This window comes from Calliphora vicina, chromosome 1, assembly GCF_958450345.1.
Source record: "Calliphora vicina chromosome 1, idCalVici1.1, whole genome shotgun sequence".
Taxonomy (NCBI): Eukaryota; Metazoa; Arthropoda; class Insecta; order Diptera; family Calliphoridae; genus Calliphora; species Calliphora vicina.
The window spans coordinates 105638841-105783019 of record NC_088780.1 but is presented as its reverse complement, the minus strand read 5'-3'; the positions used below and the strand labels follow the sequence as shown (position 1 = coordinate 105783019).

General features: G+C 30.9%; 12 protein-coding genes across 19 annotated transcripts; 5 read left to right on the top strand and 7 right to left on the bottom strand.

The window, feature by feature from the left end:
- The first annotated feature begins 37460 nt into the window (after positions 1-37460).
- On the top strand, positions 37461-39812 carry beta-PheRS (phenylalanine--tRNA ligase beta subunit). Its single transcript, XM_065515426.1, has 4 exons — positions 37461-37639; positions 37718-37934; positions 38001-39361; positions 39435-39812. Exons 1-4 carry the CDS (start codon positions 37582-37584, stop codon positions 39584-39586), a joined length of 1788 nt encoding a protein of 595 aa, XP_065371498.1. The 5' UTR covers positions 37461-37581; the 3' UTR covers positions 39587-39812.
- Positions 39813-48088: 8276 nt separating this feature from the next.
- Positions 48089-87821, bottom strand: mask (multiple ankyrin repeats single KH domain). 7 transcript variants are annotated; one of them, XM_065515418.1, is made up of 17 exons: positions 87459-87821; positions 83947-85586; positions 68913-68951; positions 67936-68236; positions 67751-67847; positions 66911-67070; positions 66543-66842; positions 64169-66262; positions 63963-64104; positions 63365-63834; positions 61705-63291; positions 60746-61045; positions 58730-59515; positions 58146-58626; positions 50515-56027; positions 50098-50268; positions 48089-49116 (listed from the first exon to the last, which is right to left on the bottom strand). In XM_065515418.1, exons 2-17 carry the CDS (start codon positions 85417-85419, stop codon positions 49090-49092), a joined length of 13941 nt encoding a protein of 4646 aa, XP_065371490.1. In that variant the 5' UTR covers positions 85420-85586; positions 87459-87821; the 3' UTR covers positions 48089-49089. The 7 variants fall into 7 exon arrangements, with proteins under 7 accessions (XP_065371490.1, XP_065371492.1, XP_065371491.1 ...); XM_065515420.1 differs by lacking the exon at positions 87459-87821 and adding an exon at positions 86894-87244; XM_065515419.1 differs by lacking the exon at positions 87459-87821 and adding an exon at positions 86998-87243.
- Positions 87822-88937: 1116 nt separating this feature from the next.
- On the top strand, positions 88938-89955 carry LOC135963518 (uncharacterized). Its single transcript, XM_065515417.1, has 2 exons — positions 88938-89773; positions 89828-89955. The coding sequence occupies exons 1-2, from the start codon at positions 89472-89474 to the stop codon at positions 89940-89942; spliced, it is 417 nt and encodes a 138-aa protein (XP_065371489.1). The 5' UTR covers positions 88938-89471; the 3' UTR covers positions 89943-89955.
- A 206-nt stretch (positions 89956-90161) lies between these two features.
- Positions 90162-91908, bottom strand: LOC135963517 (homeobox protein cut). Its single transcript, XM_065515416.1, has one exon. The coding sequence runs from the start codon at positions 91777-91779 to the stop codon at positions 90334-90336; it is 1446 nt and encodes a 481-aa protein (XP_065371488.1). The 5' UTR covers positions 91780-91908; the 3' UTR covers positions 90162-90333.
- A 4634-nt stretch (positions 91909-96542) lies between these two features.
- On the bottom strand, positions 96543-97434 carry LOC135963516 (ras-related protein Rab6-like). Of its 2 annotated transcripts, none has more exons than XM_065515414.1 (2): positions 97310-97434; positions 96543-97238 (listed from the first exon to the last, which is right to left on the bottom strand). In XM_065515414.1, the coding sequence occupies exon 2, from the start codon at positions 97206-97208 to the stop codon at positions 96543-96545; it is 666 nt and encodes a 221-aa protein (XP_065371486.1). In that variant the 5' UTR covers positions 97209-97238; positions 97310-97434. The 2 variants fall into 2 exon arrangements, with proteins under 2 accessions (XP_065371486.1, XP_065371487.1); XM_065515415.1 differs by having other exon boundaries at positions 96543-97235; positions 97310-97391.
- Positions 97435-97705: 271 nt separating this feature from the next.
- On the top strand, positions 97706-100410 carry Task7 (TWIK-related acid-sensitive K[+] channel 7). Its single transcript, XM_065515413.1, has 3 exons — positions 97706-98364; positions 99337-99737; positions 99804-100410. The coding sequence occupies exons 1-3, from the start codon at positions 97966-97968 to the stop codon at positions 100078-100080; spliced, it is 1077 nt and encodes a 358-aa protein (XP_065371485.1). The 5' UTR covers positions 97706-97965; the 3' UTR covers positions 100081-100410.
- Positions 100411-100892: 482 nt separating this feature from the next.
- Positions 100893-102633, top strand: betaTub85D (beta-Tubulin at 85D). Its single transcript, XM_065515412.1, has 2 exons — positions 100893-101426; positions 101483-102633. Exons 1-2 carry the CDS (start codon positions 101034-101036, stop codon positions 102428-102430), a joined length of 1341 nt encoding a protein of 446 aa, XP_065371484.1. The 5' UTR covers positions 100893-101033; the 3' UTR covers positions 102431-102633.
- Positions 102634-104369: 1736 nt separating this feature from the next.
- Positions 104370-107764, bottom strand: LOC135963512 (LMBR1 domain-containing protein 2 homolog). Its single transcript, XM_065515409.1, has 3 exons — positions 107588-107764; positions 107051-107504; positions 104370-106391 (listed from the first exon to the last, which is right to left on the bottom strand). The coding sequence occupies exons 1-3, from the start codon at positions 107756-107758 to the stop codon at positions 104872-104874; spliced, it is 2145 nt and encodes a 714-aa protein (XP_065371481.1). The 5' UTR covers positions 107759-107764; the 3' UTR covers positions 104370-104871.
- A 113-nt stretch (positions 107765-107877) lies between these two features.
- BBIP1 (BBSome interacting protein 1) lies at positions 107878-108534 on the bottom strand. The gene has a single exon (XM_065515411.1). It carries the CDS (start codon positions 108142-108144, stop codon positions 107893-107895), a length of 252 nt encoding a protein of 83 aa, XP_065371483.1. The 5' UTR covers positions 108145-108534; the 3' UTR covers positions 107878-107892.
- A 692-nt stretch (positions 108535-109226) lies between these two features.
- Positions 109227-110904, top strand: LOC135963510 (uncharacterized). Its single transcript, XM_065515407.1, has 2 exons — positions 109227-109365; positions 109429-110904. The coding sequence occupies exons 1-2, from the start codon at positions 109335-109337 to the stop codon at positions 110775-110777; spliced, it is 1380 nt and encodes a 459-aa protein (XP_065371479.1). The 5' UTR covers positions 109227-109334; the 3' UTR covers positions 110778-110904.
- Positions 110905-110944: 40 nt separating this feature from the next.
- On the bottom strand, positions 110945-112176 carry LOC135963511 (omega-amidase NIT2). Its single transcript, XM_065515408.1, has 4 exons — positions 112046-112176; positions 111454-111960; positions 111165-111398; positions 110945-111098 (listed from the first exon to the last, which is right to left on the bottom strand). The coding sequence occupies exons 1-4, from the start codon at positions 112053-112055 to the stop codon at positions 111013-111015; spliced, it is 837 nt and encodes a 278-aa protein (XP_065371480.1). The 5' UTR covers positions 112056-112176; the 3' UTR covers positions 110945-111012.
- A 3207-nt stretch (positions 112177-115383) lies between these two features.
- Phyhd1 (Phytanoyl-CoA dioxygenase domain containing 1) lies at positions 115384-125192 on the bottom strand. The gene is made up of 3 exons (XM_065515405.1): positions 125039-125192; positions 115824-116481; positions 115384-115753 (listed from the first exon to the last, which is right to left on the bottom strand). Exons 1-3 carry the CDS (start codon positions 125060-125062, stop codon positions 115569-115571), a joined length of 867 nt encoding a protein of 288 aa, XP_065371477.1. The 5' UTR covers positions 125063-125192; the 3' UTR covers positions 115384-115568.
- Positions 125193-144179: the final 18987 nt, after the last annotated feature.

Genomic DNA, 144179 nt, shown 5'->3' with positions numbered 1-144179 from the left:
AAAAGTGAGAAATAAACAATGTTGCATTCAACACGCAATTTTTGGCAGGTTCCTTTTTTTAATCAGTTTTGCCTGACATAAGTAAATTTCATTTTCATTTTGCAAATAGTTTTTTTAATCGCTACGAATACAAAAATCATATCTGGATTGAATTTAAAAGCATAAACTGTAAGAATTGAACATGATAATTTAATCCCATTATTTTTTGTTTTGAGTATGAGTATTTTTGGTCCTATTATTAAATCCAACATGACGTAATTTTGATGTAATAATTTACATATAATTTCATGTATTTTACATATTACAGACATAACCACATCGTATGTGAACATCAAAAACAATTTTAAAACTGAATTGAATTCAATGAAGTTACATAACCAAACTATTTATGTGCAATTTTATTTACAGATTTGATATAAAATTTTGAATTTTTATACTTTTTATTAGAGTTATAAGTTTTTCATTGCATTTGAAATTTTCACAAGATTTGTCACATATCGTTACCTTAATATAGAAAGGTAACTCGTGTTTTTTTAAGTCAAGATTTTTTGGCTAAATATGATATATGAGCGGGCTATTTATCGAAATAAACGAAAATCTGGGCTTTCAAAAAAACACGAGTTAGGGACTCTCTATATTAAGGTAACGATGTTTGTAACGATAATTTCTCTCCTGTCACTTAAGTTGTCTTTAAAGACAATCTTTGTCAATACCAAGATCTGAAACTTGTCTTTTACTAACCTTTTTTGAATACATAAATATTGTCTTTTATTAAACTTTTGACAACACAATGTCACACATATAGCTTTGGCTGTCATCTTCTATTTTGACGACAATATTAGGGAAAACGTCCTAAATGCTTATTGTTTTCTATGAACTCTGTTGATGGCAAAATGAGAGACAACTTCCTAAATGTTAACTACTCTCAAAAATAAGAGAAATGCTCTGAAATCGTGTATTCTATAAGAAAATTAAACTCAGTCTTAAATATTTCCTTGTATGAACTCCTAAATGTTGACTACTCCTAAACTCTATTAGTGACAAAATAAACGATATGCTCTAACCTCGAGTCTTCTATAAGATAATCATCTGTCAAACTATTTTTGTCAACAATATGAGCAACGAAGTTTTAAATAATGTCTTCTATGAACTCTCGGGATGGCATGATGAGCGACAACGTGGCGAAAAAGTCTCGAAAGTTGTCTTCTGTAAAAAACTGTTTACATCAACGTGGGAGACAAAGTCCTTAAAGATTTCGATTACAAAAAGTATGCAATAAAAAGCGACGTAAATATTTTTTAAATAACACGGTGCTACGATGGAAAGAAACTTTAAAAAGTTTCGTGGGTTGCGTGGGTGGGTTAGAGGTCTTGCTGAGTACATTATAAATTGTGTCAACAAATTTCAGTAACACCCTCAAATTCACAAGTTATTATAAAAAACCGTTTTCAGTGATGTTCATCAACTTATCGTTCTGTAACTCAGTCAAGTTCTGTCAAATTTTAAATTTTTTAACGTGTTTGCAAAGAAAACTGATTACGCTTTAAAATGACGTGCATTTATTGATACATTTGTAAGTTATAAGTAATGGTTTTGTTAAGAATATCTAAAAACAAAACAAAATGTATCAACTTTTTTGATTTTAGTCGCTTTTCATTGATTATTTTGATATGAGAGCTTATAAAATTTAGTTCTTAAAAATTAATTTTTCAAATCGGATAAAAACTGTAAAAGTTATTCAACTTTTCATTAATACCTTTTTTAGTATTTTCTCCCCCAGCGCATATAAATAAAAAAAATATACAAAAAACAATATTAGCAAAATTTTTACCGGGTAAATTTATATGAACTGTTTTCGAAAATGTTTAATAACTTTTGCAAATATAAACCGATTTTAATAAATAGTTTCACGTTTTTGTCTATATAAAATTGTCTTTAAAACACTGTGCAAAAAAAGTTAATAACTATTGTTGAATTTGAAAAATTACGAAGAAAATAAAAAAAAATTTAACTTTTCATAAAAACATAAACAATTTCTTGGAATATACATTTTATGCCTACCTAAAAGGAAAGCATAATTCTTTGTCTATTCATAATTGTTTAAAATTTTGAAATCAGTCTAAAAATGTGTGAGTTAGAGGAACTAAAGTACTACGACCTACCCTAAAACAGTTTTTTCAAAATAACTCAAAAATTTGAGGGTGTTTCAAAGTCTTCGAAAACGGTTTTAGTATGTCCTCACTTATGCCTATAACCTCCATTAGGTCGCTTTTCAAATTCTGACTAAAAGTATCATTTTGTAGCAGAGTGTAGTTTAGTTTTTCTCGAAAATCGCAAAATTTAAATCGCAGATACGGAAAAAGTTGTTGACATACTTTTTCATATTTTTATTCCCTATTATCTTCTCAATAAATCCCAATGTGATGATAAAAAAATTCTGAAAATTGTTTAAACAATTTTTTAAAAATTTTAAAATGGAGTTTTGAAACTGTATATGAGTGTTTGTCTTCGTTGTATTGCAGAGTAATGCTTCCAAGTGGGAAATCGCCATATAAAAATCATGCCTTCTGTAAGCTGGTTTGTAAGGGGTAATATAGCTTCTCTCCCTTACAAACCTACTTAAATGAAGCTCCAATTTTTGCTGGGTATGGATATATTTTAAGTAAAAATTTGCTTTTATTTTAATATTTCTCAAAATATATTAATTTGTTTCCTACATTTGGTCTAGTGGTCTAGTGTACCCGTTAACGGAACACACGTTCTTCGGCAAGGGCTCATCAATTCGTTGTCGACTGGACAGTGGATCCCACAACACATTACCGGGAAATTCGTTCTTTAGCCGTACACAATACTTTGTATGAGTTGGTGTCATCCCCTGAGTGCTGGTCCAAGAAAAAAAAATATATAATTATGTATGTATGCCCTAATTTTGTAAGACGTAACGAAACTTTTTTTCGAAAAAATTTGTCATATTTGAATTTTCATATTTTTCGTTTCTGTATATAAAATTGAATTTTATAAAACAGAGCAAAACGTTCCCAAGCGCTTGAAACATCAAAATCAAACGTTGAGAATTTTTATCCGTTTCAATACATTTTTCGTAGATTTTTAAATTTTCAAAGAAAAAATTTTTTTTTGAGAATGTGTTTTTTCTTTTCATACATAAAAAATATAACAAAAAAATGTGTTTTCCAAATAAATGTAAAATACAATGAAACATTTAAAAATTTTTTCAATAAATTTTATTTGTTGGAAAATAAATAAAAATAATTTAATTTATTTGGCAGAAAGTTCACATAAAAACGAGGTTTTCAAACTTAGTACCACATCAAATAATTGACTTGAGACGCAAATATCGTTTCATTTTTTTTTTTTTCTTGGACCAGCACTCAGGGGTTGACCCCTACTCATGCAAAGCATTGTGTTGGAACTAGGAAAATAGGTTATGGGAGGGAGGATAGAGGGAGTAGTGTTTGTGGACAGTCGACAACGAATTGATGTGCCCTTGCCGAAGAGCGTGTGTTGCGTAAAGATCTACCGGTTTCGGGAAAAAGTTCCCTAATTTCAGCAGAGCACATACCATTGTAGTATCGGTAGAACAGTGAAACACAACCCACATTGCGACGATGTTCCAGTGAGTCAATAGAGCTGGATACCCTATTGTCACCGATAAGCATCTTCGCCCTCTCCTGTACGCGGTCGAGTAACTCCAAAATAGACTTCGAAGCACCGGCCCACACATGAGAGTTGTGAAGATGGAGTGAAGTATTTCTTACACCGTTTTAGAAAACCAAGGCACTTGAATGCTTCTTTCGACACTCGAAAAATGTGTTTTGTCCAGCGGACATCGCACTGAATACTCATGCTTCTGATTCCTTAATATTTACACCACCCATAAAAACAGATGGGGCAACATGATCTGTTGTGCGTTTGTGGGTTAACATACAACATTGAGTCTTGCGCGCATTAAAATCGACTCTATTCGCACAACCCCATTCAGAGATTGTCACAAGATCTTGGTTGAGCGTATCATTCATATTTTGCCTCATTGCCCCAATCTCCGACAGGCTTGGTCTATAATTGAATGTATATGAATGGCAAATGTTGCTGTCATCTGCAAAAGAGTAGATAGGGTTGGAAGTTTGACGTAGAAGATCGTTTATAAAGATAAGAAATGGAGTAGGAGAAAGGACGGAGCCTTGCATTTTTTCTAGTCAACTACCTTGGTTTTCAAAACTATTTGATAAAGTATTTCAAAGGAAAATTATAACATTATAGAATGATCAAACATTATAGAACGATCTCTGGTTTGGTTTTCGTTATCATCATGGAACTACCGAGCAAGTTAAAGGTTTAACTGGAGAGATAAAGGTTTAACTGACGTAGAAGATCGTTTATAAAGATAAGAAATGGAGTAGGAGAAAGGACGGAGCCTTGCATTTTTTCTAGTCAACTACCTTGGTTTTCAAAACTATTTGATAAAGTATTTCAAAGGAAAATTATAACATTATAGAATGATCAAACATTATAGAACGATCTCTGGTTTGGTTTTCGTTATCATCATGGAACTACCGAGCAAGTTAAAGGTTTAACTGGAGAGATAACACTGCCATTCTTAGTTCATACATTGAAACATTCATGGCATCTCAGACTTGATGAAAACACTTAGGTGAGGAAACTGTCCACTCCTTGGCATACTCTTGGATAGACGCCTTACTTGGCGTCCCCATATAAAAGCCGAGAGGCTCAATATGAGTCTAAAATCTAAACGACCGATCTAAATTAAACCTTGATGTCACGATAGATACATCTCGAAATTGCAACACCATCCGAACCCGCTTGCAAAAATTTAAACTCAAACAAGACTTTATAGAGCTGATCCACCGCCATGCTAATTTGAGGTATTACTTATAGGATTTAATTACTTATTGTAAGGCATATGGAAGTAAAGTCAGATTCAATAAATAAAAAGTAAAAAAAAACTAAAATCAATAAATAATAAACTCAATAATAAATTGAAAGTAGCAAACCCAAATATATAATTTTCTTTCTCTCTTTTGTTTTTGACAGTTAGTTTTTGACATCACTTTCACGGCCTCAAGGGACTTGCTAAATGGTAACAGTTCTTTATTTTAAGTAGATTACTTTCTCATTTCTCTTTTTGGTTTACGGAAATTAATTTTTAATACTTTTATAATTATAAAATGTGTAAAAATATTCACATATATATGAAGTATCTTAGACTTGCAGACAAGTGCCGCAGTGTTGCACTTGTTCCATTTTATTTACATATATTTTTTTCTTATTGTCTTCTGTATTTTAATTGACAGTCACGCAATCTAGCTACACTTTGCATTTTATCTCAACACAATGTTGTCTGCCTGTATCTGTATATTTTTGGAATTCTCAACAAGATTTTTTTACTACAATATATTGATAAAAAGGGCCAAAGTGTTTTAAGCACGTGCCCTAGTTATAAAGCAAATATAGGCCAAAGCCGTAGGCGTAATACGCAAATAATATAAATTCATATATGTATTATTTATTATATTAACTATAAATATCTATATTAATAGATATTTTAATGAAAGTTGGAATGTTTGAAAGTGTACCAGAAATATTTAATGTTTATTATAACTCGATCATGTAAACACTTGTATTTATAATCATTATATAATCTTAAGATGAACACGGCGTAAATGCGATCTCTGCACTCTTCTAAATTATTTGTAACCCCTTTACTTATTCTGCTTACATTTTATCAACAATCATTCATTGCTCGCTCAAGTACTTATTCCAAGTGTATAATTTTACAATCTTGGCAATTGTAACACTTTATTCCTGAACAATTACATTTCAAATAATTGAGAAAATAAAAACTATTTTTTTTTCTTCTACATACCAGTTGTATGAGAATGAGTCATTGTTTTGAAATTCTGTTGCAATTTGTAGGGAACCGACATTTGAAAATTGTTTATAAATAAAACACACAATTCATTGATTGTACTTTTTCTTTGGTGTTTCTGTTTTTTTATGAATTAAAGAAAAGAAAAAAAACTCTTCAATGGAAAGTGTTTTACAACTCGAGCTTAAGAATGAATAGTTTTAAGCAATTACCAAGTAGTTTTCTGAAGTAACAACAATGGAACGTGTAGTAAGTTTGTTTCATGTGTAAAAATAAAAGATTGTGGTTGGTAAATTTTATGAGAATGTTAAATAATAATTGTGCAATAAACCGTGATTGTTTTTTTTCGTTTAAATTATAAAAGAATTTAGGAATTCTGTGTAATTGACACTTTGATAATGACCGTTTGTAGGGTTTTAAAAAAGGGTGTTAAAATGATATGGGATTTGAATAAATACTATAAAATCTTGAAGTATTCGTAATTCAGCTCTGTGTATAGAAAAAACTCGCGTGTTATTGCCATTACCGCCTAAGGCAATCAGACCGTCCTTCGACAGTATTGCGTTTCATTGATTAATGTTTGCATTCCTCTAAGTGTACCACGTTACGGTTTCTCGAAGTTTTGCATTGCATATTCTTAAAAAAATATTTTGAATAACTCTCTGCATTCCAATCTTAATAAAAAAACAAGTAAGAGAGCTATATTCGGCTGTGCCGAATCTTATATACCCTTCACCAAATTATACTTCAAAATACAAATTTTAAATATTTTGAGGTAAACAAATTTTTTTTTTAAATTTTTTGGAAAATTTTTTTTTCGAATTATTTAAAATTTTTTAAATTTAAATTTTTTTTTTTTAAAATTTTTTGGGTTTTTTATTTTTGGTGAAAAAAAATTTCAGGTTAAAAAATATTTTTTCGATTTTGACCCATTGTAGGTCCAACTTACTATGGTGTTATATACGTTGTTGCAAAAGTCTTTGAAATATCTATTATATACTAGCTGACCCGACAGACGTTGTCCAAGTTAAAACATAATACCCTACACTAAGTAAAATAGCAAAATATAAAAACAAATTTCAATAACATATATTTTTGAGTGATTTTCGGAAGTGGGCTTTATATGGGAGCTATGCCCAATTATGGACCGACCACCATGAAATTAGGTCGTGTGATTTATGTCTATATTGTAGTTATTTATGTTGAATTTGGTGTATATACCAAATTTTTAAGCGATTTATGCACGTTAAAGTGATTTTCGGAAGCGGGTCTATATGGGAGCTATGACTAATTATGGACCGATCGTAACAAAAATTTGGTGACATGAATTTTGTATATATAAAACTTATTTGGAGCGCAATTTGTGGAGATACGTCTATAAATTAAACATTTATGACCGATAAAGTCCAATTTCGGAAGGACATTTGTATGGGGGCTAGGTGAAATAATGGACCGATTTCAGCCAGTTTTAATAGGCTTGGTCCTTGGGCCGAAAAAATAATATGTACCAAATTTTATCGAAATATCTTCAAAGGTTTACATGGACAGCCAGCCAGCCAACCAGACGGACGGACATCGTTTAATCGACTCAGAAAGTGATTCTAAGTCGATCGGTATACTTTAAGGTGGATGTTAGACTAATATTTTTGGGCGTTACAAACATCTGCACAAACGCATAATACCCTCCCCACTATGGTGGTGTAGGGTATAAAAATGCTTGTGTTCGATTTGTGAATTTGTGAGAAGCGGTTTGAAAAGGGTAAAAATAATTAAAAAGAAAAGAATGATAATTTTTATTCATATAGTACATAGAATAAAATATACATAGAAGCGCTACTGAGAGGCAAAGAGCTCGTTTTCTTGATTAAACGCTTATTGGCCAAGTTATTAGAGAATATTGATATTTTGAGTTTTATTAGCCAAATTATTAGCGAATTTAGATATTTTGAGTTTTTATATAAAAAATCGATTTTTGGTCAGAAAAATTAGTGATCACAGATCGAGCTCCTTTTCTTGATTAAACGCTTATTGGCCAAGTTATTAGCAAATTTAGATATTTTGAGTTTTTGTATAAATAATCGATTTTTGTCCAGAAATATGAGTGATCACAGATCGAGTTCCTTTTCTTGATTAACCGCTTATTGGCCAAGTTATTAGAGAATTTACATATTTTGAGTTTTTATATAAAAAATCGATTTTTTGTCAGAAATATGAGTGATCACAGATCGAGCTGCTTTTCTAGATTAAACGCTTATTGGCCAAGTTATTAGCGAATTTAGATATTTTGAGTTTTTATACAAAAAATCGATTTTTGGGTAGAAATATGAGTGATCACAGATAGAGATCCTTTTCTTGATTAAACGTTAATTGGCCAAGTTATTAGCGAATCTAGAAATTGTGAGTTTTTATATAAATAAATCGATTTTTTGTCAGAAGTATGAGTGATCACAGATCGAGCTGCTTTTCTTGATTAAACGCTTATTGGCCAAGTTATTAGCGAATTTAGATATTTTGAGATTTTATATAAAAAATCGATTTTTTGTCAGAAATATGAGTGATCACAGATATCTCAGCCATTTGTGGACCAATTTTGCTGATTTTAAATAGGAAACTTCTCGAAAGCATGTCTGACAGAATTATTGAAGATTTGGATCCCGAATATATTTGGGGTCTTCAGATAATTGATTTCAACAAACAGACAGAAATGGCTTAATATACCATTATCACGAAGGTGAAGCGTATAAAAATAACGGTTTTATTCAAAGAAGTGAGATAGAAAAAAACCTTAACACACGTTTTTCTTTAAATCTTTTAACCCAAGTATTATTGGATTTTTGTTCAATGTCAATTATGTTCATTTGTTGTTAATCAGATTAAAATGACTGACGAGAAAAAAGAGCGTACTAAAATTATTAAATATTTTCAACAAAACCCAACTTGGTCCTACAAAAAGTTGGCCAAACAATCAAAGGTCTGCCTGCCGTCAAACTGATTCCATTTGTTACAATGGGCTCTATAAATACCGAAATTTATATCAAGGAATGTTTGCAAGAAAGGATGCTTCCATCCATAAGACTTCTAAATGTGTTCACTGATTTGGCATCCAGTCACTTTGGTAAGCAAAGTCGTGAGTGGTAAAAAAAACAATAAGGTGATATTTGTACCAAGAGAGGCAAATCCTCCAAACTGCCTAGAGCTAAGGCTAGTGGAGAGATAATGGGCTCTTTTTAAAAGAGAATTGAAGAGCACAAAAAAGGTGTCCAAAGGTGTGGTAGATTTTAATCGGAGATGGACAACCTGTTCGAACAAAGTTACAGAAAGCACAATAAAAACCATAATGGAAGGGTTTTCGAAAAAGGTTCAAAATTTCATCACTAGTGATTAGAACCATAGAGAATAGACATAGAGCGGAAACTCTCATGTCAAAGACCTAACTCAGTTGTCAGAATCCTAAGTGGTGAGAATGTATTAGTAGAAAAACTATGTGAAAACAAAAACAACACTCGTATGTTTTATTATTTTGAGTAATTTTTATGCTTGAGTTTTTTTCTAGTTTCCGCTCTATGTTTCTCTATGATTAGAACTATAAAAATATTTTTTTTTTATAAATTGTAATAATAATTTCAATCAAATAAAAAAAAATCAAAACTGTAAGTTTAGTGGTTTCATTTTTATTAACATATATGTATGTTAAGAATTTTTCGATCTCAGTCCTTATATAGAAGAAAATGGTTAGTTTCTAGCTCTACTTATAATAACGAATCTGGATAGTTTTTGGCAACAACAAATCTAACGGGCTTAAATCGTAGCTCAACGACGTTTAATTCACATCGTCAAGACGCCTTTGTCGCTATTTTGATATCGTGTTCCATAAATAACGGGAATATTTTTTTTTATAAGTAACAAAATAAAAATAATGTGCGTTAATTTTATTTAATTTTGAACACACTAATTATTTTTTAACGAATTTTGATAAATACCAGAGTCACAGTGTTAGTTAATAGCAGAGTTAAACAAATTTCCTTATTAAACAATACATAATTCGAATTTTCTAATATTCCCTAATTTTTTCTTTAATTTCCACAAAGAACTAAGAAACATTTGTTCATAATCCTTCCAAATACCAAATAATCTCTAAAAACTATCCAGCATTCCAAATCGGAAGTAACAATCATAAATGTCAGATCAAAATTATCATTGACTCATTAAATTGATATTGTTTTGATAGTGTTGAACAAATTTGAAATATTAAAATTACGTTTCTATTGTTTAATTTTTTAAAGGGAAAAAAGGCAAAAAATAAGAAAGGAAACAAAAAGTGAAAACTCATTTCATGCATTTTAAGAAAAAATAAAACGAATCTTGAGAAAGTAACATTTGGTTATAAAACCAATAAAAACACCCATTTAAATATTAATATTTTTTGTTGTTGTTTAAGACTTATTCTTGACATTGTGTTGTTGTTGTTATATATTAGACGAACACAATAAAAACTATTGTGCAACTCAGTGCAATCACTTGAGAAAAATCTCTTTTAAACAGAGAAAGAGATCATCCATGCATCGATCTATCCCTAAGAATCCTTGCAGCATAAGGGTTTGAAATAATTCAAGTGTTTTTTATACTTATTCAATGTTCGTATAACAGGTGGCACGGAAGCCACATAAAAATTCATGAAAAAAATATATGAAAAATGATTAATAAAATACAAAAAGGCAACATTAATTTTTTAATAAGATTTCTCGACATACATGCCTACATACATACATACATATGTATAAAAAGGATTCTTATATAATTTAAGAAAACAACAACGAAATATTACGATTATTGTTACTGTTTTGAAGAAGAAAAATAATCATCATTGAATCTTTGTCCCACCGCGTGTGTGTGTGAAAGTAGAAGTAAAATCGAGAATATCATGGTGATGATGATCATGTTTATGCAACTTCCGATTTAGGAAAACCAAACAAAAGGACTCAGCATGAAATGTGTGAGAACATTTTGCTATTCGCACTAACAAAAAAAAACAAAATCTACCATAAGTAATAAATGAATGTTACTTATAAAAATATTTTGGTTTATTTCGAAACGGAAGGATGTGGCTTTTTTAGGAAATTTGGTCAATAAGGGATATTAATCAAAATCGCGATAGCAAAATAGATGTACAAATTTCTCCAAAAACACTGGGAATTATTAAAAGACCTGATAAGTAAATTTGAACAAAATTACTCGGTTAATTGTATTTAGATCAGATATATGAATAGCAATAGTTTCCTATAAAACGTCAGGGGATTAAGAGACTATTTTATATGATTTTTCCTTTAAGACAGTAGCGGCTAATACTATACAGTGCTACAGAAACATAAACCTATTCCATCCTAAACTTCATTAAGTTTACTTGGTTCTAACATTATGGCACAAATTAATAGAAAATATTTGGTTCAAATTAGAGATGCTAGTCGGGACTGATTTTTGAAAATCCCGGGGATCAAGATTTGGTAAAGAATCCCGAAAAGAATCGGGAAATCTAAAATCCCGAAAATTATAAAATGTGAAAGATTCAGATTAAATCTTTCACATTGGAAAACCGTTTGCAAATACTTATAACAGATCTGCAAGTATTTTCCTCTTGTTCCTTCTGAAATAAAGTGATATATTTCTTTTGCAAGTTGCCAAGAAACCATTATAACATGGTTTCGTTATTGTTATTTGGATTTTTTACATTTATTAATAATATCTTTTAGCCTTTGAGCAATCGAAATATTTTCATTTTGTTCGAATTCCTTATCTGAGATAAAATCAATTTCATTTGAAGAGGATTTAAATTGAGATAACATACAAAAAAAGGCGAAGATATGATTTTCCAGAGCCCCACTCTAGGAAAACCAAAAATACCGCTTTCCTTTATTAACTATGTTGTAGCAGGAGTTGAGCTTAACATCTTCGCTGAACATCACTTAGCGATATTCGGGCATGTAGAATGTCAAAATGGATGAAAAAGGCACACAAAAATGACAATTTCCCCTATTTATTTATGAAAAATACCGAAAATCCCCGGATTTAAAATTAAAAAATCCCGGGCTTTTCGGGAACGGGATTCCCCGTTTGGCATTTCTAGTTCAAATACATAGATCTATGACTATTGAGGATTTACTCATGCTGTCTGAAGTTTTCGTATATATCTGCTAAACTCGGAGACCCTGAGGTACTTTTGATAATCGTAATAGCTTGAATTCTACATGAAGAAATCAAATAAATTGTTCACAGTAATATGAACGAGTCTGAAATTCATGTGGCTTCAGTGAGAAAGATCCGGTGCCCTTGACGGATCTGATTAGATCCATCAGCAACACTTCAATGATAGATTCCACTTCATAATATCTTAGACTGTCAAGATATCTGAGTCTTCGCTCTTGAAGAGCGGTTCAGTCAAATATAAGGCTGATATAATTGTCTTCATCCAAACAACTTCTGGAGTAGTAAATATCCAATCTTATCGAGTCCGTTCTAAGATCCTAAACAATCACAATCCATTCCCACTACTCTAGAACACCAGTGGAGGACTAGAGTTGTCTTCATTCCAACAAACGATAACAAACTATTTGTCTTGAAACATAGACAATATTGTGAACCATCTCCGCATCAGCAAGCAGATAACAGAAGGTGATCATCTAATGCTGCTCTACATGAGTTGGTAAGTACTTCAGAGAAAGCTTTCTCTCTAGGTCATTGCAATAATTAAGACCTCATTAAGATAGAGTCCAATAGGAAAGTATGGCTAGTACCCAAGCGAATTAGCTTAGTTTTGGCTGCTTCTAGTATTTTAAATGGTATGCTCTCATCTCCCTTTACGAAATCTGTCTCTCGAGCCCCATGGCTCTAAAGTTGTCCACTATGTTTATTATGTTGTTAACTTCATTCATCCGTCCAAATATGTTGAGAAACACAATAGGAATTTCTTTTTTTTTACGAGGAAGTGCAAGATACCTGACTTTTATGCAACCGTTTTGACCGACACTGAGATATATCTTACCGATAGAGCCAAATATCTAGATAACTTTGTGGATAGTAATCTGAAGTTTTGTCTTAATTTCATGGAAGGGGCCTTTGGGAAAAGTTGAAATGGGTTCCATAGATCTTTTACTGAATCTATAATGCAATTGTAAGATGGAACGTCATGCAACGTATAGCGGATAAATAAAATAAAACAATTTATGTTTCTGCCGTGAGAACTATCTGGTGATCTTGACGAATCTGATTTGATTCATCAGCAACACTTCCCTGAGACATTCCAGTTCATGATATCTGAGATTGAGCTCTTGTAGAGTGGATCAGTCAAATAGAGGGATTCTTCCTCCTCTTCATTAAAATAACTTCTGGAGTAGTTTAGATAACCCATACCTCCTCTCATACAGTACCCACTAAATATCGAGTCTTATCATGTCCCTTGTAAGAACCTAAACGGTCATGATCCTTTCCCATACCAGAGAATGCCAACACATTCTGAATAATCTTCGAGTGGCTATTGTAGACCATCGGTGAAGGTATATAGTTGTCTTCATTCCAACAAATAATATACTCAAATAGTGGACCATATCCGTATCAGTAAGACGATAACAGAGGGAGATCATCTGCGGTCACTCTACAGGAGTTGATGGTCAAGGTGACTATTGGAAAATAATGGGGGTTGGTTCGAATGACCGTTCATTGGATTGACATTGCAGGGCGAATGTCATGGAACGGGTGAAGAATTCAAGAGTGGTCGCTTCAAGGATATTTTACTGTTTGAATTATTTAGTCCAATTCAAAGGCACAGAGAATGAACACATTACCAGTGATCTTAACACCTTATCCTCGAATGCTCTAGACACTATCCTAAATCTAATATGGACATTTAAAGATTCTGTACTCAGAAACTAAAAAAAACTAGACTAAAATTCCAACATTATTATTACTAACAGCACATTAAAGGGTTAAGGTTCATCAAATTAGCGGTTAAGGTTAAATGTGTTGAATATGTATCTAGATGTTGTATGAATGTCCAATGGCATGTATGCATAATACAACATTCCACAAATACAAAATAAACCAAGAGAAACACAAGATCAAATTAAACTCCTCCATGTTGAACATTTAAATGGCATTTTCATGTAAAATACTTAAAACAATTCCACACCTGAGCGTCTCCAACGAAAAGCTCAAGTAATGATCAAATTAAATTTAACAACAAAATTTTTATTTTGTACATACATAGTTTAGCAAATAATTTTAACAAAAAACAAAAAAAAAACCCAAGAGATATTTATTCTTCATTCACTTGATGCCAGGCAACTCCACAAAACTTCTACTGATCGTACTACTACTACCACTTCTTAGGGAGCATTACTGGCAACCAAAAAGAAAAATTAAAAACAAATTGAAACTGTTTAACGAAAAAAAATATATAAAAAGAAACTTATTATGCTCGTACCCACACTTCTTTCTCTATACAGCTTGTAGTAACTTGTATACATCAACAGAAAAAACAAAAAAACAAAAAAGATAATGTCTTTTGAAAAGAACGAGATGAATTGATGAAGGAACAAACGTATGTATGGACGTACGACCTCGAAAATGTTTGCTTGTGTTTAGTTTTCGCTTCATTTCATTTTATTCACTGATAAAATTAAATGTAATTTGCCACTTCCTCTTCAGCCGAAAAAACAAATCAACCCAAAAAAACAAAATGTTAAAAAAAAAACAACCAAACTGTTTAATAGTACAAGTGTGCTACAAAATATCTGAAGAATTCATTTCTTTGCAGTTTTCGTGCAATTTTAAATTCATCTAAAATGAAAACAAATTTGCAATGATACAAATAATAATGATTGTTGCTGTTTGCTTTTGTTTGATTTAGGGATGTCTTATTGTGGCTTTGTATTGTATCTAGATTTAATAGTGGTATTTGCTTACATTAAACGATCTTTATTGTATTTGATTGTTACTATAAATTGTGGTGTAAATAAAGTTTTATTTGTAACAAAATTACATTCCTTAAAACGGGCAACAAATTCAATTTAATAAAGAAAACAATAATTTTACAGCAAGCTATAACTTTAATTTATCCGTAGTTGAATTCAAAATAATTTTCTACTCAGTCTAAAATAGAATCTCAATTGATTGATACGGGAAAGAGTTTCCTCGCCCAAAAGTAGTAGCTGATAATACCAATTCAATAAATCAGAAAGTTCATCGATGACAGCCGATCCCATGAAGATCCTCGACAATTCTAAACAATAGCATACTAAGTGTTGAACGCTCTCCTTATTGTTCTAATCTCAACAGCTCCAACATTATATTCACCACCTATTTGCACCACATGTCGACCAATGAGACACCAGCACAGAGCTATGCTTCTTAGTTATCGAAATTAACGAGGTCAGTTCGCCAACCTCAGTTCATTCTAAATCTTGGAGGTTCAGTTATGTAGTGTTCAGTCTGACATACTCTTCTTTATGTGCCTATTCCGTGGGACATAAAACAGTTAAACCACCTATTTAAGAGATATGCGGCTGTTTTCGTTCTCAGGACACAACGGCGGTTAGACTTCCTGAATAATTAATTACGGTATTTGTATATTCAGCATTCGATCTCAACTTCCATATGAGCTAGTATTGCTGCCACTACAGTGATCTGAAAGACTTCTTGGTAAGTAGATATTGAGATTTGATAAAGTAGACGGTTCGTTTAGAAAAATTTGATCATCACGATGGGGAAGGTTTGATTAACCGCGTCGCACCGCACATTCTAACTCTTAAGTATTCAGAATCGTTCACTAGCAGCATATGTTTCCACTCCATTTCGAAGTACAATTTCGACGAACTGCCGAATTCATTGTTCCTTCACCACCTTGATATCTTTGAAGTATACTTCATGTGTAACGGGGATCCCTTTGTGTAAATTACCAGGAATATCAAGAATTTGAGACGGAATTAGTATAGAAGTTTGTGCATCATGATGAGAAAGATTTGATCCATCGTCTAGTCTAAAACTTCGGTATCAAGAACCAGCAGATGTTTCCACACCATTTCGAATAACAACGGTAGAAGAGCTGCGAATTTCTTCGCTACCTCCTACATTACAAAAACAACGAAGACGAACGAGAATGTAATATTACAACACAATCCCATGCTTTGTGCTTTTTTAGGATTCCCAGAAAGGTCCTCTTTTTGTAGAGCAGCCTAACAAACGACAATTCCATACAGAAGTTAACATCACTCCTTATACCAGGAAATAAGCGCAAAAGTTTATGTATCATGATGGGAAAGGTTTGATCCACCGTATAGTTTAAACATTCAGTATCAAGAATCATTCACCAGCAGCAGGTATTTCCACACCATTTGGAAAAACAACGCAGTCAGTCGAACTGTGGATTTCTTCGCCATTACGAAGTACAATTTCGACGAACTGCCGAATTCACCGTTCCTTCGCCAGCTTGAGATTATTGGAGTATACTTCATGTGTAACATGGATCCCTTTGTGTAAAATACCAGGAATATCATGCATTTGAGACGGAATTAGCGTAGAAGTTTGTGCATCATGATGAGAAAGATTTGATCCATCGTCTAGTCCAAGCCTCCGGTATCAAGAATCAGCAGGTGTTTTCACATCATTTCGAAAAATAACGTAGAGGAGCTGCGGATTTCATTGCCACCTCCTACATTACCAAAAACAATGAAGACGAACGATAATGTAATATTACAACACAATCCCATGATCTGTGATTTTTTAGGATTCCCAGAAAGGTCATGATGGGAAAGGTTTGATCCACCGTCTAGTTAAAACCTTCAGTATCAAGAATCATTCACCAGCAGTAGGTATTTCCACACCATTTCGAAAAACAACGTAGTCAGTCGAACTGTGGATTTCTTCGCCATCTTCTACATTATCAAATCGAATAGCTAGTAAGGATGTAGTAATACAATTAAAGCATATACTTTAAGGATTTGTAGAATTCCCAAACAGGTCCTTTTTTCTAACAAACTATAATTTCATACAAGAAGAATCAGATGAACAATAGTACTGAAGACCCATTGATTGATCTTTAGAATCAGTGTCAACTCTTTTTAATAGTCCTCTTACTGAAATAAAGAGCTCTATCTTTTCTATGACATTCAGTTTAAAGCTCAACTTAATATCCAAAATGATGAAAGGATATTTGACTCTGTCTGTAAGATTCATCTCGGTGTTGTTTAAAACCATGAGTTGGAATTCAGATTCATAGTTGAATTTTATAAAAGCTGGTCGTTTGTAGAACTCCCAATCAGGTGAAAAATTGTAGTGGAGACCCAGTGAACGATCTTTTAGTCATTCCATTCCATGGTATTCAGTATTAAACTCAATTTACTATTCAGAATGATACAAATATTTTTGCCTTTGTCTGCTTTTTACAGTTCATTTGGTCTAGATAGACAAGTATAAAGAAATTAGCAGACGACAACTGTACAGTCATGACGTTTCAGCGATTTTAGCACTAGATTCTCTGTCGAATTCTATAAAAAACGATGAGTAGACTTCCCCATTAACATCCAGACTTACTAACACTGCAAATATCGCGTCTATATATGGAAGTCTGAGAGGACTTCCATAGAGAGATATTTTTCTAAAATACTACATACATATACTTTAGAGTGAGAATCAGTTGTAAGGAAAAAAAAGTTTGTTAAAATTTTTAAGAGTGCCGTGTGGAATATTGGGCCTAAACGTTAAGTGCTGAAAATTTGAGCCAAATCGGACAACGATTTCTGGACGCGCATCGAGGTCAAAGTTCAGAATTATGGAAAATTTTACTATTTATATGGAATAAATAGGTGAAACTCGTTAACTTTCTGCATTGTTTTCTAGAAATATGTCGATTTATTTATATTAATGAATATTACATTAAAAAAAAATTTTGGAAATTAACCCTGTATCTCCTTTGGGTCAAAATGACCCCAAAACTGTATTTTCGCCAAAATTCGGAAAAAAAAATTTCAGTTTTTGTAAAAATTTTGCTACTAAATAAATACTTTTACAATTGAATGCAAAAGAATCGAAATGTGTACGTAATTATCATTGTAATGAGATATAAATGACAAAATTTGGTTAAAAAATTTTAAAGTTATTACAAATTCGCCAGACCATTAAGTGTCTCACGCCACTTGAATAAGAAATTTAGGAAAAAAAATTAAAATAAAAGCTAATATATTTAAAATATTTCCGTATTTACTTGTGTATGAGTTTTTGTCTTCGTAGGATGCCGTTAACCTATTCGCAGGTATGGTCAAAAACGGCTGTTTCGAATCTCCATTTTCAAATTTTTAAAAATTTTGTTAAACAAATTTCTGACTTTTTTGATCATCACATTGGGATTTATTAAGATCATAATAGGGAATAAAAATATGAAAAAATTATATCAATACCTCTTACAGTTTTTCCGTACCTGCGATTTAAATTTTGCGAATTTCAAGAAAAAGTAATTTTTTGTCCATATTTTGTCGAATGGGCTCAAATTTTCAGCACTTAACTTTTAGGCCTAGTGTCACAATATTCCACCCGGAACTCTTTGAAATCTAAAAAAACATATATATATATATGTTGATCAAAAGATAACAGATTTGGATCAATCCTTTGTAAATTTTTTGTACTTTTCGAAGACTAAATTCAATTATAAATCACAAATTTCTCTGTTGTAGTTGGACCTGATTTCATTTACAAAAAAACAAAACTCAATTACAAAAAAAATACATCTCAATTAAATTTAAGAGAAAAAAAATTACTTAAAACACAACATATGGGTATTGATTGTCAACAATAAACAATCTTTGGATCATAAAAATCTTAATTATGTTAAAAATAGGTGTTTATTAAAAAACATTATGACAACGTAAAGAAAAAATAATATAAAAAATGCATTTAACCTTGTAGGGATTCCAAATTATTGACAATACTCAGCAGAAAAAAACAAAAACTAAACATCTGTTCTTAAAAACAAATTAAAACTTACGAAGGACAAGACTTTGGTTAAAAAAGAAGCAGCAACTCAAACAAAATAAACACAAAAAGTGTCAAAAACTAAAATTGGAAAAGATCGGAAGTAAAAAACTTAAAAGTTATGAAATATACATGCAAAAACTTAGTAAAGGACCTCCAACAATTATGGTTATTTAAGACAATTAAGTAGTTGAACAGTTTTTTTATTTCTTTCCTTTTTTTATTGGTTTGAATTTGCAAAGGCAAGAGGTAGTAGGTAAGTTAGTAAGTGGTGGCGCATGAGCCAAACGACTAAATACTCACATACTAATAAGGTTTAAATGATTAAATAATTCGATAGACACACGTGAGGCTTTTTAATGACCAGTAAAGCAGAACGAGCAAAGGATAAAAAAACCGAAAAACTTGACAAACAACCAGGCGCGTGTGTGTGGTCGATTGTTGTTTCAAGTTAATGAAGTGTTTAAAAAAAGTTTTTAAATATCGACAAAAAAACATAAAATATGTCAAAAAAGAAGCAAATTAAGTGAAAACAGCTTAAAACGCGCAGGGTGTTATTATTAGGAATTTGTAGTATTTAGAATTAAGAGATCTTCAAGCTTGTATAAACGGAATTTTATAAATTAAAAACAAACTTTTTATTTTAGATATATTTATGGATTTGGGTATTGTTTACTGTTATTGTATTAACCACCCTGTCAATAATAGTTAGAAATAAGTACATGTCCTGACACTTCTATTATGGAATGGCATTTAGAGCCAAATGCCGTACTAAAATACCTGAAGCATCATTGCTTTAAAGTTGTGCTGGATTTGTTATTTGCTGGATTTTCGGATATGCAGAAGAGTAGACGAATTTGAGATTATTCAGCTAACTGTATTTTTTTTTGCCCATTTTATAGATTGAAACGATCTCCAATATATATCGAAATAAAAAGTATGTCTGTCTGTCCGTCTGTCTGTTGAAATCAATTTTCTGAAGACCCCAGATATCTTCGGGATCCAAATCTTCAATAATTCTGTCAGAAATGCTTTCGAGAAGTTTCCTTTTTAAAATCAGCAAAATTGGTCCACAAATGGCTGAGATATAAGGAAAAAACCAGGACAACCTCGATTTTTACCTATTTTTGACCTATATCTAAGGATTACTAAGTCATTAATATAGACAATATGGATATATAATGATAGATATTTCAAAGACGTATATAAGACCATAGTAAGTTGGACCTATCGGAAAAAAATATTTTTAACCCGAACTTATTTTTTCCACCAAAAAAAAATATTTAATAAACAAAAAATTTTTTTTTTAAATTAAAAAAAAACAAATTTTAAATTTAAAGACAAAAAAAAATAAAATTTTAAAATAACAATTCGAAAAAAAAATTTTACAAAAAAATTAAAAAAACGGCTTTGGAAAAAAAATACATTTTGTTAAGCGAACACCATTTTTTAAAGATTGAGAAGAAACTTGAATCGTACATACCGAACACAAATTCCGCGATCTTTGATATTTTTTACATTGAAATATATACTCTGAAAATTGACCTTTAACCTTTTGGAAGTAAACAATTTTATTCACACCATTTTAAGGACGATATCTTTACCTTTAAAACGAAATCAAAAATTATGTTGGACTTTGAGTAGCTTCAAAGTTATGGGCAATTATGTGTATATAATTTTAGACAATTTTACCAAATTTTTCAAATCGCGATAGTTTTGAAATAGAAAGGTTATCCGCTGAAATAGTCATAGATTTGAGGAAACCTTTGGGACCGTAATATGTGTGGTAAAAGTCATTACAATCGAAGACGTCGAATCCGAAGAAAGCAGTTTTCTGTCCGTTTTGATATGGACTCTCCCATGTGCAAAATTTGCTTTGATATCGACATTTATATGGAAGCTATGACCAATTATGGCCCGATCTTCATAAAATTATGTTCGGAGGTTTTTGTCTATTGATGTCGAATTTCAAACTGACTACGATCTTTCTAAAAATTTTATGTTTGTTTAATTGATTTTCGGAAGTGGACCTAATGTAGGGGGAAGCTTTGATCAAATATGAACCTATATTCACAAAATCTAGAAGTTTGATTTTTGTATACTTATTACTTATCTCTGAAAAATGTTGATTCGAAATCGATATTTATAAGTTATTTAAGTAGATTAATGTGTTTTTCAAAAGTGGTCCGTCCTTCTATTTGGTAAGGCGATTTTAAAATATGTATATTAGTATTTTTATGTAGAATTTTACACTAAAAAGCAAAATATTTGTGAAAAATATAAAATTTTTTGGAGGTTGTCGCACGTTTGTGTCCATAACTCTGGTTCTACTTGACTGATTTTGCCCATTTTCAATACCATACTTTTCTGATAAACAAAGAATATTTAAGGAATTTCATTCCCTTAAGTTCTTCGCTCTTTGTCATTTGAAGATTTAATTGGCTTTCATTTCGCCTTTAAAAGAATTGAAACTAACGGAGTTGACCCAATATTTGTATTACAATGTAATAATTCATACTTATTTACATAAAAATGTAAGTAATAATTAAAACTAGCTTTTAATCAAATAAAATGTTAAAGATTGTGTAGGTGTATTTGAAAAAAGGATTACAAACGCCTTTAAACATTAAAATATTAATATAAAATACAAATTGATGTATTATCCTTTACATTTACAACAATGTCCATAAGCATTCCAATATTTACCTAAATTACAAATCAAGCATCATGATTCCTTGTTTGCTTAATGCTTAAACTAAAAAAAATATAAAAAATCTGAAAGAAGATTGATTATTGTCCGGCTAAGCAAACAATTACACACACACGCTAAATAAACTAAAAATTGTCTATTGTTTTATTTAAAAAATAAAAAAAGGATTCATACACTTTCCTAACGTATGGTTACAATAAATAAATGTTGGTATTTATTTGTACGACTACATACAATGGAACTGAACAAACTGGAGCATAAACAAAAGGAATTATCGAAACCAGAGAAAAATTGTTAAAGTCCATCCTTTAATTGAACAGTAACAGCTAAAGTGAACCCTTTCATTTATTAACGCGTTCATAATACTTTAAATGAAATTGATTCAGGCGAAGGAAGCCTGAAAGAGTGCATACCATAATGTTGAACATCCTTCCACACGTGATAAACGTATAACGCTTGCATTTATTTCATTTTATTGTTACTTTTTATTTTGTGATTTGTAAATTGAGTTATTATTGTATTTTTTTTTTCATCCTTCAATGAGTTGAGGCCGAGTAGTCCTTTGATTTTATTATTTTCACAATTTATTCTTTTGTTACAATTTGTTTTTTATTCCTACATTTCTCTATAAAAAAAAGGGGGAGGTCGAGTTTATAAACACTCATTTAATATTGTTGTTGCCGGTTTTGTTTATTGAGCGGCTAATTTAAAATCAATTCTTGGAATTATATATTTGTATTGTACTTCAGAATTGTTTTGCCATGAGATTAAGTTCTATTCCCCCTGATTTGTTTTGTATACAAGAATAAAGAAATTGAAAGAAATCGTAAAGGCTTCAATCCTAATTGTCTTTTAATTATAGATTAACGCCTTATAAATGTTTTATAAATGATTAATATAAATAAATATTTAAATAAAATGCATACAAATGCATTTTATTCGTCTAAATAAATACAAACGAGTAAATATGTTAATTAGTTCAAATAAATCATTTCATAATTTAATAAAAATATTTAAATTTAGTTCTCTGAACTAACAGCGGCAATTTTTGTTCCAAAAATCTTCTAAATTTGAATTAATATTAGCAGTTTTAATCACAAAGCATAACTTTAATCCTTAAAAATATATAAGTAGTCATTACTAAAGCCCTTTTATTGAATTCAACTTTGAAGTGAATAGTGAATTAAAATTGATCAAAGATCTGATGTAAAGGGTTGGCAAATTTGAGGTAATAAAGTAAATTGGCTGTCAAATTATGAAATGTCAAGAATTGCGCTGTTAATTTAACACAAACTTGACAAATTTTAACCATGGAACGCTTTAGACACAAACAATTCAGTTGTTGCATTAAATATTTCTCGGTCGCACAATTTCTCGACTTGGTGAAGTCAATTGGCCGCCTCGTTCTTATAATTTAACGCCGGGTCTACTTGAACAAACCACAACCAACTGATGCACTAGAAGATGATCAACAAGATAAGCGTGTGGTTTAAAAAAAAAATTCTTGAACTTTTACTACCAAAGCTTTTGGTGTCATGATCCACCCACTTTTACTTATCAAAATTATTCATGTCCCTTTCATAATATCTAAAAAATCGTGAAATATTCATAGTTTAGCGGCAATTTTTGTTCCAAAAATCTTCTAAATTTGAATTAATATTAGCAGTTTTAATCACAAAGCATAACTTTAATCCTTAAAAATATATAAGTAGTCATTACTAAAGCCCTTTTATTGAATTCAACTTTGAAGTGAATAGTGAATTAAAATTGATCAAAGATCTGATGTAAAGGGTTGGCAAATTTGAGGTAATAAAGTAAATTGGCTGTCAAATTATGAAATGTCAAGAATTGCGCTGTTAATTTAACACAAACTTGACAAATTTTAACCATGGAACGCTTTAGACACAAACAATTCAGTTGTTGCATTAAATATTTCTCGGTCGCACAATTTCTCGACTTGGTGAAGTCAATTGGCCGCCTCGTTCTTATAATTTAACGCCGGGTCTACTTGAACAAACCACAACCAACTGATGCACTAGAAGATGATCAACAAGATAAGCGTGTGGTTTAAAAAAAAAAATTCTTGAACTTTTACTACCAAAGCTTTTGGTGTCATGATCCACCCACTTTTACTTATCAAAATTATTCATGTCCCTTTCATAATATCTAAAAAATCGTGAAATATTCATAGTTTACCATCTACATTCATCCATATTAAAGAGATGGTTCATGTTTTAGTAATTTGAGCTTTTTATCTTCCAAACTAGTTCCATCATATTTTTGTTAATTATCCAGAACATAAGAAACATCTTGTTGGACAAGCAGAGAATTTAGTAGTAGATAAATATGGGATCTGTTAGTCAGCCTCATAAGAACAATATATTTCGAAATCTGGTGTGACGGTGGAGTCTGTAAGGTTCATGACCATTTCTGCTAAACGACGTGGTCGAAACTTAATGACCTACTTTTTTACTCAGCAAATGTTGGTCTAAAAATGAATATCGGAAAACAAATTTGACGAAAATAAGAATCATAAACGCCAAGCCATTTGCCATCTGCCACGAACAGGTTGAGTTTGTTGATGCTTTTATTAGAAAATAGCGCTAAAATAGCATTCGAAACACGTTTGCAAAACTTTGCTTGCACATATTTTGTATAAATTTGGTTACATAATTGTTGGCCCTCAATGATGTTCCAATGGTGTTAAATCGAACCTGACCAGGTATGTATGTCAAATGCAGTAATTGAATTGTTTCACGGACTTGTTGAAACACAAGACGTACACATCAATATCATCCAGTTAAGGCAGAAAGAACTCTTTTATCATGATTGACCAGCCACAATTTCGAAAAGGAATGGTGCAATGATACTTCTACACCAAAGCCCGGATGGTGGGTGCATTTGTTTATCGACAAGCACAAGTGGGTTCTCTGCAATATTAATGATTAACAAAGCCTACACTGTTTGGTTAACAACAATTGCATCATAAATGACAATAACAGTAAATTCCTTGTGATATATGGGATCTCTCATTCCACCTAAGTTAGTCAGCCCCATAAGGTTCCAATAAGATGGCTTTCAATATAGAGTTTTGCACAACTACATGCCTATTATCTCCATTACTTTATCTTCAAGGTCCTTGACACTACGCCTGACGATTAACGACGTGGACTTTAAACAACCATCTCGAGGACTTAAGGCCCAACTATAATATTCATACACTAGCTTAAGTCAGCTTAAGCAAATGTGCGAATACATATAAAACGTATGTGACAAACTATAATGTACTTAAGAGAGTTTCGTCAAGTTTCGTCGAATTTTATTTGCTTAAGCAAAGTGCGAAGCTGGTCGCACATTCCGTACGGAATCAGCTGTTTATTTATTTTATACAAAGAAAATAAAGAAATAAATGAAAAGGATGAAGAAAATTTATATATTTTGATAAAATAATAAGAAATACATATTTTTTAATTGCAAGTTGCACATAAATGTTCAAATGGGGCTAAATAGTTTTGAATGAACGTAAGTACATTATAGCCACCTAAAAGTTTCTTTGAATTTCCTTAAGCATTTGACAGACTTTTCGTTCGGTTTTGACATTACCTTAAGCTAGCTTATGCATATTATAGTTGGGCCTTTAGATTATTCTGAAGACATCTGTGTTCAGTCTACTAAATATTCGGTTATATAATCGAAACTGAATGACTTCGTTGTCAATTCAGCAATTGTTGGTCTAAAAATTAAAACTAGAAAAACAAAGGTGATACAAATAACAACCATAAACAATAATCCATTTTCCCTCTATCCCAAACAGATTTGCTCTCTTGGATGTGTGATTTCATTAGAATATAGAGAAAAAAACAGACATCAAATACAGAATTGCTAGGACAAACAGTGAGTTCTACCAGCTACAAAAAATTTGGAAATCAACCATTATTTCATTCAATAATAAATCTATTTAAGTCAAATGTTCTATCAGTTTTCGCTCGTAGCTGTGAAACGTGGCTGACAATTATACCATTGCACTGGAAATTGTAGGGTTTTGCATGTCACTGCAGTGGTATTTTGAAAGTCTGGTGGCCAAACGACAAGCAGTAAATAATTAAACTGAAAAGGTCACATTGAAACAACTCCAATCATTATTAAGAGAACAAAGTGAAAAAGAATCGAACATATTATATAAGCAGTGGAAGCCATAAGGCAGTAGAGGTCGGGCAAATACCACATGCAAAAGATTACTAGCGAATGACAGAATATACTGGATAAATTGTATAGATTATATAGAAGATCCAAATTAACCTTTTCCAAATCTTGATTCAAAATTCTTGATAGTTTTTCTATTGGGAATTTTTTGGGTCTTTTGTGCTCAGTCCTTCATGAACAGGCTCTACTGACATACATACGTGCATATTCAAAAATTATATAAACTCCAAACTATTATTTTAAATTTTCTTTATTCTGCATTAATCTGTTAAAAATAATAGTCTCAAAGTTAAAAAAATTGCTTTATTATACCCTTCACATTCGTGAGAAGGGTATATATAAGTTTGTCATTCCGTTTGTAATTTCCACAATATAATTTTCCGACACTATAAAGTATATATATTCTGGATCCTTATAGATAGCGGAGTCGATTAAGCCATGTCCGTCTGTCTGTCTGTTGAAATCAATTTTCTGAAGACCCCAGATATCTTCGGGATCCAAATCTTCAATAATTCTGTCAGACATGCTTTTGAGAAGTTTCCTATTTAAAATCACCAAAATCGGTCCACAAATGGCTGAGATATGTGGAAAAAACCAGGACAACCTAGATTTTTTACCTATTTTTGACCTATATCTGGATTAATGACTTAGTATTAATATAGACAATATGGATATCTAATGATAGATATTTCAAAGACCTTTGCAACGACGTATATAAGACCATAGTAAATTGGACCTACAATGGGTCAAAATCGGAAAAAATATTTTTTAACCTGAACCTTTTTTTTAAAAAAAAATAAAAAACAAAAAAATTTATTTTAAAATTAAAAAAAAAATTTACAAAAAATGAAAAAAACAACTTTGGAAGAAAAAATAAATTTTGTTTACCCAAAAATATTTAAAATTTGTATTTTGAAGTACAATTTGGTGAAGGGTATATAAGATTCGGCACAGCCGAATATATCTCTCTTACTTGTTTTTATTTCAAGTTTTGTACAAATTCGAGCATATTCATTTTACAATTGAATATTTTTTTGAACCAAAAATAGCATCAGTTTAAACGTGAGAATCTCAAAGGCGTCAAAATTTACCATTAAGAAAAACAACACCCGTTTAAACTTGAGACTATGTGACCATATTGATTCAACTGTTCTACTATTAACTACTTTATACTTGACCTCTCTCCTAATTAGTTAACAATAAAATTGCCGGCAAATCCAGATACTCTTTAATTTTAAGACATCCTTACAATGATATTTCTAATGATGAGTGTAATGTTGGCATATTTAGTAACAAAAATCGGTAAACAGTGTTTGAAGTTGGGAAATCTTGTTGCTGATTTATTTCCGTTTGTGGGCGTTCATTTGAAAACTAGAGCAGTTCCGTTTAAGCCGACAAAGTGTAAAATGTAAGGTAGCAAAAAAGAAGGTGTCAAATATTCACACCATTTCAAAAGTATCAAACCAGACACTTGTTAAATAAACATTAATTCCGAGTGATATACAATTTGACAGCTTATGGTCAAATTCTGCAAAAAGTAGTTTTCCCCAAGGTGTATTTTTTCTTTACTTGAAACTAAGTATTCCCAGCAAAAATTAAATTGATGTTAAATATTAAGAAAAAACACTTGCTATTTCAAACCTTTTTGATTTTTAATTTCAGCATAAAATTCCCATAAATTCTTAAAACATGTCAACAACTTGTATGCCTGTTTTTATTTAATATTTGTTGGTCTAAGTAGACCCTAATCTAAATACGAGTTTGTTATTTTTGGTTGTTAAATCTCTTTTTGGCAACACAATATGTGGCAAAATGAATTTTAAATTAAACATAAACATTCAACAAATTTCACTGTGATAATTGACTTTCTCAGAATTAAATACATCCATACATACATGTATGTATGTGCTTGTACATTTTCTTGTATTCTTAATTTATTTTCTCAATTATTACCTGTGCTGTTGATCAGCATACTCAGTAGCCGATCGAACATTTTTTTATTCCCAAAGGTAATTGATATGTTTATTTAAAATCAAAAAAGAAAAGTGAAATATTTTTATATTTTCTGTCATTTTAATATAATTTGAAAAATAAAAAATAAGTAAATATGTACCTACAACAAGAAATTGTTGCCACTTTAGATTTGTATCTTGTTTTACAAGATTTTCTTTTCGTTTTGAGATAGATGTCCTTTTTCACTTTCTTTCCTATTGTTCAAGAAATTAGAATTGTAAATTAAGATTTTTTGTTTATTTTCAATTGTGTTGACAATTGACACTTGCCCGGACTACTTGTTGTAATCGTATATTGTCATCATCCTCTTAATCCTCTAACATGTCCTTTCGTATATGTGTATGAACTATTGTTGTTGTTGTTTTCATATGTAACCATCTAACAAGTGTTGTTACATTGTTGAATTTTGACTTTGTGAGGTCTTTTGTGAGCAATTGTTTAAAAGTATTGAATTTTATGCAATCATCAAAACAATACAATCATCATTTACTTCTTAATAATATAATTTGATATTTAGATAAAGAAAAAAAAAAACACGATTAAAAATTAGACCACACAAAGATTAATGAACGATTTTTTTTGAGGTAAAGTTGTTACACTTATTGTTCAGATTTTGAATATATCGTGTAATAATTGTAATTCCAATGTCACTAAATCATTTTCATAGTATTAACTCCAGTAGTAAAAGCGTAAATTGTTCGTATTTTCTTAGAACTATGAAAACCTATTAGCTTTGAAATAAAGAAATCCAATAAATTGTAACTTATCTGGAACTTTGACAGATCAGAAACTGGACGGGGTACTTTAAAATATAATTCTTAATAAATGCGAAATTAACCCTAAGCTCTCTTTTGTTGTGTCTTATTTCTGAATTTCTGGTTGAATTTTCCGTTTTGGTGTATTCGGGGACTTATAGTAAAATTTCACGGACAATATTTTTGCGGAACATTTTAACCCCTTAAATCCATGTTTTAATGGTGTTTGTTGCTCTTTTTTAAAAGAAGGACAAAAACGACCCATGCCTTGGGGATTTAGAGGGTTAAAATATTATACAAAAATGTTCTTCGTAACATTTTACATAAATTTGCTGAATACATTTTATACCTAAAATGTTCTTTAAAATAAAATTCTTAATAAATGCGAAATTAACCCTAAGCTCTCTTTTGTTATGTCTTTTTTCTGACTATCTGGTTGAATTTTCCGTTTTGATGTATTCAGGGACTTATAGTAAAATTTCACGTATAATTTTTTTGCAGAACAGTTTAACCCTTTAAATCCCTGTTTTAATGGTGTTTTTGCACTTTTTTAAAAGAAGGACAAAAAAGCCTTGAGGATTTAGAGGGTTTACATATTCTACAAAAATATTCTCCGTAACATTTTACATAGCTTTGCTGATCACATTTTATACCTAAAATGTAAGGATCATATGGTTTCATATGAAGATTAACAATAAGCATGTGCCAGAGTTGGGAAACTTTACCCCGCCCTCAAATGAAATTCAGATGTAAACTTTCAAAACGCCGATACACGTGTCTTTTTTTTGTCTCCTCTATCAAAATTTATTGGTCGGACCTCGCAATTTTTTTTGGTGTTGTATAGTGTAATAAATAAGTCAACATACGACTACTTATATGTAAGTAATGCAGACGGTATGTAATAGTCATTTAAATGTAAGTTATTGAGTAATTGCAAATTGGATTAAAAATGTTTAAACAATGGGCATATGACGACGCACAGTGGTATGAGAATAAAAAAGAGGGAAATAAATCTGAAACTTCTAAACCCTTATGCCGATTTGAATGAAATTTCACATGCGCAAAGAGGAAGTGCAGTCGAGTTTATGTTTTGTAGGACACCTACAAAGCGAGTTGTTAAGTTTTCCCTAATTTATTTGACACGTAAAAAATACAAGGTAGACATGTTATATATCAATGGATAGAGTATTTTGTCTACTTTTCAAAAATGTATATAACTTTTGACAATTAAAAAATTCATGGAATACTTTTTTGAAAAATATGACAAAAAATGCTTTTTATTGAGTTTTTGCATAGGTACAAATTTTTCAAATTGAAATACAATTTTTATTTATGAATATTTTTTAATGAAATTTTACACTTATATAGATTTTTTTATTGAAAATGGAAAAATAAAAACAAATTTTGAAATTTATAAGCAGGAATCCGGCAATTCCCAAAAAAGTATTGAAAAATTAATTATACATCCTCTTAGAAATTTTTTAGATAACTTAAAAAGAATAAAAGTACTTTTTTCCCAAAAAAATAGCAAAAAATCGCCTTTTTTTAATTTTTTAAATTCAAATGCATGTGACTTTGGACCCAGTCATGATTTTTAAACAATTCTTTCTTTATTTGATATATACATTTGTTGTTGAACCTATAAAAGAAAAACGGGAAATTTTTGGAACCTCGGTCATCAAAAATCTGGAGTAGGGTGGGTAAAAATGTTTAAAATTTAATTTTCAAATGCGAATATCTCCTAAGCTATAACAGATAATTGATATCTACTACGAGGTTTTATGTATAGACGTGAAGATTCCATATACGTAATTTTTTTGATATCGGAACACAAACGAAGAAATAGAATCATTTTTAAAATTGAACATACCCGAGGTGTTCTACTTTGTGGACCCCTGGCCCCGCTCCTCGTGGGCCCATGAGGTCCAAATTCAAAACTTAAACTCGACAAGACTTCCTCTTTCATTCAAATCGGATTAAGCGTTTAAAAGTTACAGATTTATTTCCCTCTTTTTTTTCTCATACCACTGTGCGACGTTGCAGCAAATGAGCGATATATAAATAACACGGTGCAACAAAAAAATGGTTTCCAAAAACTTGACTCCCCACTATGGTGGTGTAGGGTAGGATATAAAAATAGAACTCGTTTTCAATTGCAAATGATCTCGTCTAGTACTGATAACAAACGATAATACCAGAACGCGACATTGAAACATGAACAAAATTATATGAAAAATTTACCGTTAACCGAACTTTGTTATGCCAATTTTAATTTTTACATAATTATTGTTTTTTATTTGACTTTAAAATTACATTTATAAATTAATTAATTAAGCGTCTATTTTATAAAATATTTTACATTTTTTCTTCGGGAATTTTTTTTAATAATTTAGGAGGCGGATTTTCCTGCTATTATTATTGGTAAATATGTGAATAAAATACATACAGTGGTCGACATAAGTCTACGTACGACCACAATTTTTGCCACTTTATGAGAGAAAACCAGGTAAATAAAAAAAATAATAATGCAGTTTTGTTTGAAATCTATTTTTATTGCTATGCACCAAAAAAAATGTTGTTGCAATGTAAACTTGCAACATTATTCATAAAAAACCATAAAAAAAAACATTGACATTTGAAATAAAACTACATCATTACTTATACTTATTATGGTTTAGAAGTCCGCGAGTTACGAAAATAATGGTCGTACGTAGAGTTTTGTCGGTCACTGTATACTTCAAAAAAATCAAAATATGACCTAAAAATTTATTTTGTAATATCTCCTACAATATCATAATCCTGTTTATTTATAGATATATATTTATAGATTTATCCGCCTTTGAAATAAAATAAAATAGTATATTTTTGTTTATTTTTAAGAACTTTTTCGATTCTTCTACTTTATTTATCACAAATCTATCTTTTCCTGAAGCTGCTACTCAATGATAAAAATATAAAGATCACTTTAAATACTTTAATTTTTTTTTAATATGTAATTTGTTGTTGATAGAAATATTACAATAAAAAAACAAGTGCAGTCATGATAGAGAAAATGTAATTTACAGTCCAATTTTCTTCATTTCCAAAATGATAACCACTCCGATTATATTAATGAAAATACATTACATATACATACATACATATGGGGCATTTCACGTCAAGTGAACCAACTTTTGAAATCGATGTCTTCCGATCGCGATGAAATTTGCACCAATGTTAGTTCTATTGGATAGTAATTCGGACACCATTTTTCAACAAGATCGGTCAAGAACTCTCTGAGTTATAGGAGGTCAAAATTTGACATTTTGGCCAAACAGGTGTTTTTTTTTATCCATATAACTTATTACCTATTGTTCTTAGCAAAATGTGTCCCAAATAGTTTAGATAGCTATTTATGCAATCTTTCGAAAAAAAAAATTAAAAAAATTTAATAAAATATTTTTGATTTTAAAAAAAAAAAATCAAAAATATTTTTGACTTTTTTTCAAAATGGTCCCTTTTTATTTTTTTTTTATTTTTTTTAAGAAAGCTTAGGTCTTTTCCTAAGCGACCTATATGGTCGCTTAGTGGGATGCGAGTGGGATATCTATCAAAAAAAATATTTTGTAACTCAAGATTTAAAATTTTTGATTTTTTTTGCAAAATCAAAAACTTTGTTGACTTTTTTTAAAAAAATGGACCCATTTTTTAATTTTTTTTTTTTTTTGCTCAGAAGAAAGCTTATGTGTTTTCCTTTAACACCCTTTTTGTCGCTTAGTGGGATGCGAGTGGGATATCTATAAAAAAAATGTTTTGTAACTCAAGACATACAATTTTTTACTTTTTTTTGAAAAATCAAAAACCTTTTTGACTTTTTTTTTTCCAAAATGGACTCTTTTTTTATTATTTTTTTTTTCTCAAAAGAAAGCTTAGGTCTTTTCCTTTAAAACCTTTTTGGTCGCTTAGTGGGATGCGAGTGGGATATCTATCAAAATAAATGTTTTGTAACTCAAGACAAATGTTTTTAAATTGATTTTTTTCATATTTGTGTGTAAGTGTTTCTAAAACCTTAAAAATAAAAACCACAACAACTGACCGATAATAGCCACTGGAGGGGTGCAATATGAGGCCGACCGCTATTAATTTTCCACCCCCAAAATTTGTCTGAGTTTTGTATCTTGCGGCTTTTTAAGTCAATCCTAGAGGTAGTTTTCAGCGCACGTGATTTTCATTGTTAAAATATCAGGTGCCCCAGAAACAAATTTTTGGAATCAAGTGGAAATATTTTATGGCCCTTCTCCGAAGTACCAGTTTATTTATTATTTTATGACATTTGACTTTAAGAAGTGGGTGGAGAGGTAGAAGTTGACAGGTAGGTTATTTATATGGTGGTTTATTTTTATTATTATTTGTAACATTTGGTTAAACTAGGTACTTTAGTATGTATGCATCTTTCAGTCTGAAGCCAAGATTCAAATTTTAACTCCTCAATACATTCTCGATCAAAAGAGTTGATTAAATTTTCTTTGATGGATGTGGTTTCCGGGCAATTCGAACATTCACCTAAGTGGCAAGAAGTTGTAGCATTAGGGCACATAGTCAATTTAAGGCAATCGCGGTATTGGTGTAAATCTTCTGATGAATCATCTTTTAAGTAATTTAAGTTGATTTCCTTCAACATCAATTTAACATTTTCATGGTAAATACAAACACATACTGTGTGAGTTCCGCAGCTTCCTGCCAAAACGCAATGTTTTGGCCTCAGTTGTGTAAATTTTGTGAATCCAATTTTGACATCCTCGTATTCAGATTGAAATGTTGCGAATAATTCATTCAGGTTACAGAGAACCATTCTCTTCTGCATTTGAACTTTCTTGCCATCGATTCGTACAGACATCCAGTCTTTCATCCCTGGCATCAGGCGACTCATATCATCTCGCTGATAAAACTGAGTTATTAGAGATTTAGTATCGCACTCCAAAGTTTTTCCCTTCTTCTTGTTTGGGAGTGTGAGAATCCCATGCTCAGCAACCAATTGTTTAGCAATTCTTGCTTTTCGTTGAGACGTTCCAAACTCAGTCATTGTTTTTGTAGAACTCCATGTTCTTGGAGCAAGCGTGAGAAGTTGAATTCTTTCAGCTTCACTCTGTGACGTTTTGTATTTCTCTTTTATTTGTTCAAGAACTTCTACTGCATCCTTATGGTATTGGTTTCGACACTCATTCGTTGAATTTGAAAAGTTAGAATAACCATCATCATCAACAGTTCTGTCTTCATTCTCGGAATTACTTTTGTCTTCATCTGGAATAACTTCAACGCAAGGCTCATTACTATTCAAATTCGGTAATTCGTTCAACTTTCCGAGCTCTTTCTTGCATGATCCACAAATTTTCAATCGTTTTGACAGCGTAGGGAATTTTTTAATAAGCCGTCGGAAATATTTCGCATATCTGATGATCTGTGCTTCATTTTGTTAAAGGGATTAAAACAAAAAGACGAATAAATTTCATTTTCAACCTTAGCCTTTTTAGAAGTCGTAGACATTTTGAATTTTGTAAGTATTTATGTAAATAACACACGTCTTAACTTTAACGCTGTTTCTAAAAAACTGATTTCCGTATGTCTTCAGAATGACAATAAATAGTTTTTTAAGATCATATAGGTAGTACGTTTTAATGAATGAGTCTAAAATCTTTTATTAGGGTCAAGAAGGGCTTACATACTAAAGTACCTAGTTTAACCAAATGTTACAAATAATAATAAAAATAAACCACCATATAAATAACCTACCTGTCAACTTCTACCTCTCCACCCACTTCTTAAAGTCAAATGTCATAAAATAATAAATAAACTGGTACTTCGGAGAAGGGCCATAAAATATTTCCACTTGATTCCAAAAATTTGTTTCTGGGGCACCTGATATTTTAACAATGAAAATCACGTGCGCTGAAAACTACCTCTAGGATTGACTAAAAAAGCCGCAAGATACAAAACTCAGACAAATTTTGGGGGTGGAAAATTAATAGCGGTCGGCCTCATATTGCACCCCTCCAGTGGCTATTATCGGTCAGTTGTTGTGGTTTTTATTTTTAAGGTTTTAGAAACACTTACACACAAATATGAAAAAAATCAATTTAAAAACATTTGTCTTGAGTTACAAAACATTTATTTTGATAGATATCCCACTCGCATCCCACTAAGCGACCAAAAAGGTTTTAAAGGAAAAGACCTAAGCTTTCTTTTGAGAAAAAAAAATTAATAAAAAAAGAGTCCATTTTGGAAAAAAAAAGTCAAAAAGGTTTTTGATTTTTCAAAAAAAAGTAAAAAATTGTATGTCTTGAGTTACAAAACATTTTTTTTATAGATATCCCACTCGCATCCCACTAAGCGACAAAAAGGGTGTTAAAGGAAAACACATAAGCTTTCTTCTGAGCAAAAAAAAAAATTAAAAAATGGGTCCATTTTTTTAAAAAAAGTCAACAAAGTTTTTGATTTTGCAAAAAAAATCAAAAATTTTAAATCTTGAGTTACAAAATATTTTTTTTGATAGATATCCCACTCGCATCCCACTAAGCGACCATATAGGTCGCTTAGGAAAAGACCTAAGCTTTTTTAAAAAAAATAAAAAAAAAAAAAAAAAAAGGACCATTTTGAAAAAAAAGTCAAAAATATTTTTGATTTTAAAAAAAAAAATCAAAAATATTTTATTAAATTTTTTTAATTTTTTTTTCGAAAGATTGCATAAATAGCTATCTAAACTATTTGGGACACATTTTGCTAAGAACAATAGGTAATAAGTTATATGGATAAAAAAAAACACCTGTTTGGCCAAAATGTCAAATTTTGACCTCCTATAACTCAGAGAGTTCTTGACCGATCTTGTTGAAAAATGGTGTCCGAATTACTATCCAATAGAACTAACATTGGTGCAAATTTCATCGCGATCGGAAGACATCGATTTCAAAAGTTGGTTCACTTGACGTGAAATTCCCCATATGTATTGTAAAAACGCTGACATTTTATTAATATGATAGAAAAAATCAATTGCTTATCAACATTTTTATTTACGGTCATGGTGGACTTTCTGTTGAAATGTACAACAGTTTTTGAACACTCACCTTTTTTGCAGCAAAAATCTTGATACATATACTACATATATCTATTAATGACTTTTTAATTGTTTAATTTTTCTATTTATAGTATGTATTTTTTTATTATTTAAGATATTCATACCATATCTATTTGTATTTAATTATGATTATTTACTTTTATGTATATTTTACATTGATTAAGATATAATTTTTTTATACTTTAATTTAAGAGCATGTTTTATATTACATTTTTAACACTTTTAAATTTGAATTTTATTTATTTTGATTTTGAAATTCTAATTAGAATTAATTATATTTTTTTATTTTCATTCTTTTTTTATTTAAAAAAAATGTTTTTAGATATTTTAAAATTAACTTTGCCTAATTTTTATATTTTTCATTATATTTAATTGATTTATATTAATTTTCACTTTTTTCCTCATTCATTCTCTAATTAATTTTATTTACATATTTTTTTTTTTTTTATAAACATTTTTTTAATTTCGATTTTCCAATATTTTATTTTTACCTTTTGTATTACATTAATTGACTTTTTAAATATTTACTATTTATTCATTAAGATTGCTATTTTATTTGCTTATTTTCAAAACTTTTTTCAGATTTTCATTTCATTCAATATTAAATCATTAAATCACTCAGTTTCGCTTTAAAAACTATCATTTCCGTTTTATATTTATTTTCCGGCCATAATCAACAGTTGGTTTCCGTTTGTATTGATAACACTTCCGTTTTACATGCATTACGGTAAAATACCAGCAGATGGCAATAGTGGTTGTGTCAAAAATGAGATATCACTATCAAGTGAATGTATGTCAGCAGCGTTTTAAATTTTTAAACTTCCATCGGCCGTTACAAAAAGTACCTGTCATTCTAACACAGAGCCGTCATATGTTCACAACAACTTTGTCCAACATACAGTGGCTTCTAGCTACACTTGCAAAATTTTCAAACGTTAAAAAATCACATTAATTCATTATGCCCAAACGAACCAACACTATATTTATGGAAAATAACACTTATATTTATAATTTCACTGAAATTTAACTTTGTAACTCAACAAAAACCTATTTAATTTCAATTAATTCGACCACTCTAACGAAAAACAGCGAACAGTTGATTTAACGCGCACAAACTGATTGGATTTCAGGGTTGCATTTTGACAAACCAATAAGTCAGAGATGGCAATGTTGATACAGTTGTATTTTGGTATAAGGTACCATTTGGTATTGGAAATTACCCGAAAAGTACACCAGTGACTAATTTGGTACACAATTAAATGTTTAAACTTAAAATACTAATTAGAATTGCAGTTGATTATACATGCTTCAATATTCTAACTTAATTTAAACAATTCGATTTTCCGTTATTACCAATAATATATAAATTATTACATTAATTTTACATAACTTCGAATAAATTAAATTTGAGCCTATATATCTAAATATCTCTTTAATTTATAATGATTATTTATCGAGCGAAATATTTCTACCCTATGTATCGGACACTGGGATCTCTTGGTCACGGTTACCGCTAAAATATAATTTCAGTTCGATTATTAATAATTTAATTGAGAATGAAATTACAGCAAATATAGTTATCGCTAACATATCGTTAACCATGTAAACCTGATTAGCGTTATTCACAAAAAATTGGCTATTACAATTTAATTTACGGAAATTATTCAACAAAAGTATAATTTTTATTTCTGGTTGTTATAATTTCTAAATTTCATTTGCCATCTCTGCATTAAGTGACAGCTGCTGAGAAGCAACATGGAAATGTTAAACACTTGTCAAAAGGAAATTATTAACGCGTGTGCAATTTTTGCATTTGTGGTCAGTTTCTTTCCAAGAGAAAGGGTTATTAAAGAATTTATTAATTAAATACGAAATGCCTACAATTGGTGTTAAACGCGACTTGTTGTTCCAGTCATTGGGCAAAACATACAGTGGGTATTTGTGTTTATTGAGAGCAAAATAGAATGATTTAGCAATTGTTATTTTTGTGTATGTGTAATTTTTTGTAGCCGACGATGAATTTCAACAATTATGTTTTGCCTTTGGTCTGGAGCTGGATGAGGTCACCACAGAGAAACAAATGTTAACCAAAGAACAGGGTGATGATGCTGCTGGTGTGTCCAATGCCTCGGAGGAAATCATTTACAGAATTGACATACCAGCCAATCGTTATGATTTGTTGTGTATGGAGGGCTTGGTCACCGGTTTAATGGTATTCCAGGGAAAGTAAGTACATAATTTTGGCTTTAAGTATGTATAAGAAAAGTTTATAATATTATTAATTTCATTTAGAATTACTCCTCCAAATTTCAAACTTGTTGAGCCAGTTGATGCCAAACGTCAGGTATTAAAAATTTTACCAGAAACAGCTCAAATTCGTCCATTTGCTGTGGCCGCTGTTTTGCGTAACATTACTTTTGATAAGACCGCCTATGACTCTTTCATTGACTTGCAAGACAAATTGCATCAAAACATTTGTCGCAAACGTACTCTAGTTGCCATAGGTACTCACGATTTGGATACCATTCAGGGACCCTTCACCTATGAAGCTAGGGATCCTGAAAATATTAATTTTATACCTTTGAATCAAACAAAATCTATGAATGGCCATGAATTAATGGAATTCTATACCAATCATGCACAACTTAAACAATATTTGCCCATAATACGTGATTCTCCAGTATACCCTGTTATTTATGATGCCAATGGTGTTGTTTTATCCTTACCACCCGTCATCAATGGAAATCATTCCAAGATTTCTTTGAAAACTAAAAATGTTTTCATCGAATGCACCGCCACGGATTTAACAAAAGCTAAAGTGGTTTTGGACACCATAGTTTGTATGTTTTCATCACATTGTTCAGAAAAATTCACGGTGGAACCATGTGATGTTGTACAACCAGATGGCACTACAGTTACTTATCCCGAGTTGGCTGTACGCCAAGAGACCATATCGGTCAAAAAGGCCAACACAGCAATTGGTATTTCCGAGAGTCCCGAGAAGATAGCCAAAATGTTGACAAGTATGTTTTTGGAATCGCATTGTAAAGATGATGATGCCATTGAAGTCTGCATACCACCCACTAGACATGATGTTATACATGCTTGTGATATTTATGAAGATGTGGCCATTGCCTTTGGCTACAATAATATTAGGAAGTCATTGCCTTCCTTTATGCACATTGCTAAACAATATCCACTAAATAAGTTGACCGAACAATTAAGAGAACAAGTAGCTCAGGCTGGTTTTACTGAAGCACTTACCTTTACATTATGTTCTCGTGATGATGTGGCCAAAAAGCTAAATAAATCTATTGATGAGATGCCCGCGGTTCATATTGCCAACCCCAAAACCTTAGAATTCCAGGTGGTAAGAACCACTCTATTGCCAGGTCTTCTAAAGACTTTAGTGGCCAATCGTAAAATGCCTTTGCCCTTGAAACTTTTCGAAATCAGTGATGTTGTGGTGGCTGACGATGACACCGAGGTGGGAGCTCGCAATGAGAGAAGATTATGCGCGGTTAATTGCAATAAGACCGCTGGCTTTGAAGTGGTACATGGTTTATTGGATCGTGTAATGCAACTTTTGGAAGTTTCATGGAAATCAGCCAATAGTCAAGTCAACAAGGGTTACTATCTACAAGCTACAGAAGGTAAGCTAAATTTGCTTGTTTTTAATTTTAAATAAAAGTGTTTTTATTGTTTTTTTCTTTGTGTCTTTAACAGATCCTTCTTATTTCCCTGGCCGATGTGCTCATATTATGCTTAACAATGTGGCTATTGGCAAAATTGGTGTTTTACATCCTTCAGTTTTACAGGCATTCGATTTAACTACTCCCTGTTCTGTGGTGGAATTCAATATTGAGCCGTTCGTTTAAACTAGGACAAATATAAAGCATTGATAATAAAGAGATCAACCCCGGCTTTTGCATTTCTCCTTGTAATGGTTATTTAACTTAATTAAAATAAAATGTTCTTATTAAATTATTAAACTTACTCATTGTTAAGAAATGTTTTAAAAGTGACTGGTATAATGTATACAATATATAAATAAATATTAATAAAGCTATAAACCTGAAAATAAATGTATGGATTTTAAAATTGATTAAACTGTCATATAATAATACTGTCAGTGGTAATAAAGGTAATATTTACAATCTAAACAAATGCTCCTATAGAAAAATAATGCGTACAGAGGAGGACCCAATTTGATTCCAAATTCAAATCTAGCTGGACAATATTATTTGGTGGCATTTTTATATGAATTATGTTTTAAAAGCTCGGTATTACGTATTTTTCGAGTTACTTCTTTACTTAAGGTATTCATTTCAAAAAAATAATGTAAAATAACACTGATATTGTTAAAAATACAAGTTTTGTTGGAATTTTTTTCTTTTGTTTATTGTAACCAAGTGTAAAAAAATCAGTGTAATTTTCCATTTTTTGAAATGAATACCTTTACTGTAAAAATTTGGAATTCTTCATTTAAATTAATGGTTTGTTGAAAACAATTTGAAATAATAATGTTATATACAGTACAATTTATTTAAGTAGGAAATTTTTCGAAAATTGTCTTTGAGAGATCATATGTGGTTAGAATTTCTCGATAGTGGAATGTTTTACCCATTTCATTGCGTAATTTTTACATTCTAATAACGTGTTCCGGTTAAACTTTGATGCTACTTTTCCGATTTAATATGGTAATGAAATACGATTCATTAAATTGATGTATTTTTACAAATTTAATATAAATTGTAGCTGAATAGGACCTACTTCTTATGTATTAATGTTCTTTATATTGAAAATTTTAAAAGCTAGTAAGCAAATGAACAGACGTTTTAATATACAGGCCTGTCACAGAATCCCATTCCGATCGAGAGTGGAATTAATTCCGTATTTCACTTCTTCAGAAAAAGTAACGCGAAAATTTCTTTCGGAATGAAACCACTTTCAGTTTTCAAAGTGGAATTGATATTTCTTTGTAATTATTGGTTTTTATTTTTCTGTACCAAAAACTTCACTGTTGTTTTAATATAAAAAACGATGTCAAATTAAAATCAGAAATACAGAATTATGATATACTTTTGGAATTAATAACTTACACGGAATCTGAAGAACATAAAACAAAATGTGTGATAGGCCTGATAATGTTAACAAATTTAATTAAATTAATTTAATATCTTAAGAACAGTAATTTTGGGAGTCTTCAAACTTTGTGTAAATTATTTGTACACCAGTCCGCTGTTATGACTATAACTAAAGTGATCGGAACAGTGTGCGTGGCCCCTCACATACAAATTAAATATCTATTATAGGATATCTGGCGAACTGACGAACTGGATCGGAACAGTGGAAGTAACCCCAACCATATAAAATAGTTATTATTAAATATCTGAAGAACTGTAATAGTTAGTATGTTTCTCAATACTTTCCATGAGTTCTTTTGATATCATTGTATGTAGTTGGGATGTAAATGGGTGGGGTCAGTGTCGTGTGCGTGGAACTTCTAATATTAAGTAAATATGTAAACTACTATTGGGATAGCGAAGCTCACCTGGTTAATCTAGTACTTAATAAATGTGAATTGTAATGGATTTGAAATGAAGATAAATTGAATGATTTATTATGGAAAATTCAGAAAAAGAATGTATTCTTAAAGGATTAAATATAAAATTGTAACGAATGCTAAGGAATGGCTAAGAATTTGATTTGGATTTTGAGAATTTAATTAACAATTAATTGATGAAATATTGAATGATTCAATATATTTTATAAGCTAATTTCTAATGGATTCAAATTAAAGAACATGTTTATGATTTAGTAAGGTATTAATTCTATAAAGAAATGAATAAAATACTTTTTTGTACTAGGTAATTGTGCTTATGAATATTGATAACAGATTTTTCACCAATAAAAACCTACCACAAATTTTATTTATATTCTTCTTCTAAAATTAATAAAAAAAAACACCAAATAATTTCTCTTTCTTTTTGTTTTCAGTATATTAGCATTTTTTCTTTAATTAATAATTCAGTATTTCATTAATTATTTATTACTAATGAGTTAAATATTTTTTTTCTTTTTCTTAATTTCATTTCTTTTTCATTAGTATGTTTTAGAAATTGCAGATAAATTTTGACGTATTCATTTCTATATAATCGTTTAAAATGCAATTTCAATATTATTTTTTGAAGTTGATCATCATATTTGTTTGCTTTTTGTTTTTCAAAAAATTTAATTTCAATACGTACGATATCAAGGATGTATGGAATATGTTTTGTTTAAGGGTTAAGGGGCAAAGGGAGTAAGGTTAGTTTATCTTATATATATGTAAAGTATATTTAAATACGTTGTGTTATTATTAATATTAGTTAATAATAATCATAATAATCAATGTAGTAAGTATATTAATTATTTTGTTTAGTTTTTTGGTTTTTGTTTTAATCAAATATGTATGTAATATATATTGTTTGTTTAAATGTATTATATTTTATTATAAAGAGTAATAATAAATTATAGTATACGCATAAATATAATTAATATATATTTTCTTTATAACTTTTTGTTGTTTTAATAAGTGGCATAATTATTATTTTCTCAATATTGCATTTTTGTTTTCTTGATTTTTCATATATGTATGTATGTATATAGAATTATTTATTTTATTTTAATTATATTAAAGTAATTTTTATTTTTTTAATAAATTTTATATAAACAATCTATTAAAAAAAATGTCTATGGTTTTGTTTATATCGTCTTATGTTGTTTGCATGCCTTATTTATAAATTTATAATTATTTTTTTTTTAAGGTGACAATTACATTTTTTTATTTTTACTTTATGCTGTTTTATAATATTTAAATCATATATTTTTAATAATACATATATGTATATGAATTGTATGTTATTTACTGAGTTGAACAACTACTTTGACTTTTTGTTTATATTGAAAATCATTAGGTTTTAATTAATTTTTTTCTTTAGATATATATTTTTATGCATTTTTTCAATATTCTAAAGTATTTGAATAATAAACATTGCTTGCAGCTAAGAACTAATTTAAATTAGTAAGTCGAAGATAAAACTTAAGTTTGGGAGAGTAATTTTTCCAAAAAGTTAAGTTTTTTAAATAAACTTTAAAAGTGTGCATGTAAGCCAATTTAAAAGAAATTTATAATAAAGATTATACATACCATAATTATAACAATCAATCAAATAGATTTCAAACACCGAAATTAAATAATGAAATATAATAAAACTTATTTGCGTCACAAATCATTTGTTGCAAAACTTACTTACCCTTTCATATTCATGTTATTTGAATATTAAAAAGGTTTTCTAAGTCTATTCATATGTACACCCATTTCTATATACACTTGGTCAATTCAAAAGATCTCCTATCATGTGATATTGTCATAATGTCCTAATATTTCACAATGGTTTGAAAAACCAAAAATGCTATGTTTATTGTGTTATCGTAACCAACCAGCAGAGACCTGCGCCGAACGTGTATGAGCCGGTTAAGCCGAGCCGCCGAGTCGTGAAATATTAGGACATTATGACAAATGAAATTGATCAACTTATTTATCATAATACAATTTCATCGTCTAAACAAAAAAATTAGATTTTCAAATAATCCAATGATTATTTGAGTAAACAAAAAATGTATTTTTGAAAATGATTTCTTGACAAATCGGATGGATTTAATAATATCTTAAATAAATTCCAGTTACATATGAAAATAAAATGTTTTGAAATATTTAAAAAAAAATATAATGTAATAAAATCAAAAAAATAATTTGTATTTTTTGAAAATCTATAAAATTTTTGTTTAGACGATGAGATTGTATTATGATACTTGAGTTTTTGACAAATAGTAATACTCAATATCGTCGACATTGGTAGTTAAAATGCTCCTCCGTTTCCAACTTCTCTTCGTCCCGTACATCCATTGTAGGTCCAGAGAGTCCTTTTGTAATATAATACAGTCCAACCGGTTAGTCCGGTAAAATCTCTTCCAATATTATCCTGTGTTAATGTCAAATCAAAGTATAATACCGAGGCCGGCCTTGTAAGCTGGTCCGCAATCACACCTTCCTGACACCCAACCAAAGGGTTAATGAATTCATTATGAATTAACTCATATTTTTAATTCATTTGTACTTCAAATGTATTGAATTCATTCCTTTGAAAATTCATTCTTTATAGAATTTTATTCCTTATTGAATATTTTTTTCTTTAATTCTAATTCATTACAAGATATCTTTAATAATGTAGTGGATGATTAAATTTGTCTTCAATTCAAATCTATTAGCAAAATGCTTACGTCAACTTTTTTCAATTCATTTTTTATAAGATTAAAACCCAAATTCTAAAGGTCCCTTTGTAATACCTGAAATGAAAGAAAGGAAAAGAAGAAGTGGACCTAGAGAAATATAACCATAAATGGAAAGAAAAAGAGAAGGAAATGCTTCATTAGATCCTGATTTTAGTCAACCTGACCGGCCTATAAATGTATTAAGCCGATCAACGCCCATTGTAGATAGATCAGAAGGATCATAAAAAACCGTACCCATTCGCATAATTGATACTAAGTTACTAAGCGTTATAGTAGCAGATGTTATGCATGCAGTTCGCACTAACAAACCTGAATGAAGAACAAATACATATTTTAATACAATTTGTATTAAAAAAAATAAAAATTTAATAATACAAAGATTAAAGGAATTCTGTTATGAATTAATTAAATGATGATTGAATTCCTTTGAATGAAACTAAATAATTAGATGTTGGGAATGGATTTATGGAAGGAATTAAGCCTACATCGAAGTGGCCCATTAACCTATAGAAAATTTAATTCAATAAGAGCAAGTAAGAGTGTTATCTTTGGCTGAGCCGAATATTGAATACCCACCTTCAATATGTGTCAATAAAATATTTTTCCGAAATAGCGGTTATAGGGGGGTAGGTTCAATTATGGACCGATCCTCACAAAAGTAGTTAGAAAGATTTATAAAACTTGTTTCATGTCAAATTTTATCACGTTATTTTCTGAGAGGACTAGGCATAAAGGTTGCATGATTTTCGTCATAACATTTACAGTATAACTTCAGATTACTTAGAACTAATTTGTGCAAAATTTTATCAGGGGCCAAATTACCGCATTCGGCATCGAGTAAAATTTATCGTAATTTTCCTTTTTGAGATTATGGTATTCGATATCGAGTAAGAAATTTAGTACATTTTATCATAATTTCGATATCGAAATTATTTTTCGATACAATAGCTGATTCGATCACGAATGCGGTAATTTGGCCCAAGATTTCCACATAATCAACATATTTATGACTGCTCAAACAGTATTCCAGGGGACATTTGTATGAGGGCTCGGTGAAATCAAGGACCGATATAGCCCATCGTTATCTTCCTTAAGAATTTGTGGAAAATTTCAGCCAACTAGCTCCTATTAATTAATTATGAGCTCAGGCTACTCAAATGAACAGAGAGCATGCCGCCATCTTTTTGACCTTTTATCCTAGGGTACTGTTTCGAATGATTAAAAACTTCAAGGGTCGAAAACAAACCGACTGCTTTACTGCATGCAAATTAAATCAACATAGAAATTATTTCACAAATCTATAACAAAGAACAAAGGAGTTTTGCAGCATACATAGATACTTACTCGTCTTAAAGATTTGGAGTTTATTTTTTTTAGATTTCAAAATGTCTTATAACTTGTGATTTGTGAAAAATTATTAAAAATTAAATAAGAAAAAAATCAATTGGTTTTTGTTTAGTATTTCAATAAAGTATATTTTAAATATTTTTTGCTTATATCTTCGTGTTGTTGTTGTAATATTTATAAGTAAGGTTGTGTTTTCAGTTTATTTTTTTTGCTTTTTGTTTATATAATTAATATTATTTGTATGCAATAATAATTATAATAATGAAGTTGTATTTTTTTACTTGCATTATTTCTTTAAATGTTTGTTTAATAATAATAATTGTATTTGTAATAATATATATAGTAATAAATGTGTGTTGTGTTTTTAAATGTTTTAAATATAAGTGTTAAAAGAATTTAAAAATATTAAAAAATAAAGTTTTTGAATGAAGAAAATAATCTAAAAAGCCATGTTAATATTTCTTCTAAGACCTACATGCAAAGTTTTAAAAATTATTTTTGTTTTTCAACAAATTATGTTTTGTTTAAACAATTACTAAAAAAACCTTTTAAAGGACAGGGGTTGTGGTTTGGATTTTTATGTTATATTAATTTTGTTTTTTATATAAACTTTTACAAATAATAAACGATTTTTTTTATTTAATAGAGGTTTTTTGTAAAGCAAGCGTTAGTTAATTTTTGTTTTTTTAATTTTTAATATACTAATAAGTTTAAGATTTTTTTTTCTGTTAATATATATCATTTTTAGTTCAAAACGGTGCATTTTTTTTTTTATTTTTTGTTTAATTTAATGCCAAATATAATTGTTTTTAGTTTTTAATGTGTGTTCGTTTTATAAATAGTTATTATATTATGCTTATGTTTACTTTTGTTTAAGTTAAGCAGAGTTTTCTTTAAATTTAATATTTCATTGAATTGTTTTTTGAAAAACAAACAAAAAACCCTAGTTTTTATTTTTTAAATTTCTTTTTGGGGTTTTTTTTATATTTTAGTCATATTTTTTATTTGGATCATCAATAAATACGCATATTTCCTGATAAGGCTGGCGTTTTCTTTTCATTTGGTTGTGGTAAATCCAGTTTTGTCTGTTTATAATGAAGCTTTAAATAAAACAAAAAGATATATTAAAAAATTATGAGAAAAAAAATATAAATTAAGTTGTTTAATATTTGTTATTTAGGGTGTGGTTTCTTTATTTTTAAAGAGTTAGGAGAAAATGTAATTTTTTTAATCTAGATCAATGAAAAAAACACCAATTTGTTATTGTGAACTGGATTGGAAAAGATAATCTCTAAAAGATAATCTCTATTGGAAAAGATAATCTCTATAAAATTCACTAAAAAAATTAAGAACTTCAATTAAATTTTTAACTTTTTCAGGAGTTTCTGAATTATTTTTAAATTGTTTCGTTGATTTTGATGCTGAAGACACAATTTCGAAAATATTTCCCACCTGGTGTTGTTGTTTTAAAATATGTACTTGTTTTTATTAATACATGCTCACAACTTAAGTTTAAAGTATTTATTATTTATGTCTAACAGTATCTAATAAAATGTAAGATTCGAAAATGAAAGTGTTCGAATTTTCATGAATTGCAGAATGAAAACATTCCGAACGAAATGTATAACATTTTACGATTTACGCATTAGCAAACCCCAGAGCGTATTTTTACTGCGTTTCACGATGTCGAAAAAAAATGATTCGAACAAAAATTTGTATGAAACTATCGAAAGAATTTTAAAAACTGAGTGTTTTTCATACAAATGTTTTCGACTCATTGTTCTTTCTACATCGTGGAACAGGCAGTTAAACATTTATCAGGTTCTTAGATTTCAGGCAGAAATTTCTTTTCTGAAAAACTATTCTTCAAAATAGTACTTTCTTTAAAGACATTTAAACAATTAAGTTTTTATATTACTCTTTTTTTGAAAATTTACTTTTTCAAAAAACGAAATTTTTCCAAAATTATTTGTCTAAATAAAATTTTTTTAAAAGGTACTTTTTTCCATTGTTTTAAATTTACTTTTTGAAGGTTTTTATTTATTTATTGAACCATTGTAAATTTTTTTTAATATTTTCAAAAATTATTATTTTTAACTTTTTTAAGAAATTTCTTTTTGGAAAATTTTTAAGGAACAATTCGAAAATTTTAAAATTAAATTTGAAAAATTGTATTAGGTATTTTCTGAAAAACTATTGTTAAAAAGACTTTTTACAAATAAATATATACGCTTTTAAAATTGTATTCCTTTTTTTTTGAAAATGTAAAGTATGTACTTCTTTTAAAATGGTAACTTTTGCAAAATAATTTTTTTAAAACGGAAAAAATTGTTTTGGAAAAATTTAATTTTGGATTTTTGAAATTTTGTGTAAGTCTGATGTTTAGTGTGAAATTTGTACTCCGAACTCTTGGAATGAAAAAAAACCTCAATAAATTATAGGAATTTCTATATAAAATTTAAAAATTTTGTTCAAAATAGTAAATATCTATTTGAAAATTCAATAGAAAATAGGGTTCTGAAGGAGGACACTCGTCAGCATAAGTATTTCTATCGAATCGAAGTTGCGACTAATAACCCAGGGCCAAAACTTGCCATTTGGAAATCATACAATACTCAACTTTAATTACAACTCCCGAAAAAATAATAAAACCACCCCTAATAAAGTCATCATTCTAGTTGTTTGTTCAATAAATGTTTGTTGATTTTTACGATTTTTTTTATAATGATTTTGTTTTTTATTTATATTTCATGCTTTTTTTATATATGTATATATTTATTAAATATTTCAAAGTGTGTAGTAGTAGTAGTAAGTAATAGCTATTATATAATATATATTTCAAAAACATTTTGTTTTTTATGTTTGTAGCTGCTTACAGACTAACAATGTATGTATTTATGTAAATTTTCCATATAATATGAGTTTTACTTATTTTTGTTTTTTTTTATTTTTCAATCAAAGATTTTTTCAAGTGTATTTATGTTTCATTTTTTACTTTTCATTTAATGCATTTTGTTAAATATAACAATATAAGAAGTAAAGTTTTTTTTGTTTATTATTATGCAAATATTTCTCAAAAAACAGCTTTTTCCAGTGTTTCTGTTTTACATACAAAAAATAAAAATCCCAAAACAAAATGTAAATTATTCAAGGCTTCAAGCGTATAATGTTTAGAGAGAAAATAAACTCAAAAAAGAATGTATTAAAATAATATTTAAGGTTTTCAACAAAGAATAATGATAAATTAAATTCCAGCTCGTTTTAATTCAACCATTTTCATTCATTCATTTTTACTTTTTGCAATTGATCTCTTGTATTATAACTTTATTTTTAATTCATTTCAAATATTTTTGTTTTGTTTATGTTTAAGCTTAATCCAAAAAAATATATAATTTTTTTTTTAACTTGTATTGAAGAGTAGTACGAGTAATATTAATAATATTTTATAAATATTATTCTTTGAAGTATTTAATATTTTTGTTTTCAAAATCAAAAAACTTTATATGTAGTTTAGAGAGAGAAAGTGATAGATAATTGTGTGTTTTTATTATTAAATTAGCTCATTGTTGTTGTTGTTTTTGCAGTGTCTGATGTTATGTTGAAATGAGCAACGCTTTTCATTTAAGATTGTTGTTAATTTATAGTTGGTTGCTGCATACTGTTTCTAGATTCACTGACTGGTTTTACGTTTGCATCATCAATTGGTCCAATTGCTGGTCCAAGTCTGTAAAATAGGGAAAAATATATAATAAATTTATATCCAATTCATTTTTTACACCATCATTTCTTAAAATCTTAAAAATTCAGAAATTTCTATATTCAAAATCTATTTAAATTTGTTCTCTTAACCATTCCATTAAAAAATTATTTACGAATTCATTCCTAGTCATAATACCTTAGTAATGCAAACATATTGAATTCATTCTTTTGAGATTTAATTCTATAGAGATTCATTAAAAATTAATTCATATCCATAACAAAATGTCTTAAAAAAAATTATTGATGCTTAAAATTTTCATCAATTCAAATCTATTACAAAAAGGCATAAGTAGTAATTTTTTTAATTCATTTGAATAAAGAAAAATATTTTAATTTAATATGTATTAGATTTGAATTAACTAAAAATTGAACGATGCAAAGGTTGAATGAATTTCATTAGGAATTAATTCAACAATGAATGAATTTTATTCAAATGAAACCTTTGTTCAGCTAAAGAGTTTGTTATGTTGGGTTTGGTTTTATGAAGTGAATTACAGAAATCTGAATTAATACGCTTAAATTTATTTAATTCGAATCTCTGAGTATACGGAACATTAAATTAAGATGCAAAACTAAAAAGTAAAATATATATATATCTATTATATATAAAAATGAAATGGTCCATTTATGTAATGGCATCACGTGAGAACGGCTGGAGCGATTTGGCTGATTTTTTTTATTCGATTCGAAATTTTCAGGAGATGGTTTGTAAAGAAAGAAAATAAAAAATTCCGGGTAAAACTCGGTATTTTTTTGAGTCCAGTCAACTGTAATAAAAAAGCCCCCTAAAGTATGCAGTACAAATTTAGATATTTTATTTGCAAATAAATAAGATCAGGCAGGTGTATGTGGATTGGAGAAACTTGAAGAACTAACATTAGTAAATAGATACCGGGCGAAGCCGGGGGGGTCAACTAGCATTTATATATATATATTTATAACTTACATGTTTATCATGATGATCCCACAGTTCGATCTTTTCAGGCATATGAGACATTTCATTGCCACCAACGTGACCCAAGAAATGTGGATAAGTAGTGTATGTGGGTATTAAATTCATTGGTTGGTTCTGATTCAAATTTGGGGGTGGCATAGTGTTATGATAATCCAAAGCCATCTAATGTTAAAATAGAAAATATAATCAGATTAATTAATTTAAAAACTTATGTATTTCACATTTTTAATTTTTAAAACATAATTTGCTCTGTTTCAGTACTAATAATTCTTTGTCATACTAATAACTTCTTTATAACATATTAGTTTTTCAACTAAATCATACAATTTCGGGATACAAAGCAAATAATGTTTTTAGTAACTTTTTAAATATTAATGTTTTTTATGGTTTTTATATGAATTTACTTACATGAAATTGATCTTGTTGATGATGGTAATCGGCCGGACCGCCGATTCCAGTTAGACCGCCTATAGTACCAGCACCAGCTGCACCCTGATTGTAGTAACGATATTGTTGTTTCATCCAATTCGAATGTTGCTGCTGTTGTTGTTGTTGCTGTTGTACAGCAGCGGCGGCCGCTTGCTTATCGGCATTACCTAAAAGCCATGGTGGCAACGGGCCTGTTGGCATACCAGCACCTGGCATACCAGCAGCAGCTGCGGACATAGCTGCTAAATTATCATCCATGGTACCTAAACCGACGGCACCAGCTAAACCTCCCACACCCATGCCCATATTAGCCATGCCTGGATAGTTGTTATACTTCCATGATGCCCGTTCTGTACCAATAGGTCTGGGTATTTTGCGCATATCATCGGCCGATTGTTGGCCTGGCATTTGTGGGGGTGTTTGTAGAAGACCAGCAGGATTGTTGACATTGCCACTCTGACTGGGTGACATGGCAGCTGGCGAATTTGCACCGGCACCACCCATGCCACCAGTAGAACCATTTTCCAAATTCAATATGTCCCGGGTTGAAGGTGGCACATAACCGCCGGCTGTGGCATAGTCGGTGCCGTACCAACGTTGATTTTGTGTTTGACCAGCCTGAGGTTGAGATTGTGGCCGTTGTGGTGCCAAATTCTGGCCGGCATTTAGGGGTTTTCCTGGTGCGGCATTGAAGACATTTCCTTGTTGATTTTGTTGTGTAGGTGGTTGTTGCTGTTGGTTTTGTTGGTGATACATGGCTGAAGCCATGGCTTGTGATGATTGTGTTTGTGATTTATTGCCTGGCTGTTGTTGTCCGCCAAATACCGAAGCTCTGGGATTGAGTCTAGAGTTGGCCGAATTGTAGGCTTGCTGTTGCATTAGGTTGGGATCAATTTGGAAGCCCATGGGAACAGCAACATTCATTTGGTTGGTTGGATCGTAGAAACGTGGTTGTTCTCCTATAGCCCCGGCTGGATTATTGCCACGATTCACTGAGGGCCCTATAGGACCAAAATTCAACGTATTTCCAGAATTGTCTGCCACATTGGGTTGTGCCGATGGTGGAGATTGTTGAGTCGAATTATTGGAAGCATTCGCTCTGTGTTGGCCGCTTGTCTGGGGTCTTTGTATAGCCAAACCACTTGGAGGTGGCTGTGATACGTTTCCGGCATTTGCTGGTTGTTGCTGTGATGAGGCACCAGCTGCGCTAGCAGTTTGTCCTATGGCTCCAGGTGGCTTAATAACATTAGGCGATATAGCACTAGAATCTTGTTGCTGTGCAGGCTGACCGGCATTACCTCCTGATGGTGGAGTCAAATCATTGCCGGCCACCGAAATACCAGCTGGTGATCGAGCCGATTGAGAGGCTGTAGAACCTATGGGAGCTACGCCAGTTTCTGGCAAAATAGTCAGTGTTTGCTGAGAGGCCACACTGAGATTGCTTGTGGCTGCATTTCCCGGTGGTGTGCTGGAATTAGAAGCCTTAGAACTTCCTACTGGAGAGCTCAATATATTGCGGTTGTAACCCGGAGCCTTAGAAGCATCAGCCTGAGGCAAGTTATCATTAACCATAGCATTGGGATTAGCGTAAATCTGTGAATTATCTGCAGTACCCCATTGCGACTGATGGTAATCGTTAAAGAGAGAATATTCACTGCTTATCTTTGCAGCCAACTGAGCTCCAAAACTACCAGGAGTGGCCAATGAGGCTGAATTTCCAGATGTATTGATATTGTCACCCATATTTCCAGTATTGATGTGCAAATTTTGTTGCTGTTGCAATGATTGTGTTGCTTGTAACGTGGCATTGTTGTTGGTGGTATGTCCTCCCGATTGTTGTAGTGTTGTAGGTGTGGGAGCCCGTTGTTTATTTGGGGGCCCAATGGGGGTCACAGATCGTGCCGTAGTATTCGATGACGCTACATGAGCAGCTGCAGCATTAGCAGCTGCAACAGCAGCAGCAGCCTCGGCTACATTGAATGTGCCAATGGGACCGGATAATGTATTGTTGTTTTGCCCTAAAACTCCTACACCTCCCAAGGAAGGTATGGTAGAACTGGGCATAGGTTTGCCACGACCGTATGGAGCTGTTATTCCCGACCTCTGCAAGCCTCCTAGTTCCGTTTTCTTTGTGGGAGACAAATTGGTGCCAGTTAAAGATGTAGTAGCAGCTCCACCTGTTAACAATTTGGCAGCAAATGTTTGGTTATTTACTCCGGATCCTCCGAAACTGGTAACAGCTGATTTACTACCTGGTGCTCCAACAGATTTCTGACTGAATCCTGGTCCACTCAAGCCCTTACTATTAAGATCTTTATGTTTAATTTGATTGCTGACACTTGAGGCTACACCTACGCCTGCGCCACGGCTTGATGTGAGTGTTTGTTGGGCATAAAACGGCTTAGAAGGTTGTGTTCTACCTATGGCAGATTTATTTGAATTTGTACCTATACCTCCTCCTTGTGACTTTGCATTTGATTTGGAATTTAGGTTTCCTGCTGTCTTCGAGTTCAAATTACTGCCGGGTGTGGATGAGGCAGACGATGTTGTTGATGATCCTGAAGACATATTGCTGCTTTGACCACCGCTTGTGGAGTGTATAGCTGTCTTATTATCCCAAGTTCCCACTTGCATGGTCGAGATGGAAGATGGCGGAGTTGTAGAAGCAGGTGGCACTACTGAAGCTTTAATAGTAGTGTTAATACGTGGTAGCATTTGTAATATGTCCACGTCTGGGTCCTTAATGAGAGCTAAAATCAACATGTGAGCCTGTTTTGTAGCTTCTGTAAGACCCTTGATGGTTATGCTTCGTTCCGATTGATTTTTCCCCTGTTTCTCCACTTCAATGTGAGCTCCAGTGGTGGCTCGTATGGCGTTAATATTACTACCAGCACGTCCAATTACACGGGAGATGGCATTGACTGGTACTTGTACCTTTTTGCAGGTCATTTCGGGCATTGTTGATGTAACGGTGGTAGTTGTCGATACTCCAGGTACGGTTATGGTCGTAGACGAGGAAGAATTTGACGAAGAAGAGAGGGTTGTTGAAGTACTGGACATGGACTCTTTGCTGTTGGCCGCTGTTGCTGAAGAGGAATTGCTGGAAGCAGAACCAGACGCTGCAGTTGTAGTCGATTGTTGGGTTGAACTTTTGCGTACCACCTCTTTCCAGCCGTCTTCTCCCCTTTTAGGGACTGCTGACGTAGCTGGATGAGTCTTATTGCTGGCAGAAGTCGATCCCAACGTTGTGGATGCAATAGATTCCATGTCTCGTTTATTATTTTCTTCAGCCATTTTGGAAGCAGAAAATATTAAGGATTTACGATTTCCAGCGGAGGATGTTTCCGATTTATTGTTGTTGGTTGCCTGTTGTTGAACATGTGCTTGTTGTTGCTGTTTATTAATGTGAATATGACTGTGGCTATTTGATTGTGTTGGTTGTTGTTGATGCTGAGCCGTTCCTGCGGCTGTTAATTCTTTGGGTGCCAAGTTTTCCTTTTCTTTTTGTTTATTGGATTCTTTCTTTTTGTTACCAATCGTTGTGGTTGATGTAGAACCAGTATTCAATGAAGCATTGTTGTTGCTATTGCTACTTACAACCTCCTCTTTCTTGTGTTGATGCTCCGATTTCTTATTGCTGACATTTGTATTGTTGTTATTACTTTGTGTTTTCGTAGCTAAAGTATTTTGTTCAGCGGTATTTTTCTTGTTGCTGTTCGATACAGTTTTTGAGTTGCTATTATCATCTTTCTTTTTATTATTTTGTTGTTGTTGCTGCTGCGGCTGCTGCTGTGTCTTTGCAGCTGGTGCAGGTTGGACTATTTGAGGTTCTTCCACAACTGGACTACTATTACGCGTATTTTGTTGTTTATTCTTCTTTTTATTTTTGTTTTTTCCTCCTACACTACCCCCAACACCGACAGACTTGTCATTGTTCTGCAGATTTCCGCCCGAAGCCTTTATATCGGTACTGGAACATGATCCTTGATCTATACCAGAGTCACCTTCTTCACGATAATTTTGAGGATTCTGTTGGTCATCATCTTCATCGGCGGCATTGTTGTCCTCGTGATCGGATTCATCATCTTTGTCGGAATCTTTATCATCTTCATCTTTCAGAATGCTCGAGCCACCAGTGGCTTCTTCCATTTGTCGACGTTTCTCTTCTTTCTTTTCCATCTTCTTCTTCTTTTTGCGTTCACGGCGACGAGCAGCAGCAGCCCTTCTGCTCTCTTCACGAGTTCTCTCCATATCCAATTCCTCCAATAGAATTGAAGCATTCTTGTTGGCCTTCACGGCTTGTGCCTCCTTTGCAGCGCGTATGATTTTCATGCAATCGTAGCATTTCTCAGATAGTTCTTTATCGCTTATAGTGCTAATGAAACGGTTCATTTCCTGATCGGAAGGAAACTGGGTGACATATTGAACCATCCATCTGACGGTCTTTGTATGGCCTTTGCGGAATGCGGCCATTAAACAGGAGACACGTCTGTTATCTTGTGAATCGATATCAGCATTGTGATTGTATAATATATCAACCACGCTCAGATGACCACCGTGGGCAGCCAACCATAGCGGGGAATTGCCCTTTTTATTCTTTACCTCCACTGCGGCTCCACGAGCCAACAGCAGTTCGACGAATTTTAAGTGGCCCTTATCCGCGGCTATAGTTAAGGCCGTGTCTCTTGAGGTGGGCACTGGCGCTGCATTAACGTCAGCCCCCTTGTCCAGCAGAACACGTCCAACTTCTATATAACCACCCGAAGCGGCTTCCATGAGGGGCGTTAAACCAGTCTTAGCACGATGTTCGACATTGGCTTTACGATCTAACAACAAACTTACCACCTCATGCCTGCCCTGGAAACAGGCCAATGTCAAAGCAGTATTACGATTAGTTTCAATCTGAGCATTAATATCCGAACCCTGATCTAACAATAATTTCACCGCTGCCGTATGCCCATTCATGGCGGCCAGCATTAACGGAGATATGCCCAATTTACTGCCCGTACGTGAATTAATCTCAGCTCCATTACTAAGCAACAATTTTATGATGTTCACATAGCCACCACTCGCTGCCAAACTCAATGGTGTGTAATCGGAGACATTGCGATGCTCCTTATTGGCTCCAATGCCTAAAAGCAGCTCTACGACTTCATAGCGTCCACCCGAACAGGCCAACGATAGTGGTGTATCTTTAGTCCGTTCCGACTGGGCCTCTAGATCAGCGCCATGCTTGAGTAAAATATCTACCACTTTCTCATGGCCTGCTGTCGCTGCTAGAATCAGTGGTGTAAAGCCCTTTTTATCTCGATGCTCTATATTTGCTCCACGATTTATAAGTAACTCGACTAATTCCTCATGGCCACCAGCACAGGCAAGAGTAAGGGCTGTATCATGATTGGAATCGGTTTCGGAATCTACATCGATGGTTTTGTCTAAGGCAGTAGTTGCGGCAACTGTTTGTTGATATTGCTGTTGTGCGGCAGCATTAGCTAAAGCGGCATTATTAAAAATATAAGTATATAAATATAAAATAAACTGTTAAATAAAATTGCTATCAGACATCGAAAATAACTGGCCCACATATTAAGATCGCATAAAATTCTTCTTATTTTTAGCTTTACATAATAAATATATTAAGCATAACCGTATAATATCTGACCATTTATGAATCTTAAATGTCTGAGATACAGCATGGTCAAAGGAATTAAATATTTTCGACAAGGCTCAAAAATTTTTAATTCGCTTTGGCTTGCCTTTAATCGAAGTTTAGTTAATATTTTTTATAAGAAATTCAATAGTGTATAACTTTTTAACAACATTAACTGTGAAGCAGCTTAAAAAGCTATAGAAGATCATTGCGGAAATAGATCATTTGAGTTTTCTGAAATAATGCACCAGAAATATCGCTTCTAAAACTAATAGCGCTATTCGTAGTTAGTCTTGATCTGCAGAAAATCTTTACAAAAGAAAGTATCTGATCCGTAAATTAGGAAAGCATTCAATATTCCTTATATCAATTATCAATATAGCTCTGGAGGACATGACTAGTACCATACATCACTCACATTTGAGATCTCTAAGTTAATTGTATGTGAAGGGCAAATATTTTCTAATTCCATATTTATTGACCTTTTATTTTTTTATACCCTTCAGCTTCGTGAGAAGGGTATATATAAGTTTGTCATTCCGTTTGTAATTTCTACATTTTTCATTTCCGACCCTATAAAGTATATATATTCTGGATCCTTATAGATAGCGGAGTCGATTAAGCCATGTCCGTCTGTCTGTCTGTCTGTCTGTCTGTCTGTCCGTCTGTCTGTCTGTCTGTCTGTTGAAATCAGTTTTCTGAAGACCCCAGATATCTTCGGGATCCAAATCTTCAATAATTCTGTCAGACATGCTTTCGAGAATTTTGCTATTTAAAATCAGCAAAATCGGTCCACAAATGGCTGAGATATGAGGAAAAAACCAGGACAACCTCGATTTTTGACCAATTTTTGACCTATATCTGGATTACTAAGACATTAATATAGACAATATGGATATCTAATGATAGATATTTCAAAGACATTTGCAACGACGTATATAAGACCATATCAAGTTGGACCTACAATGGGTCAAAATCGGGAAAAACATTTTTAACCCGAATTTTTTTTTTCAAAAAAAAAAAATTTTAAAAACCAAAAAAAATTTTTAAAATTAAAAAAAAAAAAATTTTAAATTTAAAAAAAAAAAAAAATTAAATTTAAAAAAAAAAATTTAAAATAAATTTTTTTTCAAAAAATGAAAAAAAACAACTAAAAAAAATTAAATTTTGTTTACCTAAAAATATTTAAAATTTTGAAGTATAATTTGGTGAAGGGTATATAAGATTCGGCACAGCCGAATATAGCACTCTTACTTGTTTTTAATAAAACCATAATGATGCATAAATAAAGTATTATGTTATCTAACCAAAGGTTGATGAAAACAAAAATTTTAACTAGTAGTTTAATTTCATATAAAATAAAATTAGTTTTTTTTTAAAATTGGACTACTGGTTATAAAAATTACACAAAAATGTAAATACAATTCAATTATCTCATGATCCAATTCTCAATTGTTGTTTTAAGTATTTTTTTTTAAAAAAGATACACAAACTGCGAAGCTTTTTGCTTGTCTGTAGATACACCCAGAGTCTCTGACGGGAATCGAACCCGCAACTATCGACTGGTCTATCGGGGCACCCTATTGGTAACTTTGGAACTTTAAATTGTGTATGTCCATCGAAAACGTATATACCAAATATTATGGCATCACAACAAATATTCCCTAAGATATATAATACAAATTAACTTTTTTAAATAATACTAATCACATCAGAAATAAGTGGAACACTTACTTTCAGTCTCTGATACAAAGGTATAAATGAAATGAGGGTATTCATTTCAAAAAAATGTAAATGTACACTCTGATTTTTTAACATTTTAAAAAACAAACACATGAAAAAAAATTCAAAAAAAGTTGTATTTTTTTGTGAAATTTTGTTCATATTTTTGTTGTGTAAAAGTGTAAAAAAATCAGAGTGCAATTTTCCCTTTTTTGATATGGTATTTAATTTGACTTACCTTGACTACCGGCAGCTGAACGTAACAATGAATATCGATTGCGTTCTTTGCGTGACTGCTTGTCGATTACCTTTTTGGCAATACCCCCGGGCATTTTGCTACTGCCAGAACTGGTTGATGCCTGGGGTGGAAGTACAGACGAAGCATTGGCAACAACTTGGTTTAGGGCTGCTGTCAATGGTGCTGGTACTGGCAGTTGTTGATGTTGTGTCACTGCAAGAACACCGGCTGCATAGCCAGCTGCAAGCATTTGCTGTTCTTGAGATATTTGATGTTGTTGCTGCTGTTGTTGTTGCTGTTGTTGCTGTTGTTGCTGTTGCGGTGTTAGGGCGCAAACACTGCCCAAGCCGACATCAACGGCAGCAGCCATGGTTGAGAGAGTAGGACAGAATTGATTGTTAACACCACGTGATGTTTGAACTTGCACAGCATTTGGGTGAGGTACAACAACAGAGGATTGAGTCTGGGTAGAAACCTGAACCTAAAAGGAAAAATATTGATTTTGCATTTCGTTTATTAATATGTATGTATATGTATTACCAAAAGTATTTTCTAAATTGTTCGTATTTGTTTTTTTTACAAACCTGTGTTGATTGTTGCTGCTGTAACAATTGCTGTTGCTTTTGCTTTAAGACCTGCTGATTGAGTACCTGTTGGGCTAAGGCGGCCTGTTGCTGCAATAAGAGATTATTTTGTGCCACTTGTTCCAGGGTGGTTTGTTGCTGTTGCTGCTGCTGTTGCATTAAGCTCTCAGCAGTGGTTTGTGACAAATCTTGCTCTTGTTGCTGCAACAACTTTAACTGTAGTTGCTGTTGCTTTTGCTGATCTTGCAATTCTTGATGATGCAATTTCAAGTGCTGCAGTTGCTGAGCTGTGGCAGCTACCTCATCTTGTTGTTGCTGCTGTTGCTGTTGGGCCGTAGGTGGTAATTGGAATAATAACTGTAAAGATTGGGAGGACTTGTCTGCGACAGTGGTGCCCACACCACCGCTACCGTCAACATTGAAAACAAAATTATTGTTGTTATTGTTGTTGGTTACATTTTGCTGCTGATTAGTAGTTAGTTGTTGTTGCTGCTGCTGTTGATTAGCAGCAGCTGCCGCAACGGCCTTTAATAGACGTACATTGGTTTGTTGTTGCTGGTGTAGTTGTTGTATATGCTGTTTGAGTTCTTGATCTAAGCCATGATGTTGGGTGTGTTGCTGGTGCTGTTGTTGTTGCTGCAATTGATATTCAGCCACTGTGCTGGTAGCTGACGTAGATGTTGGCAGTGTTTGTAATTGTTGCTGCTGCTGTTGCTGAACGGCGGCAGCAGCATCTTCAGGTGAAAAAGGTATCAAAGACAACGTAGTTTGCTGATGTTGATGTTGCTTTAAGGTAAAAAGTAAAATTGTATTGAAAATTAAAAAAATAGCTTAGAAAAGTCTATATTCTGAAAATAGTAGCGGAAATCAAACTTCATAATATATTTGCGATTCAGCATGAGTAAGGAATGAAATTTGCACCAAGGTTAGACCTATTGGATAGTAATTCAGATACAATTTTTCAACAAGATCGGTCAAGAACTGAGTTATAGGGGGTCAAAATTTGACATTTTGGCCAAACATGTGTTTTTTCTCATCCATGTAACTTATTATCTATTGTGCTTAGCAAAATGTGTCCCAAATAGTTTAGATAGCTATTTCTTCAATCTTTCAAAAAAATATTTAAAAAAAAAAAATTTTTAATATTTTTTTTCCAAAATTAAAAACTTTTTTGACTTTTTTTTCAAAATGGGTTTTTTTTTTCTTAAAAGAAAGCTTAGATATATTCCTTGAAGACCTATTTGGTCGATTAGTGGGATGCCCTTTTTTCCTCAAAAGAAAGCTTAGGTCTTTTCCTTGAAGACCTTTTTAGTCGCTTAGTGGGATGCGAGTGGGATATCTATCAAAATAAATATTTTGTAACTAAAAACATACAATTTTTGACATTTCTTAACTTTTTTTTCCAAAATAGGCCCTTTTTTAAAACTTTTTCGCTCAAAAGAAAGTTTAGGTCCATTCCTTTAAGAGGGTTTTAGTCGTATAGTGGGGTGGGAGTGGGATATATGTATATCAAAATAAATGTTTTGTAACTCAAGATATACAATTTTTGATTTTTTTTGGCAAAATAAAAAACTTTTTTGAATTTTTTTCGAAAGTTTTTTTCCGATAAGCACTCTTACTTGCTCTTACTATAAGTTTATTATTTCGTTTGTAATTTTTCAATTGCGACTTTATACCACAAATAACTGAATATAAACAAAAAACCGCGACTAACTTGATTTTTTCACCAATATTTTTTTTAAAGAAAATTTTGTTTTAACCAATAATTATTTTCAATATTTATCTTAAAGTATACTTTGATGAAGGGTATATAAGATTTGTCACAGCCGATTATAGCACTCTTACTTGTTTTTTATAGAAATTCATTCAAAAGCATTGTTTGTTTAAACAAAAAAATTTCAAATATAGTAAATCGCATTTTCATATATTTTCTTGATGTGCTGTTGCAAACTGACAAGGTTTGTAAAGGTAGTTAACTACGAAAAGTCAATTCCACTAGTTTGAAGTGAGACATACCTGCATTTGCATTTCATCGGCATCAGCAAATCTTTGCTGTAACTGCTGTTGCAATTGATAGTCCAACAATAGTTGATTCGCCTGTCTTTGTTGCTCTTGTTGCTGCTGCTGTTCTTCGCTGGTTGCCAAAAGGCCCTGCTGTTGCTGTTGTTGATGATGAGCCGCAGCTGCGGCACTTATCAATTGATCTTGACTAGTCCATTTAGGAGTCAAAGCCCAATTCCCATTCCATCGAGTTTTGCAGATAGAATTGATGCCAAAGTCTGCCAACTCACCACAATTTAAATTGCTAGCAAATTCCTGCAAAGAAATCAGATTTAAACAAAATTACAATATGATAAATAAATGTTAAGATACGTTCAACAGTTTTATTATCTACTAGAACACTCTTTTCAAAACCTTTCACCACTACAATGTCAATCGTCAAATTTGGGGATTTCCATGTTGTATTTTTTTTAAAGCGGCTTTTGACAATAAAATTTTAGAACACACTTTTCATACTAAAGTGGGTTTTTAATAGAGCAATATGTTATGTTATATGAGATACGTGTGGATGTGGATTGGCTTTTATTTTTGTAATTGTCCCAAAAGTGTGTCGTAAAATATGATTTTTGTGAACTAATTTCATTTCAAAATTTCTTTAAAAACTTTTAATAGTTAAATATAAAATTTAATGTAAAAACCATAGATGACAACTAGATAGGTAACTGAGAGCAAAAAACCTAAGTCTGTTGTCAAAAACCTAATTCATGAAAATGTATTGCATGTATTTTGTTATTGTATCACCCATATGTGTAAAAAGAAAGTAATTCATTGATATATCTCTCTCCTTCCGTTCTATGTGTTTATTCTATGGTAAAAACTTTTAATAGTTAATAAATAATAAACTGAAGTAACGAAATTGAAAATTTCACCTAGCACGCTCCTTAACTTAATTATCAAATGAAAACTAAACTTACTTGTAAAGCAGGATCATGAACATTGTGTATGACATGGAAAAAGTCATCCATTTCCACCTCAATGTCATACATTTCTTCTCGCATACCCTCCTCTGTCTGTTCGCCAGAGACACCAATTTCATCTTGACCACCGCCAGAAGTCACAGCGACCACCGAATTGTTATCGTTATTATTGTTAGCCTGGGCAGCAGCATTAGCGAATTGTTCCAAGGTTTCAGCATCCATAGATGAGGGATAGACTAGTTGTTGTTGGCCGCCACTTTGAGCAGCAGCATTTGAGTCATCGTCACCAAGTTGTATCATGCCGTCACCGGAATCTTCAGTTACATCGCCGATCTGCTGTTTGACCGCTGCCAAATGCTGTTGCAGGGCATTGCTCAGGGCTGTATTGCCGGCAAATTTCAAATTCATATTTTGCGGGAATACAGTAAGAACATCGGCTCCAATTTCTTGTCGCAAATCCGTAAACGCCTGAGACAAGTCGCCAGGCTTGAGGGGTGCATTTGAGAGTATTAAATTCTCTAAACGCTGTGAAATCGGCCTTATGCCTTTAGTAGGTGATTTCAATTGCAATTGTGTATCATCCAGTTCTTGTATGGATTTGGACAAATCTTCATCCTGCTGTTCAATATCTGAGTTAGCATCATCCTCACCGGGACACAATTCGGAGGTTAACGATTGCTGATCATCTACAGAAGTTCGTCGTTCATCTTTGAATGAATCTTTGATGGGTTCTGGTAAGCGACACAATTCTAAACCATCTTGCTGCGAGAGCTTCTCTTTTTTGGATAGCTTACGTTGTTTCTTGGTCTGACCACTGCTACAGCTGCCTTTGTTGTCAACTGTCATTTTGGAGTCTTTGGGGTCTGTCTCTCCAGGCGTAACATTGACTGCAGCCGCTTGAGCAGCAGCTGTACAAAGTGTGGCTAAATTTTTCATTTCATTATTGGTATCGGTCTCACTAGAATCCAATTCCAAGTTTTCCAAGTTGGTAATATCTATAATTTGCTTTTCTGGTGGTGTTTCTGTAGGTGATTTAGGTTGTTTATGGAATATACGCTGGCGTAAGTCGACAATCTGCCAACCCTCTTGGAGTTTATTTAGGCATTCTTGTTGTTCGGCTGGATTAAGCCCACAAGCTTTGGCCACGGCTGCAGCGGCTGCCGCTGCATTAGCCTTGCTAAGGGCATTCAGAGAATCGGTAACAGCTAATTTGGAATCGGAGAGGGCTGCATCTAAAGCCTCTTGTATCTCTTGAGCAGTTTGATCATTTTCCGGTTGCTGTTGCTGCTGCTGGTGAATGTCATCGGCTGATTGTATTTCCATAAACTGTTGCAGTTGCGGATCACACAAAGCGGTTGCCCCGGATGAAGGTGAAGCCAATGGCGATGCTGGGGAATTACTTAAAGCAATGACACCCTGTTGTTGCGGTTGTTGCTGTGATACTTGAGCATTGTTAACAACATCTAAAGCAATTTGTTGCTGCTGCTGCTGTTGTTGATGCTGTTGGGCTGCAAATACCATATGATTCATGATGGCTTGCTGGGTTTGGAGACTCGGAGTGGCTTCATTTGTTATTAACATGGGCTAAACAAAATAAAAATGCATAACAAAAGAAGTTGGGTTGTGTTATGGTGTTATTTATTTCAGCTTTACTTACCAAGTTATTGTAAATGGATACCATTTGATTTTGCCTAAACAATGGTTGTTGGAGTGGAGTGGCTGCAGTTGATTGTGTTGTGGTTTTACGCAAAATTTTCCCATCTTTCTTGGAAACTGGCTTAGCTTTGGGTCTATCGCTGATTGCAGTACTCTGGGACACTTCAGAAGGTGTTGTTATACCACCAGACTTCTGTGTCGTTTTACCAGTCACAATACGTTGCTGCTGCTGAGTTTGCTGTTGTGACTGAGTCTGCTGCTGCAGCTGTTGTTGCTGAGGTGGTGGTGCCGGACCCAAAACAAATTGTGTTCCTTGTGGTAGAGTGGTAGCCAAAGTCAATGGAGTTTGTGGATTATTAGGATCGAAAAGTTCTTGCATCATTAGGGCCTGGTTGGGTGCAAAATTTAGAGGTTCTGGACTCGCTATAATAACTGGTTGCATCTCCGAACCATCACCTATAGCAGGGGCGACTAAAAATACGAATAATATTGCAAAATATTAACACTTTTAATTAACAATTTCAATAAAACGATGTTTTAATTAAAATATCTTTTGTTTATTTAAAATGTAGTTTTTAACGATTGTTTATAACACTAACCTGCCAATAGATTTTGATTCAACGTTATAGCGTCCGCACCATCACCAACATTTTGATTCTGGTTATTGACATTACCACCAGTCATATCCAAATAAGAGGCAGGCAACAAAGTAGCAGGAATATTCTTCTGATCATTTGACAACTAAAACAAATTAAATACGTTACTGGACAATTTTATTGTGGGGTTAAAATAAAAAATTAATTACCTTGTTGAAATCCTGCCTTAAAACCCGACGCCTTATAAAACGTGAATCATCATTAAAGCAGGAAAATTGTAGCTGTTGCTGCTGCTGTGTTGTGGACTGATGTTGAGTTAGTGGCTTATTGCCCAATCCATCATCACCCAAAGGCTGAGAACGTTCAATATCTTGCATTTGCTGCTGCTGTTGTTGTTCATTGTTCGAATTATTATTGTTGTTGCTGGCATTGGCAGTGTTTGGTATACTAACTTCAAATGGTTGTGGTGGCTGTTGGCGGCTTTTACGCTGATTTCCCTTAAGTTTAATTTGCTGCTGCGGCTGTTGTTGAGGAGCTTGTTGTTGTTGCTGATTTTGTTGCGGCTGTGTTAATGTTTGAGTTTGTGGCTGATGCTGCTGCGCTTGCAAAACAGGAGGAGCTGGAGGTTGTTTTTGTGGTGGCGTAAGAGGCATTATATGTGACATATCTAAATCAAAATGTTTGCGTTGTTGTAGTTGCTGTTGTTGTTGTTGCTGCTGTTGTTGATTGTTGAGATTGGCGGCAACTTGTTCATTATTATTGGCAATGACACCTGATGTGCCGCCTCCACCAACATTACCAAAACCAGCTTGCAAATGGAAAAGTCTTGATTTAGCAATTAATGCCTCTTGTTGCTGAGCACTCAACGAATTGATATCTATGGCAGCATATTCCTCATTCGAGGCTACCACTTGATTGGAGCCAACTTCTGTGGCATTGGTATTTGGTGCTTGCAGTTGCAGTTGTTCCTCCAAATACTCATTTGTGGCTCCAGTTAAAGCGGAATTATTGGTGGTGTATTGTTGATGATGGAAAACTTGTTGGTTGTTTACTCGAGCAGCTTCAGAAACTTCATGCAAACCAGGAGGAGCGCTCAACTGTTGCAATTGTAATTGCAGTTGTTGCTGCAATTGTTTCTGCTGTTGTTGCAGTTGCTTTTGCTGTTGCAGGTTTATCAAGTGTAATTGATTGGCAGCAGCATTCGAGGCAGTTGTATTATTAATACCAACGGCAGCAGCTGCGGCCGCTGCTGCAGCTGCCGATTGCAGTTCATTTTGATGATTTTGTATAAAGTGGGGATACTTAAACAACAGTTCTACTACACGGGTATGGCCACCTTTGGCCGCTTCGATTAGCATGGTACTGTTATCTTTAAGTTTGTGGAATGGATCGGCCCCAATTTTCAAAAGATATTCTACAACTGCTTGATGACCACCAGCGCAGGCCAAGGACAATGGGGTGTGGTCATTGCTACTGGTTTGTTTATTAACGTCTGCTCCTTTGGAAATGAGAAACTTGACGGTACACAAATGACCAGCACGACAGGCTTTCATTAGCGGGGTACGGCCTCCTTCCGACTCGTGTTCTAATTCGGCACCATAGCTCAACAGAACTTCAGCGGCATCGGTATGACCATTTTCACAAGCATGCGTTAAGGCTGTATCGCCCGTTTGAGTTTCTGCATGCACGTTGGCCTTGTTCTCCAAGAGAAAACGTACCAAATCGGTGTGACCTTCCTGAGCCGCTTCCATTAGGGGCGTAGAAGCTCCCAGTTCTAAATTGGCTCCATGTTTTATCAAATATTCCGCCACTTCACTAAACCCACCACAGCAGGCCAACGTCAAAGCCGTTTCTTGGGTTTCTTCGGTAGTGGCATTGATGTTGGCCCCTTTACTCAGCAATAGTGCTACCATTTCTTCGTGGCCCTCACGGGCAGCTTCCATTAGGGGGGTATAGCCTTCATCGTTTACCTCTTCGATATTGGCACCACGCTCAATTAGCAAAGTGGCCAATTCAACGTGTCCACCACAAGCGGCCAAAGTCAGTGGAGATTCAAATGAATCGGTAGGCATATTAACTTGAGCTCCAGAGTCCAGTAGTAGCCTGGCCACTTCCACATGACCATCCATCGAAGCCTCCATTAGGGCAGTATGCATTTCGTCGGTTTTATGCTCTTGGTCAGCGCCAGCTTGCAAAAGAAAACGTACCATATTCAAATGACCCTTGTAACATGCCAACGTCAGAGCACTTTCCTTGAATTCATTCGAATGTGTATTGATGCCGGCACCATGTTCCAATAAAACCTAAAGACAATTTTTCAAACAACATACAATTCAGTTCGATGCAAAAGCAAGAATGTTTATTTGTGGCTGTCATTAGCAAAAGACATCAAATAAGATCAAACGATATCACTGACATTAATTAATATTTTTAAAAGAAATCTACTCTTTAAACCAGATTATTAACTCAATCTTTAATTAGTCTAAACAGTAGACTCAAAAATATCTTAATGTCTCTAATCTCGGATTTTCATCATTTGTCAGTTGGGACAATAATTTAAACTTTTCAGATTTTCTATATTACCTTGGCTACTTCAACGTGACCAGCCGATGCTGCTTCCATTAAAGGTGTATGTCCGTTTTCGTTTTGCTCCTCGACGTTGGCACCATGTTTTAGCAGTTCTTTAACCACTTCTACATGACCACCAGCACAAGCAAACATAAGCGGGGTATTACCGGTGGCACAATGAGCATTTACATCTGCATTATGACTTAGTAAAAGTTTAACTATCTCCAAATGACCAGCAGAAGCAGCCTCCATTAAAGGAGTACAATCTTTCTGGCCCTTGTCTTCTACTTGAGCTGCAGACATGGCTAAAAGAACCTTTTGAAAAAAATCGAAAAGATTATTTTAAATTATTTGCATAAGAAAATATGTATAAACAAGTTTACCTGTGCCAATTCATAGTAACCAGCTGAGCAAGCCATAGAAAGCAAGGATTCACCGTCATCCGTAGATTCGTTAATATTAACGTTTCCCTTACCCAACAGACTACGCACAGTATTAACATCGTTATCGTTGCAGGCCGCAATTAGAGTACGAGAGAACATGCTAACGAAAAAAATAAGTTAAAAAGAAAATTTATGAAAACAAATACTAATGTTCTACGTATTCTGTTTATAATATAATTTTCATATTGTATACAATAATTTGGAATTCTAATTATGCATTAAAATGCATATGAATTTAAGAAAAATCATTTGATAAGAGTACGTTGCTTCTTTTGTCAAATAGCTCGAAATATTCAAATAAATGTTCGGGCTCCAAAACGCGTAATTCATGCCATGAGTGTAAAAAACATAATCAGTAATAATTAAAAATATGAAATATTCATACTAGGCAAAATTGACCACTAATACCATACTCGCTATATTTTTGAAATGCATACAGTTTAAAATAACTAAAGAAAATAAAAATTTTGAAAATTAATAATAAATTTTAAGTTTTGGATTGTTATTATGTTATTATAATATTATGTTTCGATCGCACTATTAATAATAATTACAAAAATATTCAATTATTATATAAGTATGAATCAAAATTACAACAAATATTAAAAGATAAAAAAAACATTTCAATGTAAATCGTAGTGGAAAACAATAAATGAGCTGTAAACTTTAAAATTTTTATTAGGCCAATGAACCATGTGTATAAGGTTACCAAATACAATACATACATACGTATAAATATTTATCTTCATCTGATTTTTAATAATCTTAAACTTTACTTACGTTTTATCACTGCTAGCACCACGCATTTTTGTAAGGGCCTGTTTAGTCTCATCGATGGCATGTGTGGCATGACGTAAAACAGGTGCTTTTTCGTTGGCTGCAAAACAAAAAGACGTAAAGAAGCATAAAGTATTTCAAGCTTGTTCTTAATTTAGCACAATATACATTCATTCGTTTCAACTTACCAGCAGCTTCAAAGAGGGCATTTAGATTTCGATTACTACGATCGTTATTGGTGTCGAGCAAGAAATCTCCACTGACCTCATTGGGATCTTGAATTTCTTCATCATCATCGTCATCGTCGATTTCTTCCTCTTCGTCTTCCTCATCATCGTCGTCGTCATCATCGTCATCCTCATTTTCGTCATCGTCATCCTCCTCGTCTTCTTCGTCTTCATCTTCGTCCTCGTCGTCACCATCATCTTCCTCTTCATGACCTTCGGCATCATGACCACAGGAATCCGGATCAGATTCTGGAATATCATCCTAAAATGGTACAAAAAAGAAAAATCAAAAACAATAAAAATCAATGTTTACACATTTCAAGTAAATCTCATAAAAATGAGGTATACGTTGAAGGCTTGTAGAACAATAAAATATACTGCCTACATTTAGGAGTTAACTAAGCAAATTAAAATATATACAAATATTTAACCAATTTTTAATTTAAATAAAAAACTTATAAAAGCTAAAAAAAAATGTAAATACAATTTTAAAAAAATGAACAGTTAATAAAATAAAAAAAAGTTCATGTTGTATCTAAGGCCAGCAAAAAAATTTTATTTTGGTTTGTTGTAGGTGTAGTTTACAGTGGTGATAGTAAAAGTAGTAGATAATATTAGCAGTAGTTGTTTTTATTAATAATATCTCATAATTTAATTTAATTTTCAACAACATATTAGTATTGGTAATTTAACAAAATTTATTTTGCTAGCTAAATGTTGTAGTTCCACATTCAGCTATTTTTTATGCATTTTTAAACGTTGTACATTTGAAAAAAAAAAACAAAAAAAAATCAAATAATAATTTAATTAAGCATTTTTAAGTTTTAGCTAATTATGGAGAAATCTTGTTTGGAAATTAAAAATGTTATAATTTAGGGGAAAATTAAAAAGAAGAGGTTATAAACTTAAAAAAATGCATAAAAATCGACGAAACTTACCAATAAATCTGGCCTTAGACACAAGCATGCCAAAAGGATCTACAAAAAGAACGGAAAAGAAAGAATAAAATAAAATTTTAACATAAAAATCAAATAAAAACTTTGGACAAAATAATAAATTATAACCAAAAACCAATAAAACAAAATGGCATTTTTTTTAAACAATTTATGGAGATTTTATGAGAAATAAAATAAAGCCAAATTGAAATGTAATTTGAAGCAGAAATTAATTGTGTTAATTTAAAGCAAGAAAATGTATTTAAAGATTTTACATATTAAATATTCCGATATATATTTTTACTATACGTAATTTTAAAGAAAAAAAATAAACAAATATAATTATTTTCTAAGCTTATTTGCTCATTTTGAATACGTTGGACTTCCTACAAGCAATCAGCATCATCTTTCTATAACTAGGAAAGTTTTCAAATATAGAAAGTGTTTAAAATTCCATGTTTTAACAGAGGTAATAAAATAACATTTCAAATAAACATTTTTAAAGTAAACTAGTACATGACATACTATTATCCTTAGGTTCGAAAGAAGAAATTTCATTTTAGAAATAAAACTAAATTGTATCTCTTAATTATTCCGTTAATGAATTAATTCATAGGTTTAATAAATTTGTACTTTAAATGTATTAAATTCATTCCATTGAGAATTCACTTTTTATAGAATTAATCCTCATTGAATCATTCAAAATTTCTTGAATTAAAATCCATTATAAAATAGCTTTAAAAATGTATTGAATGAATCAATTTTCCTTCAATTCAAATCTATTACGAAAAGGCTTATGTAATTAAGTTATGTTAATTAATTCGTATCCCTGCTCTTATCCAACATTTCTCAGATATTTACTGACTGTTATGTTAAACTTTACACAAATTTTTTTATTTAATTATAAAAGTATTTGCTATAAATTAAAAGCAAAACAATTAAAAAATTAAATTAAAATGACACTTGGAAATTTAACAAAGTGGCCAACAACAAATGAACACCGTCTTTGACCACCACAATCTTTTACATACTTGTAGTAAAACATATGGCATTCAGAGAGTAAAGGAGAAAAACAAGGACAAATTCAGATAAAAAGTGGGGGAAATGTAAATAAATGTAATAAAATTAAAATATAGGGTTGTTTAAAAAAGGTAATTACAAAATCTCTTGTTTTTGTATTTTCATATAAATGACTTTATGAATATCGGCTGGGATGAATGGTTATACCAAAAGTTTACTATAAGATAAATATTAAAAAAAAAATGTTGGTGAAAAATCGACAAAAACTTTATGGGGTCAGAAATGAAAAATATAGAAACTAAAATCGGAATGACGATACAGAAATTTATGGGGTCACAAATGAAAAATATAGAAATTAAAAACGGAAGGAAACCACTCATGGTGAAGGGTATAATAAAAACTAACAAATGTTTTATACAAATATTACAGCTATGGGTATATTGTGAATATTTGTATTCCAAATATTTGCAAAACCTTAATTTTTTTGAATTTTATTATACGCTTAGTCGCAAAACTCTACATAAGATATTGACATTTCCTTTAATTTGAAAATCTTTGACAATTACCACTTGTAAATATTTATCGTGTTATACTTTACATCACTGCTATAAAATAGTTTAAAAAATTATAGTTACTGTCACATATAAAGCGTTGCAAAAATCTGTCAAAATCTATAGTCCAAACTATAATTAGGAACTATAAAAGGTTTGAAAGAAATGAAAGTTTACCACGAACAAGACGTGCATTAAAATGTGATGAAATATTAATGGAAATCAAATGATATTGACGTGCATTTAAGTTTGAAAATTTGTATAAAATCTTATCGTGTAAAATGGTTTTACAGCTAACTCAAGTCGTCTCACAAATATTTGTTTTTATTTTAGTGGAAATTTCTCTCTTAATTATTTTTTTACTTATATTGCGTAAATATGTAGTACCTACTATATACGCTATGATTCCATAATTGAACGATTAAAGAAGTACATTTGTATTTATAAAATATACAAAAGCACGTATTCACCTTTGAAATATTTCTTCTGGCAACACTCTTACAAAAAAGTAACAGTAAAAATTGCAATTGATGACAATTCTGTCATCAATTGTGTGCAGTGATTTCCGATCGATACCGACTCGAAATGTTTAAAACTCAAAAAAAAGTATTAATCCCTAGAAAATAGAACATTTAAAATATGTGTTTTTTAGGTGTTTTTTCAAGTATGTACATACAATCTGATATATTAGGTTATGTGGTGCTGATGGAACTTATACTAAAAGTTTTAACAACACTGATTGAAGAAATGCGGCTTCTCAAAAATAAAACTAGCAAAGCTACAAATAAAAGCACAAATAACTTAAATCAGTAGTGTAGTTATTATTGGTTTTTTTCACATTGTCATGTACAAATATTTAACAACAACAAAAAAATCATACACATCAACAACGTTCAGTTCATACATATTTTAATTTTCATAATTCGATTTTTTTCCATCAGAAACTGCTTCCCCATTCGTTATTCTTGATTTGTACCTGATGTTTGTTTGTGCTGATGTTTGTAACGCCCAAAACTATTAGTCTAACACCCACCTTAAAGTTTACCGATCTCTTCAGAATCACTTTTTTAAGTAGATTGGCTCCCTATCCATGTGAATTTGTGCGAAGAGTACAGGTTGCAATTTTCAAGATATTTCGATACAATTAAACACATGAATCATTTTCAATCCAAGGACGAAGCCTATTAAAACTGTTAAAAATCTGTCCATTATTTCACCTATTGTCCATAAATTCTTGATTTGTATAGAAATAAGTTTTATTACAAATAAATCAGAACTAAAAATGGTGTGCAGATCGATTCATAATTGGTTAAAGCTCCATATATATAAGTCCAATTTCCTAAAATTACTTTAACGACCATAAAACTCTTAAAAATTTTCGTATCCGAAAAAAATTCAACACAAATAAATTTCATATAGGAACATATCCACGACCTAATTTCATTGTGATCGGTCCATAATTGCTAAATTAAACAGAAATAAGTTTCATATAGAAATAAATCACATGATCTAATATATCGGTACGAAATTGGTCATAGTTTCCATATAAGGCCTACATCCGAAAATAAATTATAGAAGTTTTAGAAAAATAATGTTTTTGCTCAATTATTCAGTGTTGGGTATTATATGGTCGGGCTTACTTTCTTACTTGTTTGGTTTTATGTTCGTTCGGTTAATTCTCTGTTCGACCAAAGTGAATATACAGTCATTTGTACATACAAGTGATGATGATAATTATTTGTGGTAGTAGCCAGCCGCACGTTGATGATGGTGTTGTGTGAGAGTGTAATGTAACATTTATGAGAATTTGTATTCGCATATTTGGTTTTTAAATGTGAATTTTAAGAATTAAATTATGAATCATACTTAATTGATTAAATTTAGAGCGTGTATTTTTGTTGCTTCGGCTTATTTGTCGAAGTTGTTGTTGTCGAATTCTTACCAACAAAACTAAAGTACTTGACCTTTTTTAACAGAACACAAATAGAAATGTTAACCTTAACAAATATAACACGACAGAAAAATGCAGGATTTTAAGCAAATGTTTTTTATTTATAATTTCAGGGAAATTGTATTTTGTGAAATATAAATGTGATATAAGTTGTGTTCGCGTACCTGGTAATTTGTACAAATTATTATTGGAAGTTACGGGATTGCGTTCGTATACTTTTAAATACTTGTAACGAGAGAGCAAGAAAATTTTAAAAGAGACATTTCGTTGATAGAGAACTTGATATTTGTTACTGGATAAAACGAATCGTTTTGAAACTGAAAAAGGTTGAATAAATATCATTTTGAATATTGTTAAAAATTGCCATTTGATATTTGTCATCTGGTCTGTGTTTTTGGAGGAATAAATAAATGGGTGAGATTAAGCAAGCTACGACTACCTCGAATCTTGTTACATATTTTTTTTGTATCTAAATCTGGATTATTAAGTCTTTAACATGGACAATATGGATATCTAATGATAGATAATTCCAATAATTTTTCAACATAAATTGTTTTCATTTTCAATCTTTATCTTTAATTAAACTTAGGAGAAGGATATAAAAGGTTCATTACTTGTTTTTATTATTTCATATTTACTTCGCCTTATTTGTATTGTAATTTCAATTTCAATTGTAATTAATATATTTTTTTATACAATTCAATTCATTTTGAAACTGTGCATTCTTTTACATTTTTTTACTATTGAGAAACTACATATATGCACTTATAAAATTGTTGCTAATTGTAAAATTCATAAAAATAGAATCAAACCCCGATATCAAAGATTGCCAGTCATCACAATTTATTAATTTTAATTAGCTAATTTTAAAAGAATTAAAATTTTAATTAATTACATTTATTTTTAAGAAATAAAATCATTATTATTACGTTTTAGAAATAGAAATATCCTTTATTGTTCTGTTGATTTATAATTGTTCAAATTTATTTTCACTCAAAAGGTTTCAGTGAGTCACTTTACTACTTATAAAGTCATCATAAATTTAATGTACAAATAAAAGTTTAACAAAGAAGGATTTCTTGCTATTCATGCATTCAATTCATTCATATAACAAACTGCTGATACTTCTTCAGTGTCATTGAATGAAAGACAACAATTTAATAAAAGTAGCAATTTAAATAAAACAATTTTATTGCATAAAATAATCAAAGTTTAGACTACAACACTATACTCTTTCGTTTTCTTTTTCGTTTATTTCGTTTATTTTTCAATCTTTATCCCATGATTCTCTTTCTACTCGACTGCTGTGCACAACTTTTTCTGGTTCGTTTTTTTTTGTTTGTCTTTTAAACAAATAATTTTTTACGAAACTCAGTTTATTTATAATATTTTTTAGCACAAAAAATAATAATAAAAAAAATATGTACCCGACCCGTACGTCGGAATGTTTGTTAGTGCTTGTGCGGGTATAAAACTCGTAAAACGTAGTAAACTAAAAACTCAAACCGAAAAAAAGTTTATAGGGTGTAATGAACTAAATATTGTTATTGTTATTTTTGTTTAATTTGTGTTGCTGTTGTTTATGGTAGGGTTTGAGTAAATTTTATTGAATAGAACTTTAAAGAATTAATTCTTTTTAAAAAAGAATATTTTTTTAAGTTATTTTCTAAAATTCAATGAATGACGTTTAAGTTCTCTGCTTAAGTTCATATCGCTATATTACGTGGGATAATCGCACATTTGCTAAAAGATCTATTTAAAAAAAAAACTTATTATTAAAGAATACACTTATTTATAATTCCTGCATAACGTCACATTTCTCAAATTCTCACTTTCAGACTAAGGTGTGTGTGTGTTTACATTTGTCTGTTCGTGTCATTCATTTCTCACTCTTTCAAAGTGGACTTCAATCGCGTTTTATTTAAATTTATTTTGTTTGTTTTATAATTTATTTAAACAAAATGTCCGTTGAAAATATTATTAACATAAAAATGGTCATTGGACGAAAGCAAGGTAAATTTAATTTCATTCAATGTGTGTATTTGAAGAGAGCTTTTTTCCAAGTATAATTGCACATATACACTACAAACATTCATATAATGATAGATTGTTTATTTCTCTTTTGCTGTGTGTGTTTTTTTTTATTTTTTTTTTTATTTTAATTGTCAAAACCATCCGAAAATGCTAAAATTTTGTTGTTGCTTTTTATTCTTTTTGGCAACATTTTATAACAATTTAAAGATAATTGTTGTTTTTGTTTGTTCATCGTTTTTTTTTAAAGAGAAAACGAATGCGCATTGAATTCGAAAATAAATTTAAAATAACAACAATAAAAAACTAAACGTTAAACAACCAGAAGAAAACTTGTAGTAGGATAATTTTTTTTTGTTTTTTTTTTTTTTGATATTTTGTTGCAAAAAATGGCAATAAACTGATTAAAAAAAGAAAGCTAAAAAATATTACTAAAAACACGTAAAGATTAGCAAAAATATTAATAAAACATTTGTATATTTTTAAAAGAATTTTTAAAATTTTGTTTATTAATGTAATTTATTACATTTAGTTTCTATGTTGAGATATTTCAATTAATGGCAAAATGCCCTTTTATTGTACTAGAGTACTTAGGGGGATTTTCTCACGAATACATTGAAAAATATGCCTTTTTACCATAACTCCAAAACAACAAATTATGACATCTACAAATTTTCCAAAAAATACAACTTATTTGTAATAATTAAGTGCTAGTTTTTTACTTGAAACAAATTCAGACGGGCTTTAATCATTTGCCGTATTTTTCACTAATGGATTTCGAACTGTCAATTTTGTTAGCATTATCTTACAGTTCGAAATTCGGTTTAATTGACCAATGATGCTCAGTTATACAATATGTGAAAAACAAACATTTTAGTTTAAGCTAGGTTTAAACAAAGAATTTAGATTTGATTTCTAGTTTAAATTTCAACTAGGGTTTTTAATTTCCCGACCTTTTTGATTCCCGGGAATAGGAAAATTTTGTTCTGCATTCCCGGGTACCCGGCTATTCCCGAAATATATAATGATACTGTAAATTAGGAATAATATAGCGAAATTTCATATATAAACTTAGTGTTATAATTATTAAATATCAGAGCTTCTAATTAATTAATAAAATTTGAGCTTAATTCACTAAAATCTTAATCCGTTGTCAGCCTTTCATTCCATAAATCCATTCCTAATATTTAATTTTTTAGATTCATTCCAAAGCCTTTGTTTAAACTGAATTAATTTTAAAGTTAATTAATAACAGAATTTATTCAAACTTTGAATGATTAAATTTTTGTAAAATCAAATGATGGTCTTAAACCTTTTTGTACTAGATTTTAATTGAAGAAAAATTTAGTCATTTAATCAATTTTTGAAGCTATTTTGTTATGGATTTGAAGAAGAAACTTAAAGAAATTAGAATGATTCAATAAGAAATAAATTCTATAAATAAAATGAATTCTCTTTTTAAATTTTCATACGAAAAACACCAAATAAATAATAATAAGCGGTCTATTATTGCCAAGATATAAGCAAACAACTGGGAATTCCCGGGATAAAAACCCTAACTTCAACTCGTCGCAACTTTTGAGCTATGCTTATTAGTTTGTCATAAAATAACACTTTTTTTGCTTGTAAAACAACAAGAATTTGTTTAAACTAAAAAAATATTTTACGACAATACGACCTAATAGCAGACCGTTAGAATCCCCTAAATATAAATAAAATACTATAAAAAATGAAATCCTATACAAATTTAATATTCAAACTTGACGGGTGTTCAAGAGGATAAATGAAAATTTGTACTTTTTCTTTTAATGGTACTTTTTTAATATATTAAATTAGTTTATATACATTAAAAAATAGGCGACTCAATGGTATTATGATACCAAAAAAAGAGAACTAAACCAAACAACGATAGTCCTGAATACAAATTCAAAAGGGATATTCAATGGTACTATTTCTTTATTGCAGTGGTACTTTTTGAAGTTTAATTGTCTGGAAATACTAGTATGATAAATATTTTTGAATGAGTTTGTTTCATTATTTATTAACAGAAATCCTTGCCTAGCCTGCGAAAAGTTCCCTGCTTTATCATCTGAAGCAATTATTGTAATACAATTTAAAAAATTTTAAGAAATCTTAATATATTTTTACATCGATTTGTTTTTAGTGAAATTGGATGAAAAAAGTTTGTTTTTCATTTAAAAATTTAAATTTTTGTTTTTAGAGAAATTGGATGAAAAAAGTTTGTTTTTCATTTAAAATTTTAAATTTTTTTTACTGATAATAGATTAAAAGTAAAAAACCGAAGAATAATAGTCGGTTTCGGTTTTAGGTCTGAAACCGCGATTTCGGTTAAAATCGAACACGAAAATCTACAATATTGTATCTTAAACCACAACCAGCAGTTGAAAATGGGCTGAAACTAGCTATTTAAAACCTACTGTAATTTTACTTTGTAATTTAAAATAAGCGTTTATAAATTATGTACATATAAATATAATATATTATGTATTTTTAATAATTTTAACTAATAATATAATTTTATTCAAATGACATAGCATTTATAATTAATAGCTTTAATTAAAGATGACAACAACGAAAATGGCAATTTTTTATGGTTTCCCCCCAGCTATGCATAACCTATTATTATTGAAAAATTATCTTAATTTAGAGTTTGATTAAAGCTAAATTTGTAGGTGTCATGCAGCACCACTCCCTTTATATGGTGGACTTTTTGTCAAATCCATCTTGTATCTTCATCTTGAACAGAAAAGTGTTTTTCGAGGATGGTTTTTAATTATCTATTAGTTTTCTTAGATATTTTACAATAATACATGAGTTTCATGTTTTTAGAAATTACATTACATATAAAAATCTTTCTCCTTTAAAATTGCATTATTTATTTATTTTATTTGTTTATTTCATCATAACCTAGCCTGTTATAGGCCATAATCGGTCACAAATTTCTACTTAAAATTTTTCTTATGATAAAATTATCTTTCGCTTTTGAAAAGTTTCGATATTCGGCCGAATTTTGTCCGAACTGTGGACGAAACAGGACTTTTGCCCTAAACCGAAACCGATACCGAACTTAATACATAAATACAATAAAAAAAACTTTATAAAACTACGTTTTTCCTTTTACTAAATGTAGAATCAATAATATAATTTGAAAATAAATTAAAGAAATATGGATTTATTAAATTAAATTTGAAAATGAGCTACATATATTTTTTATACAGAAAGTCAAATTACCCAAACAAATTTTTTTTTTTAATTTCAAATGTATTAGCAAAAATAACACTCATATGATATGTATGCGTGATTTTGAGAATTTTCTCAATTTTCCTTTCTATGTGTTTTTGAATATGTTTGCTCATTTTGATAATACATATTGAGCATAGAGCAAGAAAGGATGGAAATGATACTCAGCTGTCAAAATCCTAAGCGATGAAAATTTATTAGTAAAATAAACAGGATGAAAATAAAAAAATTTTGTTCGAGATTTTTTTTGTAGTTTCTGTCGTTGTGTGTGTGTGTTGTAGTAAGTTTTGCATATCTATAAAATAGGTATGAAATCAAATATACTTATACAAAACGAAAAACTAAAAATGAAAAACAGCAACAATAAAAAATAGCTTTTAAGGCCATTCATGGCAAAATAAAAATCTAAAAAAAAATTAATTGGAATTTCTGATGTACTCGTCATCACAATTGTCTGTGATGTCAACGTTACAATGATGATGATGATAGTGATGGTGGTAAATTTTATCAAATGTTCTATTTGTCTGTCAAAATAAAACAAAATAAACTATTAAAGAGTAGACCCGACAAAAATTTTAATTTTGTTGATGTCGACAATTTCATATGTATGTGGTTCTGTTGTTGACGACAATATTTGTTTATTTAATATTAAAAACACCATAAAATATGTCTAGCTCTGTTTTGTTTTCTTTCTATTTTCAGTGGTAATGGTCTGAATGACTAAACCGACACATTTTTATGAATATTGACCGAATTTCTAATATCCTACATTAATGTTCGTTGAATAAAATGTGGATTTTTTGTTAAAGAAATATTGTTAAATAAAAATAATCGGTCTTGCTCTCTACATAGGTATTTATTTTTTATTTAATTTTGCTATGTTTTATAGTAAGTAAACATAATTAGTTATCTCTGCTTTAGAGTAAGATACCTTTGTTTTGTGTTGTAGTCTCTTTTGTGTCTTCTTTGCTGTACGTATTTTGTTTTTTAATTTCATACTAATGTACATTTAGGTATAAACTCACTAGTACAAGTACGTACTTTGCCATTTTTTCTTGTTTTTTTTATGTGTATTCTTCTTCTATTTCGTTATTATCGTTCGTTGTATTCGTTGAAACATCATTGAGAATGTTTAAGCCAAAAACCCATAAAATAAAAGCAAATATAAGTGTATTTTTGCTGTTTTGTTTTAAATAAGGAAAACACAGCAAAATATAAACGAAAAGAAGAGTAATAATTGGAATAACACGAAAACACGTTGTTTGATTGCTTTATGGTCTATCAATATTTTTATTTTAGTATGTTTTTACTTTTTCTTTTTTGTTTGATGTTTTTTCTCTTTATAAAATATACATACATGTATGTACATATGTATGTTTTTAGGTACTTTTTAAAAATTTTATATACCTACCTAGACAAATTATTGTTTAAATAATTTTCTTGTACAAACATCTGTCTTATAAAATAACCTTCAATAATTTACAAGTGATTTTAAAAAATCTAAAAAGAATAAATAAAGAGAAGAGAATGATAGGGATAGTGAGAGGGAAGAAATGAAAGAGATTATAAGAAAGTGTGATAAAATATTATGTTTAGCATGGTCGCAAACCTTTATTTATTCTAATAATGCCGAAAGCCCATTGAGGCGAAATAAATGATTAGCTTAAATCATGTGTCTACATGTTTCGCTACACATTTAGCATACGAGTCAAATATCTTAAAACAACTGACTCAAAAAAGGTTTAGAATTGTCAACGAAACATTGTATTATATTCATTATGTGGCAAAAAAAAAAAAGATTTTGAGGCCCAAAATAAAAAATATTGAGTATCGGTTTCGAATTAGGCCAAAAATCGGCTTAATACAAAAATTTAACCGAATACCGAAACTTTTATTTTCTTTATAAAAGTAGAGTATGGTTCTTAACATAAATACATATGTATATGTATTTGAGGATCGACCTAAATATTCCTGGTTGAAAACAATATTTGGTAATATGTTGTTGTTGTAGCATCAGTGATTGCTGAGTTGACAGCCCATGGTCGAGTGAGGGTACGTAGAACCGGCTGTCGTGGAAATGTTTGGTAATACCTATGTAATGAAAAGAGGTACAATAGACAAAAAAGGTAGAACTAATTTTAGGCCGTTTCAACAAAAACTATTTTTATAATTCTTAAAGTGAAATATAAATTCTAATGATCCAAAACATTTTTGAAATTTTTTTTACAGTTTTTTAATGGTAAATCAATTTTATTCAAGGTTGGGTAACGATTCAATGGCGATATAAGACAACGGTAAAGCTACTTTGGATTATTTCAGTAAAGGTGTTTTTTTTATTTTTTAATTGCACTTCAAGTTGACTTATTTATTTTATGAGGTTTGGAATATAAGGGCCTGGCTCACTAAATGCGAACGAACATAAATTTGAATTTTTTTATTGTTTTCAATATAAAATGAGAAAGAAAATGTTCCTTCGCATTTAGTGAGCCAGGCCCTAAATTTTAGTTAATCCAAAAAGTATTGGTTTAACAAAATGTGAACAGTATTAAAAATTTATTGATGAAACCCATAAAAATATATAATTATTTGATATGATGTGTAAAACCTGCTTATAAGACTTAAGTGGAGACGAACCATTTGATTAAGCATCAGCATTTATGTGGACTGTGAATTATAAATTTTTCAATTGATAAAATAATGTTTCATATTTAGAACCTTATCCAATGCACGATATTTTTGAAATTTTTATTTGTTTATTTTACGCTACCTTATTACTTAAAGCTGTTTCATATCTGTATTATCCTGTGACCTTGGTATATTTAATGATTTGTGCGAGTCTATAATTATTAAACATTATAATATGATTGTGGTGTATAATACATATTTATTTTATGGTACATTCGAAGTTTTTTTTTTATTGAAAATATAAATAAAAACAACACTATAACATAGCATGTAATACAAATTTTGAATTTAGAAATTCGGTCTGAATTTCTATGGCGTTATATACGCCTATGGAAAGATCTTTAAAATGTCTATCCATTATCTATCAATATTGTCTATGTTAATGACTTAGTAACGAATATATATGTCAAGAATAGGTAGTATTGGTTTGTTTATATCTCAGCAATTTGAGGGTTGATATTCCCGAAAATAAATAGCAACTTAAACGGAACTATATCGGATATATTTATGTAGCAATCATGAATGTAAGTTATTTGGGCGATTCGGAAGGTTGATTTCAACATAGGGATGAACATGACTCCGTTTATTTTTTCACAAACATTTATTTAATACAAATACAGGACTCTATAAGTTGTTATCAATTGATTATTTTTAAATAATATTAGTAAAAAAAAAATATATGTATATTTTCAGAAAGTAAATACGTGTCCCGAAAGGAAAATCTTAAATGTTGTATATGAAAATAGAGTGTTTGATTTAAAATACTACTACTAAACTATTTAAATTAGACATCAAATCTCATGAGATGAAATAGTTATAAATAATAATAATTTAATTCATTTTTTTCTAATTTAAATAAAAAACTATCATTATCAAATAATTAGGTGATAAGCGGACTTTTTATTTAATTTCATTTCCCAACAATTGTGCAGTTTAATAAATTTTTATTTGCGTATTAATCTTAGACTGACAAATAAAAGCAACAATGATTTATGGAGGTATGTACATAGTTTAGAAAACATATTTTCATACATACAAAATCTATCTACATATTGAGGGTCTATTTTCAATACAGTCTATCTTAGATTTTTTATGAAAATGAGAAAATATTAAGCAAACAAGTCCACATCTGTGCTAGACATTTCAATGTATAAAAAATATTTAATGTTAACTAATTTTAACATTAATTTCTTACTATTTATGTATATAACAAATATACCTCTTGATTTCTATATCCATGAAATAATATGAATAAAACGTGCTGGTATTGACCAAAATAAATCAAATTTTAATTGTATTTCTTACAAAAATACATAAAATTTGCAAAAATATATCAATAATCAACAAAAATATATTTTGAAAATTATCGTGTAAACAAGAATTAATTGTATTTGATATTTTAAATTTGGAAAGTATTAATACACAGTAGTGTCGTCTGTAAATATCTTAAGTTTTATTAATAGGTATAAAATTAATATTTTTGTAGAAAAAACCCCTCAATCTTTAATAAATTTATCATCAATAATGAAAAATTTTTAAATTAAATTAAATGTAGAATTTAGTAACGGCATTAAAAATACACAGTAGAAGAATTCAATATAAATAAGCAAAATAAACTGTTTTTTCCTCTCATGAAAATTTGTGTTTTTTTAAGATGGAGGGTTTTGAATATAGTCGTTGATATGTATTTTTATTTAATGGCAACAAATAAATAAAAATGTGATTGTCATACTTTTATTAAATAGGAGTATGTATTATGCAAAAACTAATGTTTTAATGAGCAGTGACAATTTTGTTTTATTACTAGAATTTAACCAACGGAATGAAACTAAAACTAACTTCTCAGATAAAAAAAAATCAATTGAGTAAAGAAGATATTTTTGACATCCACAAAATAAAAATAATAAACAACTAAAATAATATAAAATAACAATAAATAAAAAAACACTCAATTCTAACAGTAATGGAAAACTTTGTAGAAATGGATGTGTGAATGAATAATAACGTTGGATTTATTTATTTCTAGTTTAGTTTGTTTGTTGAATGAAACGACGACGTGCATATTGCTGAGAAACTTGCCAGTCAGCTTAAACATAATGGTAAATCATTTAAAAGATACAATTTGGATTTCCGTTTTCAGATACAACAAACTATTGTTGTGCATATTATAAGCAGAGGGGTCGGTCGCTTTCATTTTTCATTGGTAGAATTTAGCATTTTCAAGAATTAAAATTTTAAATAGGAACAGAAATACAAAATAAGTAGACGAATTTGTTTGCATAATTGTTGTTTAGATTTAGAATTTTTTTTACAAAACGAAAAATGTATACATATGTATATGTATGGACACAGGAAAATAATTTATATTCCAAACAGAAAAAAAGAGTCCGACAAGAAAAACAGAGAAAGGAATTTTACAAGACTTGGCGTAGGCGACTATGTTATCAACTTTATTGTTATAAGGCCAGACAGTTTTTAAATGCAGGTTCAGATTACTACTGTTTAATGAAAACACATTGGAACTAAACTTTTATTTATGTACATATGAAAAGATACCATTGCATAGGTCAAACATGGAGAAAATAAACTATGTTGATAATTTCGGAATAAATACAAGATTGCATAGTGAAAAATCATAACACGGGACGGGAACGTATCATGACTTAGATTTCTTCCATTAAACAACATCACTGCTGTATATCGCAAAAGCAAGATATACAAAAAACACAAATCGATTATTGTGTGTCACAGACCACTTGAATATGAAATGCAACAAAACAATCTTATGTGTGTTGGAATACTAAGGCAAACGTATTACTTATTTTCGTGTTGCTGTATATTATCAAGCACAATGCGTTTTAGCTGAACCTATAATATTAATTATATTATTAATTATATGAAGTAAACAAATGTTAGGCGCAAGTTCATTTATTATAAATAGCTCAAAGAATACATTAAAAATAAATTTAAATACTTAGTAGACTGGAGTACACTTTCTATCCCGCTAATTGCGTTAGTCATTTAGAATATATTCATTGAATAGGTCAAAGGTAAAATGTTTTTAATTTGTATTTTTTTTTAATGAAACTTTATTAAAATATTTCTATAGATCTGAAATATTTCTATAGATCTGATTGGGATAACATCAGTTGAAAATTTTTAATCTCTAAAAAAAATGTCGGTTTGAAATTTAGCTAAAGGATTTTAAAACATATTTATTATGGTTTTTAAATGAAAAAAGGTAAATTATCCAAATGCGAAATACTTTTGTTTTTTTTTTCAAAATTCGCAATAACTACATTTTAAACATTTAAAAAAAAATTAACTATGAATTAATTAGAGAAAGCATTAACGTTGTTAAAGAAAATATAGACTAAGTTGTATTTTGCCATTATTCTTGCAGTTGCTTCTTGGTGTTAAAGCAAGAATAACTGTAAAGAAAATCACATTACGTATAAACTTAAAAATTGAAGCTGCATTTAAAAATTTCAAAGAAAGATAGAAATAGGTAAATGTAATATTTAATGCTATATCTTACCTCTGAAACTGATTCCTCGTCTGATTCAGAAAGATCCGTTACCGGCGGTGGATAAAGTTCCGTATCCGTGTCGGAATTATCGCTTGTAATGATGTTTTGCAGGGCATTTGAAATTGCATTTACAATCCCAACGGATGACGAGAGCGAGGATGAATTCGAGGATGTCGACGTTGAGTTTGAGCGGGAATTACTGGCAGCGGCTGCAGCTACTACCGATGATGCGGCAGCAGCACTTTTAAGCTTTTGTTTGAGGGCGACAGCAGCAGCGGCGGCAGCTTGAGCACCAGCACTAGAAGATGCACCGGCACCTTTGGCCGCTGCAGCTGCGGCAGCCGCTGAACCCACCAATAGCGGTAATGCGGAGGTAAACTTTAAATGGGCATCTTTCGAAGATGACCCAGATTTAGCTGAAGCAGATGATAACGCTGATTTTCCCGAGGAAACGGCTGCGGCCTGCTGTTGAAGGACAAGCGCTGCAGCAGCAGCGGCGGCAGCTGTTGAAGATGATTTCTTCAATTTCGAAGAAATGCCACCAACACCAGCATTTGCATTTGTTGCCGATTTACTTGAGGTAATTGTGGGCACAGTACCAGTAGCCGTTGACGTTACAGCCGTCGATGGTGGGGGTACTGTGTTTAAGGCTGCCATATCAATATCTACACCACTAACACCCATTGGCATGCTAGATGCTATTGATACTGTTGTGGCTGATGATGTTGAAGCGATGGTAGTTGTTGTTGTTGTTGCTGCTGAATTTTTTGGCATTTTATTGCCATTGGCAGTGTAAACTGCGGAGGTTGAAGCAGAGTTAGATGCTTGACTTATGGGGGTGTTGGTCGTAGTTGTGGTGGCGGTATGGGGGGAATTATTAGTGTTGTTACTGTTATTGTTAACTTTTAATTTAATTTTTGAATTATTTTGGTTGGTGTTGGTATTGTTGTTGCTGTTATTGTTGGTATTTTTCAATCTAGCCGAATTCGCAAAGTTAGTTGCAGTGGCAGCAGCACTTACAGCAATACAGCTGGCACCGTTATCCAAATCGGTAGCTGATAACGATGTTGTTAATGTTGTTGTATCTGAGGTGTTGGAGGAGGCAGATGAGGAAGATATTGATGTAGTGTAGGCGTTAGCGGAGGAGTTGTTTTGACGTCCTGCTGTGGCATTGCCCTGTTTTGAGGACTTTTTATTGCTGCTACCAGTAACAGCAGCAGGATTTTGAAGTTGCTGATTATTATTAGTTGCAATGGTGGATATTGTGGCAGCTACTGTTGTAGCTGTAGCCAATTTTAAACTATTGTTATTGTTATTATTATTGGTACTGTTTTTCTTATTTTTTGAATTTATTTTCTGGTGTTGTTGTTTTGAAGTCTCTAACGCTGCTGCAGTAGATGTTGTTGCTGCTGTATTGTAAGTTTTTGAATTTGTCCGTGACGTTGCTTTATTTAAATTTTGATTTTGATCATCTTTATTCATTTTCTACAATTTCGTAATTTTTTCTTTTGTTTTTGCACAAATATATTTATTATTCTCTTTTTTTATTTGCTTCACGTTTAGCACACAGTATTATTTTTTGTTGTTATAGTTGGTTACTTTCTTTTCTCGTATTTTTCTTTATTTCGACTTATTTTTTCACAAAATTTCTAAAAAAAAAAACATTTTAATTTTATGACCGAACGAAAAACACCGAAGTTTATTTAAAATTATACGAAATGCTTTCTTTGTATTCTTTTAAATTTCTGGTTATATTTAATTTCTTTTTATTGTTAATATTAAACACACAAACATTTTAAATTGCTAAAGGATGATTAATGTTTTCCTATTTTAACTGTGAAAATCATGGAGCCCGCATTTAAGTAATACTTCAATTTATTCTATTGCATACTAATAAGGGTTTAACAAACATGTATCTTTAGTATTTATTCAATTATTATGGTAAATATAATTTTTTATTAGTTTTACATGAAACCACTTGGCAATTAAAATTTTTATTCTATAAAATAATGAACATGCACTATGCAACCCTGTATTGACTTTTGTCCTTTCTTCTTTTCATTACAGTCATTCTGTCAGACAGTCAGTCACACACAAACACAGTTACACAATACACTCTACAAACACACATATGAAAAATACATTTGTTTGGCTGCGTGTATAATGCTTGTATGAGTATTTCCCCTAATAAAAATGCATTGCTGTCAAAAAGAATAAACTAAATGCAAAAGAAAAAAACAACAGAAACGGCGTATGCACTCAATTAAAGTAAATTAAAGGAATTTAAAAAATATTGTACATATGCATGTATAAACTACATATATGTGTATATGGTTGTTGTACATTGCATAGATTTGCGTACAAGTATAATTCAAATAATTTTTACAAAAGAAAAATGGCAATAACAAAATTATTAACAAATCAATTTATGCACTAGCCAGCAACACTATTAAAGAATATTTCGAAGTGAAAAAATATTTGAAGAAAAATTGTTTTTAGATGAATAATAAGAAGGGAGCCAGCCAGAGCCTCAATACATACAAATTCAAAATATGAACCTAAACTCACATACACAATTCTTTTGGTCGTCATACAACACTTTAAAACTCACTCACGACTGTGAACAACGACACAAAGAGACGTGCAACGAAACTCGAACTTAAAAGGAAATTGAAAAAAGATTTTTTCTTTATTGAAGGGGCGTGTTAGCTGAAAGGGCGTTATATTTTTTCAAAGATTTTCACTAAATTCTTTCATAAAACTATTAAAATTTCATTTTCCTAACGAAAAAATACCACTTGAACATTTAATTATTGATATAAACCACAATTTATTTCATCATAATGGTTAGATTGGCGACGTCAAAAAAATTTTTCTTCACATCACACAAAAAAAATCAGGTTTCAGAGCCTTTCATTTTTCACATTTTTAAGTTATTTTTTTGTATGTTTTTTACATAATTTTGTAGAAAATTTGTAGCACTACAATGACCCAGCACTTTTTTTATTAAAATTTATTGAATTTTAATGAGTTTAGACAATGAAAATTTTAATTATTCACCAAAAATTTTTTCAAGAATTTTCACGATGTGCTAACGAAACTTCAACGAAATTCATTTACACACATTTTTACACCGACTTGAACGAAGACCAAATTTTTGTACGGCGAATTCACTACAAAAAAAGACGAGCGACATTTAAGAAAAAAGAAACACAGAGAAATGGTCAGAAGCAGAGTTGTTGCAATATGTAGTATGAATTTTAATAACTTTCCGTGCAACCGTATGTTTTAAGAACAATAGGAGCACTTGAAAAAAACTTTTTGTAACACGGGTTTCGGCTTTTATAAATTCTTTGCTTTATTTTCAAAGCTTCACTTTTTTATTCATATTTTAACATGTTTGACTTAGAATGTTTTAACAACACCTATCCAATATATGTACACTTTTTCGAGTTTAATTAACTCATTATTTGTAATTTTATTAATTTATAAGAACTTATATTATCTCTCACTAACTTAACCTCAATTTAATATGCGAAAACGCGTGTACTTTTTGTTTGTGTTTACTGCCGTATGAATAAAAAGTGACTAAATTTTTTCGCTAGTATCGCACAAATTCACACAGTTGCTTTATTGGGTATACGTTTTTTTTCTTCTTAATTATGCATATGCGAATACTTCATGAAAAAATTTTTCATTTGCAATTTATGCACACTTAATCACTTTTTAACGTTTAAACTCCACATGTTCTTTGGATAATGGACTTTAAATAATAGTTTTATGCAAAATTTAAATATTTTCTAGCAATATTTCTATGCGAATTTAAGTAATTATCAGATCTATATTTTACACCACATTCACATAACTTGCACGGTTGTTTTGCCACTACATATATTTGTTTTCGTATGGTAATACTTGAAGGCGAATTGAAAAAAATACAGAGTTGTATTTTAATAATATATTTTTTTTCTTAAATATTTTTAATTAAAAAAAGAATATTAAACTTTCATAAAATAATATAGATTACTTTTAAATATAAATTATACCTATATCTTGTTCGTGACTTTGCTTAAAATAATAGTTTTAGATCCTATAATTTCTGATATTCTATATCTTGGCTCATTTAATATAGGCAAAGTATATGTCATTGAAAGGGAAACCTAACTCTCACATGAAATATAAATTTTTGATAAAAATTATTAATTTGAATACGAAAAAATGTAATAACATAAATAAATGAATCACCATGGTTTTTTAAATTTTGTTACCAGTAATAAAATTGTTCGCATTGATAATAGTGATGATTATTATAATCAAGTTTGGTTAACGTTACCGAAATAACTGCAATTACCGTTACCGATAAAATACCGTTACTAAATATAATCGAAAATCCATTTACCTCTAAATACCGATATTTTATTGACAATTTAATAAAAAATGTTGGTTTCAATAATTAAGTTAATGGAAATCTGAAGAATTTTAAATATGATAAAATAGCACCTTAGTCAACTTTTAGTAAATTTGGAACTCATTAACAACCCTAAATCACTAAAATCTTAAATATCTCTTAAAATAATTATTCGATTTCAAATGTTTTGACAACACTTAAGGTATTTATAGACGGCAATACTGAGTATTAACACTTTTCAAATTTAAAATATTATTGAAATCATTCGGTATTTCAAAAAAATCGTTTCGAAAAAACATTTATTGTTTACACGATAGTATTACAAATTGTTTATTTCTTTGTTGATTGATATTTTTTAAAATACATATATACATTATACATATTTAAAAATACATATCCGATACATATGAAAATAAAAAGATTTTGAATTGTTTTAAACAAAAAAATCATTCGTATTTTTGAAAATCTAATAAAAATTTTGTTTAGACGATGAAATTGTATTATGATACTTGAGTTTTTGACAAATATTAATACTCAGTATTGTCGTCTATAAATACCTTTAAAAGGGCTTGAGATGCCAATTAAAAAAGACATCATTTTGTGAAAATTTAATTTTTTTTTTTAAATTTTATAATATTATCAAAAATCACTTTGAAGTAGCCGGCTTATGGCCGTACCGAAGGATTTTTTTATCATTTTATTTCATTTATTGCAATATTTGAAAGTCACATTTGGTCAATAATATTAATACATCCATATCAACACTAACAGTAAATATTGCAGAATTTAACAAATTATGTATGATTACAAAACATACTTAAAGTAAAAATTGTGGACCTCAGCCAAAAAGTGATATAAAATATATATATTCAGAAACATAGGGTCATATTTTACGCAGCTCCGGGGTATATCGAAAAGCTATTTCACATAACATTTTGTGTCTTAATAGCTGTTTTTTGGACACATCCATCCGTTACCGAAATAACTGCAATTACCATTATCGAAATAGTCCAAATTATCTTTTAACCGTTTCGAATCGGCGCCAACCTTGATTATAATCGATATACATACATATTTAAAAACTAATTTCACTTTCAGAAAAATTTAGACATACATTTTTTTTAAAATGATTTGTGAACCAATCTTGCCTCAACTAATTGATTTAGAGTATATAAAGAAGTCACTTGAAACCACTAAAATTGTTGAGGAGAAAGCTCAAGATCATGCAACTGTTGAACATAAAGTGTCATATGAACAAAAAGATTACAATATGCTTCCATTATTTAAAGATCAATTTAATCACTTAAATGATGTTCTTTCGTTGCTCTCCAATGATTATTTGGCTTGCCGTTGGAATAAATTTTTGGATAATTTGCCTGAGAAATACATACGAATACGTTTATACATGGATTACAAACAAACATTGGAGTAAGTTAAGTGTACTTTTCATGTTAAATATTTGATTGCACTTTTACTTTATAGAACTCGTGAAGTTCGACGCAAATTATTGAATGGAAATTTTTATGGTGTTAATAATAAACTTGCCCCAATTCCACAGTTAAGTGATCCTAGGACAATGAAAATTAATCAAAAGTAAAATACTGACATGTAAATTTACAGTTATGATTACTATAATTCCCATAAATAAATACAATACAATTTATCTATATAAGCATATATGTTTATAAGCATATCTAAGCTAATAAACATGGCTCCGTTTGTATTTTAAGTAGGTATGCCTAATTTCTTTCTAGATTTCCAAAGAGCTCGGACAAAACGCAATCATAAATGTCAGCATTACAAATTATAGTCTTCATTCTATTTTATAGAGAAAAATCTTTTATTATGTATTACATAAAAGAACCGCCTTTTAAGGAAGTAGTATAAGGAGTAAAACTTAAAAACGAATGTTAAAAAGAAAAATCTTAAATTTTTCTATCTTAAACATCTAATTGCATCGATCATTAACACTATTTATATATAAATATTTATTTTTGTAATTCTTGCATATTTGCCTCAAAGAGAGCGGTATTAATTTTATGCTTCAATGTGAGCAATATTTCTCGACTTTTAATTTCACGCATTTCATTGGCAACATATTCTCCGTAAGTTGTAAATTCATCACGCAAAGCAGACGTGACTGCAGATGATGAGTTTAGGGCGGAATTGTTTAATGGGCTGTTGGAGGAGTTGACACCAGATGAGGCAGCTGCAACAGCTAAGCTATTACGTAAATGAAGTTTGGAATTAGTTGGCGATGTGTTTATGGATGGTGAGGAAGCACTTAGTAAACTAACTCCTGATTGTTGCTGCGAGGGAGTAGCTGTCAATATTGTGGTTGTATGATGCGTTGATGGATCGTAATAAATACGTTTGGTTGTTGTTGCGCCACCTGATGGCGATACTGTTTGTATATGATGTTGTTGCTGATGTTGGTGTTGCTGCTGCAAATGTTGATGGTGATGATGCTGTTGCTGAGCATGATGTTGGTGTTCATAGTAGTCATTGTTGTCGTGATGTGTATCTCTTCTTTGGATCTTTATTATACGTGCCGGTATGGTATGTACCGTTGTGGTGGAGGATTGTGTGTGACCAGCATTTATGCTGGAGACAGCAGAGGAAACCCCATGATTTGATGATGTTGTTTGATAATTAAGTTCCTCATCTGATGCCATATGATGTTGCATGCCCATTGCGTCCATATTCCCCTCTACATCTTCAATATGATGTAGCTCTTGATGTTCGCTTTCGACGTTACTTATTTGAAGTTCCCCGCCACCTGTATAAGTGTCGGCATGATGTTGCTGATGATGATGTTCCATCGGTAAACTGATTTCTTTTATATTCATTTTTGGTTTAGCATCCTCTATTTCCTCTACATCTTTTGTTGTCTCCTCTATTAACTTTTCCAATTCATGTGAACGACTGGAAGCTGTTGATGTTGCCGCACTTGCCGGAACCGCCTCATAGGAAATTGCCGTTGATCTCCGAGGTAACGTGAGAAATTCTTCATTTTCGTTGCCAGAGCCCATGCTTGTGTCATTGACAGGCTGTATGGCTTCCCGTATAATGAACTTTGTCGTCACTGTTCCCTCTTCGGTAATCTCGGCCTTAATGCGCCCTTTATTGGAGCGACATGCTTTCGGTGAACTTAAAAATTGTAAATATTTAAAACCAAACCATTTCGAGTTGTACGGTTCCTTTCTTTTCATGCGATTTATTTCACGATGATATTGGGTGCGCAATGTATGGAATTTCTTTTCAATTTCCATTATGGGTATATTACCGCCCAGTGTTTCGGAAACCTCAACTAGCAGTTTCTGTTTTACATCTTTCTTGCGATAATCCTCATGTGTCATATCCCATAGACCGCGTCTTTTACGATACTCCTGTATCAAAGCTAATGTCTTTTCACGTGTCCACTCCATGGCCATATTTTAATTGCTACTTGTTTAAACTTTTTTCTTATTTCTTTTCTAGTATGTACATCAAGGCATCACAACATCCCCACTCGCTTTTTTGTTTTCTTTAGCTACGTACAAATATGTATACAAATACTCACGAAAAAACAGAAACAGATTAAAAGAAGAAGAAGAAAACCCAACTGTCAATATAACCGATGACAGCTGTTGTTGACATTTGATGTATTATTAGCAAAACTACTCAATAACAGATGTCGCTACATTATCTCCTGTCTGTACAGAGTTGTATTTTGTATTTGTTTTTCAAAATTTCCACGACTGGAAACGATTGGAACGGCAGCGAACATGATTCATGTTCGTCAAACAGACTCCTCAAACACGCCTATCTAATTTACATGCGTGTTTGACAAACACTATTAAGCAGGGATTTTTTACTCGTCGGACAGTAAAAATAACGATTTTTTTGAAATATTTAAAACAAGGCGAATCTATATATAAATTCGCCTTGATTTAAAACGAAACTTGCTGATAATATAGAAAAATTTATTATTTTTTATAAGTTGTGTGTTAATTGTGTTTAAAAATATTAAACATACCAATTAAATTAATAATAAATTAAATACCGATTTTCAAAATGCAAATGAAATCAATTAAATGTGTGTTAATTATTATCATGGAAAAAAATAAGAAAAGGAAAGAAGTTTGTGTGTCGTCTACATAGACTTACCACCTTTTGAAATTTCCAAAACGGGACACCACTGAATGATCAGAGACAAATTCAAACAAATTAGTTTATAATTATTATCCTATTTTATTTAGTAAAATCAACAATAACACATTATTTTTAATTGTGAAAAATCTGGAGAACTATCACTGTGAAAGTCTTCGAACTTTATAAGATCCAATTTATTACCTGTGTATGAAGTCTAACCAAAAATGGTTAGACTTGCGAGATTCCTTAAACATTGTTCGAATAGCTCTCTTATCATTTTACATAGTTTGGGTGAAAATGGTTGGGATTGGATAAGTGGGCGGTGCACCTCTATACAAAGTAAATTGTTCATTTCGAATATCTGGAGTACTATAATTGTAATGTATTTAAACTTTGTATGAATCAAATTGTCTGGATCAGAACAGTTGGTGTGGAACCTTCCACACAAAGTACATAGTCAATTTTGAATATCTGCATAACTAAAATTGTGAGATTCTTCAAACTTTGTCTCATATCAAATCATATTCTGATACTACAAAATACATGCTAGTCAATGTATTTTGTTGTCGCGAAAGTTAGGTTTTTGACAATTACGTCTCGTCTCTATGTTACCCTATGCTAGTATTTAATAAAGTTTAATTATTTCAGTCCTTAATTTAAAATTTACATTTTTAATCGATTTTATCAGCTTTTTATATTATGGGAAGTTATAAATACAACAACAAACTCAGTCCATTTCAATGGACCAACAACTCAGCTTTAACTTAAGGTACAAGCATCCTAGAGCGAGTATCTTGCCATTTATTTTTCATGAATGTTAAAAAATGTTTACTGATGTGTTTATTGAATGAGTTTTTTCGGAACTCATAGAAGTTATTGCACTAAATATATTGTTAAATAGTGATATTCAGTTTTTAGAAAATACAATATTTCAGAAAATTAAGCATCCTGTATATCGGTATTTCTAATTTTTGATTTTTTTAATATTTTTTGTGGTAATTAATGAAAAAGTTATGTTTTTTTTTCCAAAACGGGACAAATGGAGTCCCGTTCAGAGTATCGCCGGTACAAGGGGCATTCGACTCTAAAACTGGTCTGTCCCGGCGAAAACTGGACGGTTGGCAAGTCTACATAATAATAAAATAAAATGAATAAAAAAAGTTCCAATAATAGAGTTACTTGTGTGAAAAAATTAGAAAAAAGTGTAAATGTTTAACATAAAAAATATATAATAAATTAATATTTTTAAAAAATTAAATTAATATTTTTAAAAAATGATGTGTAAATTATTATTTTTTAAATATTTCACTAGCCTATCATCTAGAGTGTCCAAAAAACCGGCAAATTTTAAAAACCGGTTTACGATTTAACCGAAAAAGTGTGTTAAATACAGATTAGAAATATATTCGTATCCACTATTTAAATCAGGTATTATTTCAGAAATCGCATGATTTGTTGAAAATTTATTTAAGAAATAGTAAAATGTCATAAAACATTCAAAGTCGTTTTTCTCGAAACGACTTTATTTGAATTATGACGTTGTTGCAACGATATGTATTTAATTTTTTATTTTTTTTACCTTTTGTACCTACTAGTTTTAATAAAAAATACTTGTTTATACATGAAAAATAATACGATTTAATAATAATTCGATGAACAAAAAACAAATGAGAAGTGTTGAGAGTTTCGGAGAAGAGAAATACAGATCGAAAAATAACATTATTAAATATGTAGATAACATTATAAAATATAAGATTAAAAAAATAATAAAAACAAAAATAAAGAAAAATAAATTGTTTTTTTAAAATAGATTTTTATTTTTTAAAATTAGTGAACATTTTAAAATGTTATTTAATATGATTATACAAGGTAGAATTAGGTTAGTCCAGCGCAGTTAGCCTCCATTGTAGTGCTAATTCTTCATCCATAGACTGCACCAGGTTCTACAAGTATTCCACTTTCGAATCCTAAGCCGTTATTGTACTGTTTCCTAATTTCCCTTAATTTCATATTGCTTTGTTAGTTTACGTATTTGCAAGGCATTGTCAGAGAAAATAATAGTACGTATCCTGCTAGTTGCAACATCTCCAAGTATTGCCGATTATGACGATTATGTATAATTCAAGTAATAATCCCCAGTGTCACCAGGTTTACAAATATGCTTTCCGTCGATTGCACCGATGCAGTGGGGAAAGTTACAGCGTTTGTAGTAGTTTTCACTTTCCATTTTACACTCCATATGGTTTGCTGGTAACTGTAGTTGAACATTTAATTATAAACAATTTATTTTATTGAGAACACTTTGAAAGCTTTGTATAAATCTTTGAGACAAATAATAAAGTTCTTCAAGGACAAATAATGAAATAATTATCGATCAATTCAAAAGTTTTTACGCTCTCCTAAAAAATATTAAAATTGCACTTAAGTTGTTTTTCAAAAATCCAATATCACTGACTCATCAGTGAGTGAATGAATGAGTCAGGCCTTGTATTTATATATATATGTATATAGATTTTTACAAAAAAGCCAATAAGTCGGTCGGTCGTACGTATACTTTAGTAACTGTGTGTACTTCCAATTAATATATTTTTTGTAAGAGAACTGTCAGTATGTCGTCACGATAAAAAAAAATAACCTGAGAGGAGTATTTCCTCTTCCGATGCCCCTTTAGTTCTACCCTATGTTTCAAACTTTAATTTGTATACTTTTGATTCAATTTGTATCACATTTCCTGAATAAATTCGGTTTAATTATTTCCCAGCAAAAAATAATGGAAGTGCATCTTTACATATGACATTTTAATCACATCTAAAGTTGCAAATGAATCTTTTCTACCTCTGAAGATGTGATTTTAAATATGGGTATTTGACACTGAATTATAAATATTTCGTTGATGTAATTGTTTCCTACATTTTTTGAATTTTATAAAATTTATTAAAACCAGTAAAAATTGGTATACAAACAATTTTTACATTTTTTAATCATTAAAATTAATCAACCATTGTTTCATAAATTTTATAACTACATTAAAATCAATTCATAAATGCTCAATTACATCACTTTTTTTCTATTATTTATATTTCCATCCAAGATGCCAAAAAATATAGGTATCCACTACCTACATTAAAATAACACCTTAAAATCGAAATTTAATCGCATCGAAAGCATCGAATTTATTAAGTAAAAAGTTGTCAAAAATGAACAACATCCCTCCAATGACAAGCTAATGTAAAATTCATAGCTTTTTCACCAAAATTGGAAGTACATCAAGCATGCTATTTGTTGTGAAAATTCTGCATCTTCTTCCTCACTTTTTTTGCTGGGTTGCTATTTCATTACATACTTGATCATTTCCTATACTTTGGTATATAATATGTCTACCTTATCTTTTCCATCAGTCAAATATACATATGTATAAATTGCTGCTATGTTCATCCTTGAATCTGGATATATTATGTTTGGGCGTTACAATTGTGTTGCTGTTTAAACAAATAAATACTCTTCCCACTATGGAGCATAAGATCGTAGAAAATCCTGAAAGTTTAAATAAATACTATGTAATTACTTGCCTGTTAGCCGCCCTAGCTAAACAATACGCAATGATATTTATTATTTTTTAAATTTGCTATTTATTTTACTTCAGTTTATTAAATTAAATTTAAATTTGAAAAGTAATGCATGCTTTGGTTCGTGCTCCATTAATGCATTGTAAGCTTTTTAAAAACAACTTAAAATCTATTTTTATTTGTTGGTTTGTTTTTAACTGTTTTAACATCTACAGGAATTTATATGTGTGTATTATTAATAATTATTTTCAAAATTTTCACAAATTGTTAATAATTTTTGTTAAGTAAGCATGGTGATGCAATAAAAAATCTATTTATTCCCAAGAAATATTTCCGAATCATTATCAATCACTATAATCCCAAGTATAATTTTGCATAAGCTTAATATCCAATTTTTATAAATATTTCTTCATCACAGCAAATATAGAAAAGAAAATAATATAATTCCATTTAGTTTTTTTTTTTTGTTGTTTATGTAACTTTGAAATGTTTAAAATTTAACAGGCACAACCTCCTTCGGGGTCTTTTTGTTCATTCTGTTGGCCCAATTGTATATCTTGCATGGTTTCAGATGGTTTGCTATCAGCTGAAGAGTCCATACCAGGCAGAGCAGCTGCTACACGCCTAAACAACAACTTGACATTGTAGCCAGATTTGGCACTAGTCTCTATAAACATAACATTAAGTTCTTTGGCTTTGCGTTCCCCTTCCTCGGTAGATACCAAACGTTTATCGGCCAAATCAGTTTTATTTCCAACCAACATTATTATGACATCACTACCCCTTTCTGTGCGCACATCATCAATCCACTTAGAAGTCTGATAAAATGAATTTGTATTAGTGATATCATAGACAACGACAGCCACCGTCGAGTCCCGTATGTAGGAGGGGATTAAAGAACGAAAACGTTCTTGGCCAGCCGTATCCCACAGCTGCAAGCGTACAGTACGATCTTCCAAATACATGGTCTTTGATAGGAAATCTATACCAATGGTGGCCTGATAAGTATTATCAAAGCTGTCGTACATGAAGCGTGTAATTAGTGAAGTTTTTCCAACACTCTGTTCGCCCAGAAATACTAGTTTAAATTTACGCAAAGGATTGCCAAAATCGCCAGATGACATAGTAGCTGGTGGCAAAGGTGAGTGAGGATTTGGTGACATTTTTCTTCAGTTTTATTTTTATTTCAGCTGCTAAAATATAATTTTAATATTTTTTGCAAATTTTTTTTTCAACTTATAGATTTTTCGAGGAGTTTGCTGACCTTTTTCGATGTTTGACGTTTACGAACTATTACTCGTTATTATGTAGTAGAAATATGTAAATAACGGTGTGGTAAGGACATTTTTTGGTCCTTTTTAAAATCCCAAAGGAAATTTTTGTTAAACAAGACAACTCTGAGTAAATGAGCAGAACTGCTGAAAAAGTTTAATAACAATAACAGTAATTTGTTTTCTTAGCAAAAGTCTTAATGTAATCAACTTATGTAAAACATGTCCTTAAAATAAAAATGAATATTTTATATGGAACCAACAAATCACAACTGTGTTTAGTTTTAATATTTGCGTTCAAAATTAACAACCACAATATATATGGAAAACAAATTGTTGATATACTTACATAAATGAGTATTAAAGACAGTAAAATTGCTGCAATTTCTCAGATTCTGCGCATTATACAAAGGATGTGATTTGACATTTGTAAACTGCTTGTCATTTACCCAAATATTTCCATACCATCCAGGACATATTGATTATTTTTGCAATAACAACAAATCGCCAAAATTATACATATTAAATTGAATAAATCCACAAACAAAAAATAAATATTAAATTAATGCATTTAAGATCGTTCGGTTTTCTATTCCATGTACATAAACTACATCATACTGTTTTAAAGATTTTATTACAAAGCTATTGAATGCTTATTGAATCCTATCGTGATTACATTGTTGACTTAGTGACACAGTGCAGCATGAAGCGTCAAAATGTTAGGACGCTTTCATTGGTGGTTTGCACATTTACCTATTTACTAATTGGTGCTGCCGTATTTGATAGTTTGGAATCAGATTTTGAATCGAAACGTTGGGATTTTCTGCAAGCCGTCAAAAATAACTTTGTAAAGAAATACAATGTATCCAATGAGGATTTTCGTATGATGGAATTTGTCATAATTGAAAATAAACCACACAAGGCTGGACCACAATGGAAATTTGCCGGAGCATTCTATTTTGCTACTGTCGTATTGGCAATGATTGGTTATGGTCATTCGACTCCGGTGACAATGGGTGGGAAAGCATTTTGTATGGCATATGCAATGGTAAGAATTTATATTATACATAAATACTACTGTTTACTTGTACTTAAATTCTATAAAGTAAAAATTATTGACACCATTTTCATCTAAATCGTTGTAAAAATGACGTCAAAAATGTTACAATAAATAATGTTTTTTTATAATAAGGCTTAAATATTAGGTTTCAGATGAGGAATAAAATTTGATTTCGGACAAAATTTGGCCAAAAGATACGGATAACGAATATTGAAATTTTGCTGCTTCGAGCTAAAAAAGAAACCGGTTGGACTATAGTAATTTCACAATAAATACGTTAATTTTAAAATAGGCTAGGAAGCACAACAACAATTTGTTTAAACTATTTAATATATTAGGATCTTATGACAATATGACCTAATAGCAGACCATTTGAATCCCCCAATTATTTTTATTGATGGTTTTATAAATGAAATTCGTCATAGAATTTATGAAATTTTCCTTATATTCCGCCAATCATTCAAAATTGTAATTTTCAGCTGATGGTTGAATAAACTTGCCGCACAACATATGGGAAAGCATATATTTATGTTGGTACTTCAGAACAGAAAATTTTATTTAAAAAAAAATGAAATTCCAAGCGTTTCATCCAATGATTCGCATTTTAATTGATTAAGTGCAATTAATTTTGTTTATGTAGTGAGTAATTTTGCCACATTCAAACCGAAATACAGCTTACACAAAACGAACGACCTAATTTTCGTGCAATTTTTCGTATCACTTTTTTTCTAGTTTCCGCTCTACGCATAGTTCACATAGTTTTTTTCTATGGATTTTTTTAAGGTCTATTAACAGACTTTGCGGTGAGAACAAATACATTCTCACCACTTAGGTTTTTGACAACTGAGTTAGGTATTTGAAAGCAGAGTTTCCGCTCTATGCTCTAAGTTTATATACTCTTAAATTTCTAAAAAAAAAACACAAATTTTTTAAAACAAAATTCAAATTTGTATATTCTAGGTTGGCATTCCTCTGGGTTTAGTTATGTTCCAATCGATTGGTGAACGTTTAAATAAATTTGCATCAGTTATTATTAGAAAAGCAAAGCGTTATATGCAATGTTCACATACCGAAGCTACGGAAATGAATCTGATGTTGGCTACAGGCATGTTGTCTTCGATAATAATTACAACAGGCGCAGCTGTATTTTCACGATATGAAGGCTGGAGTTATTTCGATAGCTTCTACTATTGCTTTGTCACTCTGACAACAATAGGTTTTGGCGATTATGTGGCACTACAAAACGATCAGGCCTTAATGAATAAACCCGGCTATGTGGCTTTGAGTTTGGTGTTCATATTATTTGGTTTGGCGGTTGTAGCTGCTAGCATCAATTTATTGGTCTTACGTTTTATGACAATGTAAGTTAATTTTTAATTGATTAATACTAGAAATTAGTAGAAAATAAATAAGTATGATTTTTATAGGCAAGCGGAAGATGCCAAAAGAGATGAACAGGATGCCCAGAATCAAATTGCTGCCAATCAACCGGTTACTTTCGACACTGAGCACAGCTATAATATGCATGGCAAACTTTTAAATAGTTCCAATTATATGACCGAATTTGAGGAAACCGCTTCGATTTGCTCATGTACTTGCTTGGGTGGTACTCGCTGTATGAATCATGAAACATTTGCTGATCCCGATTTTCGACCCACCGACATTATTGCCAGCACCATTAGTCTAAAGCGAGCTTCAGTTTGATATCAATCTTTGCCTGACTTGGCTGAATGTGAATGTTATCGTACGTCATCCCATTGTTATTTGAATTGTTGTGCCAAAAATGAAACTTCCAAATCATCTGAATGTATTGGTTATAGGATTTTGAAATATTCTTCCGATAGTCCCTGCTGTAGTACACCATAAGTAAAAAAAAAGGAATTACGAAACAAAAACTATAATAAATTAAAACCCACTTTCAGATATTTATTGTATTCTTCCATATACAAAATATGTAATGTATTTAAAATTGAAATTAATAAAACAAAGAACATTATTATAATTATTCGTTAAATAAAAGAGAGTTTCGATTAACTTAAATATGTATAAATTCTGTGTCAAAGACCTAAACAGTGATAAGGTAATAGTAAAAAAAAACTATGTGAAAACAAAAAACCCTTGTGGTAAAATGTTGTGGCATGGTTATGTTTCTGATATGATTTAGAGCTTTGACAGTCCTGTATTTCAATTAAAATGTATTCTGAAATATTTTTCGAATTATTTTTAATAGGTTTTAGTAACAAAATTTGGTGGAAGATGGACGAGGAATACAATATCCGCAGCCTAATAAGAATCTTATATAAAAATAAGAAACAATTAACAACTATTTGTCATGAAATTGTTCAGAAAAGCAGCAAAATAAAACCTAAACATTTTTAAATTACTTCAACAAACTATTATTATTTTTTATAAGTATTATTTTTAGATTTTCAAAATACTTTGTCGTAAAAGCACTTGAATTTTATTGTATTCCGAAAATCGAAGTATCCTTTTTCAGAAAAATCAAAAATTTTGACTTTTTTGGAAAAAAAATTAACTTCAATATATTTAGTGAGAATTTTTAAAGACCAAAAAGCAAACAAATTTTCACACATAGCAAAAGTAACCTAGTTGTATTTCTTAAAAGGAAATAATCAAATCGAATAAAATTTACTAAAATGCGTGAAATTGTTCATATACAAGCCGGTCAATGTGGTAACCAAATTGGTGGTAAATTCTGGGAAGTAATATCCGATGAACATTGTATTGATGCTACGGGCACTTATTACGGTGATAGCGATTTGCAATTGGAACGTATAAATGTGTATTATAATGAGGCCACAGGGGCGAAATATGTACCGCGAGCAATTTTAGTTGATCTTGAACCTGGTACAATGGATTCGGTGAGATCTGGCGCATTTGGCCAAATATTTAGACCTGACAATTTTGTTTTCGGTCAGTCGGGTGCTGGAAATAATTGGGCAAAAGGCCACTACACAGAGGGAGCCGAATTGGTGGACTCTGTTTTAGATGTGGTGCGCAAAGAATCAGAAGGATGTGATTGTTTGCAGGTTAGTATACAAATGTGAAAATAATTAAATAATTTTCTACCATTGCCGTATTTTAGGGTTTTCAATTAACTCACTCTTTGGGGGGCGGTACAGGCTCGGGCATGGGAACTTTATTGATTTCGAAAATTCGTGAAGAGTATCCCGATCGTATTATGAATACATTTTCGGTGGTGCCCTCACCTAAAGTGTCCGATACTGTGGTAGAGCCCTATAATGCTACCCTAAGTGTGCACCAACTTGTGGAAAATACCGATGAGACCTATTGCATAGACAATGAAGCCCTTTACGACATATGCTTCAGGACATTAAAACTTACCACACCCACCTACGGTGATCTTAACCATTTGGTTTCGGCCACAATGTCAGGCGTTACAACATGTTTGCGTTTTCCCGGCCAACTTAATGCAGATTTAAGAAAATTAGCCGTAAATATGGTGCCTTTTCCTCGTCTACATTTCTTTATGCCCGGCTTTGCTCCCTTAACGTCTCGTGGTTCTCAGCAATATCGTGCCCTAACGGTACCCGAATTAACGCAGCAAATGTTCGATGCCAAAAATATGATGGCCGCATGTGATCCGCGACATGGCCGATATTTAACTGTAGCTGCTATATTCCGTGGTCGTATGTCAATGAAAGAAGTCGATGAACAAATGCTGAATATACAAAATAAGAATAGCAGTTTCTTTGTCGAATGGATCCCGAACAATTGCAAAACTGCAGTTTGCGATATACCACCTCGAGGTCTTAAAATGTCGGCAACATTTATTGGCAACTCAACGGCCATTCAAGAGCTCTTTAAGCGAGTGTCCGAACAATTCACAGCCATGTTTCGGCGTAAAGCGTTCTTACATTGGTATACCGGAGAGGGCATGGACGAAATGGAATTTACTGAGGCCGAAAGTAATATGAATGATTTAGTATCGGAATATCAACAGTATCAAGAGGCTACTGCTGATGAAGAGGGTGAATTTGATGAAGATGAGGAGGGTGGTGGTGATGAATAAATAAAAGTTTAGTACATATATTTTATTAATGATATTCTCGTATTGCCGGTCCAGCTATTGGTTTCTTCGTTTATCACAATTTCTATATATTGCAGTTTAAATTTTCCATAATCCAATTTTGTTTTACTTGTGGCTGTCTGCTTCCATTTTTTTGTGAAAATTATCTTACGTTTTTGCTTACGAAAATAAAGGTCTTTTTAAAAAATTAATTGTTACTGAATTAAAGGAATTTATTTTCTATCCGTAAATGAATTCGGAAAAGTTACGCAAATTGAATAATTTCCAAAAACGAATAAATGATAATCAGATTTTCTTGGAACTTAGAAGATTGTACTAGGTTGATTTGGAAGACACCAACATATGTTTTAAAAACGAACGAGTTACTTATGTTCGCTTTTAGAATAGACGACTTTATACATAGAGAGAGCTAAAGACTGAATGGCCGACTTCATAAACGCAGTAATGCAAAGCAATTACAAGGCAAAGCAATGAACGCATAAATGTTTTGCATATGTGTTTTGAATCATAAATAAAACAGTTCCCAAATTTGACAGATGCTGCGCATGGACAAGCATTGCCATACAATAATGAACTTGCGACATTGCCAAAACAAAATCTATTGAGTTTATGAAAACTATGCATGGCAGTGTTGCTTTGCAAAATGCGTTTATGAAGTCAGCCAATATCTCAGCTACCAGAATACAACTGGATCTGAATAAGCGTAGCGTTAAAGTGATTGTGGTTATGATCGCCGTTCACTGCCCAGTAAGCTAGTACAACGGTAATCCGGACTTATGTAAATATGGAGATGAGGAGATGCTGGAGACTGAGGAGCTTATTATCTGTCTAGAAATGTCGGGGACTTTAAACCAGAGGAAATCTACGGACATTAGCAAAATCTGCCACCTTATGCGTAAATTTCCTTTCTGAATATGGAATTACTGAATTCGAAAGCCTAGCTACTTTCATTAGTAATGATCATATCTAATGTCGAAAATGTTGGATATATTACTGAGTCCTATTTAAAGTACCGAACTCAAATTTATTAGCATGATAGGGAGGACTGTTATACTTCTTAATCCTGTAAGACAAAATCATTAGTCTGGAACTAATGAAGTCTTCAAATTCAACAATATTCTCTGTTGAAATAATAGCAATATTTGAGGCAATCAAACTCATTGGAGATACAACAACAAAAATAATGATTTGCTCAGACTCATTATCTGCAATACGATCTATTAGTAATTTACACAACACAAACTACTACTGCAAATATTTCAGATACTTCCTGACTAAAAACCCCAATGAAAATTAATATGGATTCCTGGACACTACCAAATTCAAGGAAACGAATTTGCTGATTCAGTGGCTAAACTATCCCATAATTCCCCTCTTCATCTAACACCAAACCTTAATACCCATGATATATTAATTCACATTCGAGATTTATTGATCAGTGAAGGAAATTCATGGTCTAAAACCTCCAACTGGTACAAATCCATTAACCAAGAAAGGACAAATCTTAAAAAATACCTAAACTTCAACCTAACCAAACAAGACTTGGACACACCTTCTGCACACACATACATATAATCCGACCCGATATTTCAAACATCTGACCATTTTGTCAAATTGATCGTGTATAACCAATAAATAAATAAAATCATTAAGGTATTGTTGGGGCTCTATGGTAGATAATCATGTTAGAATTTTTGGAGCACAGTTTTTCTTTTATTATTCTCCAGGTTCGAACAAGTTAAAATCTCTTATTCGAATTATTTGAAAAAAAAATCAAATAATTTAGATACCCTACTAAGAATAATTTTTTAGCTAATAAACATTTTCCATCACATATGTAACTGATAATTAAAAACTGTTTCTTTTGAAATTTCTCACTTTCCTTATTTTAAGTTTTTTCATAGTATTGTACTAAAAATAGTCTGTGTTTTAGATGTTTTTTTATTTAAAAATTTTTGCACATACATTTAATATACAGAAAAAAATATATTTTCATTTTATAAATAAACTATTCTCTATATATAAATTACGTTTAAAATGTGCAAATTATGGCAAAATAAAAAACACAAAATAAAATAAGAAATAATAACAAAATAAAAATTAAAACAATACTTACATTTTTAAGCAAATTATAATAAAAAACATCTTAAGTAATGAGAAAACAATAATATGTAGTAAGCCACAGCAGCAATCACAAAAACTCCCAAATTGTATGTAAGGCCGATTACAACAGTGCAGTAGTGTATTGTAGAGTGTAATTAGCGTGAGTTTAGATATTAGTTTATATTAAATCGATTTTTATAACTATTATAAACTAGTTTACGTAAATTTGTGACTGACCAATAAATACATCTTTAATTAGGATGATACAGAGAGCCAAATTATACGGTTTTCCACAATATGACATTGTCGCCCAAAATTTATTATACATCATCAAATAAACCACGCGGTGGTTCAATACGATTTGAAGTTTCCTCTTCATCATCAAATTCCAGGCGATAATGGTTTGCAGTCGAGGAACCCTTGAAGGCAACTTGAGCTTGTGTACTGACACCGAAACGTTCATTAATTTCGTCGGACAGCGAACGTGGCAGAGTGTCATAGTGTAAATTGTCTCCATGACGTATCAAATCATCTGATGGTATATGCGTTGCAGGACGTTGTGTTGCTGTTGTTGCTGAAGTACTTTGTCCATTATGTGAACTTAAATTACGATACTTATTTATGTAATCATTTGTTGACATGGCATCACTTCTGGGAAATTCTCTTCTGCGATTCAAGGCTTCTTCGGCTCTCTGCCGCCGCCTTCTCTCACGAGCGATTAGGTCTTTTCCCTCTTGTACCAATTCAGTGGCTATTGTCTCATTTTGCAAGAACTGCTGGAATCCCAATGCATTCAAAGCCCGAGAACCCAAACTGAACCATGTGGCCAAGCAAAAGGCCAACATGCACATCGGAAAATAAATATTAAACCCATTCGAAATAATGCCAATTACATCCATATGACCCATTATACGGGTGTAGTATGTTTCCATTATACGTTCTTTTATAATATGCGAATCCATGTGTATAAGACCTAGAAAGTTTAGGCACATGGGTGGCGTGAGGCGACACAACAACATACCGCTAAATATTAAACTGTGTTCATTTGTTTGATGATGCGGCGCCAGATAGTAGAGATTTAAAAATCGTATACGCAATATGGTTGAATAGGTGCAGTAGAAGAGATAGCACAAGACTATCATGGAAAAAACTTCGATGGTAAAGAAATCATAACTATGTTTTGCTACAATAATGACATTGGCAAATATCGAAAGCACCGGACTGCGTTGGAAAAATGTCAATTCACTCCACACCACCATGCCGGACATAAAAGCCGTCACAACACATAGAGCCTTTAAAACCGGAGCTCTTATCAAACACGACCAATACCAATGTAGGGTAGGTGAATAAAAAAATCTAGCCGTTTGAGATTTGGGCTGCGGAAACTCGGATTTAAATCTTCGTTCCACCGAATGCATGTTCTTTGCAACATCTTCCAATTGGAATACTGTTTCCACCTGCACACTCCACAGAGCCTCGGTACGCTGTAGAGTTTGCAGTGATTTAATTACTTGCCTGTGTATACGAACTAATGCCTTTTCTGATGGTACTATTGTAGATGTACCACCGCCATTGCCACCTCTGGAATAGTTACGTGCCGCTCTCTCCTGCAACTCAATGGGTACTTTACGTAAAATTGTTTCCACACATGGTCGCAACTCATGATTGTTAGGCACCGACCGACTGATGCCTTGCAGAGACTCTAAAACATCATCCACATTTTCTTCAGCCTCTGCTTTATCAGCACTTAGTTTGGCTGCCTTGAAGTAGGCATATTGTAGGGTAAAACCTGGTTTGGCATTATTCCATAAGGATCGTGGAACTTCAACAAGGGCATATCCTGAAAGATAAGGAAAATGATTAGAGTGTTATGTGAAAAATATGATTATTCAAAGAAAGGGATTCAATATAAAACTATGCTGGGAAACCTAAGTGGTGAAAATATTTCAATATTTCAAGTATAGTTGTAAATCATTTCTGTATTCGAAAATGTCGAATTTTGTACCATGCGTCATATGCGGCAAGTTTTGCTTTACTTCTTTAATTTGAAAAAGTGCCGCTGAAGCACACCGATTGATCATCGAAGCTTATGGTGAATATGTTCCGCGGATTCAAAGTGCGAGAGATCACAATCGGACACGGAAGACTAAGATCGCACAGGCCAGCCAAAAACGTTGGAAGACCAAAAATTGGAGGAATTACTCAATGAAAATCATTAGGAGCAATTTGATGCAAATAAATCAGCGACGCTTGAATATTAAATTAATAAAATTTGGGTATTTTGATTATATGGACGAGTTATTTTCGGTCTCTAGTTGTACCTTACTAATTTGTTTTCCGAATTAGTTTGATATTTTATGAGGTTCTGTCTAATTTTTAATAGGTATTTCATACAATAACTGATATATAAATAAAATATAAAATTATGTTCATGAGTAATTTAATTTAAATATGCTAATTTCGGTAACTAATTCTAATAAATGAAAATGTATTTATTACCCAACAACAGCACAAGCAAAAATAGACCCCAGGTATTTGATGCCGAAGATGCAATGGCTTTTAATTTTTGCCAATCCAAAGAAACACCTTTAGCCGCTATATAAATTAGTAAAATGCCACAAATAAATAAATAAGATCCATAATAAATAGCGTTCTCAATCAAGGCAGACTTCAATTTGCCCTTGATGGTAAAGTCGCCAGCTTTGAGATATGACTGCATTAGAGGCATTATCAACCATGTTAGAAACTGCGAAGTCCAATAAATAATACGCCATAAATTGGGAAAAACAGCCTCTGGTATCATACCCCAAGGTTGTTGACATTCGGAATGTAGGTGCAGTGAACTGACAACATCTGAAGATTCATTTGATTTGTTTAATGAAGATGCCGCCGACAATGGTGATATAGTTATAGAAGTTTTATTATGTTCTTGCAAGCACTGGCGATAAAGAGTCTGTAATAAACAAAGGAAATGCGTAAAGTGATATTTTTTTTTTTTTTTTTTTAATAATCAGTTTTTTCACATTGACCACTTACCGATGTTACATCCAGTGGTATGGTAAAGACAATTAAAAATGAAAAACACCATGCCGTCAGAACGGATAGTGTTACAATAATATGCTGCCTTGGTATGTTGCCGTAACGGTAGAGTGAGAAACCAGCTAAGCATAAGGCCAAACATATGGCGATAGGCAACAAATAGGCCATTCTTAAAAATTATTTTAGTATATTTATATTGTTATTTCCTAAGTTGTGTAAATGTACAAACAACGAACAAATAAGTGCAAAGGGTGCAAGGTGAATTGAGTTGTTTTTGTTGTTGCTGCTAACGACAATTAATTTTAGTTCTTTTTAATTGTGCCCCTTAAACGTTTTTCTTGCAATTGTTTTGCTGTATCACGTTGCATTTCTTCCAAACGCTCCAGCGCTTGAGATTTCAAGGGCATCAAGTGTGGTTTACAGAAGATCAGCTCTGTTTTGTGTTCAAAATATAATTTACCCGTTGTGGGCTCAATTAAATCAATTTTTTCTTTTTCCTGTAAATCGATTCTTTTATTGATTTCTATATTTGCATTGGATGCCTTTGTCGTCATAATCAATGGCACAAAGCTCAGCGACAATAAAATTGGCGTCAAAATGACTGTTCTGCACTTGAATTTTTTTTTTTGCAAATATCTTCTTACCACCTCCTATATTATTGTTTTGTTGTTGTTTTTTTTCCAGTTTTTGTTGCTAAACAATAGTTATTGTTGTTGTAATGATTTGTGGGGGGTGTATTTTTTCAATTGATTGGTTTTGTTTATTTTTTAATTTCATCAATTTGTTACCTTCTAATCATTATGTTCGGGTTCACTTGAACTTGTATTGAGTTCGTGAACAAAATTATTAGTTTTTGTTTATTTTATAATTAATATTCTTTTATTTACACCAGAGAAAAAATAAAAACCAAAAATTTTCCGAAAAACGTCTAACCAGTTTGTCACGTCAGCAGTGCTGCCAGTATTTTTTCAGTCATCATCCCGAGTTAACGTTTTTGAAGTGATGCCACCGAGAGTATTTTAAATTACACATACTGCATTCCAAAGTTATATTTTTAATATTTTTATATGTAGCTTCTATAAATTAAAAAATTAAGATACATATATATATTTATTTATGGAACAAATCAAGATCCCATTAACTGTTTATATTTTCATAATTTTTTTCTGGTATTTTGAAGCACTATTTCTAAATACACATATGTGAAATTTACCATTATATATTGATTTTAAATTCCTATAACTCCTAAACTGAGAGATAATTATCAACACAAAATAAATTTTTAAAATGCAAGCTTTAAATTTAATATATTTTGGGATTTCGGTCAATTCTAGATGATTGCAAAAAATAAAATTCTTTAAACTTTTCACTTCTCACAAACATGTTTATTTATAATTTGTATGAAGAAATTTGTAATCTTCAAAAAACTATTATGAGAACAGGCAAACTTTGACAGCTCAAACAACAGAAATTAATTGCAAGTTGTTTTTGTAAATGTTGTACTCGTAGAATCGACACCACCTTGTAATAAATTAGCCTTGGCGCTTCCATTCCAACGTTTTGATCTATACGAAAGCTTCGTGTTATACATTCATTCAACAGGACGATTCAAATAGTAGTTAAAGTATTATTTTGACATATCACTGTTGTTGTCATTATTTTTGTACACGACAATACCCAGTTTTTATTTTATTTATATTAATCTACATTATTTTTACTGTGCAAATATTAGATATTTTATTAAATGGAGGTGGCATTAATGGAATTGGAAAGATGTAAGATATAAATATATTAGTTAAATGTGTAAATATTAAATGGTTCTTGCAATTTAAAACTAGGCCGTACAAGTGGAGATGGTATGGAACAAGAAGATCTACAAGAGAAAGTAGATCAAACACAAACAGCACCTGAAACTAATACGATCGATAATAAAAAAGAGCTACATAAAGATAAGCAATCATCATTGAGAGAAGAACAATTCAAGCAGGTTTCAAGAAAAACATCAGGATCGTCAGTAACAAACAAGGCAAATCAAGGATTGCCACTGCCTGGGTTGCATACATTATATCGAAGGCCCGACTGCATAACAAGGAGTTTAAAACCCGTGGTACCGAAAGGCGAATTAGTTATGATGAAACCACGTTTAGTAGATCCTATTAATGCTTTGCCTGAGCATAAAAAGAATAAACCCCCTAAATTTATACCCTTCGAACCGTATACCGGAGCTGTAAACCCCATAGTGTCAAAACAGAAAAGTGGTTCGGCGACACCAAGAACAATGACAACTAAATCTAATCGCAATAATTTGGATATTGGTATATTGGTGACGCAAATGTCCTCAATGAGAACACAAGAGTTACAGGAACCAGAAGGAGAAATTAAGGATGACGCTACAAGCCAGCGTGATGGCAGTGATGTACAAAATGCCAAAGAACTGGACAATTTAAGAGAAGAATTAAAGAAGCTGAAAGAAGAACGTGATTATTTTCAAGGACAATTTAAATTTCAGACACAAGTTAATGCGGAACTAAAAAATTTACTAGTTGCCTCGGTGGGAGAAGATTTGCTTACACGAGTAAATGTACTAACCGAAGATAAATTGCAACTGGCCAGAGCTTTGCTCGATACAGCCAACAACTTAACAACACATACAGAACAAATTGAATTTTTAGCTGGCCAATGTGAAGTTTGGCGTTCAAAATTTCTGGCCAGCAGTGTAATGGTAGAAGAATTAGCCAGATGGAAGGCAGATCTAACACAAAAAAATCAAATGCTTAACGAATCTACAAAAAAACTACTACACACAACACATCAACTGAGGCAAATGCAGTTAGAAATGTTGAAAAACTTGAAATTTTTAGCAAAAATACGCTACCTTAATTTACCAGCTTCCGATGTCATAACTTTGTCAGCAGAAAACTTAAATATATTACAACAAATGGTCTTACATTCTGGTGTTGGTATGCCAGAAAGTGATATAAGCATATCTTCTGCTTCGACATCACCACTATGTGATTCTGAAAAATATGCTGTACAGGCTTTAGAGTTTATTAGCCAGCCTTTAATGGCCACCGATGAAGCCATCAAGGCATTGTTTGGCCAGGCTCAAAGACCTTATGCTACGCAAGTGTCAACGACTTCAGCCACTGAATTGGAAAATGTTAATTCAACTTTAAAGGAAAATTAAACCGTATTTTTACTTACATACTTATAATCTATTGTATAATAATTTAAACCATCATCTGTAATATTTTATATTCCCTAATTATAGTCTTCAAAATAAAGCAATAATTATTATTATTATTCTTAACAAACAGTTATTTTACCTATTATTGTGCCTGTAAATGAAAAATATTTTCGTAGCTTAAATCCCATGATCATTCAAATTCTATATTTGACATCATGTAATTAAAATAGTTTCTTTATTTCTTAAGAGTGTCATATAATTCTACACGTCTTTGGGAGAATACGGGTATTTGTTGACGTACTTGTTCTACAATTGAGAAATCTGAAAGCAGAACAATAGCATTATTAGGTACTTATGTATCTTTGGATTGGATTCTTTTTAACTTACCTATATCGGCAATCACAGTCTCTTCTCCTTCTTTGGCACTCTTTAGAACCTTAGCCCAAGGGTCAACTACCATTGAGTGGCCATAAGCAATGTATTCGGCTGATTCATCACGGGCGGGTGATGTGGTAACCACATATAATTGATTGTCATTAGCACGAGAACGTTGCAATAATTCCCAATGTAATGGACCAGTGGTCATGTTAAATGCAGCAGGATAAATTAACATTTCGCAACCTGTATTTTTTTTTTAATAGTTGAAAAACATATCCTCGTTATAACTATTACTTACCAGCTTTTCTGTAAAGTTTAGCCATTTCCTCAAAACGCATGTCATAACAAATACCAATGCCAATTTTGTGACCATCCACCTCGATTATGGTAAATTCGTTGCCTGGGGACAATGTTTCAGACTCCTTGAAACGTATGCCATCTTTGACATCAATATCGAATAAATGCATTTTACGATGTTTAGCCAATAATTTACCCTCGGGCGACCAAATGGTACAAGTATTATAGATTTTATCATTTTCGCCCACTTCTGGTATAGTGCCGCCCACTATATATACACCCAATTCCTTGGCCAACTCCGATAATTTTTGAGATGTTTCACCCAAGGGTATATTTTCGGCATATTCACGGAAATATTTTGTACCATAGGGACAATTGAAACACTCGGGTAACGTTATTAAACGTGCCTGGTGCTGATTTACAGCTTCATGTATCTTTAGCGAAGCATTATTTATATTAGCCAATTTATCTTTAGATCCTTTAAGTTGCAACAAGGCCAAACGCATGACTGGAGAGAGAAGTTAAGATGTGCGTGTTAACAAAACAAACAGAAAAGTACGTTTGATACAAATGTATACTGCTGATCCACTTACGTTTACTCATTTTTTTTGTTTGGAAATTATTAAAATATTATTATCTTAAATGTCTTTATTATAGTACAGCTTATGAAATAACTAAAAGCGATAAGTTACAAAAACAAAATAGAATATAATTCTGATTTGCAAAAAAACTGATTAGATGATTAAAAATAAAAACAATAACACACGGTTGATTTTTTTGGCACCACATTTATACCCTAGTGGGGAGGGTATTATGTGTTTATGTTGATGTTTGTAACGCCCAAAATTATTAGTCCAACATCGACTTCATCGAATCACTTTCTGAGTCGATTAAACGATATCCGTCCATGTAAACCTTTTGCGCAAAGTACATGTCGCAATTTTTAAGATTTTTCGATCAAGCCTATTGAAATTGGGTGAAATCGTACCATTATTTCACATAGCCCCCTATACAAATTTATAACCGGTTATGGCCAATAGCCAAGGTTGTTGAAAATAAATAAAAAATAAAATTAAACAGAAATAAGTTTCATATATAAAGACAAAATTTCATCATAACTCCCACTTCCGAAAATCACTTTAAGGAGCATAAATCTCTTAAAAATTTTGGAAAATTTAACAAAAATAAGTTTCATATAGAAATAAATCACAACGCCTATTTCATGACGATCGTTCCATAATAGCTCACAGCTCCTATATATGGCAGAAATATGTTTCATATAGAAATAAATCACGTGACCTAATTCCAGGACGGTCGGTTCATAATTGATCATGCTCCCACTTCCGAAAATCACTCACGAAAACAAAATTATGGAAATTGTAATATAATAATGTTTGCTCATATTCTCAGTATAGGGTATTTGACAGACTATAATTTCTAACTTGTTTTTATATTAGGTAGGTTTTTATAAATTAATACTAGATGCTTGGACTAAGTTTCCAAATTAAAATCAACCTGGACATTCTTTTCTAGGTTTTTTATATGGATTTGGGGAATAGTTTTTGATTTCTTTTTTTTCAAAATAGTTTTTTAATTTTTTAATAAAAAAGTTTTTTTAATTTAAAAAAAATGTTTTTTTTTTTTTTTGAAAATGAATTTATGACAAAACAATTTGTAGATAAAAAAAAATCGGGTTAAAAAATATTTTCCCGATTTTGACACATTGTAGGTCTAACTTATCTATCATTAGATATCCATATTGTCTATATTAATGACTTAGTAATCCAGATATACACATCTGCTCAAAATAATAGATACACCAAAATTTATTTTTTAAAAACGAAAAAAAATAATGGTATATTGTAAAATTATAAAAAAAATTCAGTCGATTTTTATTTATAGTTAAAAGGAGAGTAAAAAACAAAAACAAAATATTTCATAATTAATAATAAATATTATAAAGTAAATTAAATTTCTTAAATTTCGAAAAATTTGGTGCTCATAATAATAGATACATTTTTAAAAATTCTTATTAAACAAAACCTAAAAAATTTTATCTTAAAAAAATTAGTTTATTATTAAAGTAAAGCTAGTATCCAGTATATCCACCTTTGTTTTGTAAAACTTTCTCCACTCTTCTGGGCATACTGGATATCAAGTTCTGACACTTCTCCAATGGAATCTCGTACCATATTTTTTGCGTTTTCTCCCATAAATCGTCTTTATTTTTGAAAACTTCCTTCGAAAGCCTTATCTTTAATTCACTCCACAAGTTTTCTATTGGGTTTAAATCAGGGGATTGGCTGGGCCAGCTTAAAACAGGTACGTTATTTTCCAAGAACCAGTTTTTAACTAATCTTGAACTATGTTTTGGGTCGTTGTCCTGCTGGAATGTCCATATTAATGGCATATTTTCCGATGCATATGAAAGCATTACGTTTTCCAATATGTCTCTATACCCACTAGCATTCATGGTATCTTCTATTCGGACCAACACCATTCCATGAAAAGCAACCCCAAACCATTATGTTTCCCCCGCCATGTTTTACCGTCTTTTTTGTAAATTTAACGTGGAATTCTTTTCCTTTTGGTCGGCGTACATTTCTTTGGCAGTCGTTTCCAAACAAATTTATTTTTGTTTCGTCGCTCCATAAAATATTTCTCCATTTTTTTTCGCCTTCACACCCGTACCATTGTAAGTGCTCTTTAGCAAATTCTAATCTTGTCTTGATATTTTTTTGGCGCATTAGTGGCACTTTTCTAGCAATTCTTCACGGCAATTTAGCTTGTAAAAGACGACGACGAACTGTTTGTGGACTGATTTCGTTACATAGCTCCGCAGAAATAGCTTTCGATGATATGAAAGGGTCTTTTTTAACCATAAGGACGATCCGCCTATCTGTTTCTGGGCTGGTTTTCTTTGGTCTACCGCGAGTTTCTCTTTTTTGTTTTTTAGATAAAGCATTTTGGACAAAATGTAAAGATCTTCCTATGCTCTTTGCTATTTCCCGTAATGATTTTCCTTGATTTCTCATCGTTTGAACAATTTTTTTCTCATCTTCGGTACAATGATGATTTCGTGCCATTTTCTTCAAAAGAGTCCTATTTTTTATAAAATTGTTGCTAAAATTTAAATTATACTTACTGTTTCACGTAAATAGGAACAAAAAATTGCACAAAAAAAAACAAACAAACAAATTACAAATTACTGATGTGTATCTATTTTTATGAGCAAATAATTTTTTGTAATTCAAATAAATTCGTTTTTAAAAATCAACATGAAAGCAAATAGTTGCCAGATTTTTGACTGACATGACATTGCCAGATAGAAATTTTAATAATATGATGTATTCTTAACGCTTGCGAGGAAATTTTCAATGTTACCGCCATTTAAATTTTTTCCAATTAGGTGTATCTATTATTTTGAGCAGATGTGTAGATCAAAAATATGTCAAAAATCGAGGTTGTCCCGGTTTTTGCCTTATATCTCAGCCATTTGTGGGCCGATTTTGTCGATTTTAAATAGCAACCGAATGACATAATTATTATTTTGACGTTCCACAACCACTTTTCAATGGTTGTGGTTTGCAGAGCGAGAGAAAAATATAATTTTTAATAGATAAATATTGCTATATATATTTGTCCCTCTCTCCAAACCACAACCATTTTGACAATTTATTTCTTCTTTTTTTATAATAAATTAATTGTTGGTGAGAAATATGAGTGATCTTCCACTACTATTTTCAATTATTCTCTTATTTGCAATTTTATGGATGTCATAATTTTTTTAAATTTCTCAATTAAACATAGATTTTTTCATGCGAAATAGGAGGGACCACAAAACATACTCCTTTCCTCTATTAGACGCTTATCAATAATGTTATTAAAGTTCAATATGTAGATATTATAACTTTAAATAATACATTAAACATTTATTTTTTTTTAAATTTATTTAAAATACATTTATTGCATTAATACATTTCATTCTTAAACAATATAAGACTATCATAGAATTATAAAAAAATAATGTTTTTTTTTTCAAGATTAAAATTTACAAAAGAAAATACATATAATAAAGATGGTTTATTATACAAACGACATAAACAAATAATGAAATCAGTTCTTTCTTTCAAACAATACGGGGAAGGGTTTGTCTTTAGGAGCCTGTAACCAATTGTCTTCCGAATATTTAACATTATTTTCAGTCTCAATAACATGGAAAGTGTATGCATGACGGCTTCTGTTCGAACGATTGGGTTCACTTTTATGGACGACATTGCCATGAATGATAATACAGGTGCCTGAAAACGGAAATAATGTTTTAATTATTTAAACTATTTTAAGGTATTAATTAATAAGTTAAATAAATACCTTTACTACATTGTATGGGTGCGAAACTTGATTGTGGATAAAACGGTGCTGCACTATCAAAAATCATTAAATCCTTAGCGGTCTTGTCGGGATTACGAATATATCTGCGATGGACACCACTTTTGTGAGAACCCTTAATAAATTGCAAACAACCATTTTGTAGGGTGCAATCCTCCAAGGCAATCCAGAAGCCTATAGCCGAATTTGGATCGGTATATAGAAACCAGGAATCCTGATGGGGTATAACCTCACCGCCAATACTGGGATTTTTATAAATATACATGCTCTGGCAAATGGCCGGACGATTAAAGTTCAACTGCCAGCAAATTTCCTTAACACGATTGCTAAAGGTGATCTTATTAAAGACGGGATGTTCTACGTGCAAAGCATGACCAACTTTGTTTAAAGCTACCGTTGGATCTACCAGTAGTTCGCCATTGTCGCCAACAGCACCATCTTCGAAAAAGTATCTGATTTTGTCTCCCGACTCCATAAAGTATGCATCCTTACTTTGGACATCTTGATTTTCGGTGGTATTGAAAATCTTACGATTGGCTTGGGGAGCTTCCATGCACAGGGCACGACCAGATTTAAAAAGTTCATCGACCTCTTCGGGCGTTAAGAAATCCTCAATGATAATGTAACCATTCTCGTTAATCTAAAGATTTTTGTTTTCAAGAAATTAGTAAATTTGTTTAAAGAGATTTTCGAAAGTGTGAAACAATTGTGCATGTAATATATTAAATAAATGACCATAGGGTATATATTGCATTTATTTATATTGATAACTTTAATTTAAAAAAAATTTCAATCTTTAGAGTCCGCCCAAAACCAAATTTTGAATGTCGAAATCGAACCTATACATAATTGCGATTTTGTCAATATTTCACCATGACATGTGAATGCAAACCGTGATTTGGACCAAATCAATTCGTTTTGATTGCGACGTGTTATTGTGAACGGTATAGTAGATATTATTACGTATTTAAATTTAGAATTGTGAACAATTAAAAAAAATACATGATAAATTAAAATAAATCGAGGGACTTTATTCAAAACCCTCTATCTTAGAAAGCACAAGTTTTCAGGAGAGCAAAAAACTGTTTATTTCGTTTATACATAAGGAATATTTCGCTACTAAATTAAATTTTTGGTATTCGGGTAAATTTTGCACTATGTCCAAGTTTTAGTCTACCGGTAATTAACCGACATTTAAATATTAAAAAAAAACTATGATTTTCCGACAACCTAATTTGTCACAAATTCGAATTAAATAAATTTAAAGTTTTGGAATATTAATTTTGCTTTCATATTCAAATTGGCGATTCAACTAATACATTTTAATTTTTAAATACTGACACATCTATCATATAACAGATTTAATTCCAAACAGGGAATTCCTTGATACACTGATCTAAATCCAAATCTGTTGTTAAATGTTTGATTATTTAGAATTGTATTTATTGAGCAAGTGCATGTTACTGCTTATCGCTATTAAATAAGTATGTATGAATGTATTATTTAATAAGAACTGGGGCATTAGGTCTTGTATAATCTCGGGCGTGTGTCAATTTACATAAATATTTAATTTGAATATGTAATAATACACGAGTAAGTGTATTCAAGTGTCAGTATGCTCGTACATGGTCTGACAGAGTACAAACAATATTACAATTATTACACTGTACATAAGTACTTAAGTATAATTTCTTAATAAATATTTTGTGATAACATTTGATTTGCGTTTTCCATGATAGACAGACAGTTTGTCACACAGACAAGCTGCGAACAAAGTAATCATTATAGCATTGCGTTGCATAAATTGTTCGTTCATTTATTGTGGAAAATTTTTGCGATTTTACATTTATGTATTTTGAATTTTTTATTTATTTTTTTGTATTATGCTAAGAACGCAATAAAATATTTTCCATGTTTATTAACATTATAATTAAGTGCTAAAGATGTCAAGTGTCTGTTGTAAACAATGGATTTTTTAAATCAAACATTTGGAGAGAATTTATCAAAATGTTGAAATTTCCAAGGTTTCTTCTTTGTGTATAAGAAGTGAAAGTAAAAGAAATAAATTGACGAATAAACCTTATAAGTTTCTCAACAATTATATGTATGTAAATATAAAAAAAATCTTGAACCAGCACTGTGGTGGTGACCCCTATTCATTCAATGCATTGTGTTGGAAGTAGGGAAAGAGGTTTATGGGATGAAGCATAGAGGTTGTATTATTTGCAGATTTGTGGAAGTGGTTTACTTCACGTACGAACATGAATAAACCACTCCATCTTCCATGAAATGTTTTATGGGATCCACTGGTCAATCGATCACAAATGGATGATTTCTTGTGAAAGAACGTCTGTACGATAGAATATGTTACTGCAATGAATCAATACAGTTGGACACCGTTAAGTACTTTCCGATCCACGACAATTAGATCTCCGCTCCGCAACGAACCGAGTATCACTCGGCCAAAGATTGTCAACTCAGCGGCATCTGTAGCGTAAGTTTTTTTTTTCAGGGAAGAATTTTCGATGAAATCCATCGAAAAGCTCCAAAAAATCAGCGGTCAATACATTGTATTATCATTTAGGTCGGATATAGATGGCGTAAATAGTTAGGAGATCAGTCACTTTACAATGTGAAAATATGATTAGTACAGTAAATATTACACTGATTTTTCAAGGCCTCTATATCAAGAGAATTTTAATCCTTACAAACTGCACCACCCATGAAAAATATCATCTGTCTATAACATTAAATCTTTCCAGCACCGAAATCAACGACCCTATTCAACGATTATTACAAAATCCTGATTAAGCGTCTTTTGTCCAAATTTCCGACAGATTTCATCCACAAAAGAATAGATAATGTTGAAAATTTGATTTTTAAGATATTTCGATCACATTTGGCACAATTTTTCGGTCCAAGGACGAAGCCCATTGAAACTGGCTGAAATTGAGTTAGAATTTCATACAAATGTCCTCCCGAAATAGGACCTTATCGGTCATAAATGTTTAATTTATAAGAGTATCTACAAAAATTTCTTACCAGGCCCATGCAGTCCAAATTAAACTTAAACTCAACAACACTTCTTCTTTGCGCATGTCAAATTTCATTCAAATCGGACTAAGGTTTTAGAAGTTACAGATTTATTTCCATCTTTTTATACCTTTCACCTTCGTGAGAAGGGTATATAAAAGTTTGTCATTCCGTTTGTAATTTCCACAATATAATTTTCCGACCCTATAAAGTATATATATTCTGGATCCTTATAGATAGAGTCGATTAAGTCATGTCCGTCTGTCTCAACTTTCCGAAGCCCCCAAATAACTTATATACACGATTCATACATCAATATCTCCGGAATTCTTCCGGCTCGGTTGGTATTTAAAATCGAGAAAATCGGTCCACAAATGGCTGAGACATAAGAAAAAAACCAGGACAAACTCGATTTTTGACCTATATCTGGATTACTAAGTCATTAATATAGACAATATGGATCTCTAATGCTAGATATTTCAAACATCTTTGCAACGACTTATATAAGACCATAGTAAGTTGGACCTAAAATGGGTCAAAATCGGGAAAATATTTTTTAACCTGAATTTTTTTTTCACCAAAAGTTTTTTTTTCGCTAAACATAAAAAAAATTTAATTTAAAAAAAAACAATTCGAAAAAATGTTTCTAGGCTGACTACAAGGTAGTCATAGCTGCCATATAAGGCCCACTTGCGATATATGTTCATAGCTAAACCACTTCCTAAAATCATTCACGAAAATACATTTTAAAAGAAAAATGTTTTTGCACATTTACTTAGTGTAGGGTAATATATGATCAGTCTTACTGGTTTTATTTTAATTTAATAATTTCTATACTTTCGACTTTAAATAAAAGGTCAAATAATCAATAAGCCTACAATAAGCTTACTATACAAGTATCAACGGTTATTTAAATACGATTTAAATACTGATCATTTAGATTTTTTGATAATCATTTCCGCTTCCTTAATACAGCAAACATCTGTTGACATTTGACGTAATATACACACATAGACGGACGACATACAAACATCAGGCATCTATAATGAATTAGTTTTCAAATTGTTTATGTGACCAGCATCGTCACTATGTTTAATAGAATACAAATTTTGCATGATATTTCGACGACATACTATCAGACTATTTATAAAATTAAAAAAAAAAACACTATCAACACAACGAACAAAGTGTTTGAAAAGTACAAAAAAATAAGACATATTTAAATTAATGAGAATAAAAAAAGAAAAATAATTTCATGAAAGCGAAAATTGTATACTTTATTAGTAGAACAACAGAAAAAACTCAAATGGCACATAATTTCTCACATACTCGTACATATTTATATTGAAAATTTAGATGGATGAATGAATAATGCATGCACGATCTTGTGTGCTTGTTAAAATTGTCAAATCCGACAGACTGTTTGTTTGTATCTAAATTTAATTGAAATTCATCACACAAAAATTCCTATTATGTAGAGGAAATATACAGAAAAATAGGTAAATATATGTATGTGACTAAAACAAGTCAAATACACCTGCAATTTTAAATACCAAGCAAAGAAGATCTTTTAAAGATCAAGCAATGACCATAAAATATAAAAATGTAAAGAGAAATTACATCATTTAAAAAACAGTTCTAGAATATGTATGTATATAATTACAGGTGAGAATTTTAAGTAAAATTATTTTTGAAGGAAAAAAAAGAAACACTTTTACTTTTTTCCACATCAACATTATTATAAACTAATAAATATACAACTAGTAGTCGCACTCATATCAAGCAGCATAAATTTTAGTTTTAATTGTTTATTTAATTATTGTTTATTTTGCTCAACAGTACAGTGACCCGATTTTTTTTATACTTTTAAACAAAAAAAAAAATATTTTGTTTACACAACTATTTCATTTTTTTAAATTACGAATATACTCAAGTTCGCTTAGTTTGATTGTATCTCCGGTAATCTACTTATAAAATTACTACAACGAAAAAAATAACAAAGAAAAAAATAAACTGATAACTTGCTAAAAAAAAAAAAACTAACTTGTATCAAAATGTATGTTTTTTTTTTATTATTGTTTAATAAAGTTTCATAATAATAGGTTTTGAGCTACTTGCTGATTTGTTTGCCCTACACCAAAGGTGATGGAGGTTATACTACACGTGTGTTTTATTCGTTACTCATGTAACACTAGTGAACTCGGTGTATTGATAAATTAAGCTTTGATATTTACAAACGATTTTCTAGTATTGCTTTGAATTTTAACAGAATACGCTTTTCAGAGCGTCTTTCTAGCTTATCAAAATATACCAAAGAATTTGTCGAAAATTTAAATTTTAATTAAACTTGCAATATTTTGAACTATTTGAATTTATTTTATACAGTTTCAAGCAGAGCTTCTAATTAAATAATTCAATATAATCTTAATATTCTCTAAAATTTTAGTTCAGAATTAAAATATCAGGCCTGTCACAGAATTCCACTCCGATCGAAAGTGGAATTAATTCCGTATTTTGCTTCTTCAGAAAAAGTAAAACGAAAATTTCTTTCCAAATGAAACCACTTTCAGTTTTCAAAGTGGAATTGATATTTCTTTGTAATTATTTGTTTTTCTAATCAGTTTCTGTACCAAAAACTTCACAAAAAACGGTGTCAAATATTAAATATTTTTCGAATCTGAGGAACCTAAAACGAAATCGATCGGAATAATAAATACGGAATTGAAAGCATTCCGAATAAAATGTGTGACAGGCCTGTATGTCAGCAATTTATACCATAAAACCATGCAGAAAAAATTAATTCATTGTTGAATTAATTCACCATAAAATTCATTCAACCTTTGAATGGTTAATTGAATGAAAATATTTTCTTGAAATAAATTAACTAAATATTATTTACCCCCATTAACACGAAGTCTGGTTATTCCTTAACTAATAAATTCGTGTTACTGGGGGTTAGTTATTGAAATTTGAATTTAAATTGAATCATTCAATAAATTAATGAAAATTTGAGCAATATTTCTAATATGAATAAACTGCAGTTCAATTGATTACCCATGTACCAGTCACGTGGCTAATTTTGTACAAGTTGCCTTCCCTCAATGGTAGTTATTATCTTTAATCAAAGCTAAATAATTTCAAGTTTTTATTACTTCAAAATGGTAAGAAACCGTTGTCTAATGATAAAATTGGCAAAATAAAAACCGATAAGGAATTTTGCTTGAATATTAGTTAAAATAGAAACCTAGGAAAGTCGCTGCAAAAAACACAACAGTATAAATTCAATTTAATAGAAATCAATTTTAAACATATTTACAACAAAAAAAAAAAAATGTAAACGTAGGGTACTTTACTATTCGACCATTACATGTAGCGTTCTGCTTCATTTATTTACTTTCAATTGATTGCTAAAAAGTTAGACATTACGTATATTCATATGTTATACACTGTAATATAAAAAAAATATATGATTAGGGTGTTTAAAGATCGAGGTCATTATAAACACCTTATTTAATAGGCAACTAAGTATTTAATTTATAATAGCTATATACATTTTATTAAATGACAGTTTACAAAATTTATTACAAAATAAATTAGATTTTAAAAGCGTAATAACCTCCAATTGCATACATATTTTTGATCAAATTGAATAGTTGTTAAATAATTTGTATAATAGGCGGATTATTTTTTGAATTTGTTAAAGAAAATTTTAAATGTTGTAATTAATAACTAATGTACAAATGATAAAATAAGTTATAATGAATAATTTGAACACAGAGAATTATAAATAGAAACGAGAAACTCAGATTTGTCAAACAAAATAACAACAAAACATATGTCTGATACAGTAACAAAATACATTGACTAAAATGTATTTGCTGTTGCAAGAGTTAGGTTTTTGACAACACGCCTCTACTTATGTTACCCTATGATTTTGAATTTCCTTGAAATGTCAATTGTATTCAAATGATTGAATTCAAACGAAAGCTTAACTTTCGTGGGTATTTTTAAATTAATCCCCGTATTCTGAACTTTATGGCAGTCAGAAAATTATAACAAAACTGAAAATATGACAACATTAGCATGGCAATTATTACTTCAAAAATGTTTATTTAAATTTCTCATTAAGGATTCGAAGCAATTTATTCTTAATTAAATTTACAAAATTGTATCTCTTAACTATTCCGTTAATGAATTCATTACGAATTAATTCATAGGCCTAATTCCTTAATAATTCAAACGTATTGAAATCATTCCTTTGAGAATTCATTCTTTATAAAATGTTATTTCTTATTGAAACATTTAAGCATTGAATAAACACATAGAACGGAAGGAGAAAGTAATATCAATGGACAAAATTACTCTCTTTTCACACATACGGGTATACAATAACAAAATACATGACAATATATTCTCATCAATTAGGTTTTTGACAACAGACTTAGGTTTTTGGATCTCAGTTACTTATCTACCAAATTGATGTCGCTCACTGTCAATGGAAAAATTATTGCAATAACAACCAGTTGCAACCTAAAACCCACCAAAACTATCTAGAATTTTGACCTATTTTATATCTATGTCTGGATTACATAGTCATTAATATAGACAATAAGGAAATCTAATGATAGAAATTTCAAAGACCTTTCCAACGACGTAATAAATCGCGAAAGATATTTTAAACCCGAGCAGATTTATATGCATGTTTTTTTCTCAAACGTCCAAATACCATATAGACTAATTATATATCTGAATCACACATAAAATGACATCGATATGTTGAGCATATTTTTGCATATTTTGTTGATAAAATGCATATTACCAAATTTTAAAAACATATAAATTTTTGTTGAGAAACTGGCAGTAACTCTTCGTCATTTCTCTATCAGCTATTGAAAATTATCATTTAAAAAAATGTTGCTTCAAAAAAGTTTAGAGACATTTTCAAAGTATTAAAAAATTCATTAATTGTATCAAAAACATACATATTTTTTCATTGTATTTTCGATTTAACCCTTAAATGCATGATTTTTACTTTTATTTTTCTATAAAGTATCAAATATTTAGTTGATTTTTATTTATTATATTTTCTTTAGCTTCAGTTTGATTTAGAATTTCTTTAACTGAAACTTTTCGTACTCCATTTGATTTTTCTGAATTAGAATTAGTATCAAGCTTATAAAATTAAGTGGAACTGGAATGTTGACAATTGGCAACAATATGCATTAAAGGGTTAAAGCAGATTCTCTACTTTTCTACACGATCAATATTTTGATGATGGAGCCCTAAAGATTGCAGCATTAAATAACTATTAATCTCAAGATATTAGAATTAATATATATATCGTTCTCTCAGAAGATAATTTTAAAACTTTAACTATTTAAATATTAGTATAATTTTAAAGATTAATATCTGCTGGGTAGTCTGTAATTTTTGGACATTGAGCGATCCATAGTTAATTATTTTTAAAATTTAAAAAAAACAACATTTCGTATATAAAAATTATACGAGTAGGCATAATTCTAAAGAAATTTTCCATTTAAAATTCAAACAAGGAAATGTTTCTGGATGAAAGTATTTTAAATGCAATTAAAAACTCTTCAAATATCAGACAAGCATTTTAGAATATCTTTGAAAGATGTTAAATGTTTACAAATTTGTTAATTTAAATTTAAAAAGAAACGACAAACAAAACACATTTTCCATTTCAGTTTCATTTTCCACAATTTTAAGACAGAAATGCAAGTGTGTTGATTGAAATATTGTTTTCTTTTTCAATTTTATTTAACTCATCCATTTAGTGATGATGATGATGATTCCTTGCTCTAATAATAAACATTATGACTATGGATGCCAAATGAAAAAAAAAATAAATATTCGAAAACCAATTTTTTTGTTTTAAAGGTGTAATTTGAAAGATTAAATAAAATAAGATACGAAATTAGTCGTGAAACTAAAATTAGATTTCTTAGTAAATATATTTTTAATTACAAAACTTTTCATTTTTTTTTTCAAAATTTATTGTTGTTTATAAACAGTTTTTTTTTAGTTTTTTGTTTAACACGATTGCAATATTTACCCCCCGGTCAGAACATACATACATATGTATATATAATTTTAATTTATGTATTAAATTTATTAATAAAATAATTATTTTCTTAACAAACCTCATCTAATAATGTGCTATGCATTTTTATTTATTATTATATTTAATCGACTTTAAAATTATTTTATTAATTATTTTTATTGAAAACTATGTATTTTTATTATTATTCACTTTACAATATATTTCTTTTTTGTTTGTCTTTACAATTCTGTTGTGTTTCGCTTTTAGTTTCAAACTGAACTGATTACAATTTGGAAAATTAAATTTAAAAAGTTCTCCCTCGCATTTTGCTCTAAAGAAATAGAAATCAAAATATAAACACACACATACAGAAAGGCGGACAGACATACCCAGCAGTTCTGGGAGACTATCCCGAACTAGTGATTTTCCCTATTACTTAGGGTGGCAGCTAGTTACATAAGTAGGATCAATTGACTCTTTTTTAATTACCTCAAATATTTATTTAAAATTATATCTTATAGACAGTCCAATAACCGATTACTTGTAAACAAAGCTTCCTCCGACAACTCTCCAATAGATTACTTCTGGTGTTTAAAATAACTACTTTCTAAAGTGCAATGCAAAATAAACTTTTAAAGTACTTCACTTTAGGTTACTTAGATACACTAAAGTGACAATTGACTTCACGCTAGGTTACATGGAATGTCAGTATATTTAAACAAATCGAAAATTAACTGTATAGAGACGCTTAAGTAAAAATTGACTTCACGCTAGATTACCTGGGATGTATAAAGTAACCAATTGACTTCTATCTGCACTATAAAGAGTACTTACGCGTGTCACATGACCCAAAATATATCAATTAGTTAGTCAAGTGATCAGACATTAGTGAGAATTACTGTCTATAAGGGATACATTGACTACTTGCTCAACTGCTGGGAACAGACACACACATCGATTTATTTAACACATGCTCATTTCAACATGCATAAACAATCAAAATAAATACGATGACTACTAAAAAATGTTGCCAGATCTTGAAATTGTAATTTCAAACAAAAAATAGTTGTAGATAATAAAATGTTAGGAAAATTTTTAATATTCTTATTCATTACTAGAGTTTCGTGTTCGGTTTTAAGTGAAATCTAAACCGCAGGTTTTCATGTCTCAAAACCGACAATTATTCTTTGGTTATCGGATTTTGCTTTTGCAAAATTTAAAGTTTTAAACATCCATTTCCATCTATTTTGGATGTAAAAAGCAGATCAAACAGCGAATATCACGATTTCAGACCAGGAAATTCATCCACAATACAATTTTCTTAAGGCATATTTTTATGTTTTGAATCAAATAATAGTAACTGAGACATAGGTCAGAAAATTAAATGGATACAAGACAAAATATTCATAATTCAATGAAGATTGATTGAAGAATGATTCCTTCAAACTTTTTTATTTCATAATATGTATTTGGTTTTCATTTTTATACCCACCATCAAACAAGATGGGGGTATATTGATTTTATCATTCCGTTTGTAACACATAAATATATTTGTCACAAACCCACATTAAGATTCTAAAGGTAGGGTCACACATGACAAATATTTGCTCAAAAAAGCTTAACCACTTTTTTTAGACGTGTTTACTCTTACACGTGTTTTGTAATATCGAACAGTATCAAATAAAAAATACAATTTTTTTTGTTTTGAATCATCATAAGTAAAATAAGTTTTTGAAATAAATAAAAGAATTCAAATGTATTTTATTTATTGGTTACGTCTTTTTCTTCAAATATTTGTCATGTGTGACCCTACCTTAAGACATGTTTGGCCGTCTGTCTATTAAAAACACGATAGGGCCCAAACGAAAGGAGCTAGCTGGCTGAAATTGGTATTGAAAATGGGCAATATCGATCCATGATTTCACCTTGCTCCATAAATATGAGCAGACATAAATATGTTGATTATATGAAATTAGGTCTAAGTACTCTGAAATTAGTCCCTAGCCCCCATGAACATTCATAATTGTCTTTTAATTATTTATATCGTGATGAAATTGGACACAAACAAGTTTTATATGAATCTTCAGAAAACAATGTATTGATGGTGAGTGTACAAGATTCGGCACAGCCGAATATAACACTTGTATATATTGCAGCGTTTTCCAATCAATATTTCAAAACCTTCCAATACAGAAATTAAATCAAAAAATTAATACCATTTGTCAAATAATTATTATAAAATTTAATTAAATAGTAACACCGAGTTTTCTACATATGAGAATATATCTTTTTTTATACCCTTCACCTTCGTGAGAAGGGTATATATAAGTTTGTCATTCCTTTTGTAAGTTCTACATTTTTTATTTCCGACCCTATAAAGTATATATATTCTGGATCCTTATAGATAGCGGAGTCGATTAGCCATGTTCGTCTGTCTGTCCGTCTGTTTGTTGAAATCAATTTTCTGAAGACCCCTGTTATCTTCGGGATCCAAATCTTCAACAATTCTGTCAGACATGCTTTCGAGAAGTTTACTATTTAAAATCAGCAAAATCGGTCCACAAATGGAAAAAACCAGGACAACCTCGATTTTTTAACTATTTTTGACCAATATCTGGATTACTAAGTCATTAATATAGACAATATGGATATCTAATGATAGATATTTCAAAGACCTTTGCAACGACGTATATAAGACCATAGTAAGTTGGACCTACAATGGGTCAAAATCGGAAAAAATATTTTTTAATCAGAATTTTTTTCACCAAAAAAAAAATTTAAATTTAAAAAAACAACTCGAAAATTTTTTTTCCAAAAAATTAAAAAAAACTGAAAAAAAAATTTTGTTCACCTAAAAATGTTTAAATTTTTTATTTTGAAGTATAATTTGGTGAAGGGTATATACGATTCGGCACAGCCGAATATAGCTCTCTTACTTGTTATATTATCAAATGATTCTGGTGTCTATAATATGGAAATATTAAGAGATAAGTCCTAAACCGAAAATAACCGAAACTGTTTTGAATTTTGTCTGTTATATGTAGATATCAGTTGATAATATATAAAAATACCTTGCATATTTTTGATAACAGATTTGATTTTAGGATAATTATCAGTTTATGAATATTTAAAATTTTTTTCTCTTAAAACAGGAAACTCTAATTTTAATACACATACACACTTATTTTACACACTTTATAATGTACAAGAATACACAAATAATGTTGTTGATGTTAATTCTAACAGCGCCTATGATAAACTGACTAACTTCATTTATCTGTTACTATTTATATACACAGTGCCATCTTCTATTAGTTTCATAAATTATCTATCTAACGGACAAAACTAGAATGTTCTATTTCTAGCTTTTACTAGATATTTTAATGTTAGCAGCTTTAACAGTTAAATTTGTTAGACTTACAAACAATGTTAATAACAGCGTGTTATCAACATTGTTGATTGTCGAGCACTGCAAGTGTTTATAAACATGCTGAATGTTGCAAGCAGCCGTTACAGACCGTTAAATTCAAATCGTTAATGGAACTTCGTAACAATATATATCTGTGCCGGAATAAATACTGTATTAACATCATGTTAATATCGATCCTAAGGTATTTGAATCAAGGTTACTTTTATATCTTCCAAATTGTAGCGTAATTGAAAACAAACCCGTATATGCTGCTCAATATCCAAATAAATATATTGTATGAATACCACAGTTTCCGCGATAATTTGAACCAATCAAATTTTCGAAAAGGTTAATTAAACTTAAAAGTATAGTTTAGACTTCTAATTATTTGTAATTTATAATACATACAAAAATATGTACGAGTATATTAAAGTTGGTCGAAACACAAGACATTTTTAGAAGCAAGCTAAAAATGAACTTTGACTTTTTTTAAGGTTTTTCATGGATCTTGACATTTATTCGAACACACATGTCATATAAAATAATATATTCTAAAAAGTTTAAAAAAATATATAAAATTATAAATAAACAAGAAAGAAAGTATGGTCGGTCAAGCCCGACCATTTTATACCCTACACTAAGTAAATGAACAAAAACATTTTTCTTTTAAAATATCAATAATTTATATTCGTGAGTGATTTTTGGAAGTGGGCCTTATATGGGAGCTATGACCAATTATGGACCGATCACCATGAAATTAGATCATGTGATTTATGTCTCTATGAAAGTTATTTATGTTGAATTTTGTGTGTATACCAACATTTTTAAGAGATTATGCACGTTAAAGTGATTTTCGGAAGCGGGTCTATATGGGAGCTATGAATAATTATGGACCGATCGTAACAAAATATGGTGACATGAATTTTGTAAATATAAAACTTATTTGGAGTGGAATTTGTGGAGATACATATATAAATTAAACATTTATGACCGATAAAGTCCAATTTCGGGAAGACATTTGTATGGGGGCTAGGTGAAATAATGAACCGAATTCAGCCAATTTGCTCCTTGGGCTAAAATATATATGTACCAAAATTGGTCGACACGACGGACATCGGACGGACATCGTTTAATCGACTCAGAAAGTGATTCTAAGTCGATCGGTATACTTTACTAATATCGGTATACTTTGACTAATATTTTTGGGCGTTACAAACATCTGCACAAACGCATAATATATTTGGTTTCTATTTTAACATAGAGTAAGTGCATTATATATTGGAAATGTTTACTATACGCTTTTGAACTTCCGAAAAAATCTGAATAAATGTGATTATAAAAAATACGATCTCGCTGAATTCAATTATAATTTATAATTTAACTTTTGATTGACAATTTTGTGAAATTCCACGAAAGTTACGGCATGTTTATGCATGATTTATATATTTTTAGATGCGTCTTCAAAATATCTCTATATAAAGTGTCTAGGAATGAAAATAAATACATATTTTGAAAAAACTAACAAGTAGACATTTTTTTTTAAATGTTGCAACTTACTAACGGTTATCACAAAACAAGAAATATTTCGGGAATATTCTTAGAAAATGTTCGATGGTGTTGTACGGTGTTGTAATTTCGAGATGCATTTATCACGAATGTCTGTAAACTTATGAATTGTACTTATAAGTCTCTATGTATGTCCTAAAAATTTTGGATTGGCTCCTCTTTATATGTAACTTCAATACTGGTATCACTTACTGTTCCCCATAATTGGATTCCGTATATCCAAAGTGGTTTTAAAACTGTCTTATACAGAATGATTTTACATTACAGTCAAGGCTTAATTTAGATTGGTTATTGATTACCAGGTTCAAATTAGAAGATTTTAGTTATGTTAGGTTTTTGAAAATGTACTTAGGACTTATTCGCTTATAAACAAAATAATTTGAGTTAATATTTCTGGCAACGCTAAAATTATTAGCAGTATGTTATTGTGCACTAAAAGCAATAAGTAGGAAGAACGCTGTTTTCGGTATTTTGTTTAAATATTTAACATATGGACCCTCTCAGTATGATATCTTACATATGTTTGGATTTTTTATTAACACACACACACAAGCAGACATCTTTATCAATTTAAATTTGAATACTAGAGTTATGTTGTTGTTGATAATGTAAAAACACACGTGCTATGTTATTTAACATAAAATACTACGATACATTTTACATTCATATCGTCAAAAGAAATGTAAAACAACGTAACAATACGAAAACCTTTTTTAAATGTCTGACTTATTGAATAATAACTTAATATTGCAAAACAAACAAAAATTTTGATTCTGAATTGTGATTCTTATTATGTTTTAAAATAAAATACGAGAAATCAATAATGTTTTCTTTTCTGAATTTATAATACCATAAACGTTGGTACTGTAACTGATATTAATTGAGGAGCCGCAGAACAAAAGGTACTTTTTTCGCACATTTAAAATTTTTGGCAAAATGAGTTTTATTTATTTCGCCCACTTAAAAAACTGCATGAACCTGGAAATGGTAACAAGTTTCTTACTTACTTATTTTTAATCCTGATCTAATATATAAACAAATTACACATTGAAATTAAATATTTTTTTTTTGTTTTATACTATTGTTGTACGTTTTGTTAAGCACACATTTTTTTAGAACCCATTTACTTAGTAAAAAAATTAAAAAAATTTTGCTGACTTGATTGTTTCTAGAAGATTTCAACCCAAATATTATAAAAATACCAAATCAATGACCCATTTAATTGATACTGTTCGACCATTTTAAAGATCAGTAATAGCTTTTTTGCACCTCAAATGAAAAATATTGGAGATAGTTCTGATTTTTATATCTTATATCTTATTTTTTTAAAATGATGTTACTCTGTTTTGCATTTAAGGTAACGATATACGTGTAACTTACAACTTAAGAATGAATGAGTTTTTGTTACAAAGAATAAGAACTCATGTAGGCACCTGTACTACAACATATACGTTACATCCTAGGTCTACATCTACTTTAATAAATGTGACTTAAATTTCAATAAAAATGTTTAATAATTTTGTACGTGACTATTTTAACCACGTTTTTTAATTTAAAAAAAATTTAAAAGGCATCACGAAAATTGTTTATTTATTTTATTTTAATAAATATTTGAAAAGTTGTAGGCAAACATTTTTATTGAATAAAAAAAAACTGCTTTCCAAATAAACACAGGTCTCAATATTAAAACAAGTAGGAGAGTACACTGACTACATATTACCCTATACTATTTAAGCATAAAGTAAATTTCTATTAAGTTAGTAAAGAAAAACATTGGCCGACTTCATAAACGCATTTTGCAAAGCAACACTGCAATGCATAGTGTTCATAAACGCAATAGACAAATTTTCAATCTCGAAATACCGGGAAATTGTGCGAGAATTCCCGGGAATTATTTTCCTTAGTTTTGTTTTTTGAACTTGACTTTCTCTAAAATAAGCTTAAAGCTCCAAAACAAATGCAGAAGATTCATACAAGTAAAACGATTTAACCCAAATAGACATTATTCATTATTCAAAATATTTCAAAAACTTGTGAATGTTCACGGCTGTCACAGAATTCTATTCCGATCGAAAGTGGAATTATAACACATAGAACGGAAGGAGAGAGTAATATATATGGAAAAATTACTCTCTTTTCACACATACGGGTGATACAATAACCAAATACATGCAATACATTCTCATGAATTACGTTTTTGACAACAGACTTAGGTTTTTGGCTCTCAGTTACCTATCTAGTTGTTGTCTATGTTTTGCTTTTTCACAAAGAGTAAAACTAAAATTTTTGGAATAAAACCACCTTCCGTGAAATTGAATTTTGTTTAATATTATTGGCTTTTCTTCAAGTTTAAATTAACATCTTTACTTAATTAAAGATAACATCTTTTTTTTTGCGAATTAACGGAATTAATTGGAATCTAACGAAGATAGAATAAAATCGAATAGAAATTCCGATACAATGACAAATGGTGACAAGTTTGTATATAACCAACATTAAAAATCGAGTCAGTTTATCTCTTTATATATTAAATTTTGATTGGATTTTTTTATTCGTACCCAATTACATTTTTAACCTAAAAAACATTTTTTAGATTTTTAACGAAGTCTACATTCTTAAAATTGAATAATTTGTTCTATGCGGGAATTCCCGTGATCCCGGGAAATCGGGATTCATTTACAAAATGAAAAAGTGCGGGAAAAGAAAAACTCTAATGACATGGTACTTTTTCTAGTTTTCAAAACATAAGGAATACAAATAAAAACAGTTTTCTTATTGTAAAAGACCAAATAAAGGGAGTTCTGCTTAATTTTAATTTTTAATTTAAAAGAAAATAGCCAACACGTATTAATAATGAACCTTAAGTCATATCATGGCAGCATACCGTAGATAAATAATATGAATGATTTACTAACAATCACTTAAAATCCAATTTATTCTTTCGCGGATGATAGTAATATTAGTCGCTCATATTCATAATAATTTCAACACACTCAAAACTCATTCTTTCCTATTGACACACGACTAGATACTTCACCACAATTATGTCTTCGTATAGGTAACGAAACTGTTGGAGGTTTAGATAATCTTTTGATTCTACGAGAATACCGTGAGACTCCGTTGGAATCGTCATATATTTTATGTTGCGAAGTAAACTTTTAGCTGCTTGAGTTTCTTGAAATGGTGTCGGATATATTTCTCCCAATCCGACATACTTCGTATATACGATACCTTGTAGTGTATATGAGGGAATTAAATTCCTTTCAAAAATAGAATATAATTCCCACAAATGGGCCGGAGGAGCAAGGTCTAGTTAAGAGCTACTGGACCAAGTTCCAAGAAGTGCGCTGCATCTTATAGGGGATGAAACTGTTACCCGGTTTATTGAAACTTTAGAACATCGTCGGAATGTAGGCTGCTAATCCTTATTTTACAGGACCATAGCGGGTATATTAATGTATTAATCATGTATATAAGTTATTTGGGGGGGCTTCAGAATTTGAATATACAGACGGACATGGCTATTTCGACTTTGGAAATTACAAACGGAGTGTAGAAACAGTTTGTCGGTTAACCGAAAATGGCCAAAATTTTTTGTCATATTTTCTATAAAAAAAGATCCTAAGTTTTTGTATGATTTAGTAATCTTTTCGATAAATGTTAGAACCCATATAACCTAACATGGTGAAATAACATGAACATAACTAATAATATTTCAAATATTATAGAATTTCACACAAGCTGCGGCATCAGCCTGTTAATTGTTGTCTCAGGTTCAGCAGCAATTATTCAGGCCTGCACAGACCAGCTAGTGCACTAAGATGAGACCCTAACACGACTTCGAGACTTTTCTCATATTTTTTTTACTGCAGGTGATCATTGTAGCTATAGAGTAATTCCGATTCTCTGATAATGATTACTGCAAAAGTTTTCATAATGAGAAGGAGGAGGACTGAAACACCAATTCTATCAATGCCCCGCCTAATAAAGTTACAGGACTGCAATACTGAGTATCCCGTTTCGGCGCGATCTAATGGATTTATCGGTTTTAAATTCATACATGCGTTCAGTTGTAGATACATGCATTTAATTGTGAGCTGGATGTATTTGGCTTTAGAAAAAAGCATACTGGTCAAACATTTTGAAATTTTCATATGCATGACATCAGGTATTTATTTATATGAATGTTCTCTGCCTATTTATTATTATATTAAACAAATATTTATATTAAAATCAATTTTTAAATAATGAAAACGAGATAACATTTGGTACTTAATGTTGCTGAAAATATTCTTGTGATTTTAGCTACAAATTTTCCATAATTGGAATTTTTTAATGACATTTTAATTATTAATGGAATTGCTAATTGTTTTCCCATATAATTTGGATGATGAAATGTTAAAATTAAAAAATTCTCATCTTCACATGCTGTACGTTAATTGTTTACTAAGAAAACGTACAAAGAAAACATGAAGTGTGGCACATAATTTTCTAAGTTTAAAAGATAAGTTTCACATCGTAGACACATGTATTTTTTATCTGCTTATTTTTAGAAGAAAAATCTCACACAACGTTTTTTTTTTTTGCAACAAAGTTTTAATGTCAAACATACCCAATAGTTTTAATAGTGGTAATGTATCCGTATTTTTCACTTATGTCTAGTTACTTAACTGACTCCAAATTAAATATGTTTGGGTTCTAAGTAATGTATAGATAAGCCAACAGATTACTTTACATTAAATTGCTAAAGTAATTATTTAATGGCAAACATTTTACAAAAACCACAAAATACAATAATTAAAATATTGCAGAAATTAAATTAAAATAATAATTATATGTGTACGACAACAATGTTTATGTTGTTACAAAGAACACAGTTTTAAATATTTTTGATAAACTAATTTTTTTTTTTTTAAAATTTTTGGAAAACAAATTTTCGAATTATTTTTTTTTTGTTTTTTCAATTTTTTTTTAATATTTAGCGAAAAAAAACTTTTGGTGAAAAAAAAAATATTTTTTGCGATTTTGACCCATTGTAGGTTCAACTTACTATGGTCTTATATACGTTCAAAGGTCTTTGAAATATCTATTATTATTATATATTGTCTATATTAATGACTTAGTAATCCAGATATAGGTCAAACATCGAGGTTGTCCTGGTTTTTTCCTTATATCCGGGCCGATTTTCTTGGCTTTAAATAGCAACCGAGCCGGAAGAATTCCGGAGATATTGATGTATAGATATTGGTGTATGTAAGTTGTTTGGGGGCTTCGGAAAGTTGATTTCAACAGACAGACGGACATGGCTTAATCGACTCCGCTATCTATAAGGATCCAGAATATACTTTATAGGGTCGGTAATGAAAAATGTAGAAATTACAAACGGAATGACAAACTTATACATATATACTAGGGTATTCAATCGATTAACCGTTAATCGGTTAACCGATTAATTTTGGTCGGTTAACTGTTCGAATAATTCAAAATTGACGATTTTCAAATAACAAATAAACCGATTAATTTGTGTCGATTAACCGATTAACCGAAATTTATTTTTTTTTGCACTTTAACATATTTTTTTGTAGTTCAAATACAATTGTCAAGGTAAAATTACATATTTTTCGAACATCCAAGAATTATATAACAACTGACATATTTAATTTACATTTATTTGTTGAAGGAATTCATGATAATAGACCAAACTGGGGATATTACTGAAACGAGTATTTTATCAGAACTTATAGAAATTATTAAATTATAATTGAGGAGCCGCAGAACAAAAGGTACTTTTTCGCACATTTAAAATTTTTGGGAAAATGAGTTTTATTTATTTCGCCCCCTTAAAAAACTGCATGAACCTGGAAATGGTAACAAGTTTCTTACTTATCAATAGATATATCTAAATGCCTTAAGTCACCACATTAAATGTTAAGGATATTTGATATAAAACCATTTTAATATCGGAAAAAGAACGTTTTGTTAAAAAATAAAGAAAAAAAGTACGTTTTGTTAAAAACAAAATTAAAAAATATGTTTTTTTTTGCGTTTTTTTAACGATAGTATTTTAAATGAATGTTTTTAATCCTGATCTAATATACTATATAATAGATGCGAAAAAGTACCTTTTGTTCTGCGGTTCCTCAATTAAAGCACTTAAATAAGTACACAAAATTCGTGGTTTTATTTTCAGTTTAACATTTAAATAGGAATTATTCGGTTAATCGAATAATTTAAATTGTATAAAAAACTGTTGTGTTTTATTGTTTATTTATTTATTTTTTTTTTAACTGTTTGTGTTTTGACAGTTCTAACTATGTATGGATTTAATGGCTAATGATGCTCAGTTAAACTAAATAAACGATAAGTGAAAAATCAAAATTTTAGCTTAAACAAAGAATGTAGATTATCTCTATCCCAAAAACTAGCTCTTATTAAATATTTAACTCATTATTTAAATAGCTAATTCGGTGACAAGTTGTGACCCAGAACTGCTGGGTATTGTCACAACATAAATACACAAGCATTGTTTTAATGTCTTATGTTTGTTTTTGTTAATTGTTCATTTATTATTGTTATTATTTTGACGTGCATAAATAATAAAGTGCTTTCACACTAAAACAGCAAATCGCGTGAATTTTTATTTAACACTTGTTCTGTTGTTATTGTTGTTGTTTTAATTAGCGATTAAATTAATTATGATATTTTTAAACACCTAATCTTCTTCTTGTTTTAGTGAGAGATGAGATTGACACACAATAAATGAAGAAACAAATTATAAACAATAAAATCATATTGACCTTGAACAAAATAAGAAAACAAAGAAGTCACATAAAGATGGAGACTGCTTGCTGGCTGGTCATTGTATTTAAATGAAAAAAAAAACAAAAATTAGGGAGATATTAATTAAATTATATTTTCATTTTGTTGTTATTTTAAATTTGATGATTTCTTTTCTCAGTTGTTTCTTCAAACTCAAAATAGTTAATATTATGATCATTTGTTTTGTTTCAGTTTTTTTTTTTGGATATTGTTATATTTGCCTTACAAGCAAAGCAGCACACCTCTACATTAAACCAAGGACGTCGTTGTTATTAATTTTATTTCTTTGTTTTCCACTATACAGTTTGTTTTTTTCTTCTCATCTATAAATTTGCATAATCATAAACTACATAAACAAAATGCAGTCAAAGCTGTCAGGCAGCAAATGCTATTGGTTGGTTGCTACTCGTCTCGCAAACATCTCAGAACAAGAAACCAGCATCAAATAGCCACTGAATCAATGTTTGTAGTATTTGCCAATATATCAGCAAACCATAACTACACCATGTCTGAATAAAAATGATCACATAATGGGGTGAAGTGATCACCCAAATCGCTTAGGAATATTTGCTTTTCCATAATTGTTGACAGTCAGACGGCGATTCTGTCACATACATTTTATTTAGCCATCTGAAATTACTCTAGTTTGACTATCTTGACTATCTTGCATATAGACTATCTTGCTAATGACCGGGCGGAGTAACAAGGCAGAAACGAAGTCATCGACAACACTCTTCACCACCTGGACGAAGGAGGAAAAACTCAACTTAGGCATCATGGTCGACGGTGTACAAATTCCGACAGTGAACCACCCGAACATCTTTGGTGTCACTTTTGTTAGCCTTTTTACCTCCTCAGCACACGCCACTGCAATCACGCATAAACTACGAAATAGGAACAAGTTTCTCAATGCACTAGCCGGCAGCACTTGGGGTATGGACAAAGAAACCTTGCTAGCAAACCTACAAGACGATTGGGCGGTCAGTTGATCCAGTGTGCTCGCCTTCGTTAAGTGATGCTCTGTGGAGAAATATTCAAAGCTGTCAAAATGCAGCCTTAAGGACCGTCACAGACTGCCTCCAAATTACCTCCGAACAACACCTTCACGAGGAAACTAAGGTTCTACCGGTCAAGGAACATAATGTCATGCTGACGCAATAGTCCCTTCTGGGATGTCACCGGAGGAGTCATCAACTTATGCCCAGCATGTGGTCAGGGTTCTCATGATACCCTCCACATTTTCAACTGTCCAGCCAGCCCTACATCCAGCAGATTTATGGATCCATCCAGCAGAAGTAGCACAATTTCTTGGACTTGATATTGCAGAAATATTGTAAAATTGTTTACGCTGCTACAATCATGAAACTCTTTAAATATATAAGATGTAGTGTCTGCTTCAAACTTTATGGGGGGGAACCGAGAAAAGTGGAAATAAATATGAAACTTCTAAACGTATAACCCGATTTTAATAAAATTTCACGTGGCTATAGAGGAGGTTTTGATTGAGTTTAAGTTTTGAATTTGGGCCAAGGGAGGGCCGAGCCACAATGCCCCAAAGTGGGTCACCTCGGGTATATCAAAAATTAAAAATTATGCCAAATATTTGTTTGACACGTGTCTACTTTATAACTGCCAAATATGAACTGTAAAGACTAATGTTTACCAAAATGGCGGTTAAACAAAGTAGTATACCCTCCCGGCGGACACCCTGTACTAACCCTAACACAAATAATTAAAATGTCTTTTAATATCTTTCAAGAAAGAGCTTTCAACGACCGCAGAGCCGTTACAACAACAATCATTCTGTATAATTAAAGACTCAATATTTAATGATACGTATGTATATTCCAAAATATATTTTAAAAATTAACCACTGAAATGGTGTTATATACTGCCCAAGATTTACCACAGCAACCGCATCATGTCATGTTTGCAATTAATTAAGATTTTTTCCATTTTTTTTTGTATTTGTGAAGTTAAAATCGTTTGAATGCAAATAGCCAGCAAACAACAATCGCTTAACAAAAAATAAAATAAATACAAAACCAACCAAACAATTAATGAATGGTTGATTCCCACATTAGCACCACTTGTACTCAACTCACTCGTATTAGTTAGTACAACAAAAGAATTCTTATGTATAGCTTGATTTGATCTATGTACGAGTCAGTCCATGTATGGATTTTGGTGTATTTGTAGCTATTTAATGTTGGATTGTACGATGTTGTATGAATTGCATTGAATTAATGATGCGTTCAAGTAATCTTTTGAATAAATACTTCTGCATTTGTATTTGGTTGTATCTAATATATAGTACACACGTAGAGGGTGTTTCCAAATCTGGTGTATGATGGGTCATTTTCCAAGAGAGTTTGTTGTTCTCAACTCTTTCATCAGACTCCTCGCTACTATGGTGGCACGTAATCGCAAATCATTGATTATAACAAACAGATACCCTATTCGGGTGTCTTTTAGAGATATTCATTGAATAGATGAAAGAAGAGCTATTGTACAGTAAACGAACTGATGCTGATGATGAAGGTGTGTGTCATTCATACTATCAAATCAGTTCAGACAATATTTTAGTTAGAAAGATGATGCAAAATGGATAAATGGTGATCATTGTCTGATCAGAGTACATACCATATAAATGACTATAGAAGTTGTCAAGATGAGGAAGAGTAGGACACAGTGTGTTACTTCATCATCCACCATCCAGTCCTATCGAATCAAAGATTCAACATTCTAGGTAGCATCTTTTTGCATGGCGATAAGAGTATCAATGTCTCCATTCGTGTATAGGAATAATTTGGTTAAAAAATTGGAATGGTCGAATGGAATTCTGATAGTTTTTTTATTCTTTTGACTTTCTTTTTCAGCTTCACAATGAGATGATGCATCAATGTTGGTTTCTTATTTCAATTTCAAATAACATATCTATTTATATGACCATATAAGTTGGATTGTAAGCAAAAAAAATGTACTTGTTCGATTGTTTGAATGTTTTTTTTGTTGTTGGTTTTGTTTTTTGCAAACATTTTTTCATATGCAAATTTGTTGCCATTCAATGAGAAAATCATAAATTTCACAAAGAAGTTTTTTTTTAAATCTATAATTTGATTTGTTTTTTTTATCTAAGGCCAAACCCATTTCATGGATGATGTGTTGTTTGGAACGAGATTTTTAAATTTTTTTAGTTTAATTTTAATTTTGTTACGAACTAATATTTTTTAACCCTTTTTCAGATACAACCGATGATTGTCTCTATATGTTTGGGATGATCAAATTGGGAAAATCGCCATTGCTTTATAAAAGTTATACCAGAAAAGTCGCATTATTTTTAATAATACCTAGATCAATCTTACCAATAGAGCCAAATATTTTTATATCATTCTGCTTTAAATTCATGAGGAAGAAGGACAAAATTGAATTTTAATCCTCGAATAGGGCCACTGCCTGGCTACAAATATCGTTCATTGAATCTACAATGTAATTCTTTATAGCACTATAACCTCGAATTGACTAAATATACTGCTAGATCTGAGGTCGTTGTAATTTTTTGTAGTATTAAAAATTTAGAATGGATGACCCAGATACCATCACGGTAAGCTTGGCTCCACGTTGCATGATCGTGTGGGTTATTAAGTATATTGAAGTAATCCCAATAATACTTCGCATCAGTAGTAGTATTTTTCAAGCAGAGATTCTAGCGTTAAAGGAACTTGCGGACTGGCTGGGATTGCATGTTGTCTCCACAACTGTCGGGAATATATTTAATGAATATTGAATTTTTGAGGATAAAAACAACCCTGAACTGTTACTCATATTTTAAAGAGATGGTGGAGCAGATTTATAAACGATCGTTAGGGTTCCGGGGCACTCAGTTAAACAGGCTCCAAATATCGTTCATTGAATACACAATTGTTTGTCTGAATAACGTTTTTAATCTAGATATGTTACTATTCCTTATCTCAAATTGACTAAATATTAGGGTATTCATTCGACTAATGATCGTTCGATTAATCGAATAATTTCTTAGGAATAATTATTCGAACATTTTAAAAATGGCCATTTTCGAATAACGAATAATTCGAACAATTTTATGTAGAATAATCGAATAAAAGGAATAAATGTTTATATATATTTAAATTTATTAAATTGCTTAAAATTTTTCATAATTTCAAATTCAAATAAGTACTAATGACTCACAAAAATTGTATTGTTTCTGAAATTCGACAAATGACGAAAGAGAAAGGGACTTTCGATCACTGTAGATGAGTGTTCCGATAGCTCCTTCTATAAATACTAATATTTATGTATTGTAAGTTACAATTCTAAAAACAAATCTTTCAAAATTTTTAATTTAGGACTTGAACCAATGAAAATAAAAGGTACGGAATAAAATATTTGTTATTTAGCTGGCGAAATATTAGAAAAATCGAATTTAATAATCAAAATTTTAACTTAGATTAAATTGGAGTTGAATGTAATGGAGAATGTGATTTTGAAACGGTCGTCGAAAGTGATATTGAGGATGACATTTATAATGATTATATTGAAATAGTTGAATGGCTTGATCTTAAAATATATGTATATAAATGATGTTATTAACCGCGTACGTAAGTGTTGCAAAATAATTAATAAATCGAATGATAAACACAAATATTGCAAACCAACGTTTTGTTACAAGAAAAGCATGGAGTTCGTCTTCTACATGATTTTGAACACCGTTGAACATCCTTGTCTAACATGGTAATAACTTTTTTCGTATTTGAAAATGCGTCAATCATGCCCTGCCTGACTTCGAATTAGCCACGTTCACTGACAATGATATCAAACTTTGGACAGATTCCCTTTATTGTGGAATTCCCCAAGACCACTTTATTAAGCAAAGATTCGGCAACGTTGAATTTGTTATAAATAGTTTAGAAATAGTGAATAATTAATTTACTAAAGAATTAGACTCAATTTAAAACCAGAATTAATGAACGACATAAAAAAGTTCTTAATACATTTATATTGTATTTGAATTCTGGATCATGTCCAACTAGCTCAAATTTATTAAAGCACTAGCTTGACCCGGTGCGCTTCTCTGTGCGCACCCCTGTCGTAGTAAAATAAAAAATATATAGCCTATTGACGCTTCCCAGTAAGGATCTATCTACGTTCCAAATTTCAATAAAATCGGTTCAGCCGTTTAGGCGTGATGATCAAACAAACAAACAAACTTACAAAGACATTTATATATTAATATAGATAGCTCCAAAACGGAAACTAAAGGGTTTGCTAGTCAATTGTTTTGTAGAATATTTCTGTTGAAAATTTAATGATGGACTTTGTTTTCGAATGTTTTTTAACATTATCAATACTTTAATTGTTAACTTTAACGTTATTTTTTGTTTTTCTTTAACAATAAAATATTAAAAAACCGTAACCAAAACTTCATTCTTTACTTTTTTAAAAAAATTTAAGTTATTCGAATAATTCGATTAATTTTAAACGTGTGATCGAATTATTCGAATAAGTTAAAATCTCTTATTCGAGTTATTCGTTTTATTCGAATAAGAGAAATATCGAATAATTCGAATACCCTACTAAATATACTACTAGGCCTGCGGTCGTTGTAATATTTTTGGTATTAAATGTTTAGAATGGATCATCTGCTTATACCATCCATGTGGATTATCAAGTATATTCCAGTAATCTCAATCACACTATGTATAACAAGACTCTGCATCAGTAGTAGTATTTTTCTGGAGTTAAAGGAACTTGCGGACTGGCTGGGATTGCATGTTGTATAAGCAACTGGCTGGTATTACATATCGTATCCATAATTGTCGGGAATATCTTTAATTACAGTTGAGTTTCTGAGGATAAAAACAAACCTCAACTGTTGGTGAGATGGCCGAGCAGATTTATAAACGATTATTAGGGTTCCAGGGCACAGCGTTATACTGTGATATTTAAGGTCAGCCACTAACTTATGGGATTTACAAAATTGAATGGATTGCATGTGTATACACCCGAACTTTAGCTAACTTAGACTTTGGGCTCTTCATGGTTCCAACATATTTAGAAGGCAGAACTCTTTTGCTTATTTAGATTTTGGCGTGAGACTTAAGATTTGGCAAATATGAGATGGGTTACAAGGAATGATTGCAGGATTGCCAGGCAACTATGGTCACACTGAATATAGGTCATAGTAGCTCATTAATACAATGACTAAGAGGCATATCTCTGCGCTGGCCATTATTAATGAGCATTGTTTCACTGGGCAACAACCACATCAATGTGGTGTTTAATAAAATTATTTCAACACGACAACAAAAAGTTACTCGAGCAAATATATCGGCCAACCAAACCATTTAAAAGCTTAGAATATAGATTATGCAATTTTGGTAGAGACAAATGTATATAAAATCATACTAAAAACTTGTATGTTATTGAACAATTTCTACATAAGCCAATAGGTATTTTAAATCCATCGAAAACAGAATTTTCTGTTTAAGATTAAGAAATAGAATGGAATTGGTAAAAAAAAGTTATATTTAGAGCATTACATTTTTAAAATTTTGGTGATACATTGAACAAGTTTTGATATAGGGCCAATATTCAGTTCAATTTCAATCGGACACTACAAGAAGTAGATCATTAAATATGTCATAGTCTTGCATTGACATAATACGAATGATCTTCATGAGCTCGTCTATCTTACATGAAAGGTTTGACCTATAGGACATTGAATTGGAACATTTCTATTTTGCTACGATGGGAATTCTGATCAAGTTGAGAACAGTTGTATTTTACTCTGAAATCATTCTTGTATAATTTAAATTCCAGCTATTCCTTTAAACGAATCATTCATTGTTTGCTGCAAAATATAGGGTTTGCTTTAACACTCTTTTACGACAAATTTAATTGAAATTTAACTTAATTTTTTAATTCAGAATAATTAAGTAATTTTTGGTTAAACTATGCAAATCATACATTGTAAAACGTATCAAATCTTTCAATTATTGTTGTTATTTGTTTAATTGACAGCAATACAACAAAGTTGTTTTCATAAATTGCTAAAAGCATTTAAAATTTATACGTAGAATTCTAAATAATTATAATAATTAAGCGTGATATTTAAGAAATAAATAAAATCTATGTATAAATAATTGCAAAATTTATTGAAGACTTGTTTTTGTTTTCTTTCACAATTCAGCAATATTAAAAAGCATTAAACAAATTATTACGTAATCTTTTTTAAGTTTAACAATTGTCATGATCTTGATCTTCGCGTGGTTAAATAAATACAAAAAACGAATTTTAAAATTTGTTAAAATAAAAGTAAAATACCGCGCTTGTATAAATACAAAATAAACTTTTTTGTTTAGTTTATTCAAAAATAAACATTGTTTTTTGTTTTAAATAAACTTTGGTTTTTTCTTAAAATAAAATG

Coding starts and splice junctions, on each gene's coding strand:
- LOC135963516 (XM_065515414.1), bottom strand. CDS start 97,208: ATGTCACCAAATCCTCACTCACCTTTGCCACCAGCTACTATGTCATCT.
- LOC135963512 (XM_065515409.1), bottom strand. CDS start 107,758: ATGGCCTATTTGTTGCCTATCGCCATATGTTTGGCCTTATGCTTAGCT. Junction 107,505..107,587: donor TACCACTGGATGTAACATCG/GTAAGTGGTCAA, acceptor TGTTTATTACAG/ACTCTTTATCGCCAGTGCTT. Junction 106,392..107,050: donor TTTGCTTGTGCTGTTGTTGG/GTAATAAATACA, acceptor CTTATCTTTCAG/GATATGCCCTTGTTGAAGTT.
- mask (XM_065515418.1), bottom strand. CDS start 85,419: ATGAATAAAGATGATCAAAATCAAAATTTAAATAAAGCAACGTCACGG. Junction 66,263..66,542: donor GTCACGTTGAAGTAGCCAAG/GTAATATAGAAA, acceptor AATTGTCTTTAG/GTTTTATTGGAACATGGTGC. Junction 59,516..60,745: donor CCGATGAAATGCAAATGCAG/GTATGTCTCACT, acceptor TTTACCTTAAAG/CAACATCAACATCAGCAAAC.
- LOC135963517 (XM_065515416.1), bottom strand. CDS start 91,779: ATGGCCATGGAGTGGACACGTGAAAAGACATTAGCTTTGATACAGGAG.
- LOC135963511 (XM_065515408.1), bottom strand. Junction 111,399..111,453: donor TAAACTTTACAGAAAAGCTG/GTAAGTAATAGT, acceptor AAAAAAATACAG/GTTGCGAAATGTTAATTTAT. Junction 111,099..111,164: donor GACTGTGATTGCCGATATAG/GTAAGTTAAAAA, acceptor TTCTGCTTTCAG/ATTTCTCAATTGTAGAACAA.
- BBIP1 (XM_065515411.1), bottom strand. CDS start 108,144: ATGACGACAAAGGCATCCAATGCAAATATAGAAATCAATAAAAGAATC.
- Task7 (XM_065515413.1), top strand. CDS start 97,966: ATGCTTATTGAATCCTATCGTGATTACATTGTTGACTTAGTGACACAG. Junction 98,365..99,336: donor TTTGTATGGCATATGCAATG/GTAAGAATTTAT, acceptor TGTATATTCTAG/GTTGGCATTCCTCTGGGTTT. Junction 99,738..99,803: donor GTCTTACGTTTTATGACAAT/GTAAGTTAATTT, acceptor TGATTTTTATAG/GCAAGCGGAAGATGCCAAAA.
- LOC135963510 (XM_065515407.1), top strand. CDS start 109,335: ATGGAGGTGGCATTAATGGAATTGGAAAGAT. Junction 109,366..109,428: donor ATTAATGGAATTGGAAAGAT/GTAAGATATAAA, acceptor ATTTAAAACTAG/GCCGTACAAGTGGAGATGGT.
- beta-PheRS (XM_065515426.1), top strand. CDS start 37,582: ATGCCTACAATTGGTGTTAAACGCGACTTGTTGTTCCAGTCATTGGGC. Junction 37,640..37,717: donor GTCATTGGGCAAAACATACA/GTGGGTATTTGT, acceptor AATTTTTTGTAG/CCGACGATGAATTTCAACAA. Junction 37,935..38,000: donor TTAATGGTATTCCAGGGAAA/GTAAGTACATAA, acceptor AATTTCATTTAG/AATTACTCCTCCAAATTTCA.
- Phyhd1 (XM_065515405.1), bottom strand. CDS start 125,062: ATGCATAGCACATTATTAGATGAG. Junction 116,482..125,038: donor ATAGCACATTATTAGATGAG/GTTTGTTAAGAA, acceptor AAAAATCTTTAG/ATTAACGAGAATGGTTACAT. Junction 115,754..115,823: donor ACCCATACAATGTAGTAAAG/GTATTTATTTAA, acceptor TTCCGTTTTCAG/GCACCTGTATTATCATTCAT.
- LOC135963518 (XM_065515417.1), top strand. CDS start 89,472: ATGATTTGTGAACCAATCTTGCCTCAACTAATTGATTTAGAGTATATA. Junction 89,774..89,827: donor GATTACAAACAAACATTGGA/GTAAGTTAAGTG, acceptor TTTACTTTATAG/AACTCGTGAAGTTCGACGCA.
- betaTub85D (XM_065515412.1), top strand. CDS start 101,034: ATGCGTGAAATTGTTCATATACAAGCCGGTCAATGTGGTAACCAAATT. Junction 101,427..101,482: donor AAGGATGTGATTGTTTGCAG/GTTAGTATACAA, acceptor GCCGTATTTTAG/GGTTTTCAATTAACTCACTC.